The following is a 144,179-nucleotide window of genomic DNA, read 5'->3' as shown; positions in this document are numbered from 1 at the left end:
ACACACCCACAAGCTCTGTTTTCATTCAGTCTCCTCAGGGAAATATCTGGCTTCTTAGGAGCTTTAAGCACCCTTCGGTCTTCTCAGTGAACTGTAATATCACCTGCAATAATAAGCCACGGAAAACCAATATAAATTGAAAGATACTGCAAAGCCCTTCATGGCTATTGATTGTCATGCATTCTGTGTTTATCAGTTGCACATTACAGAAATACTGATCAGTACAGTATTTGCTTGATATTCTACATGGAGTAATGTGAAGCCAAACCTTGAAGCAGAGAAGAAAAAGTTTGTTCTGCTTTTGGTATTGTAGCTTGGCAAATAATAAAACTCCCATGTTGAGGATTAAAGAAGATGTGGAGCTTCCTCAGAATACTAATAGCTTTTAGAAGACTTCATTAAGCTAGTCACACGTTTCTTAGGAGGATTAAAGATTTTGAAATGCTTGACGACACAAGCCAGTTCACGTGTGAAGTGAATCTCTGTTGGTGACCCCCTCTTATGTTTCCATTACATGAGTCTCCTTTGCAAACCTGCAGAGTCTAGACTCTAGAAGTCTACACCTTGAGCAATATTAAATATTAACAGAATAAACATGCAAACCCAGGAACTAAGTAATGTAGAGATAAGTCTATTGAATACTATCAGTCACTTCATATATAAATGTAATGTAAAGTCAACCAACCTTGCTCTTATATAAATATATAATCTGGGGGGGGTTAACTTTCTAATTTGGTTTTATAGAACTTAAAAAAGAACGAAATTCTAATTTGTATACAGATGTTTACATAGACCGCATAAAAAGCCAATCCTTTCTTGATTACTGTCTGACTTCAAATAAAAAATAAGGTAATATTACCAAGATTATTTGTTGTAGGTCCGATTTATGAGTGCAAATATCATTACTTTCAAAAAAAAAATTTAAACTCAGTTCAAAAACATTTTTTTTTATTATATTCTTAGGACATTGATTTATAGTAGTATGACTTGAATCATTCAGAACAGAAGAATGACTCTTGATTTATTGTGCTTTATCAACAAAACACAAAATCACAACCCAGACTGATTAAAAATGATCATTCTTTCCCAAACCAACGTGATTAATCAAACACAATGACACACAGATATTGAAATAAAACTGAAAAGGTTAGTTTAAATTAATGTCAGATGGTCAAAATAATGTTTTCTAGAAAATTCAGAATATTATTATAATACTTCTATGACATGAAGAATTTTACTCTTAAGCTGAATGCTAGGCAGGTTGGAATATATGAGCTCTTTATCTGTAGGAATTAAGATGAAAACAAAAAATGTGATCAATCATATTTCTAAAGGAAGGTGCTTTTTGAGTTGCCGATTCAAAGATTTAAGACCCATCTTCCACCGTAAGTTGGGACAGAAGGAAAAGAATGTGAAAAGAAGGAAGCCAAATGAAAATATTTCATGTGAAAACCCCCAAGAGAATTAAGTAGCATTCCAGAGAGTCCACTCAGGGAAACTGGAAAAGGGCTTTAAAATATAAATTTGCCAATAGAATCAGATGCTGAGGGGGCCCGGTGTATCTTCCCAAACATGCAAGCTCCAATCATGACCGTCCTTGTGCATTGTTTTTTTTTATCCCATTAATGGGAAAGCTGTGTAAAGATATTCAGCCATCCATCAGAGCAGCCAACTCACCTCTCTTCTTAATGCAGACGCATTCCCTGACTCAGATCAATGATTGTTTGGTGTCATCCATAAACTTAAATACGTCATTACCCAGATATCTGACTTTTTCTTCCAGAATAACCAGACTTTAAAAGGAGCTTGTTTTTTTTTTTCAGGTAGGCTCTTCTTTGCAACCAGAAAAGCATAAAAACAAAGTTGCCTCCTAGATTAACGTCAATCAAGGAATTAGCCCTACTGGCTCCAAAAAAAAAAAAAAGTATAAAAGTATAAAGTAACCTTTTAAAAAAAAAAACAGCCAGATGCCACTATATGATTTGAAAGCTCAATTTTTCGACTATTTCCAAGAATTCTTTGAGATACGGCCAAGGATGATGGGAGGTCTTGTTGGTCTCCGTCTCCATCTCCCGATACGCTCTCGCCTGTGTCCGACCTTTCAGACATTTCAACATCTTTTTCTGAATCCGACATTGTAGCATTACATAGACAATTCACGTTTGCAGTTTGAAGAACACCTGCTTGCTTCTGAGGATTTCCTTTAGCTAACCAATGAGTGTTCGGGTTAGATGACTCATCCAATTACACTAGTTTTCACTTGATGTGGATGGCGCCAATGATCTGCAGTGGATGGCGCAAATGACGTGAAATAGATATTTATAAACATTAAACCGAAGCCAAGGGTAACGAGTAACGTTTGTTTTAAAAATGTAAGGAATAGAAAGTACAGATACTTACTGGAAAATGCAATGAGTAGAAGTAAGAAGTAGTAAGAAAATAAGTAATGGAGTAAAGTATAGATACCTAAAAAGTGCACTTAAGTACAGTAAAAAAGTATTTGTACTTCGTTACTTGACTCCTCTGCATTCCACCAATCAGGGACTCGTTTGCAGACAGCCATTAAGTGTTGTGGATGGTGTATTTTTTACTAATGATACACAGTAAAAGACAGGGAAACAATGGTAAATGAATCATGGTAAACTGCTAATATTGTTAACACTAAATCCACATGAATGTATATACACATAGGTCAAATTCTCGCAGTTACCCTTAGGAGAAGTCAACCAGTTTACGGTATAACCAAAAGTCACAGATAAAGAAAAAAGATGTGGAGAGCCATAAGCAATGATAGAGAAGTTATCAGAAAGGAGACAAAAAAAAAAAAAAAAAAACAGTGGGTGATTCATTAAACCATGTTCAAATTAAAAGGAATTTAAGGTTTACCTCCTTTTTCGGGGGGATTCCTCATTAAACGTTTCATGAAGTTGCTTTTGGCTTGATATAAAGAAAGCAAAGTCTTTGTGAAATATTAGGAAATATACTTCTTAAAGATTAGTTTTATGCTTTCACAAATATTTTTGTTCTGTTTAGACGAGCACTTCCTTTCTTCTATATAACAAACTCTTAAGGGTATTTGTATTAACAAAAAAGGCTGCCATTGTGTGGCACCCGGGGAGCTGTGTGGTTAAGGGTCTTGCTCTGAACCCAGAGTGGAGGCTGTGGGGATTGAACTGGGTACTCTCAACCTTCTCAGAGTATCACTATATATATATATATATATATATATATATATATATATATATATATATATATATATATATATATATATATATATATATATATATAGTGATACTCTGAGAAGGTTGTATATATATACCCCTCCTTGAACCGCCACCTTAACGTGGTGGAGGGGTTTCAGTGCCTGGGTGATCCCAGAGGCTATGTTGTCGGGGGCTAAATGCCCCTGGAAGGGTCTCCCAAGGCAAACAGGCTCTGGGTGACAGGTCAGACGAAGAGCGGTTCAAAAACCCTTATGACGAGGACTCAAACGAGGCACGTGACGTCGCCCGGTACGGCGGAGCCGGGACCCCACCCTGGAGCCAGGCCTGGGGTTGGGGTTCGTCGGCGAGCGCCTGGTGGTCGGGTTCTTCCTCGCGGGACCCGGCCGGGCCCAGCCCGAAGGAGCGACGCGAGGCCATCCCCCAGTGGGCCCACCACCTGCAGGGGGAACCATGAGGGACCGGTGCAAAGAGGATTGGGCGGCAGCCAGAGGCGGAGACCTCGGCGACCTGATCCGCGGGCGCTTGAACTAGCTCTGGGGACGTGGAATGTCACCTCACTGGGGGGGAAGGAGCCCGAGCTTGTGCGGGAGGTGGAGCGATACCAGCTAGAAATAGTTGGGCTCTCCTCTACGCACAGCCAGGGCTCTGGAACCCAGCTCCTTGAGAGAGGCTGGACTCTCTTCTACTCTGGAGTTACCCGCGAGGAGAGGCGGAGGGCGGGGGTGGGGCTGCTTGTCTCCCCCCAGCTCAGCCGTCTCGTGTTGGAGTTCACCCCGGTAGACGAGAGGGTCGCCTCCCTTCGCCTTCGGGTTGGAGGGAGGACTCTGACAGTTGTTTCGGCCTATGGGCCGAACGGCAGTACGGAGTACCAGGCCTTCTTAGCATCCCTGGGGAGGGTGTTAGAAAGCGCCCCTCCCGGGGATTCCATCATTCTGCTGGGAGACTTCAACGCCCACGTGGGAAACGACAGTGACACCTGGAGGGGCGTGATCGGGAGGAACGGGCCCCCAGCTCTGAACCCGAGTGGTGTCTCATTATTGGACTTCTGTGCAAGTCACGGATTGTCCATAATGAACACCATGTTCAGGCATAAGGATGTCCATCGGTGCACTTGGCACCAGGACACCCTAGGCCGAAGGTCGATGATCGACTTTGTAGTCGTATCTTCTGATCTTCGGCCGCATGTCTTGGACACTCGGGTGAAGAGAGGGGCGGAGCTGTCCACCGACCACCACCTGGTGGTGAGTTGGATACGCTGGAAGAGGAGGAAGCCTGAAAGACTCGGCAGGCCCAAACGTGTAGTGAGGGTCTGCTGGGAACGTCTGGTGGAGCCCTCGGTCAGAGACGTGTTCAACTCCCACCTCCGGGAGAGCTTCTCTCAGGTTCCGAGGGAGGTTGGAGACATGGAGTCCGAATGGGCTGTGTTCTCTGCCTCTATTGTCGATGCGGCTGCCCGTAGCTGTGGCCGTAAGGTTTGCGGTGCCTGTCGTGGTGGCAATCCCCGAACCCGGTGGTGGACACCGATAGTAAGGGATGCCGTCAAGCTGAAGAAGGAGTCCTATCAAGCCTGGCTGGCTTGTGGGACTTCTGAAGCAGCAAGCAGGTACCGTGAGGCCAAGCGTGTCGCGGCCCGGGCGGTTGCAGAGGCAAAATCTCGGGCCTGGGAGGAGTTTGGAGAGGCCATGGAAAAAGACTATCGGTTGGCCTCAAAGCGATTCTGGCAAACCGTCCGGCGCCTCCGGAGGGGAAAGCAGTGCTTCACTAACACTGTTTTTAGTGGGTGTGGGGAGCTGCTGACCTTGAAGGAGGATATTGTCGGGCGGTGGAAGGAATACTTTGAGGATCTCCTCAACCCGACAGACATGCCTTCCGTGGGGGAAGAAGAGACGAGGTGCTTGGGGCTGGGTTCGTCCATCACCCAGGCTGAAGTCACCGAGGTAGTCAAAAAACTCCACGGTGGCAAGGCTTCGGGGGTGGACGAGATCCGACCTGAGTATCTCAGAGCTCTGGATGTTGTCAGGCTGTCATGGTTGACACGTCTCTTCAACATCGCGTGGAGGTCGGGGACAGTTCCCCTGGATTGGCAGACTGGGGTGGTGGTTCCCCTCCACAAGAAGGGGGACCGGAGGGTGTGTTCCAACTATCGGGGAATCACACTTCTCAGCCTCCCCGGAAAGGCCTATGCCAGGGTGCTGGAGAGGAGAGTCCGGCTGATTGTCGAACCTCGGCTGCAGGAGGAGCAGTGTGGTTTTCGTCCTGGCCGTGGAACGGTGGACCAGCTCTACACCCTCTGTAGGGTGCTTGAGGGTTCATGGGAGTTTGCCCAACCAGTCCACATGTGTTTTGTGGACTTGGAGAAGGCATTCGACCGTGTCCCTCGTGCTGCCCTGTGGGGGGTGCTCCAGGAGTATGGAGTCAGGGGCCCTTTATTAGGGGCCATCCGTTCTCTGTACAAGCGGAGCAGGAGTCTGGTTCGCATTGCCGGCATTAAGTCGGACCTGTTCCCGGTGCATGTTGGACTCCGACAGGGCTGCCCTCTGTCACCGGTCCTGTTCATAACTTTTATGGACAGGATTTCTAGGTGCAGCCAAGGACCGGAGGGGGTCTGGTTTGGGGAACAGCGGATCTCGTCCCTGCTTTTTGCGGATGACGTAGTTCTGCTGGCTCCCTCCTGCCAAGACCTACAGCGTGCGCTGGGGCGGTTCGCAGCCGAGTGTGAAGCGGCCGGGATGAGAATCAGCTCCTCCAAATCCGAGGCCATGGTTCTCGACCGGAAAAAGGTGGCTTGTCCCCTTCGGGTTGGAGGGGAGTCCTTGCCTCAAGTGGAGGAGTTCAAGTATCTTGGAGTCCTGTTCACGAGTGAGGGAAGAATGGAGCGGGAGATCGATAGACGGATCGGTGCGGCTGCTGCAATAATGCGGACGCTGCACCGGTCTGTCCTGGTGAAGAGAGAGCTGAGCGAAAAGGCAAAGCTCTCAATTTACCGGTCGGTCTACGTTCCTACCCTCACCTATGGTCATGAAATTTGGATCATGACCGAAAGAACTAGATCCCGGATACAAGCGGCTGAAATGAGCTTTCTCCGCAGGGTGGCTGGGCTCTCCCTTAGAGATAGGGTGAGGAGCTCGGTCATTCGGGAGAGGCTCAGTGTAGAGCCGGTTCTCCTCCACATCGAGAGGAGTCAGTTGAGGTGGCTCGGACATCTTCTTCGGATGCCCCCTGGACGCCTCCCTCGGGAGGTGTTCCAGGCATGTCCCACCGGGAGGAGGCCCAGGGGACGACCCAGGACACGCTGGAGAGACTATGTCTCTCGGCTGGCCTGGGAGCGCCTAGGGCTTCCCCCAACAGAGCTGGAGGAGGTGTCTGCGGAGAGGGAAGTCTGGGAGTCTCTGCTTAGCCTGCTGCCCCCGCGACCCGGTTCCGGATAAAGCGGGAGACGACGACGACGACGACGAGTATATATATATATATATATATATATATATATATATATATATATATATATATATATATATATATATATATATATATATATATATATTTATATAGATATATATATCAAATATTGAATAGTTCTTTTCTTGATTTTTTCTTGTTGTTTTTTTGTCGTTGTTTTGAATTTACTGTTTACTATGACCAACTTAAAACCCAGAAGAATAAAACAAACCACAGAGAGGCAAGACGGATAATGAAAAACAAATATGAATATGTATATGATTGAGTGTGTGATTCAACCAGGACTCTGAATGAAGAACTGATGAGTGTAAAAGAGATTTTTGCATGATTAAAACACCTCCTGCTGCGGTGCTATGCAGCCACTGCCTGAATCTCATCCATTACTGTACTTAAGGGCCTGACAAGCAGAATATTGAGAATCTGCGGCCGCCCATGCTATTTATCAGAACTAAGACGGGTAACAGGATGCATTTAAGGACTGTAATTTGATGGGAAGAACAGTTCAAATAATCTTCTATGCCTAAGAAGATCTAAAATGTTTTGTTTCTTGTCATGTCTTTGACACATAAAGAAAAAAGTCATAGGACATTTCAATTGTAGATTAAAATAATTTCAAATAGCAGGACTGTTCTTTGAAAAGTTGTCCCATTAAAACTTTTACACTTCCATAATGTTATATTGTGTCCCTTCCTGTCCGGTAATCACACCCTAATGGCCTTCCAGCAGCATCATCCTATTACCTGTTTTCAAATATCAAAGTTCCCATAGATCACAGGCCATAGGTGTCCATTAATGGTATATGCGTCAGCACTGGAAATAGACAAACACATTTCGGAGTGCTGTGTTTAGAGACGATGACAAGAATAAGTGATACAAGAAAATAAGCAGTGTGATCCAAAAATATGCATTATATTTTTCTACTTCACCGCAGCAGATGGAGAAATATGTGTCCTTTACCCTTCTCCAGTGAGGAGAGATACGCAAAAAAAAAAACATGCTGACTAAATCTGCTTGTCAGAATGAATTTCACTAAATAATTAATAATAAAAATCTTAAATTTATGTAAAAGTTATGAAGACCAAGACTGTAGCATGGTGGTGCAGTTGGTCCGTCCTGCTGTGAGAACTTTGATGACATAAAGCACTATACTCAGTAAGGCTAGTATTTGAATACAGGCACTGCAGTAATTCTCTGACTAATCTGCTGCCAAATCAAAACATGCTAAGTAGATAATTAGAAAAAGTCATTATAGTTTAACAGTTCTTGAAGCAAGAAGCAGTTGTCTATGTTTTTCTGTTTAAAGCAGAGCTTTTACAAATAATTTTCGTTTGGAATCAAACTAAGGGGGAGAAAGAGAAAGCCTGTGTTGCGGATTTTTGTAATGTTCCTCTGAAACTGAAAGGGCAGCAGAAAGGGTCCAGTCATATTTGAATTTGCAATAAATAATAGAGCTGAGTGGCAAATAAACACAGTAAGAGGTTTGTTTTTGGTTCAATCCATGAATACTTTCACTGTAGACCGTTTTCTGTTTAATAAAATGAATATCCTACCTGTATTTTCTATAAAGCAAAAGTTCAACAATAATAAAGCTCAGAGTTACTTTCTGTTTTCCACCAGATCTTTAAGAGATTTCTGTTCAATCGTCTTTGCAGATGAAATTTTGTGTACTTCTGGTTCTATATTCAAAAGAAATAAAAAATGTTATGTAACTATATCTTTAAAAAAAAACTGCACAAAGGCTAGCTTCAATATTCAACCGCTTTTATCAAACCCATAGGGATGGCAGCTGTATTTTTCAATCATATGTAAAGATAAAGTTACTTCAGTTTTAACTATTAGGTTATCTTCAGGCGCGCTGGAAGCTGTTTCAAGTGAGGGGGGCTGATGGCTGGATTGGAAAACACACGTGACATCATTATGTTGAGGGCTGTGGCTGACATTTTTAACATAATATTGTAGGCCTACATTTGTCGCCAAAAACTGCCATTTAAAATGCATCGGAACAAAGCATGAACATTTTAAACTTGATTTCTTCTCTTTTAATCATTCAAAACAAACAACAGCTCCCAATCAACAGGATCAGGAATACTTGAATAAAACATGGCCTAAATATAGCCTAAACTGAGCATTGAACGTCTTGAAAGTCCATTCGACTATGGATATGGGTGAATGATTTCATATCTGAAACAAAACACACACACACACAAAAAACTAATTTCATATTTTATCACTAAATAGCTTAATACAGACATAATATTTAGTGATATGCAGCCTTATTCTAGCGTAGACTTCTTCAGCCACAGGACTATGACGAATAGGCACAGCATATAGAAATAAATAACAAAATTAATAACGCTAAATAAATGCTCGGCGGCAGTATAGGGGAATTAAAACCATTAATTACCTCGAAATAGTCAGAAATACGTTTCTGCTGCCTTTTGCTAGCCATGCCTAAACGAATGTGAGGTGGCGGAAGCTTCCGGGGGAGTAGCCTAGTTTTTTATGAAATATTAAAATAATGAATCATTAGTTTATATCTTATACACAGCCCATCATTTTAATCCCACATCAAACACAGTCTTTTAAAAAATAAATACATAAATAATTTAATGTTTTTAAGTACAATATTATGTTACTCCACAGCCCCCCACCATGGGGGGCTGATGCTATGACGAGGGAGGCTGCAGCCCCCGCAGCACCCCCCTTCCCGTGCCACTGGTTATCTTAAAAAATAAATTAAAATTTGACCAATTTCTGCCAAAGCATTTCCTTGGAAAACGTTCAGCAGCATCCTTAACCTACTCTGTGTTACATCGTACAACACTGTATTGTAATGCTTATATTAGGTATTACTGGAGTTCAATATCTAAAAACTGACAAACTGATCTCTAATCCAGTAATGAACAAACATTTCCTCTGTATATAACGAGATTCTAGCCTAGATAAAGTCCAGTCTGTGACATTTCAAACTTATTACTGCACTTTCCTGACTTCTTTTACCACCTCGGGTCCTGTCTCACTGTGTAGTAGAGTCTATTGCACTAGCCTGAAGACAGCCAGTCCCAGCTCCACCTCAGCATGACACCATCTGATTTACACTAATGACAAAGCGCCTCTCCTTCTCCAGATATGTCAGTGGATAAACGGCAGTTTTGGCCTTGTTGCGCCGTCAGCCCTTATCTTGTTGGAGACAACAGAAAAAAGCAATTACCTACAGATGCTGCAGTGGTAGACAGAGTAATGGAGAAGACAACAAGAAGCCGAAACTGCCTCTTTCATCATTTCGTCTATCTTTCCTGGGCTGGACTCATCTCCAAGCATCTATATGTGTCTTTTTTCTGACTACAAATAAGCTTGCTAACATGGCTGAACCCAAACCTCTATCACTCTCCGCTTCTCCTATAGCTTGTGAAAGCTTTACTTCATCATTGCACTCTGGCAATCGTTTAAGCTCTTAGCACTCAGCCCTGCTGTTCTTATTGAGCCTTTAGATGAGGGTTTGGCAGGTAGAAGGACACAGAAGAGCTTTACCTCCTTCTAAGCATAAAACTTTTTTGCTAACTCATAGAAACACAAGTGAAGTTGATTAATGATAAATATTATATTTAAAATGCAAACTAAGAAAGCAAAAACAACAATTATATATATATATATATATATATATATATATATATATATATATATATATATATATATATATATATATATATATATATATATATATATATATATATATATATATATATATATATATATATATATATATATATATTAATTATAATTATATAATATATATTATTGAACCTACTAAGTTTATGTTCTCTCTGTTTCTCATCTGCTCTATTCCTGTTAGGTGTGAGACCATCCTGGAGAGAAATATCAGCTGCGCTGCTGCCATCAACACCCTGGAATAGAGATTAAAGAGTTGAGCCTCATTTTAATGTTTAGTCCCGTTTCTCTCCTAGATATAGAGTGAGGAAAATAAGTATTTGAACACCCACCTATTTTGCAAGTTCTCCCACTTTTAAATCATGGAGGGGTATGAAATTGTCATTGTAGGTGCATTTCCACTGTGAGAGACATAAAATCCAGAAATCACAATATTTATGTTTTTAACTATTTATTTGTATGATACAGCTACACCCTTAAAGACTATTAGTATACCTTCAAAATGTCCACCTCCACTCCATGTATTATCCTAAATTAGATGCACCTGTTTGAGGTTGTTAGCTGCGTAAAGACACCTGTCCACCCCATGCAATCAGTAAACCAACCACTAACGTGGACAAGACCAAAGAGCTGTCCAAAGACACTAGAGAAAAAATTGTAAACCTCCACAAGGCTGGAGAGGGCTACAGGGAAATCGCCAAGCAGCTCTGGGAAAAAAGGTCTACTGTTGGAGCGATCATTAGAAAAAGGAAGAAGATAAACATGGCTGTCGATGTCCGTCGGACTGGGGCTCAGTGCAAGCTCTCTCCTCTTGGGGTCTCAATAAGCCTAAGAAAGGAGAGAAATCACCTTTTCCTCTCCTCTCTTACTGCATGCATGCTCTCTGTCAGGGATTGCTCTAGAGTCAACAGCAAGATAGTAGCAAATATCTGCTGTCAGCACATGCTCATCCAGGAGGAGCATATCCTGCAAAGTCGATGCAACCAGCTGCGTTTCCTTAGATAGAAAACTTTTTGCTACTATGGAATTGTTTCCGTAAAATGTCTTGAGATTATGTGCTGTGAATTGGCACTATATTAATAAACTAAACTGAAATTAAATATATTCATGTTGAGAAAATAGGCAAAGTCTGATCTTCTCAGTCTGGTCGGGCTCATTCTGTCAACATTCATCTCTTTGCAATTCACTATTTGATTCTACGAGTAAACTATGTAGTTTAACTAGGAACTTTCTAGACACAATAAACAACAATTATTATTAATTCTAAAGTGCAACAATGAGTAATTACTTAAGATGATAAGATTAAGACCAAAGATCACAAAACCATGGATTTCATTCTAAAACTGGCTGGTTTTTGAATATCCAGACATCAAATATTTTCCTTTTTTTGTGCTGAAGCTGTGCACAGTGACAAATCCTCCACTTTTCTCAACATCTTTAACTTCTTCAAAATTTTCTTCTGTTCAAAATCTTCCTAGATCACTTTATCTAGTTGTCCCAACCTTCCTTTTTTATTCATTCAGAGGTGTGTCACTAGTATTATTCATGCTTCACTTTAATTAGCTCAAATTACAAAGACTGCTGCAGCTTTAAAAAATAAAAACATACTTATTGTGCAATTTAACTAAGAACCTCTACGGGGGTTTGGAAAATTCCTTCCTTATTAATTAAATGCTATAGATTATTAAAGGATAAAAAATGCTGATGTCTGACTGAAGTTAACAAGGAGAAATAGGTTTACTAATCAATGTTAAAAAAAGTAATATATATATATATATATATATATATATATATATATAAACCTATGCAGAGATTAATTTTGACTCTAGACCTTAACTTACCATCATGTGTTGTCATAACAGGCAACTGGAGTTGTTTACATCACTGTGGATAAATTTTCGCCACCTCTCCTTTAAGAATGATTTTGATTCGGTCACACGCAAGGATTTACATCATATTTAAGGTGATGCCCTGCAGATCATAATCTTGACTTTAACTAAGCTACTCTGAAACATTTATTTTGTAACTGTAAGTCATTTGGAGGTGGACAGGCTGCTGTGTTTACGATCATTGCCCAGTAACACCACCCCAGAGTGTCAATTATAGCAAAACTGTCCAGTTCCTTGCTATTCTCAATAAATCATTAATGTAACTTAGGTGTTCACGCTGTTGTGATGCCTGGTCTAAGCTTTAATAAGCCAGGAAAATCCAAGCTCAACCCGTTGGATTGGTTTTGTGAAACAGCCCTTAGTTTTTTGTTTGTTTTTTCTGTTTATTTGGTGGTTTTTAGCTCAATGTTCTTTCATGGATATCATTTTTTGCAATTCTCCTTTCTTCCTATTTGAGAATCACTGACATACTGTAGACTTAACTGAGGAGAATAAAGTCAATAGATATCAGTAATTTTCCTTATTTCCTGTGTTTGTTTTTCCTTAAATTGGGAACAGATGTGTTGATTTCGGAGGTATTTTACACTACTTCATATCATCTGGCATGTTAAAATAATCTCTGATTCTATTGGGTAAACAGAAATAAGACCCTGATATAAAGTTAATTTTAACTTTTAATCCACAGTAATCTGTAATCTAAAAGGAGAGTGATTACTTTTTCACACAAGTTAGATCATTTTTTTGTCCTCCAATTCTGAAATCATCTTATTTCAAATTTCTTACCAATAATCTGAACAGAATTGTTAGATAAATCAGAAGTTTTAACCCTTATACTAGTCGGCAGTTGTTATCAATATACTTTTTCCATGGATCTCATATCATAGAAGTATGTGATGAAGGATTCTCTGTGTGCTCTGCATCCCCACCATTGTTTGGCCAGTAAATAGAACTGCATAAAACCCAATAACGTGGCCTGCATGGAAGTAAGACGCAGGAAAACATATTGAACAGCTGTCCAATGCATTGAAAACCATTCCTGAAGACACATTTTTAACCTCTAAAACAAAATGGGAGCAACATACTGAAGGCAAGTTTGTTTCTGAATAGATGTGACCTGTACCTACTGCACTGGAGCTGCTGATTAGAAAGAGAATTGAACCGAGATGTGGGATCCAACAAGGGAGCTTTGCGTCTTGTCGAATACTAATCAGTGTACGATTGGTACGAAAATTACAAATGACTCTTTATGTAAACATATTCCACCTGGGTAAATTACACACTAATTGATAACTGCATCCTCTGGAGAAATAAGGTGACAACAAGCCTACAATAACATCTCAATAAGTTACAGACAATTAAACATTGCCTTTTTTTCCTGCTCAAGGTAGATGAAGGCTCTAATTTAACTCCATCCTGCGTGGATCCACCAAGACATTTCATTTGTTTCAAGAGTTAGTGAAACCCCTTAGAGATGAAGTCTCCTTCCTCAAATCAGCCAAATGCCCCCTCTTACTTTTAAATCTTTATTAGAAAAAAAAAGCAAAGGAAACATGCAGCCACCTTCACCACCTTTCCTTGATATATTCTTAAAAAATCTCCTGAATATGAACATACTTCAGGGAAAACGTTTAAAAGATATCTTTGCAGGCACAACACCCTTAAGACGGCTTGATTATCTTTGGCGAGGCGCCACTGAGCTGTAGCGGTGCTTTAAAGACATTCCTAGTAGGATATAAATAGTGTTATTTTCCTCAGCAGCAACATGTAGACAATGGTAGTGATATGGAAGTGGTCAGCCTTCCTCTTTAAGTAGTGCTTTCCCAGGGAATGAGGGGACTTTACATCAGAAACCAGTGATATTTTGAACTGAACACATAAAAAGTGTCATTAAATTTAAATATTTAAATAACATTATGTCCTTTTAATGCACTTAGTTATAACAATATAAATCTTTTCATGCTGGTAAAAAAAAATTTTTTCAAAAGGAAGTATATGTGAATATCTTGCAGAGGAGCAAAGAATTTAAAATATTAATATAGATATATAAATCCAGAATATTAAAACTCACCCATCATGATGATTTTACGGAAGAAATGAGACCTTAAAGCTGGTTAAATATTTACTGGCCAAATATTAAGCTGCTTTGAGGACATCAAATGTGAAAATGTCTGCATTTCATTTTTGCACTCACGGGCCTCATGTCTGAACATTGTTCTTGCATGAGGCAGTGTGATGGCGTGGTGAGCGGGTGAGAAAAGACTCTTACATAAGTTTGACTTTTCCGGCACGGAATTGGCTGAGGTGGCTTGCATAAACAAAGAGAGTGATGCACCTTTATAAATTAGCCTCAGGCTGAGGCAGTTTACTGTACTTCTACTTCCTTCCTCCAGACACATACATTCAGGCCTGCTTTTTGCCAGGCTTGCAGTTAAAGATGGTGAGGATTATTTTGGTATTTATGACAACACAGAGCTCTCACTGTGAACCCCCCACCAGTGCTGGAATTTGAATCAGTGCTACTGCATTTTTACTGCAAATATGTTCTGCTTGTGTTCTGTACCAACCCACTGTAAGGGTTTTTGTTGGATAAATTACCTTTAATAAACTATGTCTTCTCATAGATAGTGCAGCAAAAAAAATAAGTATTAAGTAGCTATTAACTAATGATACATATACTCCATTAAATAAATTTTATTCATAGACAGTTAAATGTATATACAGTGCATTGGATTTTTTTTTCAGTATAGGTACAGGAAAATGACAAGGCAGCTATACACTGGGCCAATAAGTTACAGTAACACCTTTTTAGAAATGCACGAAACAATCAGCCCTTGTTCCCTTGAAATGGCTCTGATTGGTGATTACCAGCTCAAATACTGAACATTATTTGTTTCCTTCTTTTATAAAATGGATCAAACATTGAAGCTTCGTCCACCGTCAGTCTATAAATGCAATCCCTGATGTGGGATTGCTGCAAAGTCAATAATGGAAGCAACTGTTTAAAGTTGCTACATGTTCATCCAGGAATGAATGCTATGTGTCAGTGACTTAACGAACTCAGCTGAGTTTAAGTTTACATAAAACTTTTAAACAAATTTGAACAATAAACAGAACTTGACTGCATTGTTTGATACCTATGATCATCTGGAATATATTTAATAGATTTGAAATTTGTTTGGTTTGACTGAGTTGACTCTATAAAGTGCCTTGAGACGTGTTGTAAATGAGTGCTACATAAGTAAACTGGAGAAGTAAACACAGGCCAGTAGCTTTTACTTTGAAGCACTTTTCAAGTTTAAAAATCATCTGATAAACACAACATATTGGAAGAAGCTTGTAATTCCTTTGTAACAACTTTCACATTTTTCTTTAATTTTATGTATGGAACTCTGTAGAATATTAGATACATTGATATATCTGTCATTGTATCGGCAGTATTTCCGCATGTCAAATGTCTTTAAAACAATAGAGAGAGGGAATTTTACCTCTAAGAACCTGCAGAACTTCCTTTAGGAAAAAAGAAAATTAAGGATAGGTTCAAACTGGAATTGGCAAATTAGCATTGGCCATAAAAAGTTTATTTGATGATCAGAAGATCAAATGCTAAAAAATCGGGTATTTTTTCTTTCCATCAATGATAATAAAGAGAGCTCCCTCTGTTTAATGTCTAAAACCACCATTCACAACATCATGAACTTTAATTTAGTATTTTAGAAAGAAAAAATAAGTCAAATAAGTGTTTGGTGACATCTAATATAAATGGAATTGGTTGCAGCATTTTTGTATTTGTTGTAAAGAATCCAAAAGAAAAACACTTAAAAATCAGAATAGGTTGTCAGACCTTGATGGGAAAAAAAAAACGCTAACAGTCGAGGGGGAGGGAGATCCAAATTTCATCTTAATGTGAGCTCTTCCATTTTCTAAGAATTGAAGCACTTTTTTAAACAATAGACATCCATCCAAAGGTTAGACACAAAGGAAAATGTAAAACAGATATCAGCAAGGAAAAGGCAGCTTGTTGATCAGCAATGGGTACTACAAAATACAGTTAATTTCCCTCCCTATCAATTAAGGGAATGCAAATAAGAATACGCCCATTTTTAGCCATTAAAAGCATTGGTCTAAACAGCATAAACTTTGATGTTTTTTTTACTGAAGTATAAAGAAATATTAATGTTAGAATAACATGCTGCAGAAGGATAGTGATGCAACTATCTTTTAGTACATTCTAATAGAAAACAGGCCTGTTTATTGTATTTTCATACAAAATTCATATGAGGGGGTTGAGTGGGACACAATAACAAAATATATCAGTGCTTGAAGTTCAGCCTTGTATTTCATAAAAGATTGTTTTCAAAATTGAATGAATAATTTAAGGGGCTTCAAGTTTGTATGCGCTTTGATGCATAAATGGGATCATCTTATTTTTACCACATGTGTTGGTATGTATGATATGGGTGGTTCTAGACAGGGGCCAAAGGGGGCCAGTGCCTCTGTAGACCATTCTTGGCCCCTGTACTGAAGACATAATACTCAAAGAAATTCGAATGATGATATGCCCTGAAACAGACATGGTTGCTGATAGGTCCTTTGGATCTATTTCATTTTTTTCCCTTTACAAATTCTGTTTAATTATCTAAAAACAATAAGGTGATAGCTTCAGTGGAATTGAGATAGGATCCCGGTTTTTCATCTTCTAAATGTTTTTTTTTTTTTTTACAAATTTTAAAAATACTTGAATTTTTACAGCTGAATTTATCAGTTTTTCTTGAGTTCTAATTCAAATTTTATAGAAAACTGTAATTTTAACTTATGAATTATGGATGTATATTGACCTAATAAGTCATAGAATTTTAATTGAACCTAATTGAATAGAAATTTCACTTCATGCAGTTATCTTAATATATTTGAATCCCTTGCTCTGTTTTTTATTTCATAATTTTCTGGGCCCCCATGGAAACACGCGGGCCCCCTCCTGGCCCCCTGGTACATTTTTGTCTAGAACTGCCACTGATGTATGATTAAACATCTTGATATAATTTTAGAATGTATAGTATTTGATATGTTTTTAAGTGTTTATCCTATGATTCTTAAAAAAAATCAGAAAAGGACTAAATTGGAATCAGAGGAGAGTTTTAAAAGAAAATTGGAAATCAATGAGGCAGAAAAGGCCAGATCAGTGGATCTCTGTAAATTTACAAACCTCAAACTGATTCAAGTAACTTGATCATTTTCACTTCCAATGCGAGCTTCATCATTCCATGTGTTGTTTTTTTTATGTTATTTTTTATTTATTTTTTTGGCAGGTTGGACCTCAAAGAAAAACCATTATTGGCTGAGAAAAGCTTGAAGATGTCTCTCTACACATTTCCAAATCACATGTCAATGAATACGTAAGTTAAACATAAAAAAATAACATTTTATGTTCGCTTTGAAGTTCTACATATAATTTTCTTGAAAGCTTTCCTGAAGTCTCTATTAAAAATGGTGTAAATGATGGGGTTCACCGAGCTGTTGCAGTAGCCAATCCAGAAGAAAAGTTTGAAAAGTGCGTCAGGGATGGTGCAGCTGTTCCTGCAGATCGCGTGGAGGCTATAAGTGAAGAAAAAGGGGAACCAGCAGAGCACAAACACCCCCATCACCACCGCCAGCACGAATGTAAAACGTTTCTCCCGCATCTGGGCCACTTTAGTCTTGTTGGCAGCAGCCAGCTGTTTTCTCTCAGCGGGGTTCTTCTGCTCCGGGTATGGCTGTGACGCGCGGGCCGAAGCCCAGGAGAGACGGCAGCTCTGCGGCGGGCAGCAGTCCGACCCCTCCACCTTCCTGCGCTTCGTGAAGCGGTGGTGGCGGGACTTGGTGTCCGAAGAGTAACAGCTCTCCTCCAGGTCGATGTCATCCAGCTCCCCCTGCCTCTGCTGGTGGCTGCCGGAGCTCTGGCTGCTGGGACTCTCCACCTCAAACCGGTCCTTTCTGGCAAAGCAGGTCTCTGACTGGGAAGGCTCTCTCTCCAGGCCGTTCTTGGCCACGAACACAGTGGAGGAGCGCTGCTTGGCCACTTTGTAGATCTTACAGTAAACCAGGATCATGATGAGACCCGGAGCGAAGAAGGACACCAAGCAGGAGGAGAGGATGTACCAGGTCTCGTCGTTCAGCTCGCACTCCCACTCATCGTGTTTGGTCATGAGGAGAGGGGGGAAGGAGATGATGGCAGATATCACCCACACCACAGTGATCATAAACTTGATGCGCTTTGGGGTTCTCTTCAGGTTGTAGCTCACAGCCTTTGTCACCGACCAGTAGCGGTCCAGGCTGATGGCGCACAGGTGCACGATGGATGAGGTGCAGAACAGCACATCCAGAGCCAGGTAGAAGGCGCACCAAGTACTTCCAAAGTACCAATAACCCATCACCTCATTGACTAGGGAGAAGGGGATGACCAGCGTGGAAACCAGGATGTCCGCAGATGCCAGGGAGACCAGGAAAAGGTTCTGTGGCGCACGCAGTGCCCTGCTGGTCAGAACCGCAACAATAACTAACACATTTCCCACAATAGTCACCGAAATCATAACAATAACCACAAGTATGATGAGCGACGTGGCTGTCTTTGTGTGCGGTAGTGAAAGCGGTGCGTCGGTGGCGTTGACATCCCTGGAAACGTTTTCCAGCACCACATTTAAATCCATTAAATCCATCCTTGCTTTAAACTGTTCTTTAGGACCATTTTGGGTACGTTTACCCTCCTTCTAAAACAACAAAAGCTGGGCGCGCGTTGCTGCGTCGTTACAGATCGTTGCTCCGCTGTGCGCAAAGCTCCTGATAAGAACAAACAGGGCGCATCCGACATACGATTCCAAAGCTGCAAACACTGATTTCCAAAAATAGCAGTTTTTGCACAGGAGTCCCTTGAACATAGTTTTCGCACCCCCACATATTCCCAGGCATACAGAACAACATCTGAACCAAGTGGCGCCTCTGATGTCACATTGTCCTGCGTAACGCTCCTTCCTTCTGTTTTCCTGGAGCTGGCGGGATGAATGTTCTCACAGGAGTGGGGTGACATCACAGCAAGTACCAGCCCATCTTCAAACTGAAGCACAGAAAAAGAGAAAGCAGGAAACTTTCTCCCAAAACCATTTAATTGAGCTTGTTGTGTTTCCTTTGTGTGTTGTTTTCCTTTTTTATGTTTTGCAAATATACAGAAATAAAATGTAAATAAATACCCGTTAAAGTGTACCACAGTTATTTCTATAACTTGCATGAAATTTTTTTATGTTTATTTTCAAATTCATAACTTTGACTGTCAGTTTCAAAACTATACTGCATAACCGAAAGCATTGGATGTGATATTCTTTATTACATCCAATTTAGATCGTAGGTTTCCTTTAGAAGCAATGTATTTATTTTAGCTTTTATTTTATTTTTTTATCTAGTGTTTTTAAATGCTGTTGGTATTGGTGCACTATCTGGACACCCATTGAAAAGCTTTCTTAAGCCCCCTCTGTTTTTAAAGCCATGTGCAAAGCTGACAGATTTTAAGTTTTAAAGTACTTCTGCAAAATATTCACTCAGGGTCGCATCATTTCCTTTTTAGGTTTTTTATTTAAAAAAAAAAAACGTCTTTTAAGACAGTATATCCAGCTTCATTAGGTCAAGAAATGGTCTAGTTTCACATTTAATTCAGTTTTCCTGCTCACTTTGCAGACCGAGGCCCACAATTGGTTAGCCACAGTCGCTGTTCCATAATTCATGCAGTGTAATCTGGGGTTATTCTCTGCAGCCACAGTAAAGGTGACTGTTACACCTGTTGCTGAGGAGCATGCATCTGTTTGCTCTTGAGTTTCACTCAAATCCAATCTATGCAGCTGGGGCAGACAGACAGAGGGATTTTTATCTGGACACAAATTGCCAGTAATGCAAAAAAGAAACCCCTCTATTGGACGTCGATTTAGAGAGTAAAACATTATAACTGACTAGGAAGACAGACGCAGATCACCAGTTCTCGGTTGAAAATACATTTCTTTGACATAAACAGCGTCTGCTGGAAAGCTATTGGGCTGGGATTTGTAGCCCATTTGAAGCTGCATGAAAGCCAGCATTTGCAGATATTTGAGCGTTTGCTCCCCTTGAGAGTAAGTGATGTGGAGGCTCAAGAAGAACAGTAGCTGCCTTGAGATGAAACCTTAAAAAGCATTTGCAGGGAATTTGATAGGAATATTTATTTCATTGAGCCTTTCTTTCTCTCTCTCTCTCTCTCTTTCTTTTTCTCTCTCCAAAAAAAACACACAAAATATCTGCACAGAGATCATGTCAGTACATATCAGTGGCATGTGCCTTTAGGGTTTACCTGTTTTATAAAAACATATATCCTCCCCCCGGTTACCAACGTCCTCTGACATATGAATCAGCTAAAGCAATGTCATTTTATTATCTTTGCACATTACTTTATAACCGGAGGAAAAGAGATATTGTGCTCAGTCATATCAAGTGAGCAGGTTGTTATGCACTTTGTGATGAAAGAGAGGCTGCTACTAAAAACTGCACTTTGTCATTGCTTTGTTTGAGGAAAAAGGGCATTTCAGATTAGAATAGCTGAAAATAAAAAAACAGAAGACATGTTTGAAGCATATCTTATATGTCCTACAATTCTCTGTTAATGATAAAAATTTCTTCTCACAATATCCCCATGATTTGATTTCCATTGATTTATGATATCCCTGGTTTTTCAAAGATGTTAAAGATATTACTATAAAGACGGATATCATATTTAGCAGAGGCTTTCATTCAAACACGTTCAGCTTATTTTCCAAGGGCAAATACAACCAATTAAAACTGTGGTTTACCAACTAAACTATTTACCATAGCTAATAAAATGGTTTGACCATTTTAGATTTGTGCGTGTAGAGTTATGGAAATAAATTGGGTTATACAATACCAGTAGATTCTTTCCTAACAGCTTTGTATTTAGGAATATTTCAGTTTAAATCAGCTGATGAATATACAAGTTTAATCTAAAATATTTATCCTTGTTGCAAAGTGCATTGTTATTGCAGATCCTGGTAACAATCACTGCTCCTAACAAATGTGTTAAGCGTTTATACCTCTGCTGTGTTTGTTTCTTGCTGTAATTAATGTGCTGCTGTTTTTGTGTGCACAAACATACACACATTTGGACATTTTGAAATGGTCTTATCTAGGTTCCTCTTACGGTACTTTCAATTTCCAACTGTATATTGTTGTATGCCTTATCTTTAAAAGTAGTTCTCTCTGTACAGTCTGTTATTGGCTTTTATGTATATATTTTTTTATTTTTATGAGCATATGAATGTCTCTATATGCCTTTCACTTTGCAGCTTCTGCAGCTGCACTGCTGAACCATAACAGAGACCTCTGTTTATTTTTTTGTTCTATTCTAAATTATTTGCTGCTGTCAGTTAAACTCTCAAAGTGTCTTAACAAAAATAAGTAAAAGAAAATACAAACAGAACTCGAGTGATATTTCATTCTTTCTTTGGAAGAAACATATCCTCATTCTTGAAACTTATTTTGTGGTTAAATGAGATTTAAACATGAGAAAATTTGATTTAAGGCACAAGTTCAATTTAAGCTTTCTCACACACTGGTCCTTTCTATCAAAAGCACCTGCTGTTTTTTTTAACTCTGACTCCAGCTCCTGTTAAGGTAAAAAATACTTTATACTGAATGATGAACAAGTGATTACAGCACAAATGAAGGTATCCCACCAATAAAATGCCATCCTAGGACACATTGGATATCATGACCTCGGTGTGACGCACATGCCAGTTCCATTTATCATCACACTTTAAATATTAGCAACAAAAACGTCACAGAGAAGCTACACTAGCTTTAAAGGCAACAACTCATCCATCATTAGATATGTGCAGTGATTTGACAACTTGTCCCACTGCCAGCAGGTAATTCTTGGAATGATGCGGTTCTAGTAATCGCTGCCCTTCGGAAATAAGTCATTATAAGTGACCTGAACATCCCTTTACAGCAGAGGGACTTCTGCACATATACTTTTTCTCAGACTTTTTTAGATAATTGCAGAGATAGCCATGTTGTGTTCTGGCTTGCAGGACAGCAGCACAGAGACAGTGACGTTACCGATTGGTCTCTATGGGGAGAAAGTGCTGTGAAAATATGCTGTTTTGCTGACACTCGATGAGGCAGATAACACTGTTTATTGGCAATACAAGACAGTCTGGGTCAAGTGCATACAGTATACAGGCTCACTGGACCCCATGAACAATCCATTTTCACAATTGTACAAAAATGATGAGGAGTTTTGGGAAGAAACCAATATTCATTTATTGTAGCATCTGACATGCTCACATTTGTAAAAGTTACATGTCCACTGCTCCCTTTGGGCCATTAATCCTGTCACTAAGCTGCTCTCTCACTGCTGTGGGTCTGAGATTAATGTGCTCTACTGTTTTCATGGCTTTCTGCAGGCATACTACAGTATAAAAGTAATGGATGACATTTTAAACATAAATCCAGACATTTTTATTGATTTATATGAACATAATGCTACATTACATTTATATATAATTAATGACTTTAATGGATTCTGATCCTGCTTAATATGTTACATTTTATTTTAAAAAGCCCAATTTCTTATTTTTTAAAATATTCATGGAAAAAACCTTGTATAGCATTATATTGAGCCTGTAGGTCAATTCAATTCAAAATACTTTATTAATCCCAAAGGGAAATTAAATTAAGGAGCAGTCCTCCTATATTTGTAGAAACTTTAGAACTGTTGTGGTATAAGTTATACTGAGCTTTTATTTTTTTATTTTTTTTGCTTTGTTGATTTTAGTTGCCTCTTGCTTTATTTTTTTGTCGTCTTTAGATTTTGTTTTTTCAGTTTACCTTTTGAACGAATTATTTCTGCTTTTTTTTATTGGTTAATTGATAAATTTTTTGTTTTGGCCATGTCATAGCCTGTTTTAAATTTTGCTATTTGTGTTTTTCCATATGGGTCAATTTTTTGGTCTCCTTACATTTTCTCATCTTCCTCACACTTTGTTTAGGTTTGTCTTATTGTCTAATTTGTTAGGATCTTGCTAGAAGTTCTGCTCAAGTTCATATGGGTTTTATTGTTGTTGTTTTTTTTTGCCTGTAATCATCCCGATCTTCTCCACTTGTAAATCCTTAATTATGTAATTCAGTCCACCTGCTACTTGCCACTGCCTTTTACCTCCCATCTACCAATTTTACTCCTGGAAATGTTCTTTCACCATTCGCTGGTTTTGAGATCCCCCTAAAAACTGCTATGCCCCCTAATCAGCAGTTTTGATCAAAATTCATTAAATAAAAATGCGGATAATAAAGTATGTACTCTTTGATTTTTACTTTTATCCTGCACCACCCTAAAATTTCTGTGAATCTAATATTCTTAAAAATGCATCAATCTGATGAATAAGTTAATGGTATGACCTTTAACATTATTCTGTCAGGACTTTTTTGTAAGAAATCCTACATCAGTATTTTGTGGCTTGGAGGGGATCAGTATTTGCCACTATTTAGTAGTTGCCCAGGAGGCTTTTATGGCAACCTTCATGCTCATTTGCAACGCTGACTCTCTTCTCTCTTCTTCTTGGTTTTGTTCAGGCCAGTTTTGCTCGGCACACACAATGAAACAATAGTCATTAAAGCAGACATCAAAGCTTTCTGTGGTGAGAGCAGGTGCCAAGTCCTGCTGGAAAATGAAATCAACAACTCCATAAATCTTGTCAGCAGATAGAAGCACAGGGTGCACTGAGAGTTCCTACTAGACGTCTGTGTTGTCTTTGGACTTTATCGAACACTGACTTAGCACTGACTGTGGAAAACTTTCGTTGCACTCTCTACACTTTTCTGGCCCTCAAGTTTCCTAATAAGGTGGAAAATTACCTTTCATTTGAAAAGAAAGTTGAGCAACCATTTTTTTTCTCCTGAGCCAAGGTAAAATGCTTCTCATGCTGTCTCTGATTAGTGGGTGGCTTAAGAAAGGGAATGCAAAACTTCCAAAACCAACTGCAGCTGCAGTCAACGCCTTGTACTCTCCCCCAAACTGGAAAACTCTGCCTAACAATTTAGCTAAGGATGCTTTAATACCTGATGTATGTGCACCTTTTCCTCCAGTGTTTCTTTCCTTTCCATACAATTCTTCCATATGCTTAACAAAAGGATACTTCCCTTGCATTGACCTTTGTGTCCTTTTCTTCCTCTAATAGGTGTCATCAGCTAGGCTTCCAATACAAATGTGCTCAAAACAATGTCAATATTCTACTAAATGCAATTAAAATGGCACGTAATTATGTTTGTTCATAACTCTGAAAACAACCTGACAGCAGCGGATGTAAACACATATATTATATTATATATTTGTATTTCAGCCATGGCTCTAGTGGGCTTTAGTCTGGCCCAGACGAATGAAACAACCTGTTGTTTTTCAAACCATGTCTGTGCCTATTGGCCAATGCTCTGACCAATGAGTGCAACTGACTGTGACGTAGTAAGCCGGACAGAAAGCTGGTGGGGGAGTGCAAACAAACATCCTGTCGGTAAAAAGGTGAATACGTCCTTCTTAAAAAGGAATCAGCGTAGAGCCTCCTCCTGCTCACGTTTCAATGAAAACCACAAGTCTAATCCTTCCAAAACTGATTCCAAAGTCGAGTCAAATGAGAACTGTCCAAAAGTTGTTGCCATCTTCCTTGTTGTACTTTCTCCAGCGTTGTACAGCTTTGTCGTCCCGCCCTCAAAACCCCGCCCGCTTTGCATCCAAAAATTTCAAAATGCTGCACAACGAGCAGAGGTGACCGAACCCTGAGGAAGATTTTGGAGAAGGGCAGATTCCAGATCTTTGGGGACCTGCGGAAGCAGTGGACTGAGTCTGGAGTAGAAACATGCAGAGCCACCGTGCACAGGCGTGTGCAGGAAATGGGCTACAGGTGCCGCATTCCACAGGTCAACCCCCTTTTGAACCAGAAACAGCGTCAGAGGCGCCTGACCTGGGCTACAGAGAAGCAGCACTGGACTGTTGCTTAGTTTTGCATGTTATTTGGAAATCTAGGTGCCAAAATGCCAGAAGTCCAGTGTCAAGAACCCACAGTCATTGATGGTCTGGGGTGCCATGTCAGCTGCTGGTGTTTGTCCACTGTGTATGACGTCATCAGCTAGCTACCATTCATTCTTCCTGTCAGCTGCTGCTAGTTTTACTCACATGCCTGGAAGATGTCTAGTGCTACGACCACAGATGATCTCACTCTCGAAATGGAATTGAACAATTCAGATTAGCTAGCCGAATGAATATAACGGGTAGAGCGTAGCCGCCTGTGGCCCCGGCTGCCTGTCACAACTCCAGTCCGGCATGCGGATGACGTCATACACACTCCTCTTTGTTTAAAAAAAATATAAATATAAAAAATATAACCGCGAATGTCTGGGGGACCGGTATTCGCCTACATGTTATGAATGCTGGCGTACCATCAAGAATACGTTATGAACAGTTTAGTTTGTGCCTTCAAGTCATTGCCCATAGGAAGATGTTACTTGGATATAACGGAATATCTTCGGAACAGCTCCAAATGAAACAGAACTCATATGGGTGAGTAAAACCTGAAATAATAAAGTCAAATCAAGGGCCCAATGTAAAAAAAAAAAAACAGCATTCAACTTTAACAAAATAATAGGCTACATGTTTGTATACCAGGTATTATGGCAGGTAGATTGACTGGCTCATACACCAATCATGTTAATGATCTGCATTTGGCGTTTAGGGAGGTATCATTGTCATAGATATCTGTCAGATTGGAAAGGATTACAAAAAAACTTCTAAGGCTTCGGGAGTCTAATGAATCACAGGCAAAACAAAGAAAACATAGAAGAGTGGAGAACCCTCCTAGGAGTAGGAACATACCAAAATTACTCCAAGAAACCCACCACCTATCCAGGAGGTAAACAAAAAAGTGAAGACCAGCAACTCACTGGGAGGGTTCTGAAGTCAAAGCCAGTGTAGACCAATAATTTTAGGAAAATATTCAGTGGGCCGATGAGGCAGAGGGAAGGCTTTTGAAAGTTTGTCTTTTGTACCTTTTTTGTTTATCTATCACATCTGGTGTAAAACCAGCATGGCATTTCAAAAAAAGAAAATCACAAAAATAAACACCGGATAGTGTTTGATTGGTTTAGGCTTGCTTTGCTTGTTTCATGTCCGCTGTTCTTTGAAAACTGAGTTCTATTCCCTACTGGATAATCCAGAAGGCGAAAGTTTAGCTATCAGTTTATCATCTTGAGCTTAAATATAATTCATATCCTGAACCCGATCATGTTTGTGAAACCTTTGGTATGGCAAAATTAAAATGATTCCTCAAGTATGAGTGGATCTGCAGTGGTTTCAAGGACTTATTCCTAACAACAGTTGTTGCCACTAAGAGTGGCAAAACAAGTTACTATTGAGTTTTGGAGGCAATATTTCTAAGTTGGTTTGGACTCCTGTTCCATTAATGTTTGAAAGCATTTTTTAATAAACAAGGTAGGCTTTGCAAGACAGTCTTTTGTCTTTTGAAATATAAAATTTTTAACAAAAAAAAAGGTAAAATCAAGAAATGCCCTTTATAGAGAAATGCAATAAATCTCTTTCTGATGATTTTTAAAAAACTGCTCTTCTAGATTGTGCCTTTTGACATATTTTTTAAAAGGTTTATTGAAAAAAAAAAAGGTACACTCTGTGGAAACATTACGTTCACACATGATTAAAAAATTCTACCCAAAGAAAAATTCTACCCAAAAAAAAAAAAAAAAAGTTTATGATAGTTTTGAAAAAAACTAAAAAAACAAAACATTTTGCATTTTGATAGGCCCAGAAAGTGTCAGCATCAGTGAAATAAAAAAAACTTTAACCTTTCAGCCTGGTTTCAGATGGGGCTGCTGCACATTTGTACATTTATTTTGTAGGAAGTGTGGGCAGAGGATGTCACAGAGCTAATTTGTTGCATTTTCTATGGTTTCAGCTGCAACGGTTGTATTTTTTTTTTTGCTTTAACCTTATATTTTAGCACCAACTGGGAATATCAAAAGTGCAAACCTATAGTACATAGGTATCCCTTTCTGCCAATGTAATACAACTGCAGTGCAATTTTTATTGCAAGATAAAGTAAGATATTCTGATACACTGTTTTATGCAACAGATTAAAAGTTTCTCTTCCACTTATACAGAGATTTACATCATTATCTTTGTTTTATTCACTATAATCCATATCTGCAAGTAAATCAGAAATTCAGCAAATATTTTAGGGTATTTTTTGTTTACTGCTTAAATCTTCAGCTCTTCCTGTCTTGTATTTTTCCTTCCAAGGGAGGCTGTTTGGCTCCCTCAGAAGCCAAACAGGCTGAATGTGAACTGAACCCACTGCTGCCTTATGTAATAATCCAAGAATAAACCGCCTGCGGTAGTGAGTGGAGACCTCAGCTCAGGTTTCAGGTGATCTGTTATTGTAAACAATTTTCTTCAGGGTGATTCAGCTGACATAATTCATCCAGGCTTAACACGCTATACGGCCGTCTTTATTTGCGCTTGTGATTTCAAAGGCTCTTGGCTCTTGTTTGTATGTATACCTGTTGGAGTGGGAAGGTATCTGTGTATGTGAGCCTTGGCAACACTGTGATTCTTTTTTCAGTAATTGTACATCTTCTGCTTCTCCCACCACCGCTCTCAGCGATAGTAGCCTTGGCAGGTCCAAAGAAATACATGACATGACCTTTATTGTATCCCAAACAAACAAGGTTATCTTTAAATGTTTGTCACATCTTAGGGGAAAACTACATTGGACTGTGTGTGACAAGATTCATAAATTCACATAGGTCAGGTCTTAGTTTTAAGCGAGATTTAGTAGTAAAATAATTTTAATTAAAAATAATACTATAAAAAAATATATACACAGAATGTGTATATATGACCCAGTTTGGAATCCTGGTTGCAACAATGAGGGCATCCAGAGTAAAAGTGGGAAAAAGGGAGCAGCCGATATGAAAAAATAATAAATTATATTATGATTACCAAACATTTTAGGGTGTCGGATGTTGTTTGAAAGCTGCCTCAGCTATGCCTCTTCATTTTTACCTTATGTTTGTATGTTTTTACAAACATAATAAAAGTCTTAAAATGTATTTCAAACAATCCATGAGCTGCATCAGATATGAACCCTGCCAGCAAAAAACCCAAGAAACTGAGGCTGCAAAAATATACACACACTCAGGGCAGTTTAACAAAGACAAAATCTAAAATGTTGTGTGGCCTGATATAATTAGAATAGAATGGAACAGAATAGAATAGAAAATCCCTTTATTGTCCCACAATGGGGAAATTGTTGTGTTACAGCAGCAGCAAAAGATTACAGCAAAAGTGTTCACACAAATGTGGACCTTAAAAATGTGTATAAAAATAACAGAATAAATGACAGAGTTAAGAAAATAAACAAATAAAATGTTTTTACAATATAAATGCTGTGTATATCGAGATTTTTACAGTAATGGATATGTGAAAATAGCAGCAACACCAGAGATGTGGGAAAGGACAGCAACATGTTATTTAAGTGACCAAGACAGAAACTGTGCAGAAATCAGCATGATTGTAATAACTTATTGAGGTTGTTGGGAACAGTGGTTATAAATGTCTTACAGCTGCTGGGATGAAGGATCTTTGATAACGCTCCCTGGAGCATTTTGGGTGCAGCAGTCTGCCACTGAAGGAGCTTTTCAGTTCAGCAACAGTTTTATGCATGGTGTGGGAGACATTATCCAACAGAGATGTTATTTTAGTTATGGTTCTTTTGTTTCCCACCTCCTGCACTGAGTCCAGGAGAAATCTAATCACAGAGCAGGCCAGTGCTGGCCCTAATTCATGTGACATATTCAGATAGTGTGGTCAGACCTTCGTTTAAATGGATCCATCCTAACTTATCAGTGACAAGGCTGTTTTTGTTGGTCTAATGTATGGAGGATCATTTATCTGAACATGTTTGACACCTTATTACCAAATGAACATTGTTTAAATGTCTCAAAATACCTGAGCATTGTTTATTGAGGGTAGCGACCTTTTAGTACCACATTGTACCCTGCATGTTATGGTGCCTTTGGTAAGCCACAAAGCCCAAATAGAAAACGGCCAATGACCAAACATAAATAATTAGGATCACTTTAGATAATTCAGTTTACGTTGAAACACAAAACCTATTTGAATAAGATTTGAATTAAATGTGAATAAAAGCAGCCCTATGTGTGATAATATACAGTTATTGAGCTTAAACAAACAGCAGACAGGATCTCTGGAGCAACTGTCTGTTTAAATCCAAAAACAGCAGGACACAAGGACCATGGAACAGAGGCCAAATAAACAATATGTCGTTTTTTTCAGTTGTTGGATTGGATGACAGTGCTTCAAAATATACCAGTGAATACACACAAGGGATAAACCAAGAACTAATTGTTCAAAGATAATTCTAACTGAATTCTGATGCTCTTGTTTAACAATTATCAGAATATAGAGATCCGAGGGAAAGCTGATTATAATTACTCCCCTGAGGTGATTTAATTTTGTATCGTCTTCAGATGGAGTTTAAAGTCTTTTAATGTGATTAGTTGCGTATGAACATATTTTAAAAGGAGAATATGTAAAGATCTTGGCACTGATGTCTAGTTTGATCACTCTTTTAAATCACCTGCCTATCTCTGCCCAGTACTCATTACTGCTCATCTTATCCACCTCCTTCAGTCTCTATTTAACCAGCCTTCAGCCAACCATCAGTGCCAGGTTATCAGAGCCTTAGTGAGAGTTCTCCAGCGTACCTGAGCGTTTCTGATGGCCTGATCTTGACCCGTTCTGCCTCTGAACCTCTGAGCCTGCCTGTCCCCATTCTAATCTTTTTGCCTAACCTGTCTTCGGACTCCTGCCTGATTTCTGCCTTTTTGTGAACCGAGCCTGGAACTGTTTCCTGACTCAGTTCTGGATTTCCCTTCAGCACCACTTTGGACCTCTAATCTCCTGGCTCTGACAACTGAGGACATCAGCTTTGGCTTCACCCTCTGGATTATTTTGCCTTCCTTCATCTGTTCGCTTCTGAATTCCTGTCTGTCCTCCAACCTCCGAGACATCAGTGTCTGGGACTCACTGGGCGGCACCCCCCGCGTCTTGCTAGCAGCCAACCTGCTGGAACCAACCTCATCCTCTGGGCATGGATTGAACTTTAAGACCAGAGGTTCCTACTAGGGCTGGGCGATAATTCAATAACGATATATATCGATCGATAGACGTGTGTCGCAATAGAAAAAAAGAGCGTTGATAAAAGTTCGATAAAGAAACGCAGTTTTCCTTCCTTCTCATTGTATCCTAGCATGTAGGTTTATGCTAGTCACTACTTCCTCCCAACCAATCACAATCACGGACCCAGACACGCCGTCACAAAACGCCGCCCTCTCAAACCACAACACAGAGCACAAGAAGATGTCGCAGCAAGGAGAGGCGGAGGAAATTGTTCCAAAGAAGGGTTTTTGTAGTTCGCCAGTATGGGAGTATTTCGGTCATGGCAAGTCGGACAAAAAACAAAACACAGTCATCTGTAAAATTTGTAGGGAACCAGTGAAAACGAAGTCTGATGACACAACCAACTTTTTTTTTATCATCTCAGCCGCTCACACCCGCAGGAGTACGAGCTGTGTAAGCCCTGGCGCGGCTCTGCATCGCCTCCATTTATTTATTTGTTATATTTATTTTGGTCACTTTTCTGGTCACTTTAGTTTATTCTTTGTCAGTATTTAATAACATAACTCAGGTCTCTTAAGTTATTTTTCTTTAAAACAATTCTGTTATGGTTAAAAAAGTTGGTTAAATAAAGATTTAATTGGAAGTCTGTGTTTGTGTTCTTTATTAAAATTAAATCATTTAGCAATATCATAAAATGTCCAGGCAGAGCTGCACATAAAATATGGTTTCAAATCTTTTCAATAATTATCGATATCGATCAATATGCATTTTTTTTTATCGATAAGCTTTTTTTCTATATCGCCCAGCCCTAGTTCCTACATTAGAATGTGTTCACTGCATCAACGTTTTGAGAAATCAAACTGTTTAATGTGATTTGTAGAAGAATAATAACAAGATTATCAGATAAAAAAAAAATGAAGAGCCTAAATTCAAGCATTTGGAAAATTATTCATTTTGTAAGTGTCACGATGTAGAGAGCAGAGGGCCAGGGAAGAATTTGATCCCCCGCCACCCAGGAGAAAGTCATGCCCACTGACCAGTCAGCCAAAGGGATTTCCCGTTGGCCCAGTAGCCAAGGTGCATCATCAGTAGGACACAGGGTGCCAGGAACCCACACTGTCACATGAGCCTTTATATGTTTGCTACTTTTCAGTAAGATATAGACATACAAGTGAAATTAAAATGGTTTTCTTTCATATGATGTTTTGGATATAATGTGATAGAGGTAGGTACCATGCTATATCTGCTCCTTTGACGTTAGTAAAGTTAATTGTGAAATTCTGCACACACACACACAAAAAAACTAGATAAGAGTGTATCAATATCCTGTCATAGAAATGTATATCTGGATGTTCTTTGCTGTTTTTGGATATTACCTTTTTAGGTTCTGTTTGCATTTCCTTAATCTCTTTGTCTGTGCATATTCCTAATATAACTCCTACTACTTATGCTGGTAGCATTCAATGGATTATAGGGATATTACCAGTTATAAAACTAATCTTATTTGTCAACCTCTCTAAGCCATTTTTGTTTAAAGAATTATGACAGACAAAAATAATTACAACTACAACAGCAAATATTTTGTTGAAATGTGGCATTGAAGTTGGGAAAAGGAAACAGCTTTTGTCATTCACTTTTTACATTTTTGGTGAAAGATTGTCCTAATTTCTCTACATTAGGTGTCTCCGAAGTTGATTTCTGTGACATATGTCCACATATGTCTAGTGATGGCTGAAGTATTGTGTCTCAAAACAAATATTGTGAAGAATTATTCTCCATATTCTCCTGGCTGCTGTACATCAGTCTTTAAAAAGGCTATTTAGCATTCAAGCCTCATCTCTAAATCCTTCCAGCCCCCAAGCATAAAACTCTGATTTTGAAGTGTGACTCTGTTCTCAGTCTATTTTAATGGGTATCTTATATAGATTTTATTTTCCTTTTTTGTTTTTACAGAAATGTGTCAAACCCTTGTATGAGTTTGGATCTATAGGACCTGTTTCTGTATTTTAATTTTTTTATTTTAAGTTTAAGAAGTGATTATCTTTTCAAATTCTGTATTGTTGGCTTTGGCCCATTTCCTATAAAGGATATGAAATTGAAAAAATAAATTAAAGATATGCATCCCCCCCAAACAAATAGATATTATACTGAGAAGTTTAGTTCCATTGGACCCAAGCCTGATAAAAGTCTCTGCCTTCAGTCCTTCCATCATTTTGGACTGAAGGGCTTTTATTGTCTTTCTGCACCTGGCATCTGTTTCTCTACAAAGTTAACACAATGCAAATCTAAAGCACTGACATCTGTTTGCTTTCCTATCCTTGCTCATTGACAGAAACCAACAGACACCTTTTGTTTGGATGGGCTCCCTGCTGGGTAAAAATAGTTGCTTTTTAGATTAAGTTGAAAAATTTCCACTGAAATTATTTTTCACATTTTTTTTGAAGAGAAAGAAGATTTTCTCCCTATATTATATAGGGTACGTCTCAGAATGTTGGGACCACGTTTCTGAAATGTGAGAGCTAGACAATCTGAATTAAAATGGAAAAATCAACCATATATGCTGATAATAAAATTGAGGTTGTAGTGAACCAAACATTTTTGTGAATATTAATGTAAAATAGTTTACTTGGTTTGAATTCCTAGCAGTAAAGTGTAGGAGATCCATTAGACCCCTGACCACACAATATCTGAACACACAAAGGTTAAATATGAGTCTCTGACACACAAAACCTCTTTTAGCCAGCATTCCATTGGTTAATCCATGTTTTTAATTCCTTTGCCAACTTTATGTGTTAAACGGAAATAGAATTAATCTAAACATTTAACTGTCACCTCCAAAATGCCACAAACAACTTAAAATATCACACCCAAATTCAATTGAAAGCTGTTCTTAAACTGTTTGAAGGAGATAAAAAAAAAAAGGTTGCTGTCTTGGTAAAGGTAACTTTTTTTTTTTTTTTTGTACTGGTTGGCATTTTTCAGTGGACTGGAAGTGGAAATAGGAATCTTATGGGTCAGAGATACCTTCTGTTAGGACTCCAGAACCCCTTTACACCGAGAAGCACCACAGATAGTACTTAAATTGACTGACACTGGAATTATTCAATTGAATGTTTCCAAACTAATTGTAATATATTCCAAATCTAAAATGTATAAATGTATAATCAAAGTTCATTTGGACTATCATGCTTTGTGTCTGGATAGAGCCCAGCATTAACAATCACAGTAGCTGAAATAGTCATAAGAAACTGATCTGGACTGAATGAAATGTTATTTAATCGATTTTAACTGAAATCAATTTAAATGTATAAATTCATATGTAATTGAATTAAAATCACTTACATGTGATAAAATTAAATTGAACTGAACTGAATTAAAATGATCTGAAATAAATTTGTGTTGAAATGAATTTAAGTGAACTGAATTAAAGTGGTTTGAGCTAAACTTGATAAATGAAATAAATTAAACTTCACCACAAGTAAACAAACTGAAATGAATAGTATGATAATAAATTAGTTCAATTTGATTGGATTCCATAAACTTCAACTGAGCTGAACTAAACAAACTTGAATTAAATTGACTTTTAAAAATAGACAAAACAAATATCTGGTTGTTAATCTACCTTAACAAAGCTGATCAAATGGTAAAGCAAATGGGGTTAGCTTTGAATCCATGTATTAACTATTACAGTATTTATGCTTTCATTTGGTTAATTTTTAAAACATTAATAGCTGTCCTGTAAAGGATCCTGGTATGACACTAATCACACTCTGGGGTCACAGATTGCAGAGTGAGTCACTGGGCTCTGGTCCACGATTAGCTTCCCTAGTCTTCCAATCTGGCACGCTCTGCCATTCAAATAAACCCTGTTAGGTGCAGTGATCACAGCATAGACACAAAATGGACTGCACTGAAATTCTTCTGGATTTGTGTGGCAACCATGTTCTAAAGAGCTTTAAAAGCATGGCATTGCTCCTGGTAATAACAAAGGAATGTGAGACTGTGGCTGCTGGATAGTATCACTGGTGTTTCTTTGCTTCATGACAGCTGGCAACTGATGCCTCCGGTAGTTGCCGTTTCATTTCTCTTCTCTATCTGCAAATGTCTCTCTACATCGCTTACATTTTTTTTTGTTTTTTGCTCACATCCCCGACCATCTGTTGGGGCTTTTTGGGATACTCTACCAGTCCTTTTCTTTGCTGCCCTGCGGCGTCAAACAACAGCTTCACATAATCCACCAGACACCCCAAGAGTGCACTACCAGTATGCACATCCAGACAAGAAAACAGTATTTTGGGGCTTTAGAAGTGTTTAAAGATCTTACATCCCTTTCACACTTTTTTTTTTTTTTTTAGGAAACTGTATTTTTTATAATATTTATTTTGGGATTTTTTTTTGTTTGTTTGTGTGTTTTGTTTTTCTTTTTTTACACCATTATTTTAGATAAGGCATCAGAAATGCTTTAGAAAATTGAATGACATGGAAACCAAATCTGGGTAAAAAAAAAAAAACATATTAAGGCATTTGCTGATTAAATGCTTGAAGCTTAAATGCTTAACTGAAGCATTAAAGCACAAAGCAATCAACATAATGTGTTAGTTTAAACTGGAACACTGTGCCTATTATACCTATCTGAGTTGGAGCCATGTTTATTATAAAACTGAACTAGTCAGATCATTAAATTCACAACATCCAACAAGTTCTTTCCTAGCTCAAACTGGGAGCCCATCAATTTTATCTGTTTTGAACAAGCAGAGGAATGCAAAGAAGGCATAATGAATCAGGGGTTTGGTGGTTTAATGATGCTGCAGAGAGTCCAAAGTCTGTCAGTGACAAGATGGGACAAACATAATTATTCTACTGCGGAATCATCATTTTAAAACTATTTTCTGTCTCGCTTGCTTATCCTTTTATCTTGTGTAGAGTGAAATTAATCCTCCCTAAATTAATCTGGCGATCTCATCCTTTCATGTAAAATCCTTTCTGTTAGACTTTATTTTACACCCTATATACAAACAGAGGCAGTTCCGAAAACCGAACCGAATCCTAACTTTGAAACTTGGAACAAATTTTGGTGTCATCATCAGCAATATTATCTACTTTGCAGAACACAAAGTCGCAGCAATTCTAATTGATGCACCGTTAAAGGACGATTATTTTCTGATCATTTCTGTTTCGCTATCATCTAAAGCTAAAAAAAAAATCATATACTACATCTTTAAACATGAACACAGTTGTTTCTCAATAGATTTTACAGTATTTTCTTCAAAAAATGTCTTCTGGATGGCTTATTCAATTATTCAAATTTTGGATAAAAAAATTCCAAATATGTAACACAATTTTTGGAAGAAAAAAAAACATTTTTTTTCTTTTTCTTTTTTTTGTATATTTCAAGAGAACAGAACATAAACTAATATATTGAAATTGGCATTTTGGATGTAAAGCCTACAACTTTTTGCTTTTTATTAACTAAATCTAAAATAACAAAGGCATATTATAGCTATATGATGATGTTAAGTTCAGAGTAGTTGATTTTACATTACTAATTATAGAAATAATTAAGAGGCATAATCAAATGATTGATGTTGAACTCAGAGAAAAATAAACTGATAACATTTTGTATTTTTCCTTTTTTTGAATTTGCAGCAAAAAAAATAAAATTCCTGAAAACACACACACACACAAACACAAAAGAAATTTTCAGCAAAACATAGAATTAAAAAAACTCAAAAATGAGACAAACACATCAAAACCTGTAAAAGAAAAACACTGCAAAGGAGTAATCACAGAAGATACCGAGATGCAAATTCTAAATGTGCAACAAACACAAAACCTGATGCAAACACATACTGTAAATTATGCTAATACACTACAAAAGATTAAAGCATATGCAAAAGGAAAAGTCCTGCAGGTTAAGAGAAGCTGGGAAATAGCATCTCATAACAAAAGTGTTTCAGACCACATCGGGGAGGTGGTCACCATCTAATTTTGTGCCAAAAACTTAGTAAAGGCATTAGGGTTGGGAATTGAAAAGATTTTCACGATTCCGATTCCCTTTTCGATTCTATGAAACGATTCGATTCTTTATCGATTCTTTTTTCGATTCCAATTTGGGGAAAAAAGGAGAACAAACAGTTTGATTATCAGCATCAACTTTGTTTACTTAACTATTGCACAATCTTACAAAATCAACAAGATCAAGATGTCCACAGGAAATGTGAAACTGGAGTAACATCCGTGTTTAAATGAAAAATGAATACAAGAAACAAACTTATTAACCAAAAATGTCTGATAACAAATGATGGGATAATAACCTATTTTAAATAACAAAAAATACTAATTATAAAACAGTAGTAGGGAAAATGAACAGTTATTTTGCAGAAAGATGAGCATATCTGCTTTTTCTGGAAGGATACAGGATCTTTCAGGGCTTAAGGTGTCTCCAGCCGTGGAAAATACCCTCTCAGATGGGGTGGAGGAAGCCTGCACACAGGGGTAGTTTTCAGCCAGTCCAGATAGCAAGGGCAGCGTATCTTGCTTCTTCCACCACCACAGTGTGGCGCTATCCCTGCAGGGGATGGAGGGCAAGCTTTTACAGAGCTGTATTTCCTGATCTACCCTCTGGGCTAAGGAAAGACGGGGCTTTGATTCACAAAGTGACCGCAGCTCGTTGTCTTCCTCCTCGAATAGTTCTTCCAACTTGCGTAACTTACGTAAAAAACGTGACGTAAGTCGTGCTCCCCAGAGCCGGCGCTTTAGGCTCTGGTGCTGCGGGAATCGAAAAAAGAATCGTTCAGCGAGCTGCCAAATGATGCCATGGAATCGGAAAATACGGAACCGGTTCTGAACAGGAACCGGTTTTCGATTCCCATCCCTAAAAGGCATGAACTGGATGCTCAGAGATGAAATGTAAAAAAAAAAAATTATTGGAAAACTTCTTCCCTCTTTCTTCTAAATATCCACCTGAAAGCATTTCTTTTTATCATTCAAAAGTGGATCTTTTCTACGGACACTATAGTAGCATCTATTGCCTGGTACCATATAAGTCCATTATTGTGTATAGTGGTTTGGAGCAGTTCTAGTTTGCATTGAAATCTGTGTTTGCAGCTGCTTTGCTGCTCTCTTTTTACTGTGACTGCAGCCTGTTTAATTTGCAAGTGTTATGTGTGTTAGTCTTTATTTATTTGCTAGTCTAGTTTAATAGTTTGCCAACTTTTTTTTAAATTTGCTGTGAATTCATGCATTTGCGTTTTTGCACCCCTTGGTAACCATATTTTACCTCAGTCACCTCTGTTCCTAACATTTATTTTTGTTTCATGCTACAAGGAAGGTTGAAATTAAGAAATTATTTTTGTTGTACAATTAAAGCAAATCTGAACAAAGAAAGTAGATATTTGTTTTTATTTAAAAGTGAAATATATTTATGTAACCTAACATGACATAACATAATGGGTAATGACCCAGAGGAAAACTTTTTTGCTCAGGATAGTCTTTTCTTGATCTCTCAAGACAGTACGGAGATCTCAATTGAATATCTTTATGAGATTTCTTCAATCTGAATTGTGTATCTTTTTGAGATCACCTCAATCTGAATTATTGCTCCTAAACCCCCCCCTTAGGAGCAAAATTGAGATATTGTGAGAATGACTTTTTGAGACTTGTAGGAGAAATGATAGTCATAGATAAGATCTCATCATTGCATCTTTTTTATTTCATTCATGTCTTGCTTATTGCTCCTAAAAAGCCGGTTGGAGCACTAAAGAGTTAAAATAATCTCAATTGCCTGTCTTCTTGAGATCACCTCAATCTGAATTATTGCTCCTAAATCACACCTTGGAGAAAAACAGATCATAGGAGATCTCAGGATTCCATCTTTATGATCTCATTCATGTCTTACTTATTGCTCCTAAAAAGCCAGGAGGAGCACTAAAGAGTTGTAAGACGGAGCTCAATTGCTTCTCTTCTTGAGATCACCTCAATCTGAATTATTGCTCCTAAACCCCTCCCCTTAGGAGAAAAACTGAGATAATGTCAGAATGACTTTGAGACTAAGGTAAGAGAAAATTGAGATTAAAATGGAAGAAATAAGAAACAACTGTGAATGAACTTTAGCCTCATTTATTTTGCATTAATTCAACACGCATACCAGTGTGCATACCATTTTACAAGAGTGAACCAGGCCATACATTGTAAAAGTGACAGCAATCACATTATCCCAATTGAGAACCACTGGTGTAACAACATGTCAATAAACGGTGAAAAAATTCACAACTGCTGAACAAGAGGTGAACAAGGGGCTGTTGTAAACATTATGCCTGTAAAGCCAGTCACTGTACTGACCTGTGACGGCATTTATTTATGAGGGCCTTTTTAAGCTTGGCCTCCTCTACTGGTTTCCAGTTCTCCATCGTTGCGCACCGCCTCACATAGGCTGCAAAAAAAAACCCGGAGAAAAGAGACTTAAATTAGTTTGATATTTTCCTCGCATATTTTAATACATTATTATGTTCATTCAACTATCTGTAAAATGACATTTCTATATAGCAATGGTTCCATCTAAGTGTATAATGTTTTTGATTATTAACATAAGAGGAAATAATGACTAGTGGCAAAGAAAACATTTAATATTAGGAATATTAAATGATGAAATAAATTGATTTTAAAAGATATGGCAAAGAAACACTCAGCTATGCATGACACAAGTACAGGTAATTTTTGATCCATCTTGTGCATTAGAATGGGTTTGCAGTGCCAGTGTATCAAAGGGTTAAAATAAAGGACTGTTTATATCCATCTTAGCCTTCCTGTGCATCTCTCAACACACCAGGAGCTACATTCAGTATCATTCAATTTCTTATTTGACTTTTACGGTGGCCGACAAGGGTCAAACGGACAGCAACGGCCCAATACGTCTCAGTTTGAGAAAACAGCTTCAAGTACAGAAACGATGCAAAATCACAAAATCAAACAAGTCTAAACGAGGTACAAAACGAGGAACGTGTTGCAAATGAAAACACGCATCATCAAAAATGCATCATCATCAAACGCACTGCAAATGGAGAAACGATCTGTAAACCGAGAAAAGATCTGCAAACGAAAAACGCTGCATGCTCCAAACCTGCAGGGGGAGCCCTCAGCGTAACAGCTCAATAGAGAGACACACGGGATGGAGAGAGACAGAACAGCTGACTAAATCACAACAGTGTATGAAAATACAGCAGGAACGGTAATGTGACTTTTACTTGATTTTATATCTATATATGTATATACATGTTTGCATGTAGATTAGCCTGCTTGATATAAAACACCTGTTTTAATAATACATTAAAAAGCCCTCTTATCACAGTCTCCCATACCTATATCAAGCAGGCTAATCTACATGGAAACATATATAAACATATATATAAAATCAAGTAAAAGTCATATTACCGTTCCTGCTGTACAGTGGAAACCGCTTATAGTGATCACGTTGGTCTGGAGTCAATATGATCACAATAAGCAGTTGATTACTATAACTGAATTTTATTGTTTCACTTCATTTTTTATGCATAACATTATCTAAATGCCATTTGTATTGTTTTTCAATGAGAAAAATGGAAACAGACAGCTTCAGCATTGACTGAATTTTATTCTGATTTTAAACTCAGTCGTTTCAAATGCTTCTTTTGAGAAGCATCATGCAAATTTAATTACTTTTGCCTAACACCAAGTTCACTTCTTTTTCAAAACCATGTAAAAGGTCAAAGTTTTTAAAACCAACATGCATTTGCATTGTTTCTGTACTTGAAGCTGTTTTCTCAAACTGAGACGTATTGGGCCGTTGCTGTCCGTTTGACCCTTGTCGGCCACTGTAGACTTTCATAATGTAATCATATTAAAAATATATTTACTCAAAAAAAAACAACAACAATCAAGTAACTAGTGTACAACAAATCAAGCAGGCAAAATACTAGAAAGTAGCTAGAACATTGCAGTCATTACACCAGAAAAACTACTCACTCAGAATTCCATCAACTTTGCTTTGGTCAAGCAGCTGCTTCCCCTCTGGTATCTTGCCATGTCGTCCGAAAGCCACTGCATTGGTGCACTCCTCTGCGGTGAAGAAGTGTTCATAAAGGAGATGGAAAAGTCGAAGGCTGTCATGGTCACATTGGTGCATTATGGAGGCAAGCTTGAAGGATGACAGGAACAGGCCACTATTGGGAAAGAGCTCCTGAAGAGCCTTCTGTGACGGGTGGATCAAGGCTGCAGGGCTCTCCTGGTACAGAGCAACATTTTTAAGAAATCCTCGAGCCACTCTGATGTCTTCTGGCTCTGAAAAACAAAAAGGATAAAAGAAGTGTTGATGTACAGCTCTTAATGACAGTATACACCCTTGGTTATCAAAAGGTACTATTAACCACAATAGAGTTAACATTATAGACTTACTTATGCTGCAGAGAATGTCCTCCATCCTCTTCTTCTCTTTTTCAAGTTTTCTCAACTCTGGACCACACCTCTGACATGGCTGCCAGGACCTTCTGTCACTCTGTGCTACATCCTCAATGGGTTCTCCATATTCACTTTGAGGGCTTCTGTCAACTATCAGGGTGCTTGCACAAGAAGATGAACTTGTGCTCAGATTTTCATCTGTCTCAGGGCGAGAAGTCTGAACTAGCATCATCTTGGTTGTGGAAGGAATCAGAATATTGGTTGAACTGTGTGCCTGCGACTCACATTGCACTGGCAGAGCGTGGCCTTGGGAAGGAGGCGAAGGCAGAGCGTGGCCTTGGGAAGGAGGCGAAGGCAGAGCGTGGCCTTGGGAAGGAGGCGATGGCAGAGTGTGGCCTTGGGAAGAAGGCGAAGGCAGAGCGTGGCCTTGGAAGAGGCGAAGCGAGCGTGGCCTTGGGAAGGAGGCGAAGGCAGAGCGTGGCCTTGGGAAGGAGGCGAAGGCAGAGCGTGGCCTTGGGAAGAAGGCGAAGGCAGAGCGTGGCCTTGGGAAGGAGGCGAAGGCAGAGCGTGGCCTTGGGAAGGAGGCGAAGGCAGAGCGTGGCCTTGGGAAGGAGGCGATGGCAGAGCGTGGCCTTGGGAAGGAGGCGAAGGCAGAGTGTGGCCTTGGGAAGGAGGCGATGGCAGAGTGTGGCCTTGGGAAGGAGGCGATGGCAGAGCATGGCCTTGGGAAGAAGGCCCCTGGACAGGAGGCGATGGCAAAAAGTGGGCGCTGACATTTGTTGAAGAGTGGACATCAGTCAACTTGGGGGAGGAGTGCTGGCGATAATATACATCTGCAGGGATATTCTTTCTTATGTCCTTTTTGAGTTTTTTTTGCATGCCTGTATTTGGCCCAATATAATTCACAGTGGCGCTGTAAAATCTCCCATCACTCCATCTGGCTAGGACCCTTTCTCCTGGCCTCAAGACATCCAACTGTCCAATGGAGCTGTCATTCGCATCCAGAATGTCACATGTTTTAAAGATTTTGGCAGTGTAGCCATCCTCAAAAGTGACAAATGCAAAGTGACCTAAAATAAACCAAAAACCATGTCACAGTTAACATGTCATATTTCACAACAGTACATTTCAAAAGAACACAAGATATGTCCTATAATATCGATATAAATCCAGCTTTTATATTGAGTTTTCATTTACATAACTTTTTGAAACTTAAAGATTTCAGATTTATTTATGGTTAGCCCTCTGAGATGAGCAGCCAGCTTGTTTCCAATGCACATACTGTACACTGAGAGAAGAAGAGAGGGGAAGAGGAGAGGAAGAGAGGTGTGGAGTGAAGGAGAGGAGAACAGAAGGAGAGAGAAAAAAGATTTAGTGTGTTAAGAGACAGTGGTAAGAGTATACTGTATTACACTATACACGAGTATACTGTAACTATACACTGTGCTACAATTCTCACAGTTACACTCTAGTGCAGGGTTCTTCAACGTTTTCCAGGCCAAGGACCCCCAAACTGATGACAAGATGGAGCGGGGACCCCCTAAATATATATATTGTATGAAATTGTGTTATATCAACCGGTCCTATAGTCACTCTATTACAGATGGAGTAATGTAACTAAAGTAATCCTTCCCTAGGATTATTAAAGTATTTCTGATTCCTGGTTGATGGGACAGGTGTTGTAAATGAAACGGTGTCCAGCTTGAAAGAGCTCCTGTGTGTCGCTGAATGTGTGCATTGATGACTGAAAGACATCTTCTGCCTCCATTTATCTGTTTACTACAGTCTTCAATTCATGTTAATGTGGATTTAAAGACATTTCAATTCAGGAGGGAATATAAAAAGAATCAACCAAGTTTCGCGACCCCCATGCAGTACCTCCGCGGACACCCTAGGGGTCACGGACCCCCTGTTGAAGACCTCTGCTCTAGTGAAACCACAAATGTTCTCTGTGGTGGCTATGATTTGTATTGTTTTTTTAACCTTGTTTGGCATTTGTTGATTCATTAAATACAAGTAGTTAAATGTGCTTGTGTTTGTTATATGATAAACATTTAGTAATGTGCATTTCACAATATGTAGTGTATTAGCCCGGGAACAGTAAATCTAGGGTTAGGGTTAGGGTATTATTTATTTGTTGGTATTATTTATTTGTTGGTATTTGTTGTGGCCATTGCCCCCCCAATAATAATTTTCTGGTGCCGCCGCTGCTTGACAGTGAATTAAGACACATCTTGAGTCTAGCAGCTAAATTTATATTATTATATATTAAATATATATATTAATTGATTGTCAATTTGACCTAAATTATTATTAAAGTAGTTTATACTGTATACAGTTTAGCATGTAGGGGATCTTTAAAAATCTGCTATTCTACTTATACTTTCCTTTAATTACCAATTGATAAGTTAAAAGTAAAAAATAACAGTAAATAAATTAACAATAACTCACCAGCTGTCTCCTCTTCCTCTTCAGTTCCCAGCTGTACATGATCTTTCATTTTGTTGAAGATAACCTCTGTCTTTTTGAGTTGGATCCAGATGTCATTCTGTAAATGGCAGTTTAAAAAGCATGACGTTAGCAATCTAATACTTTCATATATCACATACAAGATAAGAAATCCAAGACAAACCAAACCCTCTAGGCTTCATGGCCAAATGATCGCATCTGGATATTGAACCCAAATATCTCAATATCGATATGACTATGATTTCATGCAAAGTGCAGAGAACAGTGAAAATTACACACACTCAAACACTACATATACATACATTTATACATATATATAGTCAGTCCATATTGGACTTATTAAACTAAACATGTCTTCTTCAGATCATGTTTCTTCAAATAACTAAACTGTCTTTACTCATCAATAAAAGACTCTACTTCTAGATGTCTTGTGCTGTTGAACGTAACCGCTGTGAACCAATCATAAACTGACGTCTTATTGATCTGATTCACCGGCTTTCTTACCGTCACCGCTGTTAATGACCATGGTGAAGTTAGTTTCAGGGTGGTTAGTCAGACATACAGGTGCTGGTCATAAAATTAGAATATCATGAAAAAGTAGATTGATTTCAGTAATTCCATTTAAAAAGTGAAACTTGTATATTATATTCATACATTACATACAAACTCATATATTTCAGATGTTTATTTTGTTTAATTTTGATGATTACAAATGACAACAAATGAAAATCTCAAATTCATCATATCAGAAAATTAGAATATTACTGAAGACCAATAAAAACAAAGGATTTATAGAAATGTTGGCCAACTGAAAAGTAAGAACATGAAAAGTATGAGCATGTACAGCACTCAGTATTTAGTTGGGCCTCCTTTGGCCTGTATTACTGCAGCAATGCGGCGTGGCATGGAGTCGATCAGTCTGTGGCACTGCTCAGGTGTTATGATAGCCCAGGTTGCTCTAATAGTGGCTTTTAGCTCTTCTGAATTGTTGGGTCTGGTGTATTGCATCTTCTTCTTCACAATACCCCATAGATTTTCTATGGGGTTAAGGTCAGGAGAGTTTGCTGGCCAATTAAGAACAGGGATACCATGGTCCTTCAACCAGGTACTGGTAGCTTTGGCACTGTGTGCAGGTGCCAAGTCCTGTTGGAAAATGAAATCTGCATCTCCAAAAAGTTGGTCAGCTGCAGGAAGCATGAAGTGCTCTAAAACTTCCTGGTATGTGGCTGCGTTGACCCTGGACCTCAGAAAACACAATGGACCAACACCAGCAGATGACATGGCACCCCAAACCATCACTGACTGTGGAAACTTTACACTGGACTTCAAGCAACGTGGATGAAGTGCCTCTCTTCTTTTCCTCCAGACTCTGGGACTTTGATTTCCAAAGGAAATGCAAAATTTACTTTCATCAGAGAACATGACTTTGGACCACTCACCAGCAGTCCAGTCCTGTTTCTCTTTAGCCCAGGCAAGACGCTTCTGACGCTGTCTGTGGTTCAAGAGTGGCTTGACACAAGGAATGCGACAGCAGAAACCCATGTCTTTCATACGTCTGTGTGTGGTGGTTCTTGAAGCACTCACTCCAGCTGCAGTCCACTCTTTGTGAATCTCCCCCACATTTTTGAATGGGTTTTGTTTCACAATCCTCTCCAGGGTGCGGTTATCTCTCTTGCTTGTACACTTTTTTCGACCACATCTTTTCCTTCCCTTCGCCTCTCTATTAATGTGCTTGGACACTGAGCTCTGTGAACAGCCAGCCTCTTTAGCGATGACCTTTTGTGTCTTGCCCTCCTTGTGCAAGGTGTCGATGGTCGTCTTTTGGACAACTGTCAAGTCAGCAGTCTTCCCCATGATTGTGTAGCCTATAGAACTAGACTGAAAGACCATTTAAAGGCTTTTGCAGGTGGTTTGAGTTAATTAGCTGATTAGAGTGTGGCACCAGGGGCCATCAATTTTGAACCTTTTCACAATATTCTAATTTTCTGATATGATGAATTTGAGATTTTCATTTGTTGTCATTTGTAATCATCAAAATTAAACAAAATAAACATCTGAAATATATGAGTTTGTATGTAATGTATGAATATAATATACAAGTTTCACTTTTTAAATGGAATTACTGAAATCAATCTACTTTTTCATGATATTCTAATTTTATGACCAGCACCTGTACTGTAGTCGCGTACAGTAGATTCAGCAGTATCGAATATCCAACCTGAAACTAACTTCACCATGGTCACAAGCTTTTATACAGAACAGAGAAATGTATATTTTTCTCAGTGTGAAAAATGAAATACATGGCGTGGCGGGAGTGCGTGACAAAAAGACAGAAATCTGGTGACGCAGCAGAGTCTCTACTTTCACATGACACCTTGTTTGTGTGGTTAGCATCATTTTGGTATGCTACATGTTAGCTTACTAGCTTCCTATGTCTATGCAGCACGCATCTCACGCAGCCCTTTGTACAGTGGGCGCTCTTACTTAAAAGGTTAATTTATATGGACATTTTCACAAACACAACATTGATACCAACTTCCAAGTGTGCTAAAAATCAAAGGAAACCATGCTACTTGTAATGTTAGTAGCTAGCTTGATTCGAGACTGCATGGTCGTTCAAAATTCACCGCCCAAAATTAAAATAAATTGACTACTGATATCCGTGCATTTTTATCAAGCATATCAATGTATAATGCTGTCGACGGTTACAAAACTAACTTATATGTAAGAAGTTCAAAACTTACCTTCACTCCAGACAACTTCCACTGCACAATGTCAACAGGTGCCACTTCAGAGACTGCAGACCTAATTGGTCCCGACTAGACTGTCCCGCTCAAAGTGTCAGTTTGAAATTCAAACCTCCAGTCAGCTGCTCTAGACGTCCGACCCAGCCCGCTCTCGTCTTTGGCCCAGTGAATATTTTATTTCCATTATTACTACCTTACTTACAAATTATTTGAAATATAGTTCATTCTCACTGTATGTGCACTGAGGATTCATGTTTCTTAACCACATTTTTTTTTCTTTTTTCTGTATGATTTCTGTACAGTAATGACATGCATCCTTAATGAATTTGCAATAATCTCTAAACATAATACTGAAACGGTTGGTTGTCTAGTTATGTTGACTTTTATTAATAAATTGGAAAACTTGGAATTTAAAAGTGCATTATTTTCTTTCTTGTTTTCTTGTAAGTTACAAGGTAAGGAACTTACAGTAATATAATACAATAATTACAATGCAGAATTTGAAATGTAGTATGTCCAGTAAAATCAAAATACTCATGCAAGTAACTCTATGAGATTTCATGGAGCTTCTCTTATCCATTTTCGGAAGACTTAAATGAGACTTATTTAATATCATTTAGAGATCTCTTCTTTTGATCAGAGTAAGACACACTGGTTGTTTATTCTGAGGTCACTATGAGAAAACTGAGACATATTTGAGAAGAATAATGAGATCTTGGGAGTTAGCTGAGTTTTCTTTGAGCTCTTTCTTTGATCTCATGGTCTCATGTTTAGGAGGCTGAAATTAGACATATTTCAGATCATATAGAGATCTCTTGTTTTGATCAAACATGAGATTATGTGTGATTGTTTCTCCTGAGTTGAATTTGAGAAGCAGGAGAAAAAACCTTTGGTCTCACCTTAGTATCAAAAATAGCTAATTTGTGTCTAGGAGAAATGAAAGAAACAACAATGAGATCTCTTCTTGGATTTTGCTTTCCTATGGGGAGTGTCTGGTATGCTGCTCTGTGTTTAGGTAACCTGGGTTAGTTAAACACATGCGCTGCGATGGAATCTAAGTCTAAAAGGAGGAATGCTTCAAACTATCACTCTATGAACTGCTGATTTAATAAACATTATTACTGTAAAAATAACAGTTTTTCTAACAGTCACCCTGAGCTGTCAGTTTGCTGTGTAGGCAATTGGGAAATGTCAGGATAAATACTACATTATGTAACCATCTCCAAAACCACGAGACCTCTAGAAGAGAAAGAGAGAAGTGGAGTCGAGTGTGTCATGACATCTAGTAAAAACCAAATGCACAAAAGATACCTTCAAATATAGGCTCTTTAAGGGCTTGATTCTGAAATTCTTTTACAATTCACCTATTTTATTTGCTCATATGATATTATTTATCTGGAGAAAGCAAGAAAGAGACATCTTCCTCAAATAAACCTGTCCGTTTTTCCTGATGTAAAATTTTTAAAGAACATTAGAATAGAAAATCCCTTTATTGACCCAAAATGGGGAAATTGTGGCATTACAGCATTACAGTGAAAGTGGTCACACAATGTGGACCATAAAAGTGTGTAAAAAAAAAAAAAAAAAATAAGTGATAGAGTTAAAAAATAAAAATAAAAATAAAAAAATACTGTACATTTCAGTGTTTTTACAAATATACTGTACAGCCACCCGAATAATACATAATAAATATATATTAGCAATCTTTCGTATTCATATTTAACACAACAAAACACTAATGCCTACTGGCTTACCATTTTTTATGCTCTATAATAATATGTTATGCTGCTGATTAGCTATTTAACTGTGATTTGCCTCAATTTCTGTATGATAGTTAGACTGTTGTCAATCCCTACCTTTTTTGAAATGCCAGTTTTCTGGTTTTCATGAAGTACCTTCGTCAGCGACGATGGTGCCCCAGTTTTAATTGTGTACCGTATATGGAATAAGTAACGGCATGAAAAAGTTAACATTTTAAAGCCTGTTACTGAGCCAGGACAGAGTGAATTACTCTTGTCATGTTTTTTTTTTTTTTAAATGCTTGACCACATGGTAACCTTGGAAGGAAAGTGCATTAAAATTTATAGTCTTAGTAAACAACAACAGACATTGTTTTAATGAAGGACAAAGTTTATGAGAGTGCTGTAAATAATAATAATACCATGGGGGACCGCATGCTGTTTGTTTACATTAGCATGAGAAAAATAAATATGAATAAAAACAATTTCGTTTCAAGCAAAATATAAAATTTTCAGCACGAAATACTAATTACATCTTAAATAGCACTAAAAACTATTAAAAAATACAACATGCTAATCAGGGCTTCCAAGGCTTTGGCTGCTCAGTCACATCAATCCTACAGTTGTTGTGTCTCATGAATAAATTGCTCTGATTCCTTATGTGTCCAGACAACATTATTAACATTCTTTTAATACTCCTGATCGGAATCCAAATGAGCGCTTTCATTGTTCTGCCTCTGATTTTTACTCCTTTCTTAGTTTATAGCAGAAATCCAATTATGCTGCCATTTTCACAGCCGAGTTTCGTCAAGTTACCCCATCGGCTATTTCCATATCTAGGCCATATTTTGTCCTTTTGGTTTTATAAAAAACAACAGTGCACTGTTTACCCAGTGTATAAATGTTATTCTTAGGTCAAAAATACAAAATATAAAAGCATATAGCATTGGGAAAATGTGTTTATGGAATGTTATATGGTGATTGTCTCTACTCCATATTATCTGCATAAAAATCTGTAGCTTTAGTTCTAATTTGAAGTATGTAAGTTTAGCATCTCTAAGTAATGCCTCAAACTGGGAAACTAAAATAAATATGCTGCAGTATAAGATGTGTAGAATGGAAATCAATATCCTCAAACCAAATAAAACATTGGAAAAATATGCTATAAATCTGTTTGTTTTTTTTCCCGAAACTTCTAATTCTTAAGCAAATGTAGTGCTCATGGTGATTCCGATAAAATAAAATTTAGGTTATATCATTATCTTTGTGCTCTGACAATAATGTGACAACAACTGACGCTGGGCTTAAAAGACTATTGCATATCAAATAACATTGTAATAGTCATAAAAGTTGAGTTAAAGCCACTTTCCAATGTAAAAACTACCACAAAATCGATACCCTTAAAGGCTAAAGATGATTCCCAAACCACAGCAACATACAGACATAAACACAGCCTTTATGTATTAACCACCCTAATAAAGTCCTCACACTGCTGAATGGATGTCAGGAGGTTGCATGCATCTGATTGCAGTGACTCATCCTGTCTGATATTTCCTCACAGCGTGAAATGGTTGGAGACATCTGAGGTTAGTAACCCTTTTATATCCAATTACAGGAGATGCCGAAGTAAAAACGTACATTTCTTTGAAAGAAAAATCCAAAACAAGGTTGACTGGCAAAATTACAGTGTTCCTCAAAGCCTAGTTGGATTGCCAGTGCGTGTGATGAAAAGACAATTATTTCAAATAATAGATTGATACTAAAATTGAAGAGAATAAAAAACATGATGAAAAAACTTCCAAGGCGGCAATTAATGAGTGGGTGCATGATCCACATCCTAAAGAGTGCTTGGCATGGGGATCACCTTGTTTATAGGTGTCTGACAATCCCAGAAATGTGATTCAGTTTGAAACTCAGGAAATAGCAAATAATCACTTCTTAACTGGTTGGCTACTGCATTGACTCATTGGAAAAGTAAATAAAAGCGAGGGCTTAAGAAAAGGTGGTAAGAGAATGAAAAATCTGATTTAATGTATTCTTGTTGTGCTTTTTTTTTTACCCTAACTGGATAGTGAGTACTGGCTTCTTGTGCTCTGCAAAGGAATTAACAGCTATGTTTTTTTTTTTTTTTGGCTTCATCTTTTGTATATCTTGAGTGCCCTCCAGTGGTGACAGAATAGAGTACGCATCCAGCACTGTCTGTGAGTGTGGAAATTCAGGTTTACCAGAAGCAAAGCAAAAATGCATGCATGCAGATCAACAGAAAGGTGAGAACATAATAAAAATAAAGAGAGATAAGTACTGTATGGTAAAGGCAACTTTAAAAATGCAGTCATTAAAAGTAACAACACAGGCTACAAGCAAGGTTGCAACTCAGCAGGGTCATTTAAAAAAACCTTGCTTGTGCATATCTGCATGAAAAACATCAAAGTAATAAGACTATAAAAAATTGCATATACATTAGCAGAGATATAGACACTTATTAAGTGTGCTGTTTAAAATAAAAACTAATGTCAACAGTAGTAGAGATGTAAAAAGGTTCTTGGGTTTTAACTTCTGCTATCTAACAGTAATGTTATTTCTGAATGTGTGGAGGAGACATCCCAGGATGGAGATGGACTTCATCATCTATCCACTTTCTCTCAGATGTAGATAAACTACTCTTGCAGCAAACTACAGATGTCTGATACCAATATAGATTTTTGTCCATATGTACTGATGATAAGCTTATTGTACTATTTCATTACTAAAACTGTTGGATACAAAATTTACTGATCTTCAAACTTATTACATATTATATTAGATAAGTTAAGTTTCCAGGAGTGTGGGAAATAGCTTTGTGACAAGAATATAAGCACCGTTTTTTTTTTTGTTTTTTTTTGTTTTTTTTTTTTTCATTTTATTTTAATAAGAGTAACAGGTTTAAAACTGTGACTGACACCAAACAAAACAGGAAGAGAAAGATGGTTTAGAAGATCTAGCTGCTGGATTAAAAGGAACATCTTAAACTGATTTGTCAATAATTTTCAAATATTAAGACAAGCATTCTGTATTGTTTATATGCTGCTAATAATGTTTAGAAATGTTCTTAGAAAGTTTGAATAAATAATTAAAAAATTAGGAATCTTATTTTTTTTTCAGAAAAAAAAATTTATCAAAACTGAACCTATTCAGGATTTTCTGTAATTCTGCAAAACACAGACGAGACAAATGTTGTGCTTTTTGGCCATGGGTATCAATTCACAATATGGAAATGTATTGGGATTACTGCATTAACAATAGACAGGCGAAACTAGGCTGCAAGTAGAAGCTGCAGGATTAGAGATCAACCCTTAGGCTTCTGTGGGGAGATATTCCAGGCCAACTTCTGGGGTTATTCGCCTAAATAGGATGAAAGAAGCACACCAGCCTCTACTGGCATAGCAGCAAGCGGCCCCAGTTCTACGTGTATCAAACTGGAACCGTAAATGAGAGCAATCCGAACCTGAATCCAGTGAATCATGGCAGTACTGTGCTGTACTATATGGTACCAATGCTCTACAAAATAAACAGAAACATTCCAGCCTCCATAAACATCTAACTGGCAAACATCGTTTTCAGGATCATAGATATTTCGCTCACTCGCTACTGGTAGTATTGGGAATTAATGTGGCAGTCTGCAGGACAATGAGCTCCTTTGAAATTCCTTATCAGTTTGTAAGACCAGACAAAAATATTCCCTCTGCTCCAGCTGCAGGGTCTGATTTATGTTTGAGCCCATTGTATTTCATTACCTTCAGAAGGTGCCTGATAGAGAAAGGGATGAAACTCTTCCCTGAGTTCAAGTTCTAGTTTTAGTTGTCAATATACTTTTGGAAGAAAAACAGTCCTCATGTCCTTCTGTTAAAAATGTGTCATGACTAGATGACACTAATATAGTGGTTCCTTTTTCCCTGCTTAAAACAAACTGAAAAAACTGCAAGGATCAATAAATACTAATTAGATGAAGACCTATGATCTTGTTAAATAAGGACATGTTTTGTTTACCTGCAAAACTATAAGGTAATGAAACAAAGTTAGAGAACAAAACTTACATTTCCCCTATTGCCGTTAGGAAGAACACAAAGCCTTTACTAATGTAACCCCTTTAACATGATAGATATACTGTTAATACATAATGTTCTCCCCAAGTCCAGACTTTCCTGTGTTTTCTCAAGAACATACTTGGCGAGGACACGAGTCCATACTCACGTTCTTTTGAATTGAGAAACGACCAGTGACTTCAGACGCGATTTCAGACTCTCTTCCCCTCCTGCAGATTCGAGCGATGCAGTAAAATGCTAACCAACCATTGGGCAGAAGTCGACCCTCTCAGAAACAGTCCTCGACATCTGCAGAATGAGGCAGAAATGCTCACAGAAATGTAAAAATGACAGGCAGAAATAAATAGCATTGAAGAAATGAATGGGGGGGAAAAATACAAAGGAAGAATAAAACAGATAAACATTTTATGACATGCACATAAATAAATACTTAAAAAAATAAATAATTAATAAATAAAGTTGAAGATTATAATGGACAATAAATAAATAAGGTAATTATTACAAAGGCGAATAAATAAAGAAGCTAATTAAAGGAGATATATACATTTATGTCTCACTGAATAACTTAATTTCTACATACACTTATTTGTTTACTGTATTTTGGGGGCCAATTAATTGTATGCTTATTTATTTATTGAGCATTTATTTATTTCTGTATTTATTTTTAAAGATGGCAGAGCTGGTCCTCCATAGAGGGGATTACTCATGGTAAAATAAAATGCACAAAGGGATACACAAGTGTGAAGACACATTCCTCCAGCCAAGCTTTTAAAAGACGAACTTCCTTTTCAACTTCCTGTTGCCGGCACAACACAACTGCTAATGTCTAGACTCTAAGCGCTTACCAGCTGAAGGCTACGCTAAAGTAGCGACCAAATCCCTCTGGAGAGGTCTGTGCTCGGTAGTGCTAGCCAGTGTTCTAAGCAACGATGTCACCTTAGCCATCAGGGAGATCACAATGGATAAGACCCTGAAGGAGCTGTCCCGATCGTTGCCACAAAGGACCTGTGTTACAAAGAGGATCACTGGCCAACCAGCCCATAATCCAATCCAGAGACAGATGATCCTGAGCTGAAGAAATCATCCTTCTGCAGACATGTTACTCTTGTCCCTCGTCCTCAACTCCCTGATGTGAGTCAGTTGTTCATTTGGAAGGACCTGATGCAGAGAACCGCATGATCCCTTCACAGGCCGGCTGATCCAAACTCTGAGCCACACAGTAAAGCAGTTGACTTCATCAAGGCAGAGAACCTCCTCCTTAGAACGGCACAGTTGGAATCATTCCCAGAGGATGTCAAGACTGTCATGTCCAACTGACCTTTACCAGCCTCCAGTCATCTGGGCTCCCCTTCTCCCAAGTATGACAAGAACACAGGACTGGTCAAGGTTAGGGGGAGGTTACAGAGCACAGAGCAGTTACCACAAGACACCATCCACCAAGTTTAGCTGGATCCCAAGCATCCACTAACCAACCTGATCATTTCAATGAGACTTTTCTGCATCCTGAGCCCAAAAATGGTTTTAGGTGAGCTACATGGGAAGGGTAAAGACAAGGGCGTAGGTTTGATTTCAACTTTGGTAGGGACACTATTGGTCTGATGTCATTGGTCCTATGCAAAAATATGCATGCTCGGTTTTTTATGCTTGACGTGATGCTGTTTATCAATGTTTGAAGCATCACTGGCTTTAATGCATGTGGAATTAGGACTATTTTCCACTTTGAAAAGGTTTGCATTTGAAATTACCAGCGACTAAGATAGAAAGTAAATCTGTGCCTATTTAACTAAATATAGTCTAAATCTGTCTGTTATATGTGGATTTATCCTGTTTTTTCTTTTTTGAAGATATACAATTGTACAGAGGTAAAAAACACACTTACATTGTAAATATTCTCTCTGTATCATGAAACATAGCAAAATAATAGATTCAAGGGACACCAAATAAATGTATTGTATTTACATGAGCACTGGAACTGACACTGAACATTTAGAATATTAATTTCACTCTACAAGTTAAACCAATTTAACCAATATCATGTATTTTATCTTGGGCTGAAACAATTCTTTGGAATAATCAATTATTGAAATGTCAACAAATTTAGTAATCAATTAATCGTTAACTGGAGTATAAAGACTCGAAAACATGTCTTTAGCTCATAGAGCGACCCACTTAGAGCAGGAATTATACCAAAATTGTAAAATAAATAAATAAATAAAATGAACTGTGGAGGTCCGTCCAGTAAGGCACAAGGACAAAGGCATATAAAAAAGTACTATTTATTCCCAAAAAATTCTTCACAAAGGACTTACATCAAATTCAGGGTAACAAAACCAAAAAACTGACCTCACACAATGAACACACAAGGAAATTTATACACAAAGGCTAGCCTATACAAACGAGGAGGGGTGGGAGATGAGACAAAGAAAAACAATGCATAAACATAAATAACAAATTCAAAATAACACCTTTTGACTACAACACAACTATCAAAAGAAAACAACATAACACCAAAATGTTTTAACAGTTATTTTTATAAGTGGAGAGAGAGAAGCAGATTCTAACATCCAGTCCCCTGCTTCCAGCAGCCTGATGGTACGTCCCACTTCATGGTTTGCCTTTCAACCAGTCCTCTCCACTCAGCCAGTCCTTCAAACTCAGCTAAGAAAAGTAGTTAATTCAATTCAAATAAACAAAAAGTGTTTACTAAATGTGTGCACCCATAATAGTAAACAACCTAATGCCAAAAACCCCCACACAAAAGTGAAATGATAAATTTATTGTGTGAAGACCTTTAAATAAATAAATAAATAAATAAATAAATAAATAAATAAATAAATAAATAAATAAATACTAACACTGAGGAGGAGATTGAGGAACCTCCACATGAACAAAAATGTTTTCGTCTGTCAATATTCTCCAGCCCCTCTACTGCTGCATCAAAGCTGTATTGTAAATTATAAACATGTTATTCACATCTAATTGTTGGTATGGACAAGTGGGTCGGTCAAAAAGTTTGGTAGGGACATGTCCCTATGGTCCCTATGCAAACCTGGGCCCATGGGTAAAGATGTGTCAGAGTTGCTGCATGCAATGCTAGGGATGGAGGGCTTATCCTTCAAGTCGTTTGCCCATAGGAAGACGTTACTTGGATATAACCTAACTGAATATCTTCAGAACAGCTCCAAATGACACAAAATTTATATGGGTGAGTAGAACATGATGTAATAACATAAAACATAAAAAAAATGAGCGTCCCCCTTTAAGTACAGTAACAAAGTATGTGTACTTTGTTACTTGACACCTCTGCATCTGTCTAATGTAGCATTTATAGAATGAATAAGACTTAGATGATGATTTTGATCATGGTTGGATATCAAAACCTGATGTTTTTTTTTTTAATCTTGTACTCAGTTTCAAATTCGGTAACAGAATGAAATAAAAAAAAAGTGTTATTGTTATATTACTGAATTAGTATTTACTTATCTCGGTTCCTTTACTAAGAAATGTTGACGTTATACAGGTGCTGGTCATAAAATTAGAATATCATGAAAAAGTAGATTGATTTCAGTAATTCCATTTAAAAAGTGAAACTTGTATATTATATTCATACATTACATACAAACTCATATATTTCAGATGTTTATTTTGTTTAATTTTGATGATTACAAATGACAACAAATGAAAATCTCAAATTCATCATATCAGAAAATTAGAATATTGTGAAAAGGTTCAAAATTGATGGCCCCTGGTGCCACACTCTAATCAGCTAATTAACTCAAACCACCTGCAAAAGCCTTTAAATGGTCTTTCAGTCTAGTTCTATAGGCTACACAATCATGGGGAAGACTGCTGACTTGACAGTTGTCCAAAAGACGACCATCGACACCTTGCACAAGGAGGGCAAGACACAAAAGGTCATCGCTAAAGAGGCTGGCTGTTCACAGAGCTCAGTGTCCAAGCACATTAATAGAGAGGCGAAGGGAAGGAAAAGATGTGGTCGAAAAAAGTGTACAAGCAAGAGAGATAACCGCACCCTGGAGAGGATTGTGAAACAAAACCCATTCAAAAATGTGGGGGAGATTCACAAAGAGTGGACTGCAGCTGGAGTGAGTGCTTCAAGAACCACCACACACAGACGTATGAAAGACATGGGTTTCTGCTGTCGCATTCCTTGTGTCAAGTCACTCTTGAACCACAGACAGCGTCAGAAGCGTCTTGCCTGGGCTAAAGAGAAACAGGACTGGACTGCTGGTGAGTGGTCCAAAGTCATGTTCTCTGATGAAAGTAAATTTTGCATTTCCTTTGGAAATCAAGGTCCCAGAGTCTGGAGGAAAAGAAGAGAGGCACTTGATCCACGTTGCTTGAAGTCCAGTGTAAAGTTTCCACAGTCAGTGATGGTTTGGGGTGCCATGTCATCTGCTGGTGTTGGTCCATTGTGTTTTCTGAGGTCCAGGGTCAACGCAGCCACATACCAGGAAGTTTTAGAGCACTTCATGCTTCCTGCAGCTGACCAACTTTTTGGAGATGCAGATTTCATTTTCCAACAGGACTTGGCACCTGCACACAGTGCCAAAGCTACCAGTACCTGGTTGAAGGACCATGGTATCCCTGTTCTTAATTGGCCAGCAAACTCTCCTGACCTTAACCCCATAGAAAATCTATGGGGTATTGTGAAGAAGAAGATGCAATACACCAGACCCAACAATTCAGAAGAGCTAAAAGCCACTATTAGAGCAACCTGGGCTATCATAACACCTGAGCAGTGCCACAGACTGATCGACTCCATGCCACGCCGCATTGCTGCAGTAATACAGGCCAAAGGAGGCCCAACTAAATACTGAGTGCTGTACATGCTCATACTTTTCATGTTCATACTTTTCAGTTGGCCAACATTTCTATAAATCCTTTGTTTTTATTGGTCTTCAGTAATATTCTAATTTTCTGATATGATGAATTTGAGATTTTCATTTGTTGTCATTTGTAATCATCAAAATTAAACAAAATAAACATCTGAAATATATGAGTTTGTATGTAATGTATGAATATAATATACAAGTTTCACTTTTTAAATGGAATTACTGAAATCAATCTACTTTTTCATGATATTCTAATTTTATGACCAGCACCTGTATATGCATAGTGTGCATACAGGTGTCTTTTGCCCTTACATTCCTGTACAGCAGGTGGAGGTAGCTGCAGCTCTGAGGATTGTTTTTTCTGATGCGCCATACAGCAGAGGAAATAAATGTGACAGGCAAAAACAAGGAAGCGGTGAAGCGACACCTAATCTTACACTGCTGTTTTTTTAAATAAATAATAGTTTTTAAGGTTTAAAAACTGGTTTAATTTGAAGTAATGAATGGCGGACAGCATCGTGATTGCCTTTGACTCAAACAGGGAAATGCTTTCTGTTTGACGTTGTCATGCGGTTCGTGGAAAACAAAATAGGCATTTTCTCCTCTCACTATTGCTCGTCTTTGTTCGGGACTGGGCCAGCCAGCACGGGTCTTCATGCCGGGGTGAAACTTTCGTGATCGGCTGACCGGGAGCTGATCTCTTTGCCGTTGCTTGGAGTTGTCTGCTCGGCGGGAGGCGCTGGATGACCGGGGTTGACATGGATGACGCCATCTCCCTCAGCTCAGGAGACTCCGATGTTGAGATCGTTGGGTCTTACGGAGGCTTCAAGTCTAAACCGCCGCTTTCTGAGGTTCGGGTGGACGTTGAAGCTGTGAACATCAACATCCCACGGGTAAGCTAACAGAAACCGTGCTGTTGCCATAGAAACAGGCAGGCATATAAGGTAAAAACGCGCGCGCGCACACACAGGTGTTACCCAGGTAAGGACCTACGTTAACATTTTCCTTTATAATGTACCAACTTACAAGCTTTTAAAGTTAATTCCTTAAATTTAATTTTAGGTAAACTTTGTTAGAACAACATAAATTGATACTAACTCATTCAAGGAGCATGTTTAGCTAGCTGTGTAGTTGTAAAAGCACATAAAAAGCGAAAAACTTTAACACTACGGAAGAGGATTAGGGAAACAGAAAAAAAAGAAATTAAAACAGATTTTTAAATTTTATTTCAGTTTAATATGGGAGAAAAAAGTCAGAATTTTGAGAAAAAAGTCTAAATTCTGACCTTTTTTCCCTACATTAAACTGAAATTAAATGTAAAAATCAGTTAACTTTTTTTTTCAGTGGCCCTAATCCTCTTCTGTATAATACCACACTGTGAAGTGGAAGACAAATTATATTGTTTTTTCCCAAAATAGAAACCTGAAAAGTGTGGCGTACATTTCTCACACTCTGATTTAAAGTCATAGGGAAGTCATATTTAAATGTCAAATCATTCTAGCTTAAAAATGTATATAAATGTACTCTTTATCAGATAATATTCCCCCAAAAGTTAGAAAATGTCTATTTAAAACAAAATCCTGTCCTAAAATCTTTTTTCCCCCCTTTATTTTATGCAAGCCAGTTAGTTATACGTCAGCTTGTACACCTAAATTTGGCCAATCATATATCAACAGTCAACTGTCAATCAAATTTTTTTGGTTATAGCCTCTTGGTTCATATGTCGCAGCTAATATACAAAACGATTAAAATAAGAAATAAGAATCATTATTCACTTTTCCATTAAGTTCCGTCCCAGTGTTCACGGGGATGGACGTCTGTCTTCGGCAGGCGTAGAGCTAACAGAACTGGCAGCGTTGCGAGGCAAGGGCTCAAACATGTACGGCTGTAAGCCTTCTACACCAAACCATCCTTCTGCCGCCCTGGCGTCCTCTTCCACAACATCTTCATCCCCGTTTTCCTCCTGTAAATAAAAAATGTATGACGGAGGAGACTCAGCCCCGACCTCTGACACTAAACTCTCCTCCTCTTGCATGTTTCCGTTGTCTATAGCGTTCCTTGACAGTATTGTTTCTAAGTCACCAATTTAGTGCTACTTCGTCCCAATGTAATTTCCCATTGGGAACCTACTAGCACTAAGTTGCTAACTGGTTATCAACGACACTTCGAAGAAACCAGCTACAAGCAAAAAGGTTGCGAACCTTCCGCCACAACAATCCCGCTCCCTTGATAACAACCAATTACATTCACTTTATTCACTCGTGTAAAGTCGGGGCACCACGCCGGAGAATTTGGAAATGCAACGGTTATAACAGTCGTTTCCCTACGACTTTAAACAGGCAGGAGGTGGTTTTTTTGTTTTGTTTTCTTTTTTTTATCTTGATTTTAACTTCCTTCATTGGTGTCTGAGTTGACCTTCTGAATATGCAAAAAATCAATCTTGATTAAAACATGTCAATTGTTTGCTAGATTGAACCCAGTTAGGATGGATGTAGTTGATGTTCTATCCTCAGAAACAGCACAACTTCTGACCCAAAATATATTTAGGGAAAATAGGCTGCAGGCTTAAATATGCATCTATGCTGAACTACTGAGGTGTCAGTCTGCTCATCAAACTATTTTTTTGTCATAAAGGGTAAAAAAAAGGCTATTATAACGATATTTTTCAGGAAAAACTTGCAAAATGTCTCTTTAAAGGGCTACTCACCCCTAAACTACCCATAACTATAGAACTGGCCATAGAACTAACCACCCATAAACTATGAATATATATTTGTAGAACTTTGCATGTTCCACGCATTATTTTGACTATTTGCTATTTTATTTAGTTTTTTTTGCCATTGGCTTTGCTGGGATGTGTTATCACAATGAGATAACTGACAGCAGCTCTATGCCGGGCTGTGGTGGTTCACTTAGAGGCTGACAACTGATTTCCTCATTATGCGAATTAAGAAATAAATGATAATATTCCTTCATTATAAAACTTTATAAACATATTAAATGCATCACAATCGGATAACAAATTAGTCCGTATTATCTGTCCAGCCTGATATAATGATATGAAATTATTTTGTGTGTCACTCGTTATCTAAATGCTATTGGGAAAATATTATTTTGTAGAGAAAATTTTTCAAAAACATCCATTTTACTGCCTTGCAACTTTTAAGTGCATGACTGAACACAGCCGAATCAAAAGATTGTAACAAGTTTGACAACGGGGCATTAGGTTAAGACTGGAAGTCGATCCAACACATAAACCTTAGAATGGCTAGAGGGATAAAATAGCAGGGTTGTTTGCCACCTCAATCAAGGTGTGACATGATATAAAATCCTTAAAATCAAACAAAAGTATATAAACATTGTCGTTTCAAATGTGCTGTACATAATCCACTCAAGGTACATTAACATTTGAACAGTAGACTATAAGCAATCTTTGCACTGAGCCATCATTAACTGAACTGAAACTGCAGTTCACTGCACCGAGCGAGCACATCATACTAAAAGCTGCAGTCACTGTGCCACCGTAATCCAACCATGCTTCTGCTTGCACATCTTACAATGGGTTGGGGGATTTTGAAAAATGTCTTCACTTTCCAGACATGGGGTTTATTTTAGCAACATAGGCCTCAATATTGTCTTATATATACTTAAAGTTCCATCCAAACGTCACAGCCAGATGAGACATGGGGTTTAGGCTACTGAAGACACATTATGCTAAATCATTACACACAAAGTTGCCTTTTATTGCTCTACTAGGCCAGCTTAGTACAGAAACAGACATTTACTTATGAGCCATGCATGGATACCTCAAACAATGCGTATATGATATCAGTGACAATGACCACCAGAAAGTTTCTCCTCAAGTTCCCCCTGCAGCCTTAATCAGAGATCTTGCAAACTCAGGTGAGCAGACATATAGTACAAGCTGACACCATCCAAAAATGCTGGTGACAGTGTGCGTTGACGTCACATACTTGTGCACATCCAAATACAGAGAGGAGAAGGAAAGTACATGACAAAAAAATATGTATGGCTCCTGCTCTGACATTCTAACATGCTTAGATCTAGTCCTTGTTGTTGGTACGTTGCAATTAATAATATTCTCATGTAGATTGCACAAAATCACATTTCAATTCAATTCAGTTTATTTATATAGCACCAATTCACAACACAAGTCATCTCAAGGCACTTTACAGTTCAACCAGATCATACAGTCAAATTGATTCAAGGTTTTCTATCTAAGGAAAACCAGTTGATTGCTTTGACTCAAATACAATCCCTCACACTAAGCATGCTTGTAGCGACAGTGGAGAGGAAAAACTCCCTTTTAACAGGAAGAAACCTCCAGCAGAACCAGGCTCAGTGTGAGCGGCCATCTGCCGAGGCCGACTGGGGTTCAAGGAGACATTTGATTCGCTGATGATGCCAATATGGCAGCACCCATAAAAAGCACAAAGGATAAATAGACTTTTACCTTATCTGCCATGATGGACTGAATGAAAATAGCATATTTCATTTGACTTTAAAGTTTCATAGTAGTCTTCCAGAAGCAGCAGCAGACTGTGAATTCTCTGTCTATGTTGATCACAGTGGGTTAATGATTTTTTTTTAACAGTTGAGACTAAATGCTTGCAGCAGTAGTCTGTAGCAGACTTTATATAAGCTTGCAACATCATCTGGCAAAGTTTGGAATTTGACTCTATTCTGCGTCTCTAAGGGTGTGAAAAAAGAATATAGTTATTTCTGTACTCATCCATCATCCCTTTAGTTGATTACCCATCTGTCTGCTCATTAATCTACCCAACCATACATTAGCTGTTCATCCTTCCACTTGTGAATTATTCATAGTTTACTCTATGTACCTGGCAATCCATCCATCTTTTCATCAATCCATTTGTTTACTCTCTTATCACCAATGGATTAATTCATAAGTCCATCCATCTTGTCAGTCATTCCTTTTCTGCCACTCTATAATTGCAAATGTTCCTGTTGTTACATTGAAGAGATTTTATGCTCACTGCGTGACGTTTTCCCTTCTTGCTTCTCAGCATTATATCGACCTCACTGATCCAAGATGGGCTTGTCCAGAGCTCAAGCTGCGCCCAAGGCTTAATCTCACAGAAACACCTGTAATAGACTTGACTGAGAACCAGACAAAGGAGACAGAACCAGAGACAAACGGCTGTCCTCTAAATGGGGACAGTGGGTTGGAACAAGGCATCATGAATGGGAATAACATCCTAAACAGCCAAGATTTTAAACAACTAAAAAACTTTTCAGAAGGCTCTGATGTTTTCTGTCCTCAGGAGATCTGTCAGACTCCAAAGCCAAAGAATAGATGTTTGGATTTTCCTACCCAACTACAGAAGCAAAATGTTCCAGTAAAACCCTCTCAGGATTTCCCCGATGTGAAACTGGAGCTATTGTCATCTCTCAAATCACATACCAAAGGACTAGAAACTTCAGGGCCTAGCCAACCGCAAACCAACGTTTCTGAGCAGATTTCACTGTGTTCTACACAGGACTATAACGGTGCATCACAAAAATGGAAAACTAGGTTAGAAATGACTCCTTCTTCATTAAATATGTCTCAAGTGGACTCGGTGGTCACCGAGTGTCTTCCAGAACGGTTGAAATCTGCAGCGGAAGGACATGAAACCCCAAAGGAACATATAAGCAAACTGTTACAGGATCAGACAATGGAGCCCCTTCAAGTTACTGCTGATTGTCTGAATGCAAAGGAGGGATTGGATTCAATTCTAAACCAGCACAAAGCTATAGAAAACAATCTAGATGGCTTTCATTCTTTAGAAATGATTACGTCATCAACTCTTACATCTTCATCTCAACATCAAACACAAAACAAAGATTTTTGCTCAGTCTTGGAAATGCCAGCTTTAGACAAGTCTAAACCCAGACAAAGATATTGCTCCGATAATCCTTCCTCCGTCCATGGCGACCAGTCACCCAAGTCCGACCACACGCCTCGTAGATGCACCCCTGAGTTGAAGCTGGAGACTCACAGAGAGGATACAGGGGGGGCCAGTCCAATATCATTGCCATGGCAAGACGAAAGTGACGAAGAAGATATGAACGAAGAGAGCAGTCACTGCTCAGACTTCAGAGCAGTCAGTCGAGAAGATCGGAGACACGTTTGCCCAATTACTCTAAAGAAACTGAGGGCGGTTCAACGATACGTTCTGGTGAGATGGTCAACATCAGTGTTTGATTTTGTATTTCATTGCTTTTAAACCTTATCCATACAGTCTGTTAAAGATGAGGGAAGTGTTAAACACATACGTTATTGGAGTAATATATTCCTGCACTTAAACAGTTTGCGTTTTAATATGTGTTCATTAATTTAGTAGGAACAAAACCTGATGTCAAGGAATGTTTTTAAACTAAACATCAGGTAGCCAATTTTTGACAACCAAAAACAATCCCTTTTTAAATATAATAGTTTGTTTCTTTAAATCACCATTTTAGGGTAATCAATGTTTCTTTGAATTAAATCTTAACTTTCTCCATTTCACTCTACTAATGACCACCCAGGCTGAACACGGACCCTTATCTTGGTTACCACACACTACAGGCAGGACGGTTCAAAAAGAAAATGAAAAGGTTAATGTAGGGATCACAGTGTGGCATCTTTATAAGAAACAGGGATGCTATCTACATCCTAACCTGTTTTTGAGTCATGTCATAAAAAATTATGAAAAAATATATTATTTGGCTGAGATTTTTAACGGCCTGCGTTTTGGTCAGCTAAGATCAAGATAATGTCCTCTTACAATTCATCCTCTTAGTATATTTTTCTTTGTAAATCAAAATATGAATATGCTAAAAACAACCCTCACACATATAGAGGAGGGTTTGCATTATGCTGGCCTGTGTCTCGTCCACAGGGCATTGGAAATAAATGTATTCAAGAACTTTATATTATCAGGGGATTTTGATTTAAAAAAACTTGGGCTTCTATATGAAAACCTTCCACCATCTCTACAAGCTTATTGAAACTATAAAACAAAGAATGTTCATAGTGAAACAGAACAGAACACTGGAAAAACGATCTAGAAATAAGTAAACATTTCTTAAATTAAGTGTATGTGCCCTTAATCTGAGTAGGTAAAGGGGAGAGTTTGCCAATGGAATGAGTATGTTTACTCTTAAAAGAAGATAATTATTTAATATGCACTTGAAATAGGACAATGCAATTTTGTTTTCTTATTTTAAGTGTAAATTGTCTTAAGTGTAAATTTTAAGTGTATTTCTCTTTACCTCCTCAATCCAAGAACAAATGCACTTATTTTAAGAAAAAATAAATAATAATAATAGTGAATTTTATTTATAACGCACTTTACATTTGACAACAAATCTCAAAGTGCTACATTTAAAAAAAAGGAAAATTAAAACAAGTTTAAAAGACCATAACATTAAAAAGAGTGTAAAAAGACAATAATTAAAATCAGTACATTAAAAGGCATAGGTAGCCTATTAAAAACAAATTAAAATCAACAATTGTAGGCATTTCTAAAAAGGAAAGTTTTCAATCCTTTCTTAAAACAATCCACTGTCTGTGGGGCCCTAAGGTGGTCTGGGAGGGCATTCCACAGACGGGGCTGCAACTAACGATTATTTTAAAAATCGATGAATCAGCCGATTATTTTTTCGATTAATCGGTGAATCGGACAAAAAATATTTTTTATATTAACCTCTTTATTCCAAAATAAACATTTTAGACAGAACAAACAAGCACACAAGTACAGGTCGCTCATTAACTGTAGTGGTGCAATATGAAAAATAAATGTTTGTGTTAAAACTACGCAAACTTACATGAGAAATGTACCGGTAGCTGTACATCCACAAAATATAGGGTACTTTGTGTCATAAAGCGAAAAAAAAGATGTTTTTAAAAGCCCCTAAGGGGTTCAAACAATAGGTCCCCCCATTTCAACAAATGAGTTTTTTTTAGACTATAAGAGTTCTGCCTTTTAAGACAGGAAAGTATAGCAGTTAAAGTTGCTACTTGAGAAAATACTTAACCATAGAGATAAAAATAGCCCTGTGATTCAAATTATAAATTGTATTTGGAATAAAAATGAGAGAACTAGGGGTGCTAAAAAACACATCCTCCAAAGACAGATATTTACATGGGAATGTGGCAGATAATTAATTGACATATTACTGATCTGCTGGATTTTATTCTGCTTTACTTCCATAAATTGCAGGATCTTTACTTTATCTTTGCCAGGAGATTTAAACTTTAAAAGCCTTGCCCTCATAATTTGCACGGTAATTTATTTATAAAGAAAATATAAACGCTGCTTAAGCTAATTCAAATGAAATTAAAAGTAAAATAAGTAGCCAACCTTATCACTGTCTGTAACCTACTAACACGGTAAGGAAAGCATCAGATGAGCTACCTGAGAAACTAACGTTACGTTTCCCCACTTTAAAACGAAACAAACATGGTGGTTCCGTGCCATGTTAATTTGTCTGACAAAAGTTGCATGTTACGACTTTGACACCGTAAAAAGTCGTCAGATTTGTCGCTAGTCGCTTTTTTGAAAAATAGTTGCTGGAGGGGTCTGAAAAGTCGCCGAGTTGGCAACACTGCAACTGCGGCGCTGACTCGCTCTGCCGTATTTTTTTTTCTTCCCCCGTTTCAGTCAAGTGGATGTGATGACGGTGGCGGCGGATGACGCATTAATCGCGCGACACAACTAATCGATGATGAAATTCGTTGCCAACGCATTTAAAAGTCGATTTTTATCGATTTTATCGATTCGTAGTTGCAGCCCTAGACTTATTTAGATTTTGATTTTTTTCCAGAGATAATTTTAGTTTTTTTTTGTTTGAATCTGTAGAGTTGATGCTTCCTTTATTTTACTGTAAAGACTCTTTATTGTTCTTTATCAGTGGTGCAAAGAGATGTGTCTATATCTGCATAAAATCTTAATGCAGCCTCATGGCACTGCTTTTTAATATATATTTTTGACTTAGATCAAGAGAGACAATGAGAACCCCAAAGCTGGTGAGGTGCTGTGTCGTCAGAAGCTGAGTCTGGTTTACAGTACAATCGAGGAGAACTACCCAGAAGGCACTTTGCACCTGCTGTCTGACCTACTGCAGCCTGGTTACTATCCTCCCAAAGATATAACCACCCACCTTCTTCGTGGGATTCTGCTTGACCCACACTGTCCTTATCACCTCTGCATACAGTCTTTTAATCTGCTGATGAAGACCCAGAGGTTAGGGGAAGCAAAAGCAACTTTATTTCTAGAAAAAGAATAGTTCATATTTCCTATGACAGATTTTTACTCTCTGTTTTTGAATGCAAACATTGAGTGGGCTTTTTCATTCCAGACACCATCGAGCTAATAGATCGTCGATTCCTTGGGATTGGGAGCTGCTTACTTCAATCATATCCAATAAACTTCAGAACGCCAAGGAACAAAATGTAAGGATGTGTTGTGTGTTAAATTATATATGTATTTATAACATGAAAATGCATAAATATTAGGTAAATATGTGTCTTTTTGCCCTCTTTCTCCATTAGGATGACAATCAGAAGCATAAATGGGATGTTATGCGCATGCTTTTAGAGTACTCTGTGCAGACTTTAGAGGATGACTTCATTGCCAGATGCAGTTCGTCTTCCCTTGGCCACTCGATTGCAAAGGCGACCCTATCATGTGATCGGCAGTTTTCTCGTGTCAGGTAAGATGGATAACCAGAGGCCCGTTTCACAAAGTAGGTTTACTGAAAACTATGCTTACTAAACCTGAAATCAGAGAAACTCTTGAGTTTTCCATTTAAGAGAGTTTCCTCAGCCTCTGTTTCTGTTGCCATAGTAACATTCAGTTTGATGGATTTTTCTCTTTATATTTTCAGTTTCATTTAAATGTAGATTTCCAAATTGTTAAACTTTGTTTTGTTTTTGTGCTTTCAACACTAAATATAAATACTTTTGCATGAAAGAGACACAAAGTAAAGGATGTAAGTCTGGAACTTTCACCTGATTTAAAATGCATTTTGTCATATTGCCAAAACTACTTCCACATTTTTTTGACAATTTGGATGTGTGTGTTTTCATTGTTCTTCTTTACAGAGATGTCATAAAGTGGCTGTTTTGCATCATTATGAAAACAACAGAGAATGAAGACAGCAACGAAGGAATTAAAAAGAAAGATAACCAAATCGGGTAACCAAACAACAAAATACATAAATACATTCTTGTCTTTATCTTTCTGTGTACTTATGTTTTGGCTGCACTTTGTCTGCTGCAGAATAGTTTCCAGCTTCCAAAGGATGCTGTGTCTGGCTCTGGAGGTTGACCGTTCTCCTGCTCTGAACGCTGCCAAGCTTTCCCAGGAGCTCTTCCATATGGTCCTCAGCCACATGCCTCAAAGAGCACACAGGTGACAAGCAGGCATGGAGTCTGTATATAGGTTTAGCATAAATTTCTCACTACAGGAATGCTAGAATGGAGAATAGTGTTTTTAGATTGTCTATTTCAGTTAGTGCTCTAAAAGTTCATATTATCTGCTCAAGTTATTGTTTTAGAATGAAGTTAATTTTGAACTTTTTGACGTGCACTTTCTAACTAAGAATTGAATTGCCCACCTCTAGAGTACAATTACTGGTCTCCATTTTTTTAAGGCTTTTCTGTTTGTGATAAGCAGGATGCTGTTGCTGGAGAGCCTGCAGAGTAAGCTGCTGAGATGTAAGCTGTTGGAACAGTTGCTGGACTATGCATGCCCACTCAAAAGCTCTTGTTCCATGTCGCTTAGCCTGCTGCTGCACTTTTTGAAGAACTGCACTCTGGCAGCAGACCCAACGGTGATTATTATAATAACTGCATTTTCTTGTTTGACCCTAATGGGTAGTCCTGTTTACAAATAAGAAGAGAGAAGAACAGTGTTTCATAGCTAAAGACACATTGTGTAACTTTCAGAATCTTTACCGGTTTGGAAAAAGAGCTTGCTTTTTTCATAAGTAGGGTAAAAAAAAATGTCTCAAAGTACAAAAGCCAAAACCAGAAAAGATGGCACGTTTTGTAAATCGTACATAAAAACTGAATTCAATGAATTGCAAATCATTTTCAACCTATATTCAACTGAATACACTGCAAAGACAACATACTTAACGTTCGAACTGGTAAACTTTGTTATTTTTTGCAAATATTAGCTGATTTGGAATTTGATGCCTGCAACATCTTTCAAAAAAGCTGGCACAAGTGACAAAGAAGACTGAGAAATTTGAGGAATGCTCATCAAACACTTATTTGGAATATCCCACAGGTGAACATGCTAATTGGGAACAGGTGGGTGCCATGATTGGGTATAAAAGCAGCTTCCTTGAAATGCTCAGTCATTCACAAACAAGGATGGGGCGAGGGTCACCACTTTCTGAACAAATGTGTGGGCAAATTGTCGAACAGTTCAAGAACAACCTTTCTCAACAAGCTATTGCAAGGAATTTAGGAATTTCACCATCTACGGTCCGTAATATCGTCAAAAGGTTCAGAGAATCTGGAGAAATCACTATACGTAAGGGGCAAGGCCGAAAACCAACATTGAATGCCCGTGACCTTTGATCCCTCAGGCGGTACTGCATCAACAACCGACATCAGTGTGTAAAGGATAGCGCCACATGGGCTCAGGAATACTTCAGAAAACCACTCTCAGTAACTACAGTTCGTCGCTACATCTGTGAGTGCAAGTTAAAGCTCTACTATACAAAGCAAAAGCCATTTATCAACAAGATCCAGAAAAGCAGTTTACTTTCCTGGACCCAAGCTCATCTAAGATGGACTGATGCAAAGTGGAAAAGTGTTCTGTGGTCTGACGAGTCCACATTTCAAATTGTTTTTGGAAACTGGACGTCGTGTCCTCCGGACCAAAGAGGACAAGAACCATCCGGACTGTTATAGGCGCCAAGTTCAAAATCCAGCATCTGTGATGGTATGGGGGTGCATTAGTGCCCAAGGCATGGGTAACTTACACATCTGTGAAGGCACCATTAATGCTGAAAGGTACATACAGGTTTTGGAGCAACATATGCTGCCATCCAAGCTACGTCTTTTTCATGGACACCTCTGCTTATTTCAGCAAGACAATGCCAAGCCACATTCTGCACTTGTTACAACAGCTTGGCTTCGTAGCAAAAGCATGCAGGTACTCCCCATGCCTGCCTGCAGTCCAGACCTGTCCCCCGTTGAAAATGTGTGGAGCATTATGAAACATAAGATATGACAACGGGGCCCCCGGACTATTGAACAACTTAAGCTGTACATCAAGCAAGAATGTGGAAGATTTCCACCTGAAAAGCTTCAAAAATTGGTCTCCTCAGTTCCCAAACGTTTACTGAGTGTTGTTAAAAGGAAAGGCGATTTAACACAGCAGTAAAAATGCCCCTGTGCCAAGTTTTTTGCAATGTGTTGCTGCCATTAAATTCTGAGTTAATGGTTATTTGCAAAACAAAATTAAGCTTCTCTGTTCAAACATTAAATATATTGTCTTTGCATTGTATTCAGCTGAATATGGGTTGAAAAAGATTTGCAAGTCATTGTATTCTGTTTTAATTTTTTATTTATAAAACAGTGAATTATTAGACAAATCGTGCAAAAAAAAAAATGCATAGTATGTCCCCACTTCAATCGATACACCATTTTGCCAAGAATCTGAAAATTTCATAGAGTGAGTTGTATATGATTTAGGTAAACCAATCATATAAAGGTGGGAAAACAAGTAAATAATCTCTTTTTTCCTAGGATGGCTTGGAACGTTGGCGAAAGTGGGAAGAGTTGATACATCTTCTGTGGATGTTGCTGCTCAGCTATGATGAAGCAATGAATGGTGAGCTGGAAGAAAAAGGCCGTTTGTTCCTCTGAGCTGAATCTGCAGCTACAAGTACACAGCAGTGCTAATATAGAGATTTATCTTTCCATTATCATTAATACTAGAATTTCAATAATCACAGTTCTGCCGTTTAGAGGCAAACTGTTTTGAAATATGAAAACTAGGTTTTGTGTCATGTCTGGTCTTATTCTATATAACAACATTTGTTGGTGCATAAAAAGCTAAAATTGGTGTTTAAATATAAACCAATAAACAAGAGTAAGACCTTCAGCATTATGTAAACATGTACAGATTAGGCACAACATTGTGACCCCTAGATTGGTAAGTAACACTGATATTGTCTTAGCCCCAGTCCTTAAAGTTGATGTCTGATTAGAATAAGGGTTTGAGTAAACATGATCAGGGCAGATGATGATGTTTAGGCTGCTGAGCTTGGCTGCCATATTTCCCAGATATTAGTCCAAAGTTTAAACCGGGGGTCACCAACACAGTGCCCGCAGGCACCAAGGGGCCATCTGGGACCATTACTGGATGCCCTCAGCATCTTCTTAAAGCAGCACAATTCATCTGTGGGTTTGAAACTAAATGTTTTTTTCTCTGTTGCCTTTTGTTTTTTAATCATGCATATATTCATAGAGATTTCAAAATGTCATTTAAAAAAAAAATTTGAAATTCAAATAAACTGTTTATTATGCATGAAGTTTATGTGAGCGTTAACTCCTCCATTCAAAGGTCAGTATTGGTAGTACTTTCTATAACTCAATACCCATAAAGTAGCTCTTAGCCTTTAAAAGGTCAGTGACCCCTATTCTAAACCATGGATAGCTCCCCTCACAACTTACAGGACTATAAGGGTCTGCTGCTGACATCCTGGTCCGCTCGATGCCACAGCTTATTTTTCTGGGGGTCTATATGAGTCAAGATCTTGATGAACTACTGCAACTACAGGTTACTGTGAACCAGAACACTATTAGCTAGATGATCAAAATGTTAAACCAAATTTGTCTGTTTAGCTTTCCTTAACTGGTGTGTATAATTCTTGTCTCTTCTTTTGGGTTAAGGGTACATTTAAAGTGGTATATGCGTGTGGTATAAACTTATGACAGCTCTTCTTTATCTTGTTGTGTATTTGTTAATTTTTAACCAATCTGATTACAACGGATGTGACACAAAAACATCTTCTAAAAAGAAAAGATCTGAAAGCAGCCAGCTGTTGAAATTTAATGATAGAAATGGTAAATTGCCTGTACTTAAATAGCAAAGACTTGACCAATGTGCTTTCCATTCACTCATTAACCCATTCAGTCACGCACTGATGGTGGTAAGCTTCATTGTAGCCACAGCTGCCTGTGGGCTCACTGACAGAAGCAAGGCTTAAAACATTGCTCCCCTGCAGCTGCAATCCTTCCCTGTTATGATTACATTCAAGCAGTATTGCAATAGAAACCCGCCTCCCACTCTGTGATTGGTCCAATCTGTTTTTAGACCTCAGAGCATTGAACCTTACCAGACTGACTTACAGCCTGTACAAGTCAGTCTGGCTGGCCAGGCTTGTACTTTGTTAAAACATGTTTTAGCTTGTATTACCACAATGCTCAATAATAATAGTATTAGGTAGCTACCTTTCCCTCTTTTGTTATTGCAGTGGTGTTACATCATATCCTGTCAGCAGTTATAACCATAGACATAATATAAGATTAGACCTTGCATCGATCGCTTTCGCCCATGGGCGCTGATGTGATTTGATGGTGCCATCTTGGGGTGGTCAACAGCTCCGCTCTGTAATGTGTTGAGCAGGCTAAAGAATCTTATTTGAATCAACTTTAACTCACTGAATAATGAACAAATTTTCACGGTTGTGTTTTTGCTGGTTCAGTTCATTTGAATATCCTTAGTGGGGCTAAGAGTATTAGAATATTCTGCTAGGATGTATGCATGTTGCAAAGCAAAGCAACTCATACATTTTTATTATTACATTACATTTTTTTATTGCTATAAACACAAACATTTATACAGGTGTGTGTGTGTATATGTGTGTATATATATATATATATATATATATATATATATATATATATATATATGCGCACATTTTAGTTTAACATAAATCCAATAAAGGTTAGAGACTTCTGCTGTGAATGAGGTTGATTCCGTTTTTCATATTCTGTTGAATTTCAAACATTTCTTACTACAATATAAAAACAAAAATCATTTCTGTATTGTGGAATTGGCAGGTCAAATAAAACCTCATAAAAACCTAATCAGTGTGTCCCACTGATCATCCAGGAAAGTAAACAGTGTAGAAATAGCATTTTTCCAAGACATTCAGCCTAGCTTAAAAGCCTATTGATTTTTATTCTTAAAATCCTTTTTTTTTGTTATTTTTAAACATTTTTTCATAAATCCAGTTCCTCAAATGCTTTGATTTACTTTATTCTCAATTTACATGTTATAATCTGTCATTTACAGGCTACTTGACCAGCTCTACCTCTGAACAAATTGGAAAAGGAGGCACATTAGTTTACAAGCCAGCCGACAAGGTGTCAAAGTCAGCTGTTCGAGAAGCAGTGGAAGCTTTCCTGTCCAGATCCAAAGCAGACATTGGGGAAACCTTACCTCTACATGTGGAAGAGTCCCTAACTTATCTCCAAGATCACCTGTTGGATGTCTGTCAGTGCTGATATTAAAATAAAAATACTTTACTACTGATTTTAGACACTGGGAAACAAGTCAATTTTATTTGTGCCTTTCTGCAATAAATTTCCCAGTTATTTCTTTTAAAGTTGTGATTTGCTGTTCAATTTACATTGCAGTTATAATTGTTTTGTATTCTATCAACAAAATACATTTTATTTATTGTTTTTTTTGTTTGTTTTTTTATTAAGCCCGGTTAACTTTTGAGCCACATTAAAGCATTAGTTCACTACCTTTACGTTTGAATAAAAAGGATTTTCAGATTGGTTGGTTCTTTTATTACATGTTTTCTATCCATCATCAAATGATCCCTTTGCAGGTTCTTATTTATTGTGATTCAACAGCTGGTTGGAGCTTGTTGGCGGCAGCCAATAGGATACGGCGCTGTTATCGAGAGAGCGAGAGAAAAAAACCCTCCAGTCGCCATGATACAGCAACGGAAACGGGGAAGAAGTAGCTAGAAAACAAAAGAGAACACGCAGTCGTCCTCGCGATTTGGTATGCTCTTGCAGGTAAAACGAACCCCTCCGTGTTCGACCCTCATAACCACATCAATATATTCCTTCTCACTGCATCAAATCTCCTTAATATTCCATAAAGCGCCCATTTCGTACAACAAAGTATTTAAATAGGAACTCGGTCAGCTTCAAATAATTGAGATGTTAGCTTTCAGGCTACTCGAGCTAAGCTAAAGGGCTCAAATTTGATGTTGTTCGTTGTGTTTTGGGCGATTTTTAAGAGCTTAAAGGATATATTTTTTGTTTATTAAACAACGGTGGTTATTGCTTGTGATGTATAGTGGATGAAAGCGTTTTGCGTTCATTCGTGGCCTTGTGTTTATGCGCAATTTAATGCTTAGCCATTATGTAAACAACAAGTGCACTCTTTATTTTCAAAATTGACCAGCATAGAGTATTTTTGGACGTTTTTTTGTTTGACAAATGTTTCGGTTAAGTCGACTAAGAGATTAGACAAATTCAAAGTGGCTTTTTCATCACATTAGGCTGTGAGGTAGTTGGAGGATCTGGCTTTGTTATGTAGTCCGATAGCTGCCAATTGAGGTTAAGCTAGGCTAATCAGTTAGCGTCACCGAGGAGAACAATCGGCGAGGCTATCTTTGTTTGTCTTGGCCTTTTTAACTCTGCAGTTTCCTATTTTAACTAAATTATAAAGCAGCGTTGTTACTTTTTTTTTAAGTTGGCGGGAAGGTTCTCTGATTTATTTGTTGAATTATCCGCTTTTAACTCTCGTAACAATAAATAAGTCCCTTACAGGAAGCTGTGGTATGTTTGACTTCCAAAAACATTGCATGTGATGATTATCTAGGATATGACTCTAATATCTTTGATTTGTGTTTAATTAAGTGGATATCTAACAGGAGATTTGTTGATTAATCAAATTGGCAGCCACATCATCCAGTAGGGCAACTGAACTGTTTTAAGGCCAGAACCAGGATATGTCTTGCAATTTATTGAATATTGGTAGGCATCTTATATTTACCACTGACAGTTTTATTACAAATGATCTCTGTAGTGTTATAGGAATGCCCAAGGAAAAATATGACCCGCCGGATCCCAGGCGGATGTACACAATTATGTCTAGCGAGGAGGCAGCAAATGGGAAGAAGTCATACTGGGCTGAGCTGGAAATCAGTGGTAAGTATAAATAAATTCATATAGATAACAAAAACTATTACTGTGCAGTTTTTTCTGTTTCTAACCAGGAAAATATTCTACCATAATGATCTGCGACCTTAGTGCTTACTAGTTTTTAATGCCTCCTCATGTTTAATTTTGCATTTTATTAGCTTTTTAACTCTGTCTGCTATTATTTTGGCAAAAAAAAAAAATCAAGAGTTGCATTATCACATAATTGATTTTGACTTAAGAAGGTTTAATAACCTATAAGACTCCAGGATTTGATCTGCATCATATTTAAAATTACTTTAACAGACATTTAATCCAGCTAAATGTCACATGTGTGCCTGTACATTAATCTGATTAAAACAGACAGAAAATATATAATGTCATGTGCTTTTAAAATGTTCTTAAAATTAAGTTCTAGTTTATTTAATTTAAAACGGTAGTGAAGGCTTATGTGTCAAAGCAGGTGTTTGTTTTTGTTTTTTTTTTTATTAAAGGAGAAAGCGGTGTGAAATTTACTTTAAAGTTAACCAAAATGATTCTCATTTATCACCTGGGATGGAAGTCACTTTGCTTATAAGCAATTAGTTTCCTACAACAGCAATGTCTTTGTCAAGGTTTTTTTCTTTAAAATCCACAGGTACAACAGGGAACTACATTAGTGCATTGTGTAGACCATTTACTTCCTGGTTTCTTAGCCAATCATATGAGAGTTTCCAGGGTTGCCAGAACATATATCAGCATTTGGTATTTTATGTTTGCAAGAGAGCAACAAGAGCAGTAAGTCAACCTGAAATTGTTTCAGCAATACCAAAGAAGCCTCAGCATATTACCAAATTATTTGCAAAACAACTTACTTTGGCCTGATAGTCTTCACTTATTATCTTGTATTTAGCTGAGGTAGGTACTTGTCCTCTGGACTTGGCAACCTGCACCAACACTCTTTGAATGGCAATACGTGTTTTCTCTGTTGTTTTCCAATTTGAAATGCTAATTGTCATAATTACTTATTGCTCCTCAAAGGTACTTGAAACCATTAGCTATCACGCTGTTTTGATTAAATAATTTTGTCTCACATTTATTTATTACAACTGGAGAACATAAAAGATCATAAATAATAATTTATGTGTTCTCTTATCATTGGGATCTATGCAAAACCCTCATCTCACATTTAGAAAGTGAAAATCTGTTTTTGATGGAAAGATATGGTCGGTTCAATAATAGGAGTTCATGATATTGGAGCAAAAAGACAGCGAAAAAACTAGTATTACTATAACATATATGGGATATTCTAAGATAACCTGAATGTTGAGATTTTATTGCTTGGTTTACAACAGGGAAAGAAGGCTAATTTGCTGCTGTGGGAAACAACATCAAGTACTGTTTAGACAAAAAGTAAAATTCTAATCCTCCTTTGGCTGTTATCAAAAACAAAAATATTTTTAGGTTTGGACTTCAGAAATGATGCAGAACGTTTTGTCCATCAGCTTGAACAGGCATTTAAATATTTTTTTAACCACAGGCTTATTTTCATGAGTGGTCTTCTGCCGATATTTATGTCATAAATGTGAGGGGTTTTTCTATTTCGACTGTAACTAAATTTTTTTTATAACTTGCTGATCTGTGATGCATTTCAATCCATATAAAAAAAACAAGATAGAAAATAAATTGCTTATTTAATGCTTTTGTTGGATTTGAAGAAATCTCAGCTTTTTGGTATGAGGTTTAATAAATAATTACAAAATGACTAATATAGGAAGAATTTAAATTCTCTGAGCAGTGTGGAAATTAAATGATATGGACATGCAATTGACAGGTCACCAGTCCATTGCATGTGTTTATTGTTTTGTATGTGTTTCTCCCCCCCTATGGGATGTCATGATAAGAATAAAAATGGTAGGTTTGCTACAGTCTTATAAGCAGTCTTCCTGTGTACAATTACATTTTGTATGTAAAGAAAGTTAGCCACATTCCACAATGTTTGTAAGGAGAGCACCTGCTTGTTTAGATGATGTCACCATAAACACGAAATGTCTGACCTAATGCACTTACCCAGGGACTTTTTTATTCAGAACCATTATAGATCTGTGGAAGTACCACCTAATTTAAAAAAACGTTTAAAAACATACAACTATTTGATGCTTAATTTCCTGGTGCTCTATAGTAACTAAATCATGTCTGGGAGTTACATTTAGTGGAGAGCTGTCAACTTGTACATTGTATAGGATAATGAGAAGGTTTTTATTTTTGTATTTAATGTGTATTTATTTATATAGATGCATTGTTTCTGTTTGCTTTGTAAAAGGTCCCGAGACATTTATAGTGCTTCTCTCAATATGTTATTGTGTTAGTTTAAATGATCACATCAGTTTAAGTTGTTTTATTTTTTAATTTAGTTGTTTAGACACAGATTATATTTCAGTTTCCAACCAATGTATCCAACTATTTAAATACATTAAATTTAACCTTGGTGCGCTTGTTGGTTGTTCATGGTTTCTGCAGGCAGAGTAAGGAGTCTCAGCACAGCCCTGTGGTCTCTAACCCACCTCACTGCCCTGCACCTCAGTGACAACTCCTTGTCACGCATCCCGCCAGACATTGCCAAACTACACAACCTGGTGTACCTGGATCTCTCATCCAACAAGATCAGGAGCCTGCCGGCAGAGCTCGGCAACATGGTGTCTCTCAGGTCAGTGGTACCAGCTTACATAATGCAATTAGCGCAGAGATAAAGAAAGTCGTCACCCCAGGTCACTTTTGCTTCAGCATTTGGGCTGTTTATAATTTAATTGTATAAATACAGAAGTATGATGATTTTTGGTAAAAATCTTTATCCAGGCTGTGTAGTAAAAATGTTCAAATATTAGGGCTGCAACAACGAATCGATAAAAATCGACTTTTAAAAGCGTTGGCAACGAATTTCATCATCGATTAGTTGTGTCGCGCGATTAATGCGTCATCCGCCACCGTCGTCATTGCCGTGGGGCGCCTCCCCCATCCCAACCCTGTTCTCCCGCGGCGCTCCCGCAGGAGTCCCTCTCAGCGCTGCAGTCAGAGCCGCAGGATTGCAAATGAAGCGCGCATGCGCCGGGATTGACGGCGCAAATTGATCACAATAATTAAAATAGCCTGCGCTTTGTAAAGCGAAAAAAGTCGTAACATGCAACTTTTGTAAAGACAAATGAACATGGCACGGAAGCACCACTGTTATGACGCAGCACCTGAAAAGAAAACATGCTGGAGCCTTCAATGGCAGTGAAGAGAGCTGATCAGCAGGGTGAGCGACCATGTTTGTTTCGTTTTAAAGTGGGGAAACGTAACGTTAGTTTCTCAGGAAGCTCATCTGATGCTTTCCTTACCTTGTTAGTAGGTTACAGACAGGGATAAGGTTGAATACTTATTTTACTTTTAATTTCATTTGAATTAGCTTAAGCAGCGTTTATATTTTCTTTATAATAAAATTAACTTGCAATTTATGAGGGAAAGGCTTTTAAATCTTCTGGCAAAGATAAAGTAAAGAAGATCCTGCAATTTATGGAAGTAAAGCAGAATAAAATCCAGCAAGATCAGTAATATGTCAATTAATTATTACCACATTTCCATGTAAATATCTGTCTTTGGAGAATGTGTTTTTTAGCACCCCTAGTTCTCTCATTTTTATTCCAAATACAATTTATAATTTGAATCACAGGGTTATTTTTTATCTCTATGGTTAAGTATTTTCTCAACTTTAACTGCTATACTTTAACTGCTATACTTTCCTGTCTTAAAAGGCAGAACTAAAAAATACAAATTTGTTGAAATGGGGGGACCTATTGTTTGAACCCCTTAGGGGCTTTTAAAAACAAAACTACCTGTCTTTTTTGCGCTTTATGAAACAAAGTAGCCTATATTTTGTGGATGTACAGCTACATTTCTCATGTAAGTTTGCGTAGTTTTAACACAAACATTTATTTTTCATATTGCACCAGTACAGTTAATGAGCAACCTGTACTTGTGTGCTTGTTTGTTCTGTCTAAAATGTTTATTTTGGAATAAAGAGGTTAATATAAAAAATATTTTTTGTCCGATTCATCGATTAATCGAAAAAATAATCGGCCGATTCATCGATTTTTAAAATAATCGTTAGTTGCAGCCCTATCAAATATATATAATATATTTCTGTTTTTGTTTTTTGTTTTTCTTTTTCATCTAATCCTCACCTTTCCTCTGCAGGGAATTGCTTTTAAATAACAACCAGTTGCGAGTTCTCCCATTTGAATTGGGAAAACTTTTTCAGTTACAGACACTGGGGTTAAAAGGTAGGTGTCTTCCCAATGTTTTTATTTATATGTATATGTTTTATTTTTTCTATTTGTTTCTTTTTACCTAGTACTCCTTTTGTGTGCTTGGCAGTTGCATCAGGCTGAATATCTTTCTTTCCAGGAAACCCACTTGCACAAGAAATTATGAGCCTCTATCAGGAACCTGATGGCACACGGAGACTGCTCAGCTACTTGTTGGACAATCTGGCGGGGGCTATAAAGCGCAGTGAGTTTCATCCTCTGCTGATCGAAGACAGGAGCCAGAAGTGTGTTTTTTTTCCCTCTTATGTTATATATGCATAAAAAATACAGATAAACTCAAAAGGTCAACAGATTATTAGGTAGATTTTTGTAAATTCCTGTTTTTTTTAAGTGTTGCAGAGATGCTAACTGTTATAATAGCTCTCTCCTTTTTTTCAAGTTTTTCTCGATTTTTCACTTTACTTTTTCTGCCCATTTGTACTTTTGTTTTATGCCATTTTTAGTGCAAGGGTACTAAACTCACCTTGGATGATCTTTGTTTTGAGCCTTTTAGACCATCCTCTGCTTTCAACGGGCCTGATGCAGGTGACTGCAATTCAGTGAAAGCTTGTTTACTATCCATTTAATAAATATAAATATATATATATATATATATATTATATATCTCAGGTGAGCGACAAATCTAAAACATAGCGGACATCGTCCTTCGAGCCCTGGAGTTGAATGCCCCTAATTTTGCTCAAATGATTCATTATTTGAGCCATGTTGACTTGTTTTTAAGCACTTCTCTTTTGATTTTTCTGGTTTCTAATTCCGTTGCTGAGCAACCAGAGGCAGGGCAGGTTTTTCTTTAGATTTTGTTCTTTATTCATATGGTAGGATTTTTTTTTTTCTTTTTCTTTTTTTTTTTTTGTAGTGATAATTAGTCTGTTTTTCATCTACATCTTGGGGGGTGTGATCATTTATTCTCCAGAGGAGCTGCTTCAGTACCAGCATGGTGCTGGAATTCCCTCTGTGTAGATTACAATGGATGTAAGGAGGAGAACTCAGAGTTAAACTAAAGGAGAGGAATAAGAGACACAGAGGATTTAAACCCTTTCTTCCTGCAGTCATTATGGGAAATGTCTTTTCCTAAGAATGGGGGATGATGAACTGGCAACTAAACACCAGTTAACTCCTAGGGAATCTAGTTTAATCTCCTTCACTGATACAAGGATAGAGATTAAACTTGGTGGTTTTTCAGTTGTTCAAGCTGACAGAGGGAATCAAAGCGTTAAGATAAGAGAGAGATCTTGCTATCTTTATTAACTTCAAATGGTGTCATCTTGGACATGTTCAATGTCGGCTGCTCAGACTATTAGCTCAGACTATTAGCTCCTGGTGGTTAACCAGTTAACCAGCTGGATTGTCATACTCAATCATTATGGCAGACTGATGGTCTGGGCCAATGTGCTGTGCAGACTTGGGCTGGATATGCTAAGGCTCTCCAGGAGTTTGTTCAGATAAAACTGGGAGCTATTCCATCCATGACTGTCTGGTTCTGTGAGGACTCCATTGTATCCACCACTGGATTTTTCTGTAATAAGTCTTGGGGGAAATGGAGGAATTAAGGCTTTGTTTGATCAGAAGAGGAGGTAGTTTGCGTCGGGACAAACTGGCTTTCCAGAATGAGCACAAGAAGATGAGAAATATGTAAAGAGGGAAAAACCTGGATAAAGGAGATGTGGAACTTTTTTTATTCCTTTACAAAATGGAGGGAAACCAGGTTTTCTTTTGAGCTGAATCTGCTTTTTTAACAAGTTTGAATCGTCTCCCACTCCAGTGAACTCATATTTGGAAGTTAAGTTGATTGTTATCAACTTAACATCTAAGGTTAATAATAAGGATCACTGGCTTCTGATCCAATCATGCCTGCTATCTATTGGCTGGCTGTGCCTCACTCTCTCCCCACCACCAGGTACAGTGGGAGCTCTCCTAGCTCCAGGGCAGCAAAGCTGGTGGATCTGATGATTTCTCCTCCCAGTAGGTCTGGGTGTTCGAAACGTCACAATTTAACTCGCTATCAACTTTAAAATATTGATCAGAAACTGGGCGGCTGGGAGAACTAATTCATTTAAAGGTTTTTTTTTTTTTTTACTGATTTTGAATTGGGGAAAAAAATTATTGCTATGTTGATATATTAATCCACATTTACCTCCTGGTAACTAAAACTTCAGCCCTTCCTACTAAAAGCAATACTTCTCAATATTCGCCTGAACCCAAACACTACTTTCTGCATCACTGACTGCAACCACAGTAAGTCAGTCCTGGCAGCCGTTTTTCTAATTTTGTAATCAGAAATACTGGAGCACCCCAGGGTACTATATCAGCACCATTTCTCTTCACAATGCTTACTTGCATTTAAAATCCTGTCCATGTCACAATCTCGAAGTTCTGTGACAACTCCTCCATTTCAAAGGTGTCATTGAGGACAGCAAGGAGTACAGAAGACTGTAGACTGGTGGCACAGAAGTTATCCGTCAAAAGAACAGAGGACCCTCTATGCCATGTTTTTAGGAATAAGACGGGGTGGAAATCTACAAGCTCTGGAGAAATTGGTCCTTTAGTGGGTGTGAGTGGTCGTAGTAGAATTTCTGCCAGTGTCATCTTTTGTAAAAGTGGGATCAAAGGTCAAGAGGCCAACAAGCTAGATAGGTTGGGGAGGTCTCAACAGTTTTAAGTTGCCGTGTGTTGGACGAGGTTGGTGGGGAAAAATGAGAACCATTCTGATAAACCTTCACCCTGTTTGAGGAACTGGACAGTTCTGACTCTTTAGTGGCCCTAGCTGCTGGTTTAAATACTCATTTGTTCTTTCTGCTTTTGGTCTACAGCAAGAAGTTATTCATATGTATGGAATATAATGTGCTTTTATCTGTCCTGTTAAAAATATTGCTAATACTTCTTACGTTATTTCTACTACAACTATCACCACAAACTACTATTATAACGACTGCTCTATTGCTACTGCTAATATTATTATTATTAGAGCTGCTATTGATATTGCTGTTCGCTCTTTTGTCTATTATTACTCACGTCGCATATGCAACTGTTAGGTTTAAACACCAAACATTTTATGCAGTAACCTGTACAAAGGAAAACACAGAGAATTTTAGTATGCTTTACTTGCAAGGAGAGTGATCAGAGACTGTTCAGTTACAATTCTCCAAACCACTCTGAAAAAGTCTCCGCTCTACCAAGCTTTTTATTAAGGAAACGCCCTGGCTACAATGTGGTTCCGACTGCTAAGGGGAGGGGGAAGGGTGAAGCCAGTCGGAACCAGAAGGGAGGGGATGAAACCCAGTCGGTACCAGAAGTCTGCATAACATCATACAGTATCATGAGATAAGAGCTTTCACTCCTTTCTCCGGTGTTAGTGAGTGCATTTCCCCGTGTTTTCTCCTTGCTGACCTTGAGCAGCCAGCACTCCATCTGCACACACTAATAACAAGCATTAGAAAGACAGCAAGTGAAACATTTCAACACTTTGTGTAATACAAGTATACAGGAATATGCAAATGTATAAATTTGAATGTATAAGTATAATATGATTAAAGTAGAATAACTTGTACAATTAATCCAACATTTCCCCCCTGTTTATTCACTTTAAGCTATTTATTTTATCATTCAGTAGTTACTTCTTTTCAGATTTTCAACTATGAAATCATGTTTTAGCTATTAAAGGGTACACTCAGAGGTACTTTAAACTGGTGGGTTACTGTTAATGTCATTGGAATTAGGATAAAAGTCAGGAAAATGCAAAGAGATCTCATCTTCTGCGCTGTCTTCATCATCAGATGGGTATTTTTCAGTGGGCACGAGGGCATACATTTCTGCTTTCATGGGTTGTATTGCCGTGGTAATCAGTCTATTTAGCAGCGCTCTAATAAATGGAATACAACAACATCCACATAAGGTCAAGATGGCGGCAAATACAGCTATAGACATTAAAATAGAAAGCACCAATTGTTTGTATTTACCAAAAATGTCTCCAAATCCATCCCACATTTTTGTGTCAACTCCAGAATGGTCTTTCATTTTGCTGTTAAGAGAGCGAAGGCCTTCAAGGGCCTTTGTGAGGCTGCCATCTGCAGCGGTGTTGTTGGGAATAAAGGTGCAACACTGATCTCCAAAAATAGAGCACACACCACCTTTTTCAGCTAACAACATGTCAACAGCAATACTGTTCTGGAAAGCCATCAGAGAGGTAGCTGACAATTGTTCATGGACGGCGGAGAAGCCTCGTTCTGTTTTATTTCCCAGCCTCTGGACGTTATAATGGATGTAGTTGATTCTGTCTAAATTTTATTTAGAGTACACCACCAGCATAAAAAAGATTCAAATCCTGCAGAAACTTGATTGGCTAGTTTATACTCATCAGGAACACCTCTGGGTACACCAATGCTATCAATATAAGTAGGGTCATCTCCACTCCATGCATTTTCAGATGCCCTCCTCCTTCTAGTATGCTCTGTGTGAGGTAAAATGCTGTTTGCAGTTGTCAATAATTCATCCGTTGTGAGTGATGTAACAGAAACAGGTAAAATCAAAGTGACAGCAGCACATAATCCAGTGGTGTTACATGGAAGTTTGTCAAACAATTTGTCATCTCCACACCACCACCAGATGTCGCTGCGGGATTGAGGTTTAAAAAAGGTGGATACCAGTAAAATACTTGCACATTGTGTTTCATTTAGTGTGCCTAGTTTCGGGCCCACTCCGGTCCTGTTTACACAGGTGAAATTTGCCACAGCTACTTTTTTCAAAAAGATTGGTTTCTTTTTCTCAGTTGTGGTCAGGGGATAGATGTTATCCCAATAGGTGCAATTATCAGATGGGACCGTATAATTCATTATATTTAGAAGACATTGAGGAGTTATGGTGGCAGGAACCACACGTAACAGCGGTCTGGCTCCCATACACACAAGACAATCATTAGACACTGTTTTAGCTGCTTGTTCTGCCATTAAAAGCCAGTTGTTTGTTTGCCCAGAGATTCCAGTGATGACTTGAAACAATTCATCTGTTTTAAGCGGACCATTAATATTTTGAATTTTTATCTGTTCACCTTGGGCAGAAGTAAGAATCCCTTGTATCTCATCTCTTTCTTGTGTAATATTTACGGGGCACAAATACAAAGGCCAACATGGATCGGTTCCACTAGACCGTGCACATAGAAATGAGGAAGAACAGCCTTCCTTCTCAAGGGGTTCTGCTGTGGAGTTTATTGTCAGAGTGAAAACTTTGGAGGCATGGTTAACAGTGAACCCTGATATTCTACTCATCTATTTCTTAGCTAAAGGTGTCCATCCATATGATCCCTTTTTCCACTGTCCAGTGGTTCTAAATACGTCTCCCCAACCATTATGAGTTCTTTGAACTACGCGAGGAAATAGGTAGAAATCAAAACTGTGCCAATTTCCCGGGTCATGTTTAAATCTTTGCGAGAATGTTTGAAAAAGAATAGTCACCAAACTGATTACTCTAGTAGAGTTATAGCAGAGATAGACGTCCCTTTTACAAATAGCTGGATCATGAGGGCAACAAGAATCCTTGCTCTGAGCGAGAGCTAAAAACAAAACTAATATGAATAATCGCAACATCATCTAGGTTCAAACTTCAAAAAGTGTTCTATGGATAATCTTTTTACACAATGGTCTACTTCCTATGACCTCTCGGCAGAGTTGTTGAACCTTCACCAGTTTGAGATGGTTGTATGCTAAAAAATACAACCCCCTTTGTACGATGGACTTCCTCTGAAGGTCGGTGAAGGAGGCCAAATGTGTATTCTATAACAGGTACCACAGGTACCACAGTAGAATGCTAGGCCGTAGTGCTAAGCAGTACGGTCAGGTTCCACAGAATAATTAAGAAAGTGATTTTACTTATTACTCATCTGATCTAACTATCACTTTCTTGCAATCCATTTAGAAAACAAATCTATTATAACCAAACAGAATTGAAAGGATAAATAGGTTTAGGGAAAGCACCTTTTTTAGGTCTTAAATTTCCTTGAAGATTATGTTTAGCACATATTAGACATGCTTTACAAAAGTTTTTTGCATAGAATATAAATCCATATGCTGTATAATGATGCTCAATGCTCAATCAATCCTACAATCCCCCCGTTTGAGACATGAGTAAAATCATGACTCAATATAGCAGCTCATTCAAAGAATTTTTTTATTTGGAAGGATTGGTTTATGTTCTGGTCACATATAGGTGCCATCATGGATTTTAAGATAGTTTGGCTGATTAACATGTTTGTTTCGTTGAATGTCATCCCCATTTCACATGTTTTTAATAAGAAATGTTATGTTTAATACAATGTTACGATGAAATTAGGACAGCAACTAACAATTATTTCGTAAATCGATCAGTCTATCGTTAATTCTTTCGATTAATTGGTTAGCCAAAAGTTCTGTAAAGAAGATTACTAATGACATTAAACCAGGTGAAACCAAAACATCTCCTCCTGAAGAGCTCCGGACAGAAAGTATTGACAGACAAAAACATTTTATAATCGTATTTGCAAAATGTTTATAAATTTATTTTACAGTTTTGGTATGATTACTGATCCAAGTGGGTTACTCTGTCGGGGAAAGCCAGATTTTACATGTATATTATGTTTCAGAGTCTCTATACTCCATTTAATGATGAATCACTAAATTTGTTTACGAATATGCAAATAATCAATTAATATGATTCATGTTTTCAGCCACAGATAAAATACATGAGATGGGCAACACAGAGTAACTACAGCCCAGATGTTCAACTTTTATAGTGAAGTTATTATTTTAATGAATGTATTATTTTGCTTGATACAGAGAGAGCATAGTAGGTAAAAATATAAGAGTGGGGTTTAACTCTGCACGATTCTATATATTCAGAAGAAAGTACTGTATTTACCGTCTGTCTCAGTTGTTCAAATAAAATCATTTACAAAGTGGAAAACAGTCCTAATTCCACATTCATCAGAGCCGGTGATACTCCAACATTGATAAACAGCATCTAGTTAGTGTAGTGCTTAAAAATGTTTATTAATGTAGCAAAATGCTCCTTTTCTCTTTAAACAATGAATTCCTCTCATCAGTACTGATGCTCATATCAAGCATAAAAAAAAAGAAAGGCATGCATAATGCATAGTACCAATGACACCAGACCAATAGTGTCCCTACCAAAGTTCAAATCAAACCTACGCCCTCGGGTGCCATCCTTCATTGCAGCGCCCCTTTTTTATTTATTTATTTATTATTTATCCAATTAAGTTTTTCATAGTCTTTATCAGGACCTGGAGAGTCTTTGTGCCACATGGTAATATGTAGGTCATTCGGGCCATGTACTGCTGTACAATTTGAACAGATTGTCTTCCCTCCTGAAGCAGCGCTTCTCCGATGTTTAAAGGAGGTTTGTTGGGAAAGTCCAGAGTATAATGGTAATGTGGGATGCCCAGCCTCTATCTAAACAAAGCATAGAGCATCCCTGCCTAAGAGGTTAACTGGACATTCAGGTAAAGTCAGTACAGACAGCCGGCAGGAGAGTCCTTCAGGGTCTCTCAACCACACAAGCTGGATCTCCTGCACAGCCTTTAAATGACCTTGAGCTAATCGGACTATGACAGTCTCAGGTCCTTGGCCAGCACCTGGAATTTGTTGTTTAACAGTTGTTCTGCATGCACCACTGTCACACAGGAAAACTGTTGGGGTGCTATTCACATGTATAGTTAATACAACTAATCCTTATTTGTGCATATTAATTATGTTTTTGTTTTAAATGCTTTGGCTAAAATGCCATCAGAAGGCTGATAAATAGAGAGGAAAAAGGAACAAGAACAGAGGGACAGAACCTAGAACAAATAATGAATGTCTATTCTATTAACATTTCTCTATCTGTAGAATGGGACTGTTTTATAGGTTTTCTTGTCAGGGGGGGGGGGCCCTGCCCATCCATGCCCAGGGCCCCAAATTTCCTAAATCCGCCCCTGCCTATAGACCATCATGACAGGAAAAAATGGATTTTCAGCTGGCCCCTGACCCGCCAAAGGATTTGGCAGCTCAATTAAAGGAAACACTCAATTTCAGGTTTGGGTTCAGGGGCTGGCTGTGGGGAGATTAAGCCTCCCCCCATATCTTTTGACCAAGCCCCTACAGGTCCCCCAGAACGGGTAACCCTTGTGGAGGTGCTGGGCATAGGAGAATAAGCCGGTAGATTCTCAACTTTAGGAGCTGGCAAGACTGGGGCTGAAGCAGCAGCAGCACCAAGTTCATTTGGGTCTTGCTGTAAAGCTGCTTGTGCTTGCTGTAATAATGCTGAATATGGACCTACAGGTAAATCATCTTTACGATGGGTATGTGCAAGGGTATGGGTTCTTTTATTGTGGTTCTGCAGGCTCCTGTATCACACAAAATTTAACAGGAGTGCCCTGGACCATCAGAACTATTTCTGGTCTATATTTTTCTTTTAAAAAAACACATCTTCTAGGTTTAAGACATCCATATTTTCACCCTCTATCTCTCTAATAGAAAATGGTTGCTCATCTAGTCATGCTGAGCTTCCTGCTTTTGTGGTTTACTTTGACAGTGTCTAGCTATGTGGCCTTTTTTTCCACATGACCAACACGCTCTGGAATTATCAGTTGAGCGTGATCCAAAACCTCTTCCCCTTACACAGCCTCGGCCCCTACCTCCGGACTGCTGATAAAACACAGTGTCCTCTTCCTCCTGATAAAACACAGTGGATTCTTTATTTTTATTCTTTTTACTTTTTATGACTTTCTCTGCATGCAGGGCGTGATTTATATACTTTTGGAGTGTTGCACCACTCATCTCTATGTGGTGACGATTTACCCATTCTTGAATTACACATTCTTCCACATCCTTCTTTGAAGGGGGAATTCCTTCTACTGCTTTTCTAACATCTTCCTGTGTCCAGGTTCTGTATACCATTACTGTGGCTGGTTGTTGGGCATTCCCCTCAACCTGGCCTGCTAAGGGGTTTGGTAATTCTATTAAAGGAAGCGTGAGGACTGCTCCTTCACCTTCCAGGTTCACAGGCATCACTCGGGGTGTCCGTGGAGACAGAATGTCATTAAATATTGTCGCTAAAGTTTTTGACCAATCCCCTACAGAACCTTTGGACCTAGTAATATATCCCTGGGAGGTATCAGCTTGTGGAGAAGCTGCTTGAGGAGGGGCTATTTTCAATGGTGCTTCTACATGTTGTGGGGGAGTATATCGTGGAGGATCCCCCGTGGGTGAGAGAGCTGAGGGATCGGCTGCAGCGGCAGCACCTCCCATTGGTGGGAGATTATGTATTTGATGTATCAGGTTAGAATAAGGCCCTACGTACTCATCATCCTCCTTTCTATGAAACATAACTGATCTTTCCTTTTCCTTTTTTCTTTCTTCACTTTCCCTTTCTTCCTCTTCTTTCTCTTTTCTTTGTCTCTCCTCTCTCTCTCTCTCTTAACTCTGCGCTCTCCCTCTTCTCTCTGACCTGCCAATTTCATCCAGACCATGGTTTGCATGTAACCTTCTTTTGCCATCAAAGTGTCTTTATTTTTGCTCTTTGTTTTTATTTTTTGTTGCAAATCTTTTATGTTTGTGGTGCTCAATTTGCCATTAAAACCGTAGTTTTTATCCAGTGACACAATGGCTCTAACGCTGATGGGTCATCATTTTCGACTGCTTTCCAATCTTTGCACTGGAGTTTCTCTAATAACTTCTGTTTTTCTTTACTTTGCCCTTTTCCCATTTTGAACTAAATTTGGGCCCAGTGGGTTTTTAACACCTGTCGTGTTCTAAACACTGGGGCTTCAGACAAGATGGTGATCAACTACTTTTTGTGGTAAAACTCACTTCAACCTTTACAGGTGGAGTTTTCTTGTCTACAAACATCCACAAAAGCTCACCATTTAACCCTTGTCTTTTTGGTATGAAATACAGATATCTAGTGATATCTATATTTCCTTTCACACACACACACTCACACACACACACTGCGCAGTTAACTTTTACCTTATTTTAAACACAGAGGACGCCGCTATCCTATGCAGAATTTAACTAGTTTGCAACTCGGGGAACCTGCCCTTACAAACTAGGGGAGCCTGCCCTCCCGCGGACTTTAACTGTTTTAAAATTTCTGTTTTACCTGATAGAGTCTAGAATTGTCAGGGTTTTAGTACAAAAGGGGAATCTCGTGACCCCACGCTGAGAAGACTTCAAAAGGGGAATCTCGTGACCCCACGCCCTTCACTTCTATCTTCTTTTTTTTTTTTTTTTTTTATATTATATTTTTATAAATTTTTTATATTTTTATATATTTTTCTTCCAATAATTCACTCACTCCTTATTAAAAGAAAAACTACTCACAATTCTCTGCGTCCTCGAAATGCTTCAACCGTCGGACCCCAGCTTGTAAGGGAGAGACCAGTCCCGTAAAGGGTCTCTTTGCTGCGGCCGCAGGCTTATCTGGGTCTCACTTACCTGCTGGGGGTCGTCGGGTATCTTGCAATCCGGCTCGAAGGACCAATTAATGTTAGGTTTAAACACCAAACATATATATAATGTATAATATGATTAAAGTAGAATAACTTGTACAATTAATCCAACAGCAACCCTATTTTAGAATTGTGTGTTTAAAAAAAAAAATTTTTTTTTTTTTTACGTCTTTAACGACATTCTAGTAATGCCCCTGAACAACTAAAGGGACACTACACTAGTTTACTTTTTCACCACTGTAACTAAACACTGACTTGTTAAAATAAAAATAAATATAAAATTTCAGTTAAACTCTGCTGGTTTAAAGGATAGAAGAATTATGGAGTTGAGCGTCGTCGGCTCACCTCCAAGAAAAGCTGATTTGCACCATGTTTAAAAACAAAACTTTATTGCTCTTCATAATGAGCAGGTTCTCTCTTCTGCCCAGTACCCACAGAGCAGCCACCAGCCAGGTCGTGGATCTCACTCCAGGAACCGGACCGAACACGTCCAGCAAGTGAGGCTAATGCACACATATCATTACTTTTAACAGATGCTAACATTTTTTTCTAATTTTATCTTATTGTTTTGGTTTAAGTTTTTATTTATTTTATTTTATTTTTTTACATATTATTGCTGTTAAAGCAGAACACAAGCATATACATGTAGGAATAAAAATAGCCAAAGTTATCATTCTTTCCCTATTTTTAAGACAAATTTTGGCACCTCCTTGTTTCATTGCAGAATTTAAAGCTAGTAGCATCACAGATTTTCTTTTCTTACAATCATTCATATAGAAGATTTTGCCTATATTACTCTGTTAAACTATATGTGTAATTTTGTTTCTTTCACAGCACTGTTCTCTGTTATGTGTTACAATGTGCTGTGCGATAAGTATGCCACACGACAGCTATATGGCTACTGCCCCTCCTGGGCTCTAAACTGGGAGTACAGGAAGAAATCTATCATGCAGGAAATCATGGGCTGCAATGCAGACATCATCAGTTTGCAGGTAAGAAAAAATAAAGCATGCAAAAAGGTTTTGTAGTAGATGTATTTCATTTTATAATTTATCTTTACAAGGTTTAAAACCGCTTTCTGTTAAGAGTGTAAATTTTGGCCTTACATCACATGATTACACCAAATAAAACTCAGCAAGAGGTCATGCCTTATGCAGAAACACTGCTAAACAAATTCCCTTTGTGGGACATATTGCATAAACAGCCCAGCTCAGGTTGCAGCTTAATGTTACGAAATAAATATCGCTGACATTTATGTTTTACAATAACCCTTTGATTATATTGAAACTGGACAGTATATTACTATAAATGTAGAGATGAATCTTCTATGTTAGAATGAATTAAATCATTATCATTCAGTTTGATTCATTTCCTAACGAGGACCCCACTGCAGTTACTTCAATAAAGTAGAAAATAAACATCCTGTATGTCAGTTACAGTGGGGTCATTTTTGTGCCTTCAGCTGAAAGGGAAAAAGGTGCAGTGTTTTAATCAAACAAAATTTGCAAACAAATTGGATGAATTTATAAAATATAGAGATTGACGATTTGTTATTGTATGTAATATATCGTCTAATATAACAACTAATGGACGATTTTAACTGACCTGCATCCATCTAAAGCCTGGTTTATGCTCAGCAACCAGGTCGTCTGCATGTGTGTTCTGCACCTACCCCCCCTTAAAAAAAAAGAAGAAAAAAAAAAATTAAAACAAATGGAAAGGGAGCCAGTTAGTGGCTCTGTGTGACTGTCTTTTGGTTTGCACCCGAACACGCAGCGCCACGGCCGGTCTTTTGGAAACAATCACGGGTGAACTGTGTCATCCGGCGCTGGATGAGGGGTTGTAGACATCGAACAATCGCGTCAAACTGACACACAGACACCTACAATCCTAACTAGTGCGTGGTTGTCCCTCTTGTGTTGTGGCGTGGAATAACATAGCGCAGACCATGCTTCAAAATCGGGCATAAATCAAAAATATCTGCGTCATAGCTGCGACAAGCTAACTACAACACACGCTGCGGGAGGATACATTAGGGCTGGGCGATATAGAAAAAAAGCTTATCGATAAAAAAAAAATGCACATTGTTCGATATCGATAATTATTGAAAAGATTTGAAACCATATTTTATGTGCAGCTCTGCCTGGACTTTTTATAATATTGCTTAATGATTTAATTTTAATAAACACAAACACAGACTTCGAATTAAATCTTCCTTTAACCAACTTTTTTAACCATAACAGAATTGTTTTAAAGAAAAATAACTTAAGAGACCTGGGTTATGTTATTAAATAAAGAACAAAGAAAACAAAGAATAAACTAAAGTGACCAGAAAAGTGACCAAAATAAATATAACAAATAAATAAATGCCCCCCCACCGCCGCCCCCATTCTTCTAAGTAGGGCTGCAACAACGAATCGATAAAATCGATAAAAATCGACTTTTAAAAGCGTTGGCAACGAATTTAATCATCGATTAGTTGTGTCGCGCGATTAATGCGTCATCCGCCGCCGCTGTCATCCGGGGGAAGAAAAAAAAATATGGCGGAGCGAGTCAGTGCCGCAGTTGCAGTGTTGCCAACTCAGCGACTTTTCAGACCCCTCCAGCGACTATTTTTCAAAAAAGCGACTAGCGACAAATCTGGCGACTTTTTACGGTGTCACTGGCGGCTTTTGCCTGCCGTGGGGCGCCTCCCCCATCCCAACCCCTTTCTCCCTCTCCCACAGGAATCCCTCTCAGCGCTGCAGTCGCTGTTTACCCTCAGCGTCCAGACTGCAAATGAAGCGCGCATGCGCTGGGATTGACGGCGCAAATTGATCACAATAATTAAAATAGCCTGCGCTTTGTAAAGGGAAAAAAGTCGTAACATGCAACTTTTGTAAAAACAAATTAACATTGCACGGAAGCACCACTGTTATGACGCAGCACCTGAAAAGAAAACACGTTGGAGCCTTCGATGGCAGTGAAGAGAGCAGATCAGCAGGATGAGTAACCATGTTTGTTTGGTTTTAAAGTGGGGAAACGTTACGTTAGTTTCTCAGGTAGCTCATCTGATGCTTTCCTTACCGTGTTAGTAGGTTACAGACAGGGATAAGGTTGGCTACTTATTTTACTTTTAATTTCATTTGAATTAGCTTAAGCAGCGTTTATATTTTCTTTATAAATAAATTAACTTGCAAATTATGAGGGCAAGGCTTTTAAAGTTTAAATCTTCTGGCAAAGATAAAGAAAAGAAGATCCTGCAATTTATGGAAGTAAAGCAGAATAAAATCCAGCAAGATCAGTAATTTGTCAATTAATTATCTGCCACATTCCCATGTAAATATCTGTCTTTGGAGGATGTGTTTTTTTACCACCCCTAGTTCTCTCATTTTTATTCCAAATGCAATTTATAATTTGAATCACAGGGCTATTTTTATCTCTATGGTTCAGTATTTTCTCAAGTAGCAACTTTAACTGCTATACTTTCCTGTCTTAAAAGGCAGAACTCTTCTAGTCTAAAAAAAATGAATTTGTTGAAATAGGGGGGCCTATTGTTTGAACCCCTTAGGGGCTTTAAAAAACAAAAATGCCTGTCTCTTTTTGCGCTTTATGAAACAAAGTAGCCTATATTTTGTGGATGTCTTTCTACATTTCTAATGTAAGTTTGCGTAGTTTTAACACAAACATTTATTTTTCATATTGCACCAGTACAGTTAATGAGCAACCTGTACTTGTGTGCTTGTTTGTTCTGTCTAAAATGTTTATTTTGGAATAAAGAGGTTAATATAAAATTTTTTTTATGTCCGATTCATCGATTAATCGAAAAAATAATCGGCCGATTCATCGATTTTTAAAATAATCGTTAGTTGCAGCCCTACTTCTAAGCTGAACCTGGTTCAGCTTAGTTTCCTGCTTTAACCTGAGTTATTACTTTGAAGTTTCTGGCCCCTCAGCATTTTTCTCTCAATTGTTAGAACTACGTGGGAAACTGCCCAGAACTGAAAATGTATATATATTTTCCCGAAATTCCCGAAGATTCCTCAGAGGAGAGCCGCGCCGGGGCCTACACAGCTCGTACTCCTGCGGGTGTGAGCGGCTGAGATGATAAAAAAAAAAAAAAAAAGTTGGTTGTGTTATTGGACTTCGTTTTTACTGGTTCCCTACACATTTTACAGATGACTGTGGTTTGTTTTTGGTCCGACTTGCCATGACCGAAATACTGCCAGACTGCCGAACTACAAAAACCCTTCTTTGGAACAATTTCCTCCGCCTCTCCTTGCTGCGACATCTTCATGTGTTCTGTGTTTTGGTTTGAGAGGGCGGCGCTTTGTGACGGCGTGCCTGGGTCCGCGATTGTGATTGGTTGGGAGGAAGTAGTGACTAGCATAAACCTACATGCTAGGCTACAATGAGAAGGAAGTAAAACTGCGTTTCTTTTTTTATCAAACTTTTATCGACTCTCTTTTTTTCTATTGCGCCACACATCTATCGATCGATATATATCATTATTGAATTATCGCCCAGCCCTAGGATACATGGCCCTTAACTCTGAACACAAAACCAACCCTATTTCCCATGCTTATTTGCCTTTTAGATCTGGGCTCAACCTTGTTAGCTTAAAGGAATAGTACACCCAAAACATGATTAGCCTTCATTTTCTACTCACCCCCATGCTGAACAACACTCTGGAGTACTTTTTTGATATCTCAAATGCATCTGGAGATCTGGGAGGCGTCTTGCTGTCTGCTGACATTCAAATAATGGAGGTCTATGGTGTCCGAGACAGACAGGTCCATAAAAGTCCACAAAAACGTGTCAATGTTCCTTCATACTGCTCGTCCAATGTATTCCAAGTGTCCTGAGTGGGTAGCATCCAGAATTTACTCGAAACGAAGTCATTTAGAATGTTTTTAGAGCATAAACAGTAGTGTATAGGATTTCCTGAAAGCGCGCGCCTGCGAGCTCACGACACTACGGAAACCGCGGCAGACCAAACCAGATGAAAGTGCGCATTCAGCGTCTGCTCTGCCGATAATGCAAGCGTAGAAGAAGAAATGTGCTGTTTACCTGTGCAAAGAAAGAAACAACGAAAGAAAAATTTCTGAGGACTTCAGTGTTGAGGAAGAGCATGAGTTCTTTGCCAAGCTGAATGCGCACTTTCATCTGGTTTGGTCTGCCGCGGTTTCCGTAGTGTCGTGAACTCGCAGGCGCGCGCTTTCAGGAAATCCTATACACTACTGTTTATGCTCTAAAAACATTCTAAATGACTTCGTTTCGAGTAAATTCTGGATGCTACCCACTCAGGACACTTGGAATACATTGGACGAGCAGTATGGAGGAATATTGACACGTTTTTTGTGGACTTTTATGGACCTGTCTGTCTCGGACACCATAGACCTCCATTATTTGAATGTCAGCAGACAGCAAGAAGCCTCCCAGATCTCCAGATGCATTTGAGATATCAAAAAAGTACTCCAGAGTGTTGTTCAGCATGGGGGTGAGTAGAAAATGAAGGCTAATCATGTTTTGGGTGTACTATTCCTTTAAAGCTGTGACCTGGCATGCAGGTTAGAATAGAATGCAAAATCCCTTTATTGTCCCTCAATGGGGAAATATCACTAAATATAGACACACCCTGACCCTCCCATCATTACATTTACTACTTTACAGAATTTGTGTTGTAGAGCTTCTTTTAATTACAAAAATAAATAAATCCAAAGCTAATGAGCTCTAGAAAACCTGAAACATCTTAACAAATTCCCATTGAAACATTAGAGTGAGAAAACCAGAACAGCTTCCATCAGATTCACCCAAAGACACTGTACTTGAGAACATCTGTAAAAAATATTCTGACTTAACTATTATACTCTCCAAAAAGCTTTATAGCCTCATGAGTAATTTCAAAAATGTATAATGTTAAGTTTCATTTAGTTCTAGGATCCCCCCGCCATTTTCTGTTTTACTTTGAACACAGTAAAGACATTTTTCTTAAATATCATAACTTAAAAATCATGAATATATATCTGAACTTACCAGAAGACATTCATTAAATTGTATTGAAATGAATTGCTGACAGCAATGTTGTAAGAATTGGCGTTTCTAAGCTAAATATTAGAAAGTTAGCAGCATCGATGTAACCAGTGCTGAGTGTCTATGATAATTTCAGCTGGTTTCCTTGTCCAAACATTTGGTTATTATACACATATCTATATATATATATATATATATATATATATATATATATATATATGTGTGTGTATGTGTGTTAGTATCTGTACCGGCTGTGTTTACTGCTACTCATCTGTAATCTTACCTCCTCCTCAATAGGGCTGAAAAGAGTCGTACTAAAACTAAAAACAAAACCATTTTAAAGTTGGAGTTGAGTAGAGCCATTCGGCTGGGAAAGGGCCATACATCACCCAATCTGTCGGTCATATCGTTGTTATTGTTTTCTTTCAACACAAGATTATATATTCTGTTAAACATAGATATACACAAATCTTTCATAACATTTCATCACTTTAAATGTGATTGAACGGCCAACATGTTGACATTGTAAAAACACAAATCTGACTTTATAAAACAGTTAAGTTTTATCTTAATTTCCATATGCAGTTAATTTGTGTTGCATAAAAAAAAGATTTTAATAAGCAGCCAAAGCTAGAATTATTCAATATTCATAACAATGTTTTAAAAGCCAAAAAATCTTATCAGTCTGCGTTGTTGCTTCCTCGTGCATGGAAAGAGGTTGAGGAAATTTGTGCTGTTATAAATTCCAAAGTACAGCTATACTTAACAGTTTATGGTCTTTATTTTTATAACCCAGCCTGCTTCCTGCTTGCATCTGAGGCGAATAATCCAACATGATATATTTAGTGGGGAAACTAAAGCTCTGTAGTTCTGGTTGCATAGATTGGGTTTTAAACATTAATACAAACTATGTGTTTGAACACTTTGCCAGGGTAGTCATTAAGACGGGTAACAATTTCTTCTCTGGATATTAAAGTTAATTAGTGGAGTTGTAGGAAAAGAAGTAAAGGACAAAAATTATGTTGTATAATGTAGAGTCCTACTGATATGGGATTTTTAATGGCTTTAAAAGAAAAATATCCAGCATGTTGGCTAGGGCTGGGTACCGAACTTCGGTTCTTTTATGGTACCGACCGAAATGCTTTGGTTCTACAGAGTATTGAAACATGCCTCGTCTTTCGGTACCAAGTTTCGGTGATTGGCTGTAACACTTAACGTGATTGCGTTAAAAATACACAGGTGGTCACGCCTACAGCCAGGGTTCATGTGTATCTGTTGTGAACTGGTTGCAGCGTCGTGGAACCCCTTTAAAATGCCCCCCAGGTCAAAAGTGCGGCTTCACTTTATTAAGACTGATGCCAATAGTGCGCAATGCAATACATCGTGCACGGAAACAATTTAAGAGCAGAAAGTTGCTCGGTGTTTGACTGCAAGAAGAGCGGACCGCAGCCAGCGTGACCATCCTCCTCTCAGCAGCCCGTGGTCAGAGCAAAGCCAGAGCGGAGTGAATCATGCTGCTTTGAAACTGGACGCAGCAGGGCCAGCAAAATCACGTCTGCTGCTTCCTTTTTTGCTGCATGTACCAGCTTCTGACGCGCGGCTGAAGAAGCTTTGCTGCTCTGGCTGCGCGGTCGAAAAATGGCTCTGACGCACGTTGGGCGGAGCTACTCTATCCTTTATTTGCCTTGCAGCTATATTTGCTGTGATCAGTGGGAATAAAGAAGTTTTATTATGTTTTTAAGTTGGACAATCCACCTGAAAACTTAATCAGTGCAGTCAGTTCATCCTGCCTTCCAATATTTCTGTGGGAGCCGCTCAGACCCACCACCCCCCCCCCCCCCCCCCCCATACCAGCGGTGCGCTGTCAGTAGGATCCCATTCAACGGGCTTGTTTGTCAGACATGGTAATTTTTCTAAAGGAAAACTGCTAAGTAAAAAGGTCCTCACAATGTAATAGTGAATATTAGACACTGAAATTTTTTTTTTTTATGTAAGAGGAAAAATGTAAATGGAAAAATCTGAGCTTAAAATAAAACTCAAGATTTGTACTTTTTTATGTTGTGTAATTTTCTTTTTCTTCGAATTGATATTATAAAACTGGTATCGAAAAAAGTATCGTTCAGGAACCGGTATCGAAGTGAAGGTATCGGTATTGATACCGGAACCGAAAATTTTTGAACAATACCCAGCCCTAATGTTGGCAGATATTGATTTAGTTTTTAAGCTGCATCCATCAGCCCTTAGAAAACCCTACAAACTTTCTTCTGTGGCAGATTGTGGACATATTTTAATCCTCCACAACCTGATATGATCATGTCGCTCACTCCAATCCGCTGATTATCTGACCTGGTAGTTTGTGGGTCTTTTAATGAGAATTTACAAAATCATGCATCTAATGGGTACAAACTTTGGCTTTAATTTCAAAACTACATTCGGGGATTGGCGATCATAAACAATTAATAATATTAATAATGACATGCCACCCGTTAGTTTATAGAGGCACTAATTACAACATTGTTCCTATTTAAGCATGAAATCAGATTTTCAAGTTATCTCATGAAAATAGTTTGCTGAAGAATATTGTTTCGTGATGCAGTTACTGATAATTGACAAAGTGGTTTAGAAGTTGTATTATATTTGAAAGTGAGAGAAAACACAATAAAATTATTAAAAACACAATAGTTATTATAATTTATTATTATTATTATTATTATTATTATTATTATTATACCATAATTAAGACTACAAGAATTGTCCTAAAGTGCGTCTGAACAAAGAATAGGATCCAAGTCAAGTAATGTTTTGCCTGCAGATGTTTGTGCTTCCGTTGCCTTCATTTTTTTTCTGGAGCTCAAACTATACTTTATGATTTTACTACAAGGACATCATAGACTTATTCTGAAAGATGTTGAGCTAGCTTCCAGTGTCTGTCCTAGAAATGTTTAGCTTTTTGGTCACTAATTTATTTGTTTTTATTTTGGTTGACTTACAGGAAGTAGAAACGGAGCAGTACTACAATTTCTTCTTGCCAGAGTTGAAAGAGCAGGGATACGACGGGTTCTTCAGTCCAAAGTCTCGCGCCAGAACAATGTCTGAGTCGGACCGTAAACATGTGGACGGATGTGCAATTTTCTTCAAAACGGAAAAGTAAGTGGAGAAAAACAAAGGTGGCTCAAACCAGAGATGGCAAAAGTACTCACTTTCCGTACTTGAGTAAAAGTACAGATACTTGTGTTAAAAAATACTCTGGTAAAAGTGGAAGTACTGATTAAACTTCTTTACTCAAGTAAAAGTAACAAAGTACAGGCTTGTAAATTTACTTAAAGTATAAAAGTAAAAGTAGAAACCACTTTTTTCATGCCGTTGCCTACATTTTAAATGGATGTCTGCCAATAGGACTAGATCTCCGTTGTGTTCATTTTCAATCATCTCGTCGTCCATACTACTATGCTAACGCCACCGCCACCAAGCTGCAATGATTTGCCGCGAATGAATACCGCCGAATCTGTTGATTCATCTTGTAGTGGTGCGTCAATTGCAACGTAGATTCCCATCCAATTAGACTGAATTTGGTTTTTGTGAGAAAACGGCTCGCCAGCTCCCATCTCACGTCAGAGGAGGAGTAAGCAGATGACTTGCAAAAAGGTTGTAAGAACCAGCGGACAACAAAATTCCAGTTCAAAAGCGTGTAGGGGTTTATTTACTGGTGCAACGGTGAAGACAAAAAAAAAAAAAAACAAACAAAATACTTTCAAATAAAGAAAACAAAACTGGCCATTGCAGGCAATACAAAACACTGACAGCCTCAAAGCAAGCTGACTTTAAATATAGTCTCTCTAAGCAGACCTTCAAAAGCAGTCTCTCCAAGCAGCCCCCCTAAGCCATTGGGAGTGTGCCCCTTAAATAGACCCACCAATAATCAGCCAATTGGGACAGCCCAACTAAACAGGAAGGCAAATCGCCAATAAAGCACAGCTAACATTGTAGAAAAATAAATACAGACAATAGCATCATTCATACAAAAAATAATTAAACCATACTAACATTACCATTTCACCTACTTATTACCATGCAAACAATTATTACATACATTGAAATCCCACTTAACACCCCTGCCCCCTAATAGTCTTTTCCAATACCCTGGGACAATGGATAAGAGACTGGCATCGATGCGGTACGTGTTTCCACACGGACCAGTATGCTGACGGACTAAGGGAAGAAAATGTGTAATTTGACTGGGAAGTTTTATTGCCGACTACGGAATGTATATTAAAGCTGTCGCAGTGGGTACCTTCAGAGTTTGCTACGCTGGTGAGTAAGTAAAATGTTGAATGAAAGGTGACGTAATTTCGGAACTAGTGTAAATTACCGGGGGAATTGTTTGGAACTGCCGCCGCCATGACGACCGGTCTGTGGTGCATGCTGGGAAATGTAGTGAAGGATGTGACGCTGTGTGTGATAGACGGCGGCTACACTTTGGGAACCAGAGGGGGAAAACTGCTCCGTTTTCACAGTATTGATGACGTGAAAAATAATAATGGTAACTCCATTGAAATGATTCAAAACTAAAGTAACGAGCCAATTTTTTAAAATGTAAGGAGTAGAAAGTACAGATATTTGTGTAAAAATGTAAGGAGTAGAAGTAAAAAGTCGCCATAAAAATAAGTAGTAAAGTAAAGTAAAAATATCAGAAAAATCTACTTGAGTACAGTAACGAAGTATTTGTACTTCGTTACTTCCCATCTCTGGCTCAAACTGAGAACTAGTTCGAAAGAAAACCTACATCTTGATCCAGGACCAAACATTACTGAGAATTAAAACAGATTTCTTATTTTCTTTTCAAAACTTGGCTACTGTTTGATTTGCTTATCCAACTGACATCTATATAGATTTCTATAGATTTATTTATTTATTTTTTTTTTTTTCTTAATGAAATCATTCATTGGATTGATTTATTGCATTTTGCAGAATAAAATGTGAATAGATTGTTTTACCTTGAGTTTAATTGTGACATATACAGTGCAAATTCTGGTTTGACCTAAATAATTGAATCTAAGCTTGTATTATTTATCTCCTCACAGGTAACTTAATTTTATACTTGATACCACTTCAGCCTTTAAAAACTTTGTAAAGTTTCTTTAAAATGTAGTTCATTAGGGAGTTTTAGATTATCTAATTGCAGTTTAAATCCCTCTTAAGGTGTCTAAAAGTCATTGAGTGGTATCGGCTCCAGTCAGAATCACATGTTCCTCTTCTCACAACGTTTGCAACATAATTCCTATTTCTTTCACAAACATTTCTCCTTGTTTTCTCTGTCTAGGTTCAGTGCTGTGCAGAAGCACACAGTGGAGTTCAACCAGCTGGCTATGGCGAACTCCGAAGGCTCAGAGGCAATGTTGAACAGGGTGATGACGAAGGACAACATCGGGGTCGCTGTACTGCTGGAAGTTCGCAAAGAGATAATGGAAATGTCTTGTGAGTACCTTTTCACCTTTATTACTGGAGTTCTTAGAAATCTTGGTTTTCTACATTTGTGATAAAATTTAAATTGTGTTGTTTTTGTTTCATGAGCATATTTTATGAGAGCTTATGAGTGCTTATTTATTTATTTTAAGCTGGTAAGTCACTCCATGGCTTGGACAAGCAGCTTCTGCTCGTTGCAAACGCTCACATGCACTGGGATCCCGAGTACTCTGATGTCAAGCTGGTCCAGACCATGATGTTCCTGTCAGAGGTGAAGAATATCGTGGACAAGGCAACACGCAGCTTCAAGATTTCCACGTCTGGTGAGACCAGCGCCATTCCACTGGTGCTGTGTGCTGATCTCAACTCCTTACCCGACTCTGGTAAGAAACTGAGAACAGTTTATTTGTTGGTTATTTCCATTGTGTGTTATTATTCACTTTAGCCCAAAACTAATGCCAGTGAAAGAAAACATTAACCTTTAGAAGTCCATTTAAAGTAAGTGGGAGTTGGATTTTTTAAATCTTTTTCTAATTCATGTGAAGGTGACTACATTTTTAGCTGCTCTTTATTAAAACCTGACATGCTGCTGTTAGCATTTTAATTTGGTTCCTCTTGACACTGATATTATATTTTTCATTTATAGTTTTGCTAACCTCTTAGAACTCAAATAAATAAGGAAAACGAAATATGTCACATCCCTCCAGATTTCAATATCAAGCCAACTAGACTAGTGGAAAAATCTGATTGTAACATCTTATGTAATTCCTATAATTTGATAGCCTAATAGTTCATATATATTCTGGAACCTTTAAATTAATCAATCTCTTTCAATATTGTTGTGCTTCTCAAAGATTGAAGTTGATTTAGCAAAGAATCTCAAATTACTGGCCGTCATGTAACGTTCTCTATCATCAAAAGGGCTTCTGTATAAAACATTGATGGCATTAATAGAATTTATTATTAAATTAATGAAGCTTTGGATAAAAAATTATTTAAAGTGGGTATATTTTTTCTAAGTATTCAATACAGGCTACCTCCCTGTTTACATGCTCGGTATTTCACATCTATTATTGTAAATCTACTCAAAGGATTTCATTTAATAAGGAGTTGAGATAGAATAAATCTTAAAATACAAAATTAACAAATAATAACCCAGCAGGCGGTATCTATCTTTCGAAAAAAAAAAAAAAAAACGTAGTGATCAAGTATATTAACGTGACTATGCACCTTGAAATTGTCATGGTGACAATGTTCTGTCAAATATCGGAAAACTTCCTTGCTGGAACCCATTTTTTGTATAAAAAAAGATGCTAAAAACACAGTGTAGGATTTGTTTTGTTTCCTGTTAGTGCTTGTTTTTGGTACTTTATTTTTATTTATGTATTGTTTAGGGATGTCACGATACTAAACTTTTCAACTCGATACCGATACTAAGTAAAATATTCGATACTCGATGTCATTTTCGATACCACAAGGATAAAAACAAAGACTCCAAAATTCAACAGAAATGTTTTCATTAATAAACAAAGTACAATAAATAGATAAATAAATACAATAAACAATATTTTGAGGTTGTATACTGTGCACAATATTAAGCAAGCTTGATAAAAAAAACTTACAAAATTAAAATTAAGTGTTCTTTCCTTGGCTATGCTTTGCACACATAGCAATGACACCAGCCAAACATGTTAAAAAACACAAATATTTCTCAGCAGCTGCACCTGTTACAGAAAAAAGTCTGAAACCAAAAAGTGCACAGAATTATTCAATCACACAGTGTTCAGAAAGTGCATTTCCCTCTAATCTGCGCATAAGATGAATGACTGTTTAGGAGCCACTGGTGGTAGCACTGTATCGATACTTTTGAAAATGAGTATTGTATCCGGATACAACTTTTCAGTATCGATACTTTTGACAACCCTAGTATTGTTTATATTCTGTACACTTATATTATAATTTTATTGGTTTGATTTATAAACTAGGATTGGTTTTCTAGCATATATTTATCATAGAAGCAGTAACTTCTGGCTGAGTACTACCTTGGCAAACTAACAGACTGCCACAGAATATGTAAAGAAAAATGTACTTTTTGAATTTTATTTTTATGACTACTCAACATGTTTTAACACTGTTAGGTTCACATTGAATAACAAACATTTTAAAACACTGTTGAGAATAACAAAACAAAAATAAATCAAAGGGAGGTCCATTGTGTGCTGTTTTATTAACTTATTAAACATATTGTGGACCAGACCCCCTAGTTTGTTCCACAATATGTTGCTCACCAGGAGTGTATAGCAAAGACATTGCAATTATTAATCTATTAGTTTTTGTTGCATTGATGAAATTACAGAGACAAAGTAAAGAAATAAGATTTTTGGTACTATTTTTATTTTTGTTTTGCAACAAAACTAGCAGTAGTAGTGTAGTTTGGAGATGCAATCCACTTCCTAAATCTATCTTTGCTCTCCTCTGACTAATCTATCTTTGCTCTCCTCTAACTCATCCCGAAGTAGTGCAAGCACACTTTTTTTTTTTCTCTCTCCCAACTTGATGGTAGGCTGCAAATTTAGCATGCCTTCCCTGGAAATGCCTTTCCAAATTACTCTTTCTGTAATTTGGCAATTTCCCTTCACAAAGTAGAAGTGCAGGCAATCCTTCCGCATTGGTAATGAAAGCAAACGATTCAGTCCATTCAAATTTGAATCCTCTGTTCTCATCAGCTATCTTCCTTTTTTTCCCCTTTGGAATCCATGGCCTGAGACATCAGCCGCTTTGTTTATGACAGCCACCTGCCTGGCACGCATCAAGCTGAAACGTCTGTTGCAGGCTATGACGCAAATTTTCCTTGACAGAAATGTTTACATTTATTACTTAAATGTATTAATTATACACATTTTTACATCATTGGAAGAGATAATGAATGTTTTTTTGACCTTCTGTACACCAAATTGAACCAAACAAAAAATTCACCCGTTTCCTTTTTTATACGTTATTGAAAAGGCTCCAGGGAGTCGCAAGAGGGCCATTAAATATCCGCAGGTTGCCGACCCCTGATATAGTGGTTACGCCATTTTAGATGAGTGTCCAAACATCTAGTGGATGAAAAAGGAGTGGACTCGAAATTTCCCACAATGCACCTTCAAAAGTAGTTATCGTCAATGGTCACTGGAACCAGATGCTTTGCGAGAGCTCTCCTCCCAAAGCATCATGGGATTTGTTGTAGCGGCGACTAATAATAAAGATGTTGCTGGCACCATGGGGGGAGGCAGAGATACACTATATTGCCAAAAGTATTTGCTCACCTGCCTTGACTCACATATGAGCTTAAGTGACATCCCGTTCCTAATCCATAGGGTTCAATATGACGTCGGTCCACCCTTTGCAGCTAGAACAGCTTCAACTCTTCTGGGAAGGCTGTCCACAAGGTTTAGGAGTGTGTTTATGGGAATTTTTGACCATTCTTCCAGAAGCGCATTTGTGAGGTCGCACACTGATGTTGGACGAGAAGGCCTGGCTCTCAGTCTCCGCTCTAATTCATTCCAAAGGTGTTCTATCGGGTTGAGGTCAGGACTCTGTGCAGGCCAGTCAAGTTCATCCACACCAGACTCTGTCATCCATGTCTTTATGGACCTTGCTTTGTGCACTGGTGCACAGTCATGTTGGAAGAGGAAGGGGCCAGCTCCAAACTGTTCCCACAAAGTTGGGAGCATGGAATTGTCCAAAATGTCTTGGTATGCTGAAGCATTCAGAGTTCCTTTCACTGGAACTAAGGGGCCAAGCCCAGCTCCTGAAAAACAACCCCACACCATAATCCCCCCTCCACCAAACTTTACACTTGGCACAATGCAGTCAGACAAGTACCGTTCTCCTGGCAACCGCCAAACCCAGACCCGTCCATCAGATTGCCAGATGGAGAAGCGCGATTCGTCACTCCAGAGAACGCGTCTCCACTGCTCTAGAGTCCAGTGGCGGCGTGCTTTACACCACCGCATCCGACGCTTTGCATTGCACTTGGTGATGTATGGCTTGGATGCAGCTGCTCGACCATGGAAACCCATTCCATGAAGCTCTCTGCGCACTGTTCTTGAGCTAATCTGAAGGCCACATGAAGTTTGGAGGTCTGTAGTGATTGACTCTGCAGAAAGTTGGCGACCTCTTCGCACTATGCGCGTCAGCATCCGCTGACCCCGCTCCGTCAGTTTACGTGGCCTACCACTTCGTGGCTGAGTTGCTGTCGTTCCCAAACACTTCCATTTTCTTATAATACAGCTGACAGTTGACTGTGGAATATTTAGGAGCGAGGAAATTTCACGACTGGATTTGTTGCACAGGTGGCATCCTATCACAGTTCCACGCTGGAATTCACTGAGCTCCTGAGAGCGACCCATTCTTTCACAAATGTTTGTAAAAACAGTCTGCATGCCTAGGTGCTTGAATTTATACACCTGTGGCCATGGAAGTGATTGGAACACCTGATTCCAATAATTTGGATGGGTGAGCAAATACTTTTGGCAATATAGTGTATGTGACCAATTGGAGAGGGACAAATAACGGTCATCTGTCCAAACCTTCAGTTAACTGGGTTCACTATAAAGTCCCCTATATAGTCCCTGCTCTATAAAGTGATTTAGGGGTTAGGGCGGATGTTAGGACACGGCCTCAGTGTCCTAGCAAACGAGAAGTTGTCTCACTCATTGTGAGCGTCTTTATAGGAGTCTCCCTAATCGTGTTCGATTGAAAGTTTGAAACCTTTCATGAGTTCATTGTGTCGACACTGTAATGAAGTGAAAAATAAAATATATATTTTACTTTATTTGGTTTTAAAAATGACAATTTTCAAAAATATATTTAATTAAATGATTGATTATTTAATTGTATTTTGCTGTATTGCATAAATAATTGTTACTTGTAATTATTTAATGGTACACACACTGTTTTCAATGTTGAATTCATTTATTTCATGGTACATTAACATTAATTTCAGGATTTTATTTAATTTTGTTCCCCCCACAGTAGACGTGCTCTAATTTTTTGCGTGCGTTTAAAGTGGAAAAAGTATTTAGGTAGTTGTTCAGCTGTGGTGGTTCCTCTGTTTAGCTTTTTTTTTCCATCACTGGAGAGAAGTATCCATCTTCCTTGTTTTTTTTATCTTAAAGGTACACTATGCAACCGGTGTTGATTTTCCAGCGAGGCTCCCCCCAGAGGGCGAAAGTAAAAGTGCACTGTCATAAATATGCACAGCTGTTCTCCTGGTTTCTCCGTCAAGCCAGGCGCAGTTGTTTTGAGCTTAGCAGACAGGCAAACGCAACGAATGACTAATGCTGCGTTCACACCGCAGCTGGCGCGACAGAAGCAGCGAGTTTACATGCAAAGTCAATGGTTGACGCGCGTCAAGGCGCAGCAAAAGATCCCGCGGCGCGTTTTGAGCAGCAGGCGCAGCGCGTCTGAGCAGCTGATGCTACGTTCAGACCGGACGGCCAGCTGCCCCCGGTGTGAACGCAGCATGAAGCAGTCGGGCGCGTTTAATCATCTGACGCAGGGAGAGAGACACAGCGCTGATGATCAGAGGCTATGATCACTTCTCTTAAACAGTTTATTGACGCCTAAATTGACTTAAAATGCAGAAATCTGCCGGCAGAATATGCAGTTTGGATTATTTAGATGAAAAACACCTACCAGCTGCCGAGGCTGCTGATGAAGGAATTCCTACTGTCGCGCACCGCTGGTATGTGGGGGTCTGAGCGGCTCCGACAGAAAAAATATTGAAGGCAGGATAATAATCTGAATGAACTGACGGCACTGATTACGTTTTCAGGTGTATTTTCTCACTTAAACACATATTAAAACTACTTTATTCCCACTGATCACAGCAAATATAGCTGCAAGGCAGAGAAAGGATAGTGAAGCTCCGCCCAACGCGCGTCAGACACACTTTTGCACCGCGCAGCCAGAGCAGCAAAGCTGCTTCAGCCGCGGCGTCAGAACTAACTGGTACAAGCAGCAAAAAGGAAGCAGCAGACGCGATTTTGCTGCTTTTGCTGCGTGAACGTAGCATAACTGCACAAAGATCGCCACTGTGCTAGCAACGAGCATGCTTTTAACTGGGGGCGTGTAGCAGTTCTCGCCGTAAAGCAAGACTGACTCTCGTGAGACTTCTGAGCCTGTGGGTGCGGGTCGGTGCTCCTGCAGTTGCAAGTGCAGTATTTCCCCCACAGACCACCAGGGCGGCCGAGAATACCTTTGTTCAACCTGAAATGACTCATTTAATCATCCAAAACGATATGGAACACATTAATTAACTGAAAAATGTTGTATAGTGTGCCTTTAATATGATATGTAGTTGAACGTTTTATTCTATATAAATTATTATAAAATATTTATACTATTTTATAATACTGAATTTTTTTTTTTTTACCCATTTGTTGTTTCTGCATATTTTTTTTCTTTTTGCTGAGATTTTCTAAGCCCCTCCCCCCTGGAGCTTCCACTTTGAAAACCACTGTTTTAAGGCAGAGCAGGCCTCCAGATTAGTGGACACAATATATACTAACATAAACATGTTTTTTTCCAGTTTTTATTTTTTATTTTTTTGTTTTTAATGTAAATGGAAACAAAGATTACTAACGGACCAAACAAAATCAAAATCATTTTTTTTTTCTTTATTAATCTTATAGAACAGTAGAGAATGGGTTTATTGTTGTTTTTTTCCAGACTCCTCCTCTTGTTGCTCACCATTAATTTCTTCTGTCCGCTCTCTCAGGTGTGGTGGAGTATCTGAGTACCGGTGGGGTGGACTGCACCCACAAAGACTTCAAGGAGCTTCGCTACAGTGACAGCCTGACCAAATTTAACTGCAACGGAAAGAACAGCACGTCCAACGGCAAGATCACCCACGGCTTCAAGCTGAAGAGCGCCTATGAGAACGGCCTAATGCCTTACACCAATTACACCTTCGATTTTAAGGTAATGTAAAATAAATGAAGCTCATTTGTTCATATTTCTGGTCTTTTGTTTTACTATTCAGGGTGTTATACCGATACAGCCTACAGCTTCTGTTGATTTTAAGATGCGTACCTGCTCCTGTAAATAGATTTATCTTTACTTTTATTAGTAGAATTGGTAGAGGTTATAAAATTGCTTTTAAAGTTTTATAAACAAAGTGTTTGACATATGTGATATAAACCCCCAAATTAATGACATTCTTCCTTATAGGTATGGAAACTTTTAAGCTGAACACAGCCTTTTATTTGCCTACTATAATTCAATTTTTTGGTCTTCCACAGGGTGTCATCGACTATATTTTCTACTCCAGGCCTCACCTGAACGTGCTGGGCATCTTGGGCCCCCTGGACCCTCACTGGCTGGTAGAGAACAATGTCAGCGGCTGCCCACACCCCCACATCCCCTCTGACCACTTCTCCCTCTATGCTCAGCTGGAGTTGCTCCTGCCCAGTGTACCCTCCCAGGTCAATGGGCTTCACCTGCCTGCACGCAGGTAGTGAGCCCCTGCCATGCCACCAGGGGGAGCTGCAACCACAGCTTCTCCCTCAACCAGCTCTTACCTCCGCTACCTCTGGAGGAGGGAGACCGAAACAAAACCGACACAACCTACAAAATATTCGTACATTGAGGTCTGGCTGACAGGGATTTCGTATACAATGTTATAGATATTCTATATTTTTCTTTTTTTCTTTCTGATTTTCTTTTTACGTCCTTTTTTAACTGCTTGGTTCAGTCCTGTTTATGTATCAAGTGTTTTTGGACTCCCTCTTCTCATTCGGTTCATAAACCCCTGCATACTTTATTTTTGCCATCTTTCCAACTAGAGGGGATGGTAGCTCATTCAGATTCATTACACGAGGCTCTGTGTGGTTTAATAGGGAGGCTCAAAAGCGGCTGAGTGGGTGACATTTAGCTGGGAAGCTGCAGAGCTGTCTGTCTGTCCCTGTATAAATCTAAAACCAGCAAAGACAGCAGACTCGTCGGTCTCAGTCCTCTACGTTTGGCTCGTGCTCGTTATCCATCTGCGCTCTGAGCAGCCGGCGTCAATTCTCAGTCGGGTTTTGAGCCGATTTTCACTAGATAAGCATCCTAACCAGCGGATGCACTGCAGCTGATCTGAGGGGATATTTTCTGCTGCCATTCTGTGGTGCTCAGGCCTTTTTTTGTGTGTGTGGTCACGGCCTCCTGCGGTGCTACAAGATAGTCCACAACTCTGACCCCTGCTCCTGGTGCATTGACAAGCAGATTAGTGGGACATCAGCAGTTTTAAGAAGGAAAATAAAGAGAAACTGAGAGCAGCTACCATCCTTTTTGCAGACAGTTTCCCCCTCCGGCTTGTATAATTGCTATGCTAGTCATGTGGCCCGGAGTATCAGATTTTTTTTTTAACGGTAAGGAGCAAGGGAGTTGGGCCGATCGGCAGAGGGAGGGGGGGCTTTAGCAAACCTTTTCAGTGTCGTTTGCTTTTTAGCCAGAGAGTGAAAAATGGCTGACGAGTAAAACCAGCATTCCTCTCACTATCAGATGACCTCCAACTTCACTCATGCAAGCTGTCACACACACACACACACACAGAGGTAATGTGCAGGCAGATGTGTAGCACTGTCTCGAAGGCCAGTAGTGAACCCCACCCCACCCCAGCCATACGTTCACACACAGGAGCAGTGATTTTTCACCAGAGTGTTTGTACAGAATAGAAGTCTAGACTCAGTCTTTACATGATTGTATATGAAACACAAAAAGACCTGTTTTCTGGCATTTTTTTGTACGAAAAATAAATTATGGTCAGATTAAGGAAAAAAAAAAAAGACTGTATTGTAAACTATGGCAAAATTTTTATCCAGTTAATGTTAAGATGAATTAATATTACCAGCTTGTAAAAGAGACGTCAGAGGAGGCTGCTCGCGCCGTTTGCTGTTTTCTTCTTTGCACTCCCAGGAGATTAACTGTAACGCCTCAGCATCGTTTTGATTCATTTGCTATGATGTAAATAGACAGTCGATTTTTACCTGTTGCTTTCTGCCCATTAACAAAGCCGACGATCCGGACTGATGCCGATTTTGTTTTGTTTTTTTCGGACGGAAGGACACCCTGCGCCGACCCAAGTCAGTTCACCTGGCTCCAAAGCGAAGTGTAAACGACTCAACACGGAGAAAAGTCCTGCGCGTACGTCTCGTACTCACTGTAGCAGTTGATGTTGTCTTGCACTATTTACATTCAACGATGGCTCGAGCAGCCTCCTCTCCTTTTATTTTTAAATACTGTTGAGATATTTGTGAAGATTTTATGTCTTTCTTTTTTTTTTTTTTTGTTAATGTTCAGTTCCTTTTTTTAATGAAATGTGACGATGTTCTGATGATGTGTATATCCTTCCCATTCATTGAGCTCTCTAGTAATCAGGTATGCTCCGCTGACCCCCCCTCTCCGCTGTAAGGAAACGTGAGCGGGGTTTTCTTTATACATTCACTCAGATTATTTCTGCACCCAGATGACCTGCTTCCCCACCAACCCAGCTTCCTTCCTGGCCACAAATATACTCGCGAGCATATCCCTCTCCCCTCATCATAAACCACCCAACCTCAAACTTTTTCTGATACACTTCTCAAATGTTTTAACCTTTTTTGTCCCACTTTTCTTTGTGTAGATTTTCTACCCTTGCCATTGCAGCTATAGTGCCATTTGTGGACCGCCCCCCTGCCCCTTGCCTTTTGTATTGGAAAGGGTGGAAGAGCCCATTTGATCTCTGCTTTACTTCTTGTTTCTGTCAAAAAAAAATAGAGCCAGGCTGTCAGTTCTAAATCGGATTTGTTCCATCTCAAAAACAAGTTAAATGTGAGATTATTTGAAATGCACTTAAGCGATTCAGATGCAGCTCCACTGATTCTCTAAGAAGAAACTTAAATGTTGGAAAAGCAAGAAAATGGGGACATGTCAGTTTGGTCCCTGCCTCTCGTCTCTCCCCTCTCCTGCAGTAAAAATCAATGTGTCCAAATTGATTTTTCTTTCCTGAATGGCATTAGTATTGTACTAGATGTAAAGGGTAGCCTTTTTTTGTTTTGTTTTATTTGTAAAGTGTGAATAAAAAAAATTTCTTGTTTCCTTTCTAAAAAAAGTCAGTTTTTGGTCTTTATTAAATTTTTATTAAGTTTATTAAATCATGATTTCTACCTTGACGGTGACCTGCATTGTTTTTACCTTTGACTTTTCTGATCTCCACCACAAACCAAATCCTCCACCATGACACGTCTCAGCGGGTTGATTGGTTGCGTTGAAGAAGGAAGTTATTAAAACCTAACAGGGATGTTTTATTTTGCTTTATTTGGATGTTTCTTTGCACTAGCTGGAGAGTGCTGGTGTCCGTAGGTTAGGACAGCAGAGCTGTCTCACTAGTGGCTGCAGTTCAGTTTTAGCAAATACTTTTTCACGGGTTTCAAAAAAAGCTAAAGAAAAAGGAAAAAAAACAAAACATGAAAACGTGTTTGTACGGCAAAGCTAATGATGTGCCGCTAGACCGGTCCTGTGATTTTCTGTTTTATTTTGTGCTACTAGTCCCATCTCATTCTGATCCTGCGCTTTTTACAGTGGTTCAATCAGTTAAACTAGATAGTGGTAGGTTTGATTCACAAATCAGTTCTTGTTTCTTCTGAATACCTGTAGAATTGCAGCTGACTTTCGTCACCAGTGGGTCACGTTGCAGGCTTTTTATGTGTTCAGACTTATTTAGCTCAGTTTTGTTTTCTTTTTCATTTCTTCTCGCTGCATCTTTTTGTAACGGTGCAAACCAAAGCCGCTCGTAGAACAGTTCTGTTTTAGAGGCAACTCTTTACACAAATCGACCCTTTTTTTTTTTATTTCTCCTTTTGGAAAACTGAACTGCCGTCTTCATGCAAAGTAAGGCTTTAAAAAAACAATGTTTTTTTTTCTCTTCGATCCTGTTTAGTTTGTCTTTCCATCAGCTAAACTTGGCAATAATGACCAGAAAAAGTCACACATCCTTTTATCTTTCAACTTTGAAATGTAGCCGTTTAATCCTTAAACTGTTTCGCTCATCTTAAACCTTCCTACCTGCATCTGGATCCCCCCCACACACACACGCACACAATCTGTTTTATCATCCATTTTGTATATTTGCTCATTTCCTTGCCAATTTTAGTGGTAGTTGTTAAATGATCAGGATTGTCTATCTGTAGTCAGCTGAGTACATATATTGATCTGTGTCACTGTGTTTATGCACTGGACCAACTATTGTTTACCATTCATAAAATACCAGCAAAAAAAAAGGAAAAAAAAAAAAAGATGAACACTTGCACAATGTTGTAGAATGTCCATTAACCCAGATGAGAAATCAAGGCAGCTGTTTTCAAATCAACAGATACTGTTTAAAACTGAAGCTGAATGGTAAACAATGCTTTCTGTTGTATCCCTTAGCCGTCCTATTGATTCTCTTTGGACTAGTTTTATTCTTTTATTATATATATATATTTTTTTCCTTTGACTACAGGTTCTGCTTGTTTCCTTTACACCTACCTATGTATTTTCCTACTTCTGGTTGAAAAATAAATTCTGTATTATCTGTTTCAAGCTGTGTCACCTCCTATTCTTTGCAATGGGTATTGAAAATAAATTCTATATCTGTTCTCCTCGTCTTGCCTGCGTTTTTATCCTCCCTGTGTTTTCCTCCAAAACCATGGATGCCTTGACACACATTTTGTGTTTATGCTCTTAAATCTCCCAAGTCTTTCATTTTTAGTTTAAATAAATGCTATAAAATGTTGAATCACTAATTCTAAGCATTCTGCTTTCTTGAAATGTATAATTTTCAGACTTAAAGGTTGAATCCTCTGATGGATCAATTAAGTGCTTAACATGATGAAGGCGAACATTTTTTTTTTTTGTCTCTCCTGTGGATGATAAAAAAAATGCATTCATTTGAAATGGCTGATTTGCTGAAATCGTAGCAACAACTTTATTTGTTTAGTTTCTTTTTCATGTCTCCTACACCTCAGATTTGACATTTCTGATTTTGTTAAAATAGTTTAACTTCGGACTTGATAGGAAGCATGTTGGATTATCAGTGCAACAGTCTTTTCAGAAATTCCCTGCAGGATTCAGCTGGGATTTAGACTCAGAACAGTCTGGCACAAGAAAAAGATGTGATCTAAACCATTTCTCTTTAATAGTAATAGGATGCTGCCACCGCCATGTTTCATAATAGTTTATGTGATGAAGATGATGTAGTGTTAATGTTGCACCTTCTATATTGCAGCATTTCTTCTCTGGTTAGCTATTCGCCCTGCTATCTACTTGCAGTCATTTACAATCAGAATCCCTTTTAGTTTTCTTCTCGCCACTTTTTCATGAAGGCCAAAATTTGCAGAAGCAACATGCAATTTATTTACCAACCGTTTCTCCCACCTTAGCTGTTGCTCTTTGCAGCTGTTCTAAAGTTTGGCCTGGCATTTAGTTTTTCTGGTTTTCGGTTTAAAGTTGTTGCACTCTTTCCATTTTCAGATGATGGATTAAACTGTGATGTCTTAGATGTACAAAACTTTGACTTTGTTATAAACTAAACCCGTTATAAACTTTCAATCTTATGCGCACTCTCCACTGACAGTTAAACTGGTCTCAATAGTCGCTGCTGTGCCCCTGGGGATCTGTTACTGGCCACTGGACTGATGGATCCCTTGGACCAATCTTTTTCCAGGTTGGAAATATTTCTCTGGGTGGATCATCTAAATAAGTGGTCCTCCTAATTGTCAATCATTCTGTTGATATGTTTACGTAAGGCCGTCCTACGTGCTCGTCCCCATTTTCACTTACCGGTGGTGAGTCTGACAGTGGAAAAAAATTGCAAATCTTCTTTTGGAACGTAAGCTTGTATGAACGATGCAAACAGCCACTTTTAAACAGAGCATGAATGCAGAGAAATGGGCCTGTGCACGCTCTCGCACTCATTTAATAGCCATTCCCTCTCGGCAGCGGGTACAGGGTTGTGCATGTGCACAGGGGGCGGGTCTTTTCAAAAATTCAAAAAAATCCTCCACTATACGTTAAGTGAACCGGGTCAGGTTGATGCCATTGGTACAAGATTCAGAAGAACAATTCATCACTTTCCATTGTATTATTATTATGAGGACCAATATTAAAACGCAGGCGATGACGAGGTTGGAACAGTATTATAGTAAAAAAGAAAAGTTATATAGATCAATAGATGGCTCTTGGAGTGGATTTGTCCTCTTTGTCTTTAATGAATAAAAAGGAAAAAGCTCCTGCTCTTTGCCATGCAGCCAATGGGTTACATGCTTAACCAGCTCCTTTGTTTCCTTTCTCTCATTACCTGACTAACTGATCAATCCAGTTGTGCAGGACCTTAGCAACCATGGCGAGAATGGCCGGACACATCAGCAGTCAGTACTCCTGAGTTACCGGTGCAGAACCCCGTGGTTCAGCCACTCTATAGCCAAACAACAGTTGCATGCTCTTCCAAAGGGACTAAATACTGCTGGGAAAATCTACTGGGTTTCCTTAGAAACCTTTTTAACAAATTTGAACAATAAACTAAACATGATTGTGTTGCTTAACACTAAGATCAACATGGAGTCTATGTAACTGACTTATAATCTATGACTTTTGATATGATTAATTATTCTTTGCAAAGTGCCTTGAGATGAAACCTGTTGTTATATTGGCTCTGTATAAAGCTATATAACTGATTTCACACTGAAAAGTCAAATTTTATTATTAAATGATTTATTCACATGGGCTGCATTAGAACATATTCCCAAAAAACATCTGTAATATAAACAAATTCCAGATATTTATCCAAAAAAAGAAAAAGTAATGAAGAAGGTAAGACATAAGAGTGCTGTATAAAGAAATACTGTCCTTTATTAGGTGTGTCTTCATTGGGAGATTAGTGAGATGAAAACAAAGAAAATCAAGTTTTCCATTGAGCTTTGCTACAGTTTAACGGTTTAGATCTTTACTAGGCTGATGCTGGTTTCCTTGTTTTATTTGTTGTCACACGATGGAGCCAGAGGATCAGTTTTATGTATGAATAAGATCTGGTTAGCATACATGCCACGTTCTGACAGAGCTGACCTTTTCACACCAGATATGAACTATGAGGACTTTTCACCTTTAGCACAAAAAAGTTTTGGTTTCCCCATCAGAAAATTACGTGGAGATATCACCGGGCCTCTAGACAGTCAAAAATACTTTGCTGACATCTAAGTTAAAGAAAGCAGAATGATGAAGTTAATTCTGTATATAGGATCCAGTTTTCTGCACACAATTTAACATTTATCACAGATGGATTTGGTTTATTCAATTTTCTTTTTGTTTGCTTTATCTTAACAGGGTTGAAGCAGTGCTACTTTTCTTCTGCTTTTCAACCTTGCAGGAAAAAAAACGACTCTCACTCTGATGTTAAGACAAAACAAACGTTTCCAATGTCATGCTGAGCTCTTAGAAGTTTTCCTCTTTAATTAACAAATAAACTTCCTCCCTTAGAGTTTTGCTGTTTGCCTGCAACGATTTTTTTTAATTCAGTCTTCAATTTTTAAGTTACTCTTGAGTTCAGTCTGAATACAGTGGTGAGCACTAGTCGTGCTGCTAGTTTAGGAGCTACAGGAGTGTGTGTATATTGCATGTAGTTCTGTAATTGAGATTTGATCATTTCACACACCTATTATTCCAGTGGAACAGGTGAGCTACAGCTGTGTAGGAGCTTTGACTACAGTAACGTGTGATCTGCTGTGGTGAAGAATGAGAGGAAATAACTAGATCCTAGTAGAGACGGGGAAGTCGCTGATGAGCTGCTGCTCTTCTTTTCTGATCAGGACAACCGCCCTTTAGAGTTGTTTTTTGTATCACCTTTAGAGACCATTAAAGAGAACCAAGAATCTGGAAATTATATATTTTTCATCTGGCCTGGAAACACTTTTGGATCACCAATGTATTTAAAAAAAAGGAAAAAAAAAGAAAATGATCGATAATTACAGCAATATTTAAACATAGAATGTTCAGACGTTCAAAGGGGTGCACCAAAGTATAAAATTGTATTAGCCCCTTTAGTCCCCTCTCCTCTGGCATTAATGTTACACCTAGAAGGAGCTGCAGGGTGAAGAGAGATAAGTGGGTTTTCCTCCTGATCCTGTTACTTTTGCGTCTCCTTCCTTCATCAAGTGGAAGATAAAAGATGGATAGATGTTAAATAATAGCGTCCTTCACCCCAATCTTAGGTGTGTAACACTCTACAACCTGCAGGTACATTCTGCGTCATCTTAGTTGTTTTGATATCTCTTCACAAAACACTTTTTGTTTAATTTTAATCCAACTCAGGATTCTTTTTATTGTTCTGCTTGCTTCTCATTTCTGCTCACTGTAACTCCATATTCTATGGTGAAAAAAATCAGGTCCCACCGCATCATATTCTCTCCACCATGTAACTCAGTTTAAACACTGCTTAGCAGAGAGCTCTGCTCCTGCATTATCTATTCACACCATAATGATGAAGAAATTAATGTTTATATTTACACATTTTACTCATGAAACTGATCATTACTGATCCCTTTAGGTACAGATATTTTCATCTTTATATATTTCCCAGTGTTTCTGACAGTTTTTTTCTGTAGTTGTTATTTCTTTGAAAAAACAGTGGGTTAGTAAAAATTATTATGCCTCCTCTGTGGATGCAAACAGCCTGAGGGCCATGGGGCCACAGCAAAGTTCAACGTTGCTGTTTTAGCAGCAGTATTGAACTATTTTCCCTCCTTTTATTTTCTAAAATAAAATAAAAAAACAGCTAAACAACAGTGCAGCATAATACACTCCATCTGATTGAGATGTCCCTGTGCTCTTTATTACCCACCGCCTGAACTCTAACATGATTTACTTCATAATAACTGAGATAAAAAGACTCCACACTTGATGTTCAGGCATTTTCTTTTGTGGATATCCTCTTTCTTTTGGAAAATGATAGATAGGACAGCCTGAATTTGATACAGCATTTTTTTTTATAAGCTTTAAAAGTTTATTAGATATCACTTGATTTAAAAAGTTATGTAGTTTTCTATCACAACGGTGTTAGGTTTGTGTAATTTTCGAATCTATTCTTTTACATCTTTTCCTTAAATCTTATAGACGCAAACTATACATGACTTGTAGTTTTTTCTATATCCATTTATCTGCATAACAGAAGGTTAAAAAAATAGGTCAGGGAAGATAGGATGGAAAAGAAAAAATAGAGTTTTTTTTTACCTGAATTTTGTTCTTTTTAAAAAACTCATGTTTTTGGTAAAGTATACAAAATATTAACTTTTTTTTAAACTAGATTTAGATCATTTACAAGCTGCAAAATTATTTCTATTTATTAAAGACAAAACCTCAAACATTCAACTTCCTTGTGTCACTTAATGGGAAAATGAAAGGATGATATTAGAATGAGATCTGTGGAGCTTTACCAGTCTAGTTCACATTCCTAAAGTGCCACATTTATGTATTCGTCAGGTCTAAGCACCTAAAACATCATACATACATACAGGGAAAGAAAAAAGGCACAGAGACAATTAATTTAGTTACTCGCGAGGAGAGTAGGAAGAGACTGCAGAGTTTACAATCTCCACCCCACTCTGCAGTCTTCGGCTTTCTCCTCGCCATTTATTGAAGAAAAGGGGATGTCCCTAATTGCACCAGCTGAGGTTTAACTACAGGAAAGGAAAACAAAAGGATCTTACTTTAAACTTCAGCACATATGTTAAAACAAAGCATGTGGTTGTTTTACAATTGAATTGTTCCAAAAACACATGTTTAGAAGAAACATGTGATAGAGGATGTTCAGGCCTCTTTCACAACCCGTCCGTTGCATGACCTTTATCTGGAACAATCTTAAGCAAGAGTTAATAAAAGATGAATCACACATTATACATCATAATAGTTCATTAGAACACAACCCATGAAACACAAAGTAAGAGTATAGATAAAATATTTCTAACATGTATTTAAATAAACAACATAAGAATAAACAGCCTTAATATGAGAGATTTATGGGTTGATTGTTGGAACCATTCATTGACCAGTTGCCTGATTGATCGCTCGGTTTGGCTTGCCTTAAAGCCAGGTTTATTTTGATTCTGCATCGTGAAAATATCACAAGCCATTTAACCCTGGGCTTTTATAAATGCAGGATGTTATACAGTCTGTTGACGTCTCTTTTTTTATCTGTGAAAAATTGCCATGAAAAACCGAAGCGTTGACAAGAACTCTGCATGACCGACCTTTAATATGTGTATTATACACTGATCTTCCTTTCAAACCTAATGAAAATAACTTATTGCAGATGTAAACTCAAATGCTTAAGTGTTGCAGCTGAGCCTTTGAAATTAGCACCGGTTAACAGACCTTGAGGGAAGTAAGCCACCATCTTTACATTAGTGATGTGTATAATGGAAAAAAAAAAGAAACTAACCCAATAAATGCTAGCAGACCTTTACCAGCTGCTCACAGGAGAGACGCTCACTCATAATGTGACTGCAACTGCTCTGCAGAGCAATATAACTGTTAGTATTGTGATCTGGTTTCAGCTCTTTACAGAGTAAAAGAAACCTTATTATTTAACAGAACCTGCACACAGAGGGCCACATTGTTTCTTATAATTCCCCTGAAATGGACTGTGACAGTGCATGCAATTCTCAACTGACTCCACTCGGATGGAAAACGAAGGTTTAAAAACATGCTGTTGTTATTCTGTGGAGTTAATCTGTTTCAAATAGGAGCTCGGAAGTTGGAAGAAGACATCAAGGGCATTCCAAGAGGCAGCTGTTCTTCTGAGGTCATGAACTGTTTCTTATTTTGAATCTATTTTTTTTTAAACAGCAGTCCAAATGCTACCCTGCATCAGTGTGTAAAGTTTGCTGACAGTTTTAAAGGAGACAGAAGGAAATCAGATCCTTAAACTCTGGTGCTGCCGGGTTGTGTTGACGTGGCATCAGTGACGGTAAAGTTTCACACTCTCGCAATCTCTCCTCCCTTGTTACTTTTCTTGGATCTCCTATTATTCACTCCTCCCTTCTTCAACCTTTGTTTTTAAAGTAGATTCCTCTGAAATTCCAGCTGCGGTGTTTCTGCAGTGTGTGCGTGTTGTGATAACTACTGAGCCCATTTCCTGTGTGATGTTCAGCCAATTCCTCCCAACACTCCCTCCCTGAACTACTTTGGGCTCCACGCTTGCAGATTCAATCTGAAAAGGCTCAGAAAAAGACCATAAAACTCAAGCTATGCATGCCTAACTGGGCCTTGGATGAGCCAGACCAAAGACTTTGCGAACACAGAGGGATTCTGGGGGCAAAGATTCCTGAGTTTTTCCAGGGAGTGAAGTTAACCTCCGAGCTTTGAACAGAGAAAGACTGATGCAATCTAAAGCAAATCTGACCAAAAGGTTTTACTGCTGAAGGAATAACACCTGACGATTTGCCTCTCTGCAAACACCGAATGTTTGCACTTATGGCTGTATTTTATAACCCTGTTAAGGTTTTGGGGGGGTGGATTTGTTCAGTTAACAAGCAAATAAAGCTGACAGCTAACAGAAGCTTTGTACTGTATAAAAATGGAAAAAATGAACTTTTCTCCTCTTTGAAGAACTGAAGCAAATGTTAGTATGTCACCTTACATAGTTTAGCCTTATTGTAAGCTGTAACCAAGAACCTGGGGAATATAAGTACATTCAATATAACATACCTAACAGTATCCATTATTTCTTAGGAATTAAAATGAAACAATAAAATGTTTTGACATTCTTTATTTTTACTATTTGGTTGATTCCATTTACATATAAAATATTTCTAACAAATTTCACTAGCTTTGCAACATAGATACTTTGTGGCTCCCCTGTCCATCCATGAATAGTTTTCTAGATCTACCACTGACAGAAAGCAAAACATTTTTGTTCCAGGACACATATATCTTCTCCATCCTTTTACAATAGAAGATCCTTATATGTAAAAATGAAAGTCTTAAAGAGTTATACCAGAGATCTTTACAAAATATAAATTTCATTCTGGAAGACAATTGTGATGATCACCTGGAATGGACATTATATCGGTTTCTCAACAGCCAATTTTACTGTTGCTCTCACTGTTTTTATGGAAAATACACCATCTAAATAAATAAATGAACTGACTTATATTTAGCATAGTGCCTAAGGTGTTTCCAAGGACAAAAAGAAAAAAAAGAATATATTTTTAGTTGTTGTAGAGCAGGCATTCCCAAAGTCAGTCCTGCAGGTTTTAGCAGGTTGCCTGCTGTGTCACAGCTGATTTTCACTGATAACTGATTAACTGTAACGATCTTGGTTCTGTTGTTTTTCTCTAAGTTTTCAGGTTTACGTTTAGCCAGGTTTTTCCTTGTTTTCTAGCTTTATTGGTGTGTCTGGATTCATTTAAGTTGCTTAGGTTTTTCTGTCTGTCTTCTGTTTCCCCCTTGTGTTCTTTCCCCCTGGCTTCCTCATCAGCTCTAGTCACACCTGCTCCTTATCAGCTCATTAGTCCTACCTTTGTTCAGGCAGCCATAAATACACTCCCTCTGCTGTTCCTCGTCTTACCTTTTCTCACCCTGGCTCCTTGATGGTTTTCCCCTGATGTCTCCATGGTTCTGGTTTGTGTTTGATTTTATGTCGGATTTTTGGATACCTGTTTTTGTTTAACATTTTTAAGTTGGATTTTTGGATTCCTGTTTTTGCTGCCTGATCTTTCATTAAACCTTTTAGGAACTCACCTCTGCCTGTCAGTAGTGATGGGTTGATGAGGGATCATGAAACGTTTCGACACATTACCAAACTGTATTGATACAGTGTCGATACTGTGTCACTGAATACTGACACCTGGTGGACATTAAAAATCCCTACAGGCAACCTAGTTGACAGAGTTAACTGACACCGATTTGATGACCTATTATATACACTAATATGATGCAATTCATTGTATGATGCATTGTATTATTATTAAAACATATTTGATATTTTAGACACAGTCAATTAATAATGAGAACCTGCATCATAATGTAATAATCTCTAAGTAAACATGTAGTAAATGAAGATGCTTGTTCACTGGTATTTTTTTTTTACAAATTTTTATTCAAAAAAAAAATAAGTTGTTGCAACGTTCTGAAATTCAGTCTGTTGCGCTTTTTTGATATTAGTTCTCCAGTTGTGGAAAACACTCGCTCACACGGCACAGATGAAGCTGGAGTGCACAAAAATTTTATGGCCAGGCGGAAGAGGTTTGGATAAACCTTTCTTTGGTTTTTCCAATATACAAGAGGGTCCTGGGACCTCGCAATATTGCCCTCTGCCATGTATCTCTGCACCTCAAGGATGGCATCAGCTGTGGCACTTTTGGTCTGCCTCCCCACTTCGAGATCAAAATGTTCCCAAAGGTCATCTTAAAAAAAAAAATAAAAATAGTATTTTAGTACATGATTTACAAACAACAAAGAAATGATGCTCAATATCATGCCTGAAGTGGGGGCAGACAGCTGTTGTGAAGATGTTCCCGGCTGGGGCTCATTTGAGCTTCCAACTATTGAGGCACATTCTGTCCGCAGCCTGCTGTACTTCCATTTTCACTCGTTCCCGTTCCTCCTCGTACTTTTTGGCCAACAGTTGTTTGATGGTCTGAAAACCACACCAAGTCAAACCAGAAAAAAATTAATATATTTAAAATAAATTTGATGAATAAACTACCACTTTAGATAATTTCCACACAAACCTTTCTGGTTGGCAAAACATATGAGGGCTCAAGGAGCTGAACCAGCTCCCTGAAGCCTTCATTCTCCACAACAGCGAGGGGCTGGCAGTCCTTTACAATGAAATTAAGCACAGCCTCATCAAGCATCTGCTTCCTGGAAGCTTGATGGTTAAAAATGAGAAAGTGTAAATTATTCAGAATTATCAATAAAACAAAGTCAGTAAGTTGTAAAATACCTGTATACCTGAGTTCATCATGGGTGTATCATGGATTTCACTCTCATGCTTGGCCTTATAATGCCTCAGCATTGAGGAGGTGCTGTTATTTAAATATGCAAGCTCTGTTGAGCAATTGCGACATTTAACCTGCAGAAAATAACATGAACAGTAAACTAAACGTCACTTTGAAATGAATTTCTACTCAGAAAATCAAGTGGAAACTGAGAGGAACAGGATGAAACAAGGAAATTAAAACAAATACCTTATTTTCCGAAATGACATCAAAGTGGTCCCAGAAAACTTTCTTTTTGCTTGAGGAAGCTCCATAATTTTTGATGAATTTTATATTCGCAAAACACGCAAGATTGTTTTGGCAGATGCATCTCGTTGGCAGATGCGCTTTCTTATAAAGGCTTGTCAATCAGTTCGAAACATCGGTCATGTGACCGATACAGAAACTGTTTCGGTCACGTGACTTTCCCGTAGCGATACACACGTCGACAAAGGTTTCGCTCTATGAGACCAACACATGCGCAGACGCATCGGTGTTGCCCGACCCATCACTACCTGTCAGCCTCTGCATTTGGGTCCTCATAAAAACCTCCAAACAAATCTGGACATTAACAGGCTTTTGCTGAACTGCAATCATCAGAATCAGCTGTGCTGAAGCAGGGAAACCTAAAAAACTTGCAGGACAGTGGCCCTTGAAGACCGACTTTGGGCATGCCTGTTGTAGAGCACAAATGCTGTGTGGATGGAAGAACAAATAAAATAGTTGTAAATAGTGATTTGGTCTATTTATACAGCTCTAATTCAGAACATTTGTTTTCTCAAAGCACTTTTTCACTTTTTTCCAAGTTCTTTCAGTCCAATGTATCCTAATCATAAAACAATGTCACTTTTGGTTTGTCATTTAAGTTGGTTAAAAAGGTTTTCTGTCTAATAAAATCCAGATGATCGATTTGCAGAACTCACTTATCCTGGATCAGCATGTAGAGGCGGTATAGACAGCTGCTTCCAAGTAGAATTACCTCCTTTTCATTCTGAATCCTAAATGTTAAAAAAGAAAAATCAAGATATAACATATTTCCTGATGACTCTATTACTGTCTTTTGTGTAGAGTAAAAAAATGTTCTCTAAAATGTTATAAAGTTCAAAAGATGAACAAAATTTAAATCAGGGCTGAAAGAGGGATGGAAATAAGCAATGAGAAAGCAGACGTATCAGAATGAAATGAGAGATTTATGTCCATGTAAATAGTTAAAGTTAAAATAGTTAAAGGTATATGTTCTTTTTCTGGGTGGATCCTCAAAATAGGTGGTCCTCCTAATCATCAATTATTCTGGGGATATATTTAAGTAAGGCCATCCTACGTGCTCGTCCCTATTTTCAGTTGTTGGGCTCATGCATGTTCTTGCACATGTTTAATAGACTTTCCCTCTCAGGAGCGGTTACAGGGTTATGCAAATGTATTTTGTTTGTTTTTTTTAAGTTGAGAGTTTGGGTCTTTTTAAAAAAAATTGTGAAAATCCTCCACTATACCTTTCAGCAGTACCAACGTGATTCAAAACGTTTATATTTTAGCATAGTATTTTATTAGAAATATTGTCACAATGTATGTTATCCCCATAAGTAGACATGCAGAAAACTTTGAAAATAAATAATATTCCTACAGAAATCCACCATTTTCTGTATACCCTGTGAAAAAAAACAATAGATTAAGGGGGGGGGGGGGGGGGGGGGGGGGGGGGGTATTGGTAATAGTTATCCTAATATATGCATGAAAAGGTTATTTATTTTAATTTAGACAGATACATCTTAGATAATTGTCTGGAGGGGTGTAGTCAAAGCTGAATCAAATTTTAAGGGGGGAACATTTATACAAAAGATAAATGATTATGTAAAATTATGTAGTTTTACTGTTTAATGTTTTACTAAGTATTTTGCTGGAAAATTGGAAAAAAAAAATTCTTACTCAGATTTCAAAACTCAAATTAGAACCACTTCTTTATTTTGGAAAAGATGTGTGAATAATTTACAGTTAAAATGGTAATAATACTTCTGTTTAGTTGTTTTGACTTTTCTGAAGGCTCTTTTCTTTTCTTCTAAGTTTTATTGTTGTGTTCTTGGTTGAACATTCCTAAATATATTCATGAAGTCATGTGCTGTTTATGACAGCGGCCATAAAAACATCATAAGATGTCTGCACGAAACCGACAGACAGCTCAAGGAGGATTCTGCAGGCCAGCTTTGCTGCACAACAGTGAAGAAGTTTATGTTTTCAGCTGTCAGCTCTGACATAAATTATACCACTCTAAATTTACAATTTAAACCTTTTGACTTCTTAAAGTCAACATCCATTATAGACAAATCCTGACGTGTTTTGAGCACTAAATCAGAAAACAGACAGAACTTAGTTTGGATATCTTTCAACATTTGCAGGTCATGTCAGCAAGGAAAAGTAACTTAACCTTGACCTGCAGAACACATTAAGAAGAATAAGGAAATAACGAGACACGTTGAGCAGACAGATGTAATGAAGATGGAGGATGCAGCAACCAAATAAGCCCACCTCCTTGCAAACGGCTGGAGAAACCCTTTGAACAACAGCCCTTCCATCGACGCACACAATCCACTGAAAACGAAAACAAGGCCTTTTATCTGTGAAGTCATGCCAGGAATTCACAGCATGAACACGTGAAAAAGTAAACTCGCTCTGATTTTTGTGTAAACAATGAATTATGAGGTTTCCGTTGTTTCTCGTTCCTTTGGAGTTGAGGTGTAAGAGTTCTAATAGGAGAAGCAATTTTTTAATTTTGGTAATCGACCATGTATGGCACTTAGTAAACAAAAAGGCTTGTGAGATCATTTTTGTTGCCAAATAATTGAAGTAGTAACTGCCACCTCTAAATCCATTGAAAGAACACATGCTGATAAAATTATCCTTGGCCTCTGAACTCTTTATGACTAATGTGAAACAGGTAATGTCTCTATAATTCAATTATAGCTCTCCAATTCTTAATCTTTAGTGTTATAAATCTTTGGCCTCCCTACGAAACTATGCTTTGATCTGAATCAGGATAAAATATTTTATTTATAAAATTTCCATCATAAGACTACATCATCCCTTCTCCTTGTCTCATGTATCCAGATAAATAAAATAATTTGATCGTTCCACATTTGATTCCTTAACAGAGAGCAGCAATAAGGCATTTCAATGTTTGTTTAACACAAAGTAGTTTTAAAGCAGAATGTAATGAGACATTGTTTAAAAAACACTTTTCCATTTATAAATCTTAATAGTCGACCTCGCTTGGGATTGGCGTGACGGAAAATGGATGAATGGATGGAAATCTTAATAGTGTGGCATGAACCTCCACCCTAGTCTAAAGTCTTTTGAAGCTTCTTACAGGTTTCCTTTCCAGATTGTGTCTTTATTTTACTCCATTCTTCTTCACATATCCAATACCAGATCCAACTTTATTATCCTTGATAAAAAATAAAAACCATCATGTTTTACTTCAGGAAAAGTATTTTAATAGTGATATGCATTGTTATTTTATATTTTCTAACTCTTCACACCACTTGCCTTAGAGACAGATTTTCAAGGTGCAGAACTACTGGAGTTTTTGTGTCAGCACAATTTTCCATCTGAGCTGTGGATCTCTGCAGCAATTCCACAGTCACTGTGGGACTCTTGGCTTCATCTCCTCATGGTGGGCAGCTATGTTTAGGTAAGTTTGCAGTTGAGCTTTTCACTTTCCATTTTGAATAATGCTGCTCTACAAGATGTTAAATGTTTGAAATCCTTTTCCATGACCTAACCTTAGAGCTTTTCCACCTTATCCCTCACCTGTCTGCTGTATTATTTGATCTACACTAAATATTGTCATGTTCTGTGACAAACCCCTAAAGCCTTCACAAATATGTATTTATGCTAAGATTTAACAAAACTTAATCAGAATCTATTTATACGTGACTTTTAAAGTCAGTGAATCTTACAGGAATGTATTAAAAGGTAACAGAGTAAAGGGGATTCAATGTAAAATGTAATATTATATCAGAAGTTGGTAGGGAGCAGTCTGTTGGCATGATAACCCGTTACTTATCCACTTGAAAAAAAAAATGTCATTGCTCATTTACTTGAGCCAGTAGTTTCTATTTTTATCTTTTGTTACAGTGACTTTTGAAACCACCACAGAAAAATAACTTCTCTTTCAGAAATATAAAAATTAATTATGATAAATATTTCAATATGATAAATCTAAAAATGTATTTTTTTTATTTCTTTATTCAGTGACGTAACAAGAATAGAATAGAATAGAAAATCCCCTTATTTTCCCAGCAAAAATACTATAGAAAAAAATAGTCACACAATTTAAACTTTAGAAAAATGTAGAATAATGGCATAATATTGAAGAGTTAAAAGATAAAAAAATTAAATACTAAAGTAAAGTGTTTTAAAAATATGAAACAGTGCACCTTGAGAATAAATAACCAATGTACTGCTATGTCAGCAGCATGTTATTTAATTGACTAAGGTGGAAACTGTGCAAAATCGGCATAAATGTAACAACTTACTGAGGTTGTTAGGAACAGTGGTGGAGTGGAGTCTTCCAGTTGCTGGGAGGAAGGATCTTTGATAGCGCTCCATGGTGCATTTAGGGTGCAGCAGTCTGTCACTGAAGGAGCTCTCCAGTTCTAGAACAGCTTCATGCATGGGGTGGGAGACATTAACCAACAGAAATGTTAATTTATTTAGGATCCTTTTGTTTCCCACCTCCTGCACTGAGTCCAGAGGCCAGGAATATATATTCAGTAGCAGAAATCTGTTTGTTTTTTGTAAAAAGAGTGAATGTGTCTTAAAGGTGTTGGACTTGAGGCTGCCAGTGTTGTTATCTCTATACAGAAATCCCCCTGTGGTTATGTTTTTGGTAACAAAAATGTTTCTAACACTACATTCACTTTACTGGCAATAATGCTTAATTCATTTTTTTTTTTTTTTTTTTTTTTTTTTTTTTATTGTTTGCATATCCAAAAATATGCAAGCTTTATGTGATCTCCTGTGGGAACTGCATTCACACAACTTCAGCGTAGTAGATAACGCAATGACATCACCAGTGAGCGTGCTCTTTGTTAACAGAAGTAAACATGGAGCGGATTAAAAACACAGTATTTTCAAGATGGTTGAAAAAAAAGACTGCTCTTTGCATTATCGTCCGCCATGGTTGTTATTTTTCTTCCCATTTCTGCATAGCAAGATGCAGAATAGTGACCTTTGTTGAGTGTTAATGGCGTACTAGTCGGATTAATGAGACCTAGTAGTTCAGACGAAGGTTGTATTTAAAAAGATCAGATCCGTATCTGATTTTGGACCACATAGCCATTTGTCCTGGGTCACATTTGAAAAAATCGTATCTTGTTGTACAGACAGTCATGAACGATTAGATACAGGTCGGATATTGGCAAAATTATAGCAAAAGAAAACGTAAAGATTCTATCTTTGAGATTGAGGAGATTATGAGACCATCTGAGCTTTGATAGATTATTAGACTGGTTGGGTTATGAAACTTAAATGAAGCAAAAGAGTATTAACTAACATCTGGACTCCAATTTAACATGTGTCAACAAACATTATGTCCATTAAATAATTTATGCAGAAATTTAGAAATAATAAAGATACATAGTGGGCCAAAATTGTTACATTGTGAATACTTATAATAATTTTTTTTTTTTCATTGGATATTCGATTTGCCTTTTTTTGACTTGAGGTTTTTCGACTAACATGATAGTTAGCAGTAGTTAGTAGGGCCCAGTTGGAGTGCTTTTAAATTTCATAGCTAATATGTGGAGGGACCAAAAGATCAAGTTGATGGCAAGCTTAGCTGTAGATGCAGTATGCAACACTGTTATAGATTTTGTGTTTTCTATGATTCAGAGAATTGCTGAATAAAACCGACATGCTTTTGGTCTGATTTGTAGAATATTCACTTAAATGAAAAGGTAAACTTAAACAAGAAGAGGAAAACCAGAGAACCACACAGTGTTTTTAAAAGCGGCAGACCTTATCCATGCAAAGAGCTCTCTGGGGCAAGGTAAGTTTAAGCCATGTTTAATTGTGCAGATCTGTTTGCTGAGTTAGCATCTGCTGCTATCACTGCTGTCACTGTTAGTGCTGCTGCTGCTACTGTTAGTGTTTGTGGGAAAGAGCTGAAGTCTGAATCCAGAAGCGTCTGGTTGCGGTTGTGCCTTTGTTTACTGTTGTTTAGTCTCCTGTATTTATAGATCCACTGCTGCTTGCTTCAGCTTATTATACCATGGATGCCATAGGGATAATTGCAGTAATGACGGGTTGGCTTTCGAAAGAATTTAGGATTTTTCTTTTCCTCCTCTCCTTTTTTTCATTTTGTTTTGAGAGAAATCCCAGCTCGTCTTTTTGCATTTAGTTTTTTACATCAACCTACCTTGATGTAGTCACACTTACTGTCTGCCAAAATAAAAGGCACACCTGAAAAAATAAAGGTAACACACTTGAATATTTTGTTGAACTGCCTTTAACTTTGACTAGGGGACACATTTTCTGTGTTTTTTCTTTAAACAAGCTTATTACCAGCCACATATTTATTTTTTCATCAAGACAATTTCCCATTCTTTCAACCTGACAAACTCAAAAATAACAATAATTTTTTTCTCAGACAATGCTTATGCCTGCCCCAAAGGCCCTCAAGTTATAAATGTCGAGATAATGAAAAAATGTCATATTTTTAGGGTGTAGGGTATAGAATTTTGCTATAAATCTAAAAAAAAAAATAGACTTACAAAGTTGGTAATTTTACCATTTAAAAGGCTCTCTACTAATCCATGTAAAAATATATGCAATTAGTTTTATTTGCATATATTTTTACATTACATATTTTTAAAAAATTCCATCAAACCTTTCTTTTTTTTTAATTAAAAAAACGTTAATGATTAAAAAATTCATAATGTAAAAGTCAACTCTGACTGAAATAAAGTAATTTACTTTTTTATACATTGTACAAAGATATTGGTATTTTCGTTACTCATGTTGTATCGATTAAATTTAAGCCTACAAACTTAATTAGGTAGCTTTAGGAATGTATGCTAACTTGTGTACTAGTGTGTCTTTAGGTTTAGGGGTTTGGGTTAGGGATGGGTCAGTGGTAGGTTTTAACTTTACAGTTCATGGAAATTTTACCCTGATGCGGCCATCACTCTCGAAAGGGGTTAAATCTCGATTCATTGCTCCAGTGTCCAATCCTTACGCTCCGAAATTAATTAAACCCTTTTTTTGCGGGCTAACATCACGGATTAGTGTTTTTCTTGAGGCTGTTCGCTCCCGATCCCTTGAGGCCCCTTTGCATTGCATGTGTGGAAATATTTTAAGATTCTTTATTAAACATAGCAAAGAGTTCTACTGTTGTTTCTCTTCAATTGGATTTCACCATACGTCTTTAATCATGATCCTTTGAAATTTTTGAAAGAGGATGGGTACCAGCTACCCTTCCAGTTTTTAATGACAGTTCTTACGGTAACTCGATTCTGGTAGTTACTGTAATGTCCTTAGAGGTTTTCTCTACTTGATGTATGCACATATCTTGACCCTTCTTAAAAAGACTGACATATTTTACACAACCACGGGATGAATCCTTGAACATGGTTGTTTTACAAATGAGAAACAACACATTGCATCAGTTGGGGTTAAAAACTGTTTGCCATCTGAAACATAATCACCTATACAGTAAATATCCAATGGGAGACTCATACCTATTCTCTAAATCCAGGTGGTGACATTTTTTTGGCCAAGCAGTGTACGCTTTAACCTTAATGCATACCAACCTAAAGTAAGTAAACATTTGAGTGTGGCGCCTTTGAGGGTTTTTCATAGGAACACATAATTCATGCTGAGCTTTGAAATTACCTATTTGATAGGGGCACGGGACTCCTACTACCTCCACAGCTCACTTAACATGCAGAAACAGAAGTCTGGAATGTTCTTTAATCAACCTTAATTATGGTTTCCCAGACTCTGCTGCTCTGAGGTCAGCTGTTAATCCACGCTCAAGGTTCACAAGTTCAAAGTGTCATTAGCTTAGACAGTGAGGGTCTCTAAACACACCATCTGCAAAATACTAAACAATATCAGCACCCACAGAACTTGCATTTATCACAACCTCCACATCTACACATCAACATAATAATACCCCATTAGCTTGATGGTGGAGCAGAAAGATATAAAGTCTCCATGTAGATGTTTTTCATTTCTGCTGTTTTCCTTGGTGACTGTTTTTGTAACTACAGCTTCTTATAAGGGAAAGCAGGCAGCCAATGGTACTGGATGTTCTAACAAACACACCACCTTGTTGTGTCACTGCTGTCTGCGGTCTGCACTTGCATGTAAACAGCACAGATTTCTGATTGGCCCCCATACACATGGGACAATATGGAGCTCATCTGATGATGTTGCATTATGATCCATTCCAGATTCAGTCAAAAACACACGTGTTGCTCATATGCTCTTGACATAGTTTGGAAGAATGGCTGACACATTTTCAGAACACTTTGAACCTGGCTGACAGTGTCTTGACGAGGTCTGAGGTTCGACAGGAGAAAAACAGTCTGCTAAGAGCTGAAGATTTACATCGTCTGGCTTCAAACTAACAACCCCAACAGGCTCCATATTTACACACAAAGAGTTGTTTAGAGAAACGATTTAAAATGCAATAGCACAAAATAAGGTTTAATCTTCTTCTGAACAATTGCAATATACCATTTATATAATTTAACAAATTTAATAGATTTTCTAAGGGGGGATTTTCATAAAAACAACAGTTTGAGTTTTTAACACTATTGATGTTAACCTATTAAAATTATAAAGATATAAGATAAAGGAAATATAATCTGAGAGTAATTAGAAAAAGTTAGAAGCTGGATCAAAAATAGATACTGCATAGAATTCTGTCTTTAATGTACAAGTTTGAAAACCACCTGGGTTTGCAAGTTGCTGTTCTCACTGAATAGGCTACCATATACATTTATTTTTCAACATTTTATTCTTCCATTAAACTAAATAAAGCATCTAAATAGAGCCAATTGTTTAAGCAGATACTACATCATAAATGCAAATCAACTAATAAAAAGTTAGTTTATTTTGTTTAGTTAGTATCTGTGGCAGCCATGTTAATTCCAAAGTTAAACTTGGGTTCAAAATGTTACTTTTCATAATTCCACTCGAAACCCCCAAATGTTCTCCAGCTCTGACTTAAACTTGAATGCAACATTTTTACTTTTCACAGAGCGAAATAAACAAAACAGTTGTATTTTTCCTGCTTGTTTTTGTTTCTCATTCTTAAAACCTAATTTAGGTTATATATATATATATATACACTATATTGCCAAAAGTATTTGCTCACCTGCCTTGACTCACATATGAGCTTAAGTGACATCCCGTTCCTAATCCATAGGGTTCAATATGACGTCGGTCCACCCTTTGCAGCTAGAACAGCTTCAACTCTTCTGGGAAGGCTGTCCACAAGGTTTAGGAGTGTGTTTATGGGAATTTTTGACCATTCTTCCAGAAGCGCATTTGTGAGGTCGCACACTGATGTTGGACGAGAAGGCCTGGCTCTCAGTCTCCGCTCTAATTCATCCCAAAGGTGTTCTATCGGGTTGAGGTCAGGACTCTGTGCAGGCCAGTCAAGTTCATCCACACCAGACTCTGTCATCCATGTCTTTATGGACCTTGCTTTGTGCACTGGTGCACAGTCATGTTGGAAGAGGAAGGGGCCAGCTCCAAACTGTTCCCACAAAGTTGGGAGCATGGAATTGTCCAAAATGTCTTGGTATGCTGAAGCATTCAGAGTTCCTTTCACTGGAACTAAGGGGCCAAGCCCAGCTCCTGAAAAACAACCCCACACCATAATCCCCCCTCCACCAAACTTTACACTTGGCACAATGCAGTCAGACAAGTACCGTTCTCCTGGCAACCGCCAAACCCAGACCCGTCCATCAGATTGCCAGATGGAGAAGCGCGATTCGTCACTCCAGAGAACGCGTCTCCACTGCTCTAGAGTCCAGTGGCGGCGTGCTTTACACCACCGCATCCGACGCTTTGCATTGCACTTGGTGATGTATGGCTTGGATGCAGCTGCTCGACCATGGAAACCCATTCCATGAAGCTCTCTGCGCACTGTTCTTGAGCTAATCTGAAGGCCACATGAAGTTTGGAGGTCTGTAGTGATTGACTCTGCAGAAAGTTGGCGACCTCTTCGCACTATGCGCGTCAGCATCCGCTGACCCCGCTCCGTCAGTTTACGTGGCCTACCACTTCGTGGCTGAGTTGCTGTCGTTCCCAAACACTTCCATTTTCTTATAATACAGCTGACAGTTGACTGTGGAATATTTAGGAGCGAGGAAATTTCACGACTGGATTTGTTGCACAGGTGGCATCCTATCACAGTTCCACGCTGGAATTCACTGAGCTCCTGAGAGCGACCCATTCTTTCACAAATGTTTGTAAAAACAGTCTGCATGCCTAGGTGCTTGAATTTATACACCTGTGGCCATGGAAGTGATTGGAACACCTGATTCCAATAATTTGGATGGGTGAGCAAATACTTTTGGCAATATAGTGTATATATATATATATATATATATATATATATATATATATATATATATATATATATATATATATATATATATATGTGTATATATATGTGTGTGTGTGTGTGTTTGTGTGTATTGCTGTTTTTTAATAGACAGTCTTAAATTTAAATATGTTCTTTAACTTGAAAAATCACTCTTCTCTGGCCATCAATCCAGTGGACAAGTCTGGATGTGGCAGTGATGTGAAGTACAAATTTCATTACTATCGGGATTATTGTACGAGGCATTTTTGTTTTTACAAGTTGTGTTCTGTACATTAGGCCCAAAGGAAGAATCTCTTAATCCTACAACATAAAAAAATGTGCTGAAACTACAAAATACAAATAAATAAACAAACAAAGCAAAGAAAATCCAGTGCCACCGTGCAGCAGCGATTTACCGAACCAGAAAGAAATAACTAATCCAAACCGGATTTTTGTTTTGATAGGCCCAAACATAGGTTTCTGAAGATGTCCCTGGACTTCATTGTATCATTTATATCAAGGAAAGTTCACTATTTTGTAATCAAACAGATCGAGTGTGTTTTGAAGATTTCTAAACATGTTGAGTTGCTGTTGAGTTTCAAGCAACAAGTTAATTTTGGATTATTTAACTTTTTTAAACATTAGTTCAGTTTAAGTAATATGTCTGATGAATGATGAGACTTAAAACAACAACACCTGCTCAGGTAGGTTGTCTGGCATAGAGACTTGTGTGGATTATGCAACAGTGTCCCACAGTGTTAGCTTGAGCTCACATGGTGTTGCTGAAATTGCCAAAACAAACACTTTTGGTCCCCAGATATTTTCTTTTTTTTGTTGCATAAGTAGGCTTTGCAGAAAGGACGGTAAACAGCTCCTGATGAGGCAGCCAATAAGTGTGACTAACCATTTATCTCCACGTTGGGGAAGGAAATGTATAAATCAGCAGGTATCTAAAATACAAGACAGTTTACAACAGCATACTGGAAAACAATTCTGCGGACGTTTGTCACTTTTTCCCACAGCGGGAAAATATGACTAAATCTCTGGCACTGAAATGTACCTTATTCACTGATGTTAGCATGCATCCTGCATCTGCTTGGTTGATTATGTCTTTCATGATTACCTATCAAGACACTCTTACAGCAAAGATGAGAACCTGTTATTTCAATTATGATAGAGGAGTCAGCTTCTTTTTCTACAGTTAAATCAGCTGAAGGGAATCTTTAACATATTGCCATTCAGTATTTTACACCACTTTTTAGACAACAGTTTTTCCACAAAACAGGTTAAAAAAGCAAGTTAACAGAGTTATGATTGAAAGCTGATGTATAACATTTGACATTAACAGAGGTGTAAAGTACAAATATTTTGTTACCTTACTTAAGTAGAATTTTAGGCAATCCATACTTCAGTAAAATATAGATAGACAACTTTTTACTGCTACTCCTTACATGTTAACAATTAACTGATCAGTTTTGTTTCACTTTTATTTAAAAAAGAAAAACCATCAAAATAATTTCTTTTATCCAGACAATTTATGTCATTGTGGTTGCACTTGGTGCTGCACCAACTTGTTGCTCACCAAATACCAAAATAAATAGTTTTTCAAGATGATGCAAAGTTAAATTTGACATTACGATTAGTTACAAAACTAAGAAAATTAACTATAAGTAAGTTATCATAGAAACATTTTTCTTTAATAGGCTAGCACAGTAAAACATCTGTGCTTACCATTTTTTCCTGCATTACTTTTACTTTTATATTTTAAGTAGTTTTATAAATGGTACATTTACACTTTTACTTGAGTAAAAAGCTTAATTTGATAGGCTAACTTCTACTTTTGTCTTCTACTTTTGACACATCTGGACATTTAAGCTATTTATTTGTCAGAGGCAACAGCTACTAACTTGCAGTTTCCAAAAGAACAACATATTAAGTTAATAATCACATATTTTTAAAATGTTAAGAATTACTGAAAAATAACTTCACTGGCTGGGCTGTAATAAAATACTTAAACTCTTTAGAGGAAGATAACATAAGTAAATAACAACAGAGATGTACAGAAAGGTTAACAAAAGAAAACTTTTCTCTTTAATTCACTCAGAAAAACAAATTTAGCATCTTTTTTTTATTCATCTCCGTTTTGTAGCTCTAAATAAGTTATAACTGTACCTGTAAAGGAAAAGGTCCTCTTTTTTAGTGGATACTCAGATAGGACATTTGAACCATGACTCGAGTAACATAAGCTTGTTTTGTTTGAATTTAAGGTGTTATTTGGATCCCAGGTTGCAAAGTCCACTTGAATCTCACACTGGCCCAAAGCACCAGAATGAATAAAACTGAAGTGGATTAAATTGGGTTGAAATACAGCTTGCATGATGTGCTTGTTAGCACCATGAGCTCATGGAAGAAAGGTTTTTGGTTTCATGTCATTCATAAAGGTTCTGGTTGAGAGCTGGCCTGCCTTGTTGCCCCTGTCGGGATTATGACCAGAAGTGTTTGATTCTAACAGATGATGTTGACATGTTCCCTTTTTGGGATTCTGACGCAGGGCTATAAACGTCAAGCATCAGATCTTCTACTGGATTTTTAGTTATAAAACGATGATCAAAAGCTTGATCTTCACAGCCAGACAACACGCAAGCTACAATCGGCCTCCATTCTACTTGACTTATGTTGCTGGGGAAAACAAAGACAGCTCTTTGTGTATTTCTCATTACGCTCGTAAAGCAAAGAACATTTTCATGATTAGTCCAAGTTGGTATTTCCAAGTGGTTTGCTGAGAGGCTGAACTGCAGTGGGACAGAAAAGAGCAGAACAGCTAACGTGATGAGAAATAATGATGCTGCTGGCGAGGGAGAGCCCCTGAGATTTCTGGGAAAAGTACCTCTGTGTGTCAGGGCAGAAATCGCATGTAAGCATCATTGTCATGAGAGCAGGTAAAAGGCTTTGAAAAATGTCAGCATGGATTAATTCTTCTAACTTTACCAACCTTTTTCTAGAAGCTGACATTTTTTCATTCCACACTAAGCTCATTTTCTCGTAATAGATGTCCCCATTTGTAAGATGCTTGTGGGATTGTCTGTATAATAATGGACATTTTTACTTCAAACTGCTTCTGGTTGTTATATTACTATCATATCACACATTTTGTGGGACTGAATTCCTCTCTTTTAAACACCATTTTATGTAATTGTAATCTTTTTTATGCCTGAAAAGATTTTTTTTTATTGAATCCTCGAACCTATTTAATATGCACTATGAATTATATGTAAATTTATTCTTTCTCTGTTTCCAGCTCCTAGCTGGCTGCAGATGCTCAACCTTGACTTTACTCAAGAGCACTTTTAAAGATGGCCACAGTTTGTTAGGCATCAGGAAAGCTCATTCAGTGAAAGGTTGTCATGGGGCACAACTAAAGCAGGGACTTAAACGTGAAAAGAAATGTTTGAAGCTGTAATGCAATTAAAAATCAGTTAGATTATATTATTCCTTACATTTTTCAGTTAGATAAGTAATTGTGGCATGCTCTTTCTACAGTATTTCCTCTTCAACACATTTTCCTGCAAATTTATCAGGTTTCATGATTTATCCACACAAAAAGAAAAATCTAACAGTTTAGCTGAAAAAAATTGTCAAGAGCACAAATTAAGAATCAAATTGATTAACAACCAATGTTGTTTTTTACTTAATGTATTGTTATTTACTAAATATCCTTGTTATGTTTACTGCTCTGACTATACAAAATAAATAATGTTCCCATCATGGAAGAAGATGGAGGAGTATAACTAACTTGGTTTTCACATGGACAACAATCTAGACCGACACTCAACTGTGAAGCTTTCTACAAGAAGAGACAGGGCAGATTTTACTTCCTAAAGAAGCTTAGGTCCTTTGGATTTTGTTGCAAACTCCAAAGGGTCGAAGCTTTGCAACAAAATCCTACATATCTTCTATAATCTGTTGTGGTGAGTGGGATGTCTGGCTCAAGCTTCTGCTGGGGTAACAGCATCAGAGCAAATGACTTCAAAAAATTAACAAGTTAATAAAGAAGGCTTGGCTCTGTTCTAGGAACTCCTCTGGAACCTCTGGAGATTATTTCAGAAAGAAGAATTCTTCATAAAATGAAGATCATTATTGACAACAGAGAGCATCCTATTCAGAAGATTTTTAAAGAAAAAGTGTCTTTAGTCAGATGCTTCTAAAGACCAAGTGCAAAACAGATTACTACAGAAAATCCTTCCTGCCTACAGCTATCATAATCAACAACTCGATGAAAAAAACAAAATCCCTATGAGTAACTGCAACATTTAATTTCCCTTTGGGATTAATGAAGTACTTTTGAATTGAATTCAATTGAATACAAAGTAGAGTGTAATGTTGTAGTGGGAGCAAAAGGATAAAACGTAAAACAAAATTTCTAAATAAATATGAATTTTTCACACACATTTAGCTCCTTTGATTCCATACTCCAAATACCTACTTTCCATTGCAATTAAAGCTGCCAGTCTACTGAGGTATGTTGTAAATAATTTGCAGTCTTTAAATGCTTTTCTCTCTTTATACCTGCTCCGATTAGTTTTCCCCTGTGTCCCCTGCATGGAAGAATAGTATATTCATAGTGATATTAGTAAACGGGAAGCTTTGGCAAAGAATGTAGTAATTTCTGGTCAACTAAAAGTTGTCTGTGTGACATGGCAGCTTTGTTTTGCTGCCTACACTAACCAAGCCAGCCTGATTGAACACACCTGCCCTCAATCATCTCCTCCTGTCTATTTACGCTGTTTCCTTCCTCCCTTGCCAGTTTGTCTTTGTTTCTTGAAGGAAGTGTTTCTCTCCTTTGATTCCTTGATTTCTTGTCATGGTCTTTTAAATTCTAGTTTCCATAAGTTTTTGTCCTTTTATAAAAGGCATTTAACCCCTTGTAGCCTATTCATCTGCAAATCAGTGTGTGAATGTGTTTCTAGATGAATGTGGCTGTAGAAAAGTGCTTTTAGTGGTCGGTGTGACTAAAAAAGCACCTTATGAAATTAGTCCTGTCACTATCTAAGGATTATCTTTCTGCAACACGTTATTTTGCATGTCAGTGAAAAAGTTCAGTTTTTGGTTTTATCTAACCCGGGGGCCTCAAATAGATTCTCTACCAAACCTGGGGATTTCCTCAGCTAGCTAAGAATCACTACTTTTGTTATTGTTTTTCTTCTTGCCCCACCCATGTTTTAGGTGATATGGTAGTTTGGCAGTTGTGGCACCCTCTTTCTATTTTTGGAATGATTGAAATGAACAGTGCTCCTTGAGATGATCGAAGCCCCACGCCTTGTTTTATAACTGCTACAACAGGATCCATGACCTGTCTGCCACGTTCTTGCTCCTCATGAAGCTGTTTGTTTACTAATGTTCCATAACAAACCTTTGAGGCGGTCACAGAACAGCCAGATTTATACTTAGGTTAAATTACAAACATCTGTATTCTACATAGCAATTAAGTGACTTCAGAAGGCATTTCATTGCAATGCATGTAATTTTGGTATTACACTAAATAGGGCTGATTGCAATTTGATACCATCTTTTCAGATTGTTAAAATATTTCACATTTTTCTTCCACTAATTGACTAATTTATGTTAGAGGTGAAACCAGATTCATCTTGCTGCAAGCCAACAGTACTAACTACTGCACCACAGAATAACTTCATTTTCAACAAAATTTAAATGCACTATAATTAACTCAGGGTTTCAGTGGGAGCAAGCATCTCCTTGTCATTGCATAGGATTCAAATATGCTCATTCAGGTTATGCCAGCTAAATTTACCAGTTTTTGTTTGTTTGGCCTTTGAGTTTTGCAAAAAGGGTAATACAGTTTCAGTTACATGCTATTTATCTTTGGTAATTTTTATTATAATCTGAATTAGTTTACTAAAAGTTAACTTGGAAATTATGGTCCTTTAACTGGAAAAAAATGAAACCATAGAGTTCTTAAATACACTCAAAGGAGAGATCTCTAAACTCAGTCCTGGATTGGAATGGTCCTTCTGCCTTTTGCCGGATTATGGAAATACCTTAAAAATAAACTTAATAAAATCTAAAATATAATTCCCATACACCTGAATTTAAATGAATCAGTTGTGTCCAGGTCTCTGATGACATGGTGAAAAAGTAATTCAGCCATTAGATTGCTGAAAAAAGCATGCATATGAGTTACAGGAGAGTAGTTTTCCAGGACTCCTGATCTAGAGAATGTAAATATTATATTAAAATATTTTGAGTAATATTAGAAATTGCTTTATTTTATTTCCCCATTATACTTTATTGTGTTTTTTTTTTTGTAAAAAAAATGTTATTAGTTTATGAAAAAGTATCTGAGAATTTTTTTTGTTTTTGTTTAGATTGTATTGTTTGGTTTTAGCTATTATCTAATGGAAAACTATGAGAGGTGAAGGGTGCCTCTATTTTATCGTTAATAAAACTACAGGAAAAATGAAGATGTCTGAGTATAAAATCTTGCAGGACGAAATAAAGTATATCTTCAGATGCTGCCTACCTACCACTCCAAATGCAACCTGTCTTACATTACCTTTCAAAACCTGCAGAAAATAATGTCATTATAGTTTTAGTTGATGAAATTTACTCTGACTCCATTTTATTGCAGGGAAGAATAATGTGTCACTTACAGATACTGAGCTAAAGGTTTACCACATGTACAGAATAGTAAAGACCCTATACTGTAGCAGTTTGTAAGGTTTATGTATTCAAATCTAATCAGTGACATTTATAAAATATTTTTTTTTTCATACCAGCTGTAATAATCAAACTAAAGTGTGTATACTCTGTTAACTCAGGAAGCTATCGGCATTCCTACTGTAGGTTCATCTGTGACCTATCTGCCTATAGAAGGTGGGATGGTATTCTGGAGCTCAGACAGGAGAAGCAGGAATCGGTGCCAGATTACCAGCATAGAGAGAACCCGAACCGGGAAGATATTGGCAGCTGTGTCCAGTCTGGAACTACAACAGGATATTGAAGGAACCCGCCGGGGAATCAGTGGTGACTGAAGGCAGCGGCTTGCCACTGATAGCTCATGAAGAGAGTGGAGAAGTACAGAGGTAGAAGCCCTCTTTGAACACAGAATGCTGAAGCAGTGCTAGAGGCATCTGCTGCACAGGAGTAGGACAGCGGTACGTTGGAGAACCCCGCCAAGGACAAAGAGCTAGGAGAAGCTTCAGCTGGCCTCTAAAGGCTAATTGTTGAGATCAAAGGAGTACAGCAGGGGCTTGTCTGGGGAGACAACAATGGATTTTGGGAAAAAAAGCATAGGCTGCCCGTTTTTTATGCTGGAAGTAGGACAAAGAAACAGTCTTTCTAGGGCTAGTTTAAAGACTTTTTTTTGAAAGCCACCTGAAAACCTCTTAAGAGTATTTCCACTTCATCCTTTGTCAACAGTATTTTCTCTCTTCAATTTTGGTTAAAAAAAGCTTTTCTCCACTGCCTGCTTCACTGTAGTCCGTTATTGGATTTCTCAACACAAATATAAACAAAAGTTCGGAATTTTCAACTATAGCAAATTTTGCTTTGCCTAATTCACAGGAGTTGAGGCGATCAAATGTTGCCAAAATTCGCAGCCTTCGCCTCCCTAAATTCCTCACATTCGCCTCACTCAGCTTCACTTTGCTCCAGAGCCCCTCTACATAGAGATAACATGAAAATCTTTTGCTCCAGCTGAGACCTGTTTTCCAGGTCTGGGGTCAAAGCCAACACAGATTGTTGAAGAAGCAACCTTAAATATCTGATATGAGGTGTAATTTCTGGAACAAAAAAAAACTCAACAAAAATACATGCCTCCCAATGCCTCACTAAAATATAAACCTCCAAACTTTTTCTTGGGAAGCAAGTTGCCTTCACCAGTTGCTTCAAAAGTGCACATGTTCCTGCAGTGATGCATTGAAGCATTGTAATCCAGTTACAGACAGCACAGAGATCTTAAATGTCGGTTGTGTAAGCAACGGGGAGTCTTTGAACTAACTCTTCCTGTTGTGCAATCACTGAAGGCACTTATGCTCCCTGTCCTGCCATCTCTTTAACCTGTGCTCTGTGACACCTGAGTGTTTGTTCCTAGACAGCCTTGTATTTGTTTGACCCTTTATCTGCTCCTTCAGAACTGGCAGCCTTTTCCACCACACTACTGCTCAGCGTTGCAAATCCCAGCAGTCGGTAAAAAACAACAGGTAGCACTCAGATGGCTCACTCTGTTCCTGTGTCTCTGTGACCTCCAAAAAGTTAAAAGAAAAATTCTACTGAGCATAGGATAAGAGTGTACAGTGATGGATAGCCCATAGCAGTGTAATGGTGTTGCCCTTCTGTATTGAAAGAGAATATATTCCTGGGCTGTATGATGTGTGGCCTCCGCTCACAGGATACAGTGTGTTGCGTTGTCTCATGTGGCTTTTCTTCCAAAGTTCTGTCGATGCCAGAAAAAAAAAAAGACAGAGCCATGCGGACAAACAGTCTGACAAAAACGATGGGAGGCTTGAGGAGGAAAATGAGGTGAGACAAAAAGAAAATTCACCAGGGACAGAGCACATACGGTGTGACATTGAGAGGCAGAGAAGAGAGATCTCAGCTCTGTCAGGCTTCTTGTCTTCTCACGGTGCTAAAAGATGGTCCTCAGCTCTTTCCTGGTCTAATGATCACCCTGCAGGCTTGATGTCTTATTTCTGAAAGTAGGTAGCCCTTTCAAACTATCATAAAGCTGTACAATTACTCACATTCTCTATTTTATAGCAAAGCACTTGCTAAATAAAGAATTAAAATCAAATGGTCTTAATCTAAACCCAGAGCACAATTTTTAATCTATATTTTAAAAAGCCAATGTACGTGTCAGGAATAGATAAAGGAATAGCACACTTGATACTCTTGTCTCATAAAACCTGGAAACCCTGTTCATAAATTATTGCAAGCCAAGGAGAACTGTGGCCCCGAGGGGTTTGGAGGAGACCTTTAGCTGAGCAGAGACTGCTTTACACCTGTAATATAAATTAAGTGTGGAATGGGGAGGGGAAGCGATGGACACCTGAATCTGGGAAGCAATAGATGCAGTTTGACTTAAGCGGCTCATGATTTATTGTTGACGGGGGAGGCAAGGCCTAATTCATAATCCTAAAGCCCTCCTGCTTTGATCTTATATTAAAAAAATTCTCTTCATTAGATGTAACACTTAAAACCCAAAATGAAAAATGACAAAAAACGATGATGAAAAGGGAATAATGGTAAAAAAAAATATCGCAATCTGGAAAAATTTTTTAATAATTAAGTGCTTTAGGCAGGCTATTATCCAACAGTATTACATACTGTCAAATTTTACCCATCAGTGTACCAGAGACTTTATTCCAGTGTCTTCCACGTACCTCGAGTTCTATAGACCCTTTTTCTGCCGATGTGACAGTCATGTGTTTGCTGAAAGCAAATCAAACATCAACAAGAGCTGTTGGCAGCCAATACAAATCAGCACAGGGTTGGCGACATATGGAACTTAAAACAGTATTTTGATCTGTTGTTGGTTGCCAGAATCAACGGAGGGTATACAGTTTAAAATTTCACTACATACATGCTTGTGGTTAAATGCACTCATATATATATATATATAACACACGTTCTCTGTGGAAAAAAAAGAACGTATAAAAAAATCTGGACGCACATTCACACATAATACTCACATCTAATAATCCCAGGACTGAGGAACTGGCTATGCAGGTGGCCGGTCCCAGGATTACTAGATGACCCAATAAGGTCCAATAGGTAGCAGAGTGGTTCTACGCATCAATACATTAGGTGGTTTCTGAAAGTTACAAGGTTCTTTGAAATTACTCTGAAAATTATACAGAATTGTACTGATATTAGTAAATGTAAATTGTATTTTTTTTTTTAGTTAAGTAGTTTTAAATGCATGTACTTTTTATCTTTGTATTTTGTATTTTGAATAGTGGGTACTTCAATACTATGACCCAATAAGGTCCAATAGGTAGCAGAGTGGTTCTACGCATCAATACATTAGGTGGTTTCTGAAAGTTACAAGGTTCTTTGAAATTACTCTGAAAATTATACAGAATTGTACTGATATTAGTAAATGTAAATTGTATTTTTTTTTTTTTAGTTAAGTAGTTTTAAATGCATGTACTTTTTATCTTTGTATTTTGTATTTTGAATAGTGGGTACTTCAATACTATGACGGTAGTTTTTTTTTTTTTTGTGCCTCCCTCAGTATCCATCTTAACATGGAGTTATCATTTCTTTGTTTTCAAAGATCTTTTATTTTAGGTCTTAATTGTATGAATTTAATATTTCCATGTTAATACCATGAAGCTTGATGGTCAATTAAATTCAGCTTATTTATATAACAACAATTCACAACACTTGTCATCCTAAGGCACTTTACTAGGCACCAGACCCAGACATGACCAACCCTTACTGACCGCAGAAGCTAACTTCTCTCGATGAACGCCTAGCATCACAAATGGGTTGAAAAACAGAACCACCCTCAATGGCTAACTGAGGGCTGAACAGTCCTGATAATGAAAGACCCCCAGATTGGCTCAATCGCAACTAACTATCAGCCAATAAACTGTCCCTCCACAACATGGAAGGTCCTGTCAGGCATCATAGTTGCAAAGGTAAATGCACACATGACAACACATGACAGAGGCACAGAAAGGCATTGGTAAAAGCAACAGAGGAGACAAACACCAATTGCTAGTTGACAAAATATACACCAGAGACTGCAAAACCTGTGTACATCCTGGGTTGATTACAAGAAAGCCTATGACTCAACGCCTAAGAATGAAAGAGACATCAACTCGGTGATCCACATCTCTCCCCAGGGAGGTGTGGTCAGAAAATTTAGATTTCTCTTATTTCATATATTGGTTTATGCTATTTAACCACTCTAAAAATTTTTTTTACTGTTTCACCTGCAATGCCACGCAATGCCTGAGTGAGGGGTGTTTGTAGACAAGACATACTTATTCCCATAACAAGCCAGATTATTTCTCAAGGTTTATTCATTGCATGTTACTGTTTAACTAAAGTGTCTGTAATTTGTTTTGACACTGATTTCTTTCCATTATTTAGAACAGGGCTGGATTAACATGCACAAAGGGCCATATAATGAACTGTTGTCTCTTTGCAAAGATAAAATAAAGTGCCGACTGAGTGAAATCCATCAATCTCTGTTTATTAAACTCGAGTAAATAGTTGAATAATTTTTTCCTACGATAGAGGACATCGTAATGTCATGAGAAATTTAGCTGAATGGTGACAAGAAGAGGGACAGTAATCCACACTGAGGTGATTGCTCTCCAAGAAGGGAGAATAGCAGATATAGAAGAGAGCTACAAGTACTTTGGGATACCAGAGGCAAATGGCAACTATTAAGAGGCTACAAGGAAAGCAGGCATCACCAAATACCTGCAGTGAGTGGGACATTCTGAGAAGTCAGCTCAATGGTAAGAATCAGGTCCAGGCATCAACAGCTATGCCTTGCCATAACCAGATATCCCTCTGGGATATTAAGTTGGTCTAAGGAAGAAATTCAGGCCACTGATGTTAAAACACGGAATCTAATCACCATGCATGCATGGTGGATTCCGCCCCAAATCCAGCACCACAAACTATACACTAATCACAAAGAAGCAGGCAGTGGCCAGGGGAGCATTAGAGCCACCAATGAAGATTAAATATCCAAGCTCCAAGAATACATTAGGAAGATGGTCCAAAGGGGTGAAGCAATAAGTGAATGTCTCAGACAGTGTAAGCCGGAAAAAGGAGGAACTGGAGGAACCATCATTAAGGAAAAACCCCTGCATGGAATCTGCCAATGGAAGATAGCGAGAGTGGCTGATTTGACCAAATCCTACCAATGGGTAGAGAGGGCAAGGCTGAAGGACAAAACAGAACAACTGATCGTGGCAACACAGGAGCAGACGATGAGCACCAGAGCAGTAGATGCTCAGATAGATCATAGCAAGCAAGATCCTAGGTTCAGGCTGTGCAAAGAGGCCCCAGAAACAATCAAGCATCTCAAAGCAGGATGTACAGTAAGATACTGGTAGGAAAGAAATACATGGAATGTTATAACCAAGTGGCTGGTATGGTGTACAGGAACATTTGTGTAGAATACAAACTCTAGACACTCAGGTCAAAAGAAGAGCCACCTCTAAAGGTGATGGAGACTGACAGAGACAGGGACCT

General features: G+C 38.1%; 4 protein-coding genes across 6 annotated transcripts; 2 read left to right on the top strand and 2 right to left on the bottom strand.

Annotated features, from left to right (window-relative positions):
- Positions 1 to 17,527: 17,527 nt before the first annotated feature.
- On the bottom strand, positions 17,528 to 19,271 carry adra2db (adrenergic, alpha-2D-, receptor b). Its single transcript, XM_038276900.1, has one exon. It carries the CDS (start codon positions 18,928 to 18,930, stop codon positions 17,659 to 17,661), a length of 1,272 nt encoding a protein of 423 aa, XP_038132828.1. The 5' UTR covers positions 18,931 to 19,271; the 3' UTR covers positions 17,528 to 17,658.
- Positions 19,272 to 38,809: 19,538 nt separating this feature from the next.
- LOC119777930 lies at positions 38,810 to 46,286 on the bottom strand. 2 transcript variants are annotated; one of them, XM_038276941.1, is made up of 4 exons: positions 46,151 to 46,286; positions 43,389 to 43,485; positions 40,506 to 40,820; positions 38,810 to 38,937 (listed from the first exon to the last, which is right to left on the bottom strand). In XM_038276941.1, exons 2-4 carry the CDS (start codon positions 43,435 to 43,437, stop codon positions 38,834 to 38,836), a joined length of 468 nt encoding a protein of 155 aa, XP_038132869.1. In that variant the 5' UTR covers positions 43,438 to 43,485; positions 46,151 to 46,286; the 3' UTR covers positions 38,810 to 38,833. The 2 variants fall into 2 exon arrangements, with proteins under 2 accessions (XP_038132869.1, XP_038132868.1); XM_038276940.1 differs by lacking the exons at positions 43,389 to 43,485; positions 46,151 to 46,286 and adding an exon at positions 40,935 to 41,222.
- A 10,910-nt stretch (positions 46,287 to 57,196) lies between these two features.
- simc1 (SUMO interacting motifs containing 1) lies at positions 57,197 to 72,419 on the top strand. The gene is made up of 10 exons (XM_038276942.1): positions 57,197 to 57,723; positions 61,879 to 63,033; positions 65,834 to 66,081; positions 66,197 to 66,290; positions 66,390 to 66,550; positions 66,942 to 67,034; positions 67,120 to 67,251; positions 67,516 to 67,672; positions 69,606 to 69,690; positions 72,163 to 72,419. The coding sequence occupies exons 1-10, from the start codon at positions 57,574 to 57,576 to the stop codon at positions 72,372 to 72,374; spliced, it is 2,487 nt and encodes an 828-aa protein (XP_038132870.1). The 5' UTR covers positions 57,197 to 57,573; the 3' UTR covers positions 72,375 to 72,419.
- Positions 72,420 to 72,744: 325 nt separating this feature from the next.
- On the top strand, positions 72,745 to 110,445 carry LOC119777894 (CCR4-NOT transcription complex subunit 6). Of its 2 annotated transcripts, none has more exons than XM_038276897.1 (12): positions 72,745 to 72,899; positions 73,921 to 74,042; positions 76,533 to 76,719; positions 78,246 to 78,331; positions 78,456 to 78,560; positions 89,261 to 89,347; positions 89,685 to 89,842; positions 97,855 to 98,009; positions 100,183 to 100,337; positions 100,478 to 100,708; positions 107,092 to 107,294; positions 107,615 to 110,445. In XM_038276897.1, exons 2-12 carry the CDS (start codon positions 73,931 to 73,933, stop codon positions 107,828 to 107,830), a joined length of 1,695 nt encoding a protein of 564 aa, XP_038132825.1. In that variant the 5' UTR covers positions 72,745 to 72,899; positions 73,921 to 73,930; the 3' UTR covers positions 107,831 to 110,445. The 2 variants fall into 2 exon arrangements, with proteins under 2 accessions (XP_038132825.1, XP_038132826.1); XM_038276898.1 differs by having other exon boundaries at positions 89,279 to 89,347; positions 107,615 to 107,830.
- Positions 110,446 to 144,179: the final 33,734 nt, after the last annotated feature.

This window comes from Cyprinodon tularosa, unplaced genomic scaffold, assembly GCF_016077235.1.
Source record: "Cyprinodon tularosa strain WSP-4 unplaced genomic scaffold, ASM1607723v1 ctg129, whole genome shotgun sequence".
NCBI classification, from domain to species: Eukaryota; Metazoa; Chordata; class Actinopteri; order Cyprinodontiformes; family Cyprinodontidae; genus Cyprinodon; species Cyprinodon tularosa.
Note: the sequence above shows the minus strand (reverse complement) of the source record. Positions and strands in the feature narration are given on the sequence as shown.

Coding starts and splice junctions, on each gene's coding strand:
- adra2db (XM_038276900.1), bottom strand. CDS start 18,930: ATGGATTTAATGGATTTAAATGTGGTGCTGGAAAACGTTTCCAGGGAT.
- simc1 (XM_038276942.1), top strand. CDS start 57,574: ATGACCGGGGTTGACATGGATGACGCCATCTCCCTCAGCTCAGGAGAC. Junction 67,673..69,605: donor CTCTGGCAGCAGACCCAACG/GTGATTATTATA, acceptor CTTTTTTCCTAG/GATGGCTTGGAACGTTGGCG. Junction 69,691..72,162: donor CTATGATGAAGCAATGAATG/GTGAGCTGGAAG, acceptor TGTCATTTACAG/GCTACTTGACCAGCTCTACC.
- LOC119777894 (XM_038276897.1), top strand. CDS start 73,931: ATGCCCAAGGAAAAATATGACCCGCCGGATCCCAGGCGGATGTACACA. Junction 76,720..78,245: donor GGCAACATGGTGTCTCTCAG/GTCAGTGGTACC, acceptor TTTCCTCTGCAG/GGAATTGCTTTTAAATAACA. Junction 107,295..107,614: donor ATTACACCTTCGATTTTAAG/GTAATGTAAAAT, acceptor GGTCTTCCACAG/GGTGTCATCGACTATATTTT.
- LOC119777930 (XM_038276940.1), bottom strand. CDS start 41,169: ATGATGCTAGTTCAGACTTCTCGCCCTGAGACAGATGAAAATCTGAGC. Junction 40,821..40,934: donor GGACATTCTCTGCAGCATAA/GTAAGTCTATAA, acceptor TTTGTTTTTCAG/AGCCAGAAGACATCAGAGTG. Junction 38,938..40,505: donor CAAAGTTGATGGAATTCTGA/GTGAGTAGTTTT, acceptor TTTTTTTTGCAG/CCTATGTGAGGCGGTGCGCA.